Below are 128,194 nucleotides of genomic sequence, written 5' to 3'. Positions count from 1 at the left end.
GCATATGGGTCCCAGGAATTGAACCGGGTCCCTCCCAGGCCGGCCGCATGCCAGGCAAATGCCCTACTGCTGTGCTATATCTCTTCTGCCCTCATTCTTTTTATTTTTTTTTTAAAGTATTTGGACGAAGACCAGCTGTGCTCAGGGCTTCCTCCTAACTCTACGCTCAGGAATCATTCCTGGTGGGTCTGAGGGGACGGAACCTGAGTTAGCCATAGGCAAGGCAAGTGTCCTACCAGCTGTGTCATCCTTAAAGGTAATTCTTGCTCTGTAGCTTAGGGTAGAAATTATTTCCAGGATTAGCACCAATTGTAATGACTTACCTTGCATGGAGACTGAATTATCATAACACATCTGCCTTGTGTTGCTCTTTCTCTAATCCCATGGGAGGGGAAAATGCCTTCTCCAGACCTAGGGTTGTTCCCAGCCATGACAGCTTATAGTAGTTATACATTTTCTTTCCCTTTTTTTGGGGGGAGGGGTACACCTGGCAGCTCTCAGAGGTTAGTCCTGGCTCTGAGCTCAGGTATCGCTCCTGGCAGGCTCGGGAGACCATATGGGATGCTGGGGTTCGAACCTGAGTCTGTCCCGGGTTGGCTGCATGCAAGGCAAATGCCCTAATGCTGTGTTATCGCTCTGGGCTCAGTTTTGCATTTTCTTTTCAGTTTTGTTGCTGAGTATAATACATGATCATATCAAGTCTTTCTCTTAGGAAAACTTTACTATACAGACGTACCATTATAAGTCTGTTCAAGCCTTGTAGCTTGAATATAACATTATAATTACTCTAATTATAATATTAATGCACATATACTGGGGGGAACCCAGCAGTGTTCAGGGTGTACTCCTGGCTTGCACATGAGAATTGCACCTGACATGCTTAGGGAGCCATATGGCGTGCTGCAATGGAACCCAGGTTGGCTATGTGCAAGATAAATAAATACTCTCCCTGCTGTACTGTTGTTTTGCCCCTATTAATGAATATAATTTATAATGAAGATGCAAGAAGGAAACTAGAATGTAATAGGAATGCAAAAGAAAAAAAAATGTGTCCAGAGGTTAACAGAGCTTAAGTATTTCAGCTTAACTGCAATCTGAAAAAACCGCTTTGGAATGTTCCAGTAAAACAAGTGAGAAATTACAGATTCCTTATAAGGCATAAAATGTGCCTTTTTGGGGCACTAAATTTTATTTAAGTGCTAAGAGAAAACACACATTAAAATTAATAGAATATGGGGCCGGCAAGGTGGCGCTAGAGCTAAGGTGCCTGCCTTGCAAGCGCTAGCCAAGGAAGGACTGCGGTTCAATCCCCCGTGTCCCATATGGTCCCCCCAAGCCAAGGGCAATTTCTGAGCGCTTAGCCAGGAGTAACCCCTGAGCATCAAGTGGGTGTGGCCCGAAAAACTAAAAAAAAAAAAAATTAATAGAATATTTAAGAAATTTAAGAAGTAATAAAGGTGAAAAAGTAGTAGAAGCCATTCTGATATTAAAAAGGCTTTTTTTTTGAAGGGGGACGACATCTGGCAGTGCTCCTCCAAGCTTACTTCTTGATCTGTGTTCAGGGATCAATCCTTTTTCTTGGTGGGGGGGGGTAATACATGGTGGTACTCTCTCCTGGCTCTGCACTCAGGAATTACTCCTGATTGTGCTTGGGGTGCTGGGGATGGAACCCGGGTCTGACACATGTTAGGCAAGTGCCCTACACTTAGTACTATCTCTCCGAGCTCTGAAAATATTTTAATTTTAGTTTTTTGAAAACACATATCACATCTGGAAGTTTGGTGATCAAGTGGAAGAAAGAATTTCAAAAGTGCCTACAAGTGAAAGATCAAGATATTTTCTGTTGATCAGCTAAGATACTTTATGAAAGCCTAGCCAAGCATTTTCTTTTTCCTTTAAAAAATGTATTAGTTTTGGGGCCGGAGAGATAGCACAGCGGCGTTTGCCTTGCAAGCAGCCGACCCAGGACCTAAGGTGGTTGGTTCGAATCCCAGTGTCCCATATGGTCCCCCGTGCCTGCCAGGAGCTATTTCTGAGCAGACAGCCAGGAGTAACCCCTGAGCACGGCCTGGTGTGGCCCCCCCAAAAAATTTTATTATTTTTTATTTAAACAACGTGGTTACAGGTTGTTCATAATACAGTTGTTTTTTACAGATAAAGATGTTCATACTGAGTTTCAGTCATACAATGTAAAATATTCACCGGTGCACATTTCCTGCCACCAATGAACCCAGTCCTCCTCTCACCCTCCCTGATTCCCTCTCCACTTCCTGTCTCTGGAGCATGCATTTTTCTTCTATTTCTATCTCTTTCTCTCTCTTCCTTTTTTTTCTATTAGATACTTTGGTTTGCAGTACAAGGCATACCCACCCCTGCCTGCTCTGCCCCTGCCTGCCTCTGGGGTAGGCATATTTTACCTCTCTCTCTCTCTCTCTCTCTCTCTCTCTCTCTCTCTCTCTCTCTCTCTCTCTCTCTCTCTCACTCACTCTTTTTCTTTTTGATACTGTGGCTTGAACTATTGCTAATTAACGAGTACCACGTATATCATTTTATCCCCTTTCAGCACCCAGTTCTTTTCCAGAGTGGTCAGTTCCAACTATCATTGTCATAGTAGACCTTTTTCTATTCTGTAATCACTGCTCTTTCTGGCAAGCTTCCTAGCATGGACTGTTCCTCCTGATCCTCATCTCTATTATAGTCTCTGGATATTATTACAAGCTATTTGTTATTTTTCTTTTGGGGGGAATTTCTTTTTTTTATTTTTATTTTTTGAAAAATTTTTATTTTTTTTATTTTTATTTTTATTTTATGTTATGTTTTTGGTTTTTTCCCCTGCAGGGAAACCACAAACATGGGTTAATATCTTGGAGAAAATATGGGTTTAAAACATACAAACAAAGAACACACAGAGACCAAGAAATCGGGAAAACTAGTGAGAACCAGCTAGCTTCCGTTTATTGTAAAGAGGGCAGATATTATATATCATTCATGCAAACAAAGAGCAGTAAAAAGAAGTGTAGAGCAAAACACTTTGAGCAACTTCTCAAGGCTTGAGGTTACACAGATAACAGCATAAGTTTTTTCCTTAAGATTCCTCAAGTCATCTAGTTACTTACGTAACAATGATCCCTAGCATAACTCCCCCTAGCACCTGGCAAATAGATAACAAATATTGCTTCTCCCAAGCATGTGTCTAGAATATGTTCTATCTAAAATATGTTTTTCTCCCAAGGCTACTGGGTCAGTGTTCCCTTTGGCTTGGATGTGTCTAGAATATGCCCTTTCTAAAATATGTTTTTCTCCCAAAGTTACTGGCCTCAGTGTTCCCCTTGCCTTGTCACAATGCCTCATGTAGCCTTTAGATTGAGTTTAGTAAAGGCAGGCTGCATCCTTGTTCAGGCCTCTTGAGACTGCTAGAGACTGTTAGGCCTCAGGCGTCTGCTAGAGACCTACTAGGCTTCAGCTGCCCACAACTCCTGACTCTGTGCTCAAAAATCTCTCCTAGCAGGCTGGGGGAACCATGTGAAATGCCAGCAACTGAACCCGGGTCCATCCCGGGTCAGCCACATGCAAGGCAAACGCCCTACCACTGTGCTATCACTACAGCCCTCAAAAGACTTTTACACACGATCTTAGTCAAAAGGCCGAGAAGCGATTCAAAAGACTTTTAATAACAAAACTTTTATATTGTACCAAAGACAGTAAATCCCTAAGATGAGGAAACAATTGAAATAAATAGTAAATAAACCCCTACATTATTTGACCATCAATTAATACTGAGAAGTGGACACAGGAAGGTATTGAAAAATACCTTCTTGGGCCCGGAGAGATAGCACAGTGGCGTTTGCCTTGCAAGCAGCCGATCCAGGACCTAAGGTGGTTGGTTCGATTCCGGTGTCCCATATGGTCCCCCGTGCCTGCCAGGAGCTATTTCTGAGCAGACAGCCAGGAGTAACCCCTGAGCACCGCTGGGTGTGGCCCAAAAACCAAAAAAAAAAAAAAAAAAGAAAGAGAGAAAAATACCTTCTTGTGTGTCACCGAATCCTGGCCCTTAGAAAGACAGACACCCTAGAATGAGGTCTAAAATGAAGGAAGATATCAGTTGAAAGACTAAATATACTCAAAGGAAAAACATAAAAACACTGAAGCCTCACAGATATGAAGGAAACTGGACAGATTGTCCCAATTGGAACAGCAATCCTAAAACTTTACACCACATTATGAATGAGTTAAGATAATCCAATTAATTAATTGATCTTTCTTACACTGTCCAAAATAAATACTGATCAGGGCTAACCCTGGCTCATACTCTGGGGTCACTGTGGGGTGCTGGGGATCATACCCATGTTGGCTACATGCAAGGCAAGTGCCTGAGCCACGGTACCATCTCTCCAGCACTGGAATCAGGTTTTCAGAAAATGGTGTTCAGGCAGAGAGTTTGAACAGAATCTAGATAGATGTGATAAATGCGATTTGGCTGAAGGTAGGAAGTCATAGAAGACCAGCATTGAGGAGTGAAAGCCAAAGACCACAGCATCAGAAAGGTTCAGGCAGTTCAGAGTAGGGCAGGGCACAGGAGTGGAGTCTAAGGACTAGAGACAATGGTGGAAGGCAGAGGGATAGCACGGTGAAGAGGGCACTTGCCTTGCATGCAGCCAACCTGGGTTCGACCCCCAGCATCCCACCTTGTTCCCTGAGCACCACCAAGAATAATTCCTAAATGCAGAGCCAGGAGTAACCCCTGAACACTGCCAGGTAGGATCCAAAATCCAAACGAAAACAGTGATAGAAGCAAGGAAGGGATGTCGGCATACATTCAACTTCGGAATAAAAATGATGGAGTTCTTTCACTTAAGTACTGCAACGCCCAGATGCCAGGATGGTGGAAGTAAAATACCAGAAGCCCTGTCAGCTCTGAGACTCACTCTCCCAGATGAGGGAAGAATCCAGCTATTGCTGGCACATCCTGTCAAACATCCACCCACCAGGTGTCTAACCAGCCAGGGCGGGACACTCCGTCTGGGGAACACCTACCCGGCTCTGCAGGTTCCCATAACAGAGCATGTGGAGGCTGTCAGCGTGTTTGCATCTCTGTCAGAAAAGAGTTCAGAATCATTTCCACGATAAGAACAAAAAAGGCATTCCTCGAGGCGAGAGAAAAATCCTAAGGCAGGAAAATTCTGCAGGCAAAATTCACCATCACAGAACTCTCAGGCAGGGTTGGAACAGCTCAGAGAATGTGTAAGAACCCCTTCTTTCCCTGTGGTGTGGGGGATTGTTCCGGCTACACTAATCTGGTAAAAGTCCTGTGAATTTATAAGTGTTACGCATTTCCACAAAACCTTAGGTGGGGGACCTCTTTCAAAGATGTTCTCAGATTATGGGGTTTCATGGATCCTAGCAGGAGAAATTAGCCTAAGAATCTAATTTCTGCACTTGGCTTGTCTAGAGATATAAAGGTCATGTCATTCCTGAGCTGGATGATAGTAAGCAGTGAGGGGCTTCCCTTCCATAAAGTCAATCCAGGTTCGAAACCAGGCATTCAATATGGTTCCCCCGAATATCATCAGTAATAATCCCTGATTATGACTGGGTGTGGCCCAAAAACTTGGGGGTGGGATGGGGGAGAGTCCACTCCTGTAGTGACTTACTTGGTAATTCAAAATTAAAAAAGAAAATAGGATGTGTGTGTGTGTGTGTATGTGTGTGTTTATTTTCTTTTTTGGTTGTCTTGGGTCACATCGGCAGCACTCAGGGGTTACTTCTGACTCTGCACTCAGAAATCACTCCTGGCAGGCTCAGGGGACCATATGGGATGCCAGGGATTGAATCCAGGTCAGTCCCAGTCAGCAGTGTGCAAGGCAAATGCCCTCCTGCTGTGCTATCTATTGCTCTGGACTCTACACACCTTGTATTTCATTGCAGCCCTGATGAAATCCACAGCAGTACCCTGTAATCAAGCATATTAGCATTTTCTTGGCAAAACCTCAATAGCCACACTAAATAGATAAAACTAGGTAGCCCGATTTCAGGGTAAAAAATTTTTTTTTCCTCACCAAATTTGCTGAATGGTAGCAGAATATTTCCTGTTTTCAGAGCTGGGTAGATTTTAGGATAGTGAACTAGGCACGTGGAATTGCAGAAATCAGTTTTGTTTCCAGAAAGAATTAAAGCAACTAGCAAGTGAGAATCTTATAAAAGAGCAGATCTGAGTTCCCAGAACTTCAGACATCCAGATTCCCAGTCCTGCCTTCATATTGATGAACACAACCCAAGCACCACAGACCAAGGGGAAGAAATGCCTGTGATTTTAATCCCCAGATGTCCCTGAGGATCCCCGTCCGCTCTTCACTCTTCAGATGACAGAGAATTCAAACAGAGAAGAAGAAGATGAAATAGTTGTTCTAGAGACTCTGGGGAGAAGGAAATCAGCTCAGGAAACAGGGAACTGGAAAACAAATACATCCAGGAGAGGAATGGAAGTGGGACTGGAGACAGGTTTTTGTTTTTTATTTTATTTTATTTTATTTATTTATTTGGTTTTTGGGCCACACCCGGCGGTGCTCAGGGGTTACTCCTGGCTGCTCAGAAATAGCGCCTGGCAGGCACGGGGGACCATATGGGACACCGGGATTCGAACCAACCACCTTTGGTCCTGGATCGGCTGCTTGCAAGGCAAACGCTGCTGTGCTATCTCTCCGGGCCCTTATTTATTTATTTTTGGTTTTTGGGTCACACCAGGCAGTGCTCAAAAATTGCTCCTGGCAGGCTCGGGGAACCATATGGGATGCCGGGGTTCGAACCACCGTCCTTCTACATGAAAGGCAAATGCTTTACCTTCATGGTATCTCTCCAGCCCAAGGAGACAAGGTTTTATGTAGCTTTCCCAGTTTGCAATTTCAAGTTTTGCCTCCATACACTGACACTCTCTCTCTCTCTCTCTCTGTATATATATATATATATATATATATATATATATATATATATATATACACACACACTGACTCTCTTCTCTCTCCCCTCTCCTTTCTCTTCTCTTCTCTTCTCTCTCTCTCTCTCTCTCTCTCTCTCTCTCTCTCTCTCTCTCTCTCTCACTCTCTGCATACCAAGAACAGTGCACAGTGAAAACAGGTACTCAGTGGCCTATAACCAACTTTAGTGACAATTCCAGAAATCTGATCTGATCTACATCCTGAGATCTGACTTGGGTTCTAATGAAACACCACTGCTGAATGAATGGTCCTTTTCAGGTCACAGAAAATCTCTGTTTTCCCTTAAGATGTTGACCAAGATAGTGGTTAGTCATTGTCGCTTTCCATGTCACATAGGAGAAGATCAAGACATGGAATGACCAAGTATTAGTTGAGAAAAGAATATTATAGGTTCCAATGTAAGCCTTGCCATCTGATTAATATGCAGTAGATAAAAATGAAGCTACAGGCTGGAGTGATAGCAAAGTGGGTGGGGATTTTGTCTTGCACATGGCTGACCTGAGTTCAATCCCCTGCATCTCATATGATCCCAGAAACCTGCCGGGAATAATTTCTGAGCATAAAATCAGGAGGAATCTTTGAGCGCCACTGCATGTGGCCCCAAAACAAAATGAAGAGAGAAATAAAGAGAACATGAAGAAGGCACCAATGAAGAAAAAATGGCTGAAAGATATATCCAAAATATTGGTGGAGACAAATGTGGGCACAGTAGTGTGGAAGAAAAGGGGAAAGGAAGATGCCATAGACAAGTGTCTACATTAAAGAGGAGACAGGATTGACTCTGGGAGAATTGGGGGTTCTAAGCTGTAGTGTGCCTGGGGGTGGTAGGAATGTCACCGAAGAAACTACAATTGTTCCACAAAGAAAGGTTGTGGCTCTTCGGTAAAGTGTCTGCCTTGTAGCCATGAGGTCCTGAGTTCAATTCCCAGAACCACCCCACATGCTATTCTGACACCAGTGAAGTGTTTAATATACCCCTAGCCATTATCATCATCCCCATCTTCCTCTCAGCAGTAGAAGGATGAGGAGGAAATGACCTTGACTCCCACAGGCAGTTAAGAGCTTGGGCCCACTGGCATCTTCTAGTGCTAACTGGAGGGAGTGGAAACACTGGTTTGGTAGAATTTGATTTTGCTGTTCTGATTGCGAGGCCACACCCCACAGTGCTCAGGAACCACTCCTAGTAGGGCTCAGGGACCAAACGGGGCTTCCATATTCAAATCTGAATCAGCTGCAAGCCAGACGAGTGCCCTACCCGCTGTTCTAGCTTTCCAGCCCCTGCAAGAAGTCCGAGTCAGTGACTGGAATCAAATCCCACCTGGGCTGCAAAGCTGCTGTCCGATCCTGGCGACCCCCGTCTCAGGAAATCTAGAAATGGCCTAGGTAGCCCAAAGTCTTGTGTTGGCAAACGCCTCACGCCTCATTGGGGCTTCCTAGCATTGCTGGAATCCGCAAAGCCCCGCACTCGAACCCTGCAGGAACCGGTGCACGCCTGTCCCCTTTTTAGGCTGGGAGACACACTCTGGAGCAAGGTCCTTTTTCTGGGGGGGCTCGGTGAGTCGCCCCCTCGCAGCTGCAAAGGTAAAAGCAAAAGAGGGCGTGAAGGAGGCGGCTCCCCACGTCAGCCCAGAGCCAAACTGAGGGGCTGGGGGTGTGCTGGGCGTGCACGTCTGACTTGCAGCCACAGCAGAAGCCTGCACCAGCCTGCCACCTTCCGCCAGGCCGAGGGGGAGGCAGGGCCTAGCTATCCCTGGGAGGTTGCAAGGCAGACCCAATGGGGAGCCCCCTGCAGCTTGCTTCCAGGACGGGGAGACGCCCGGGGACGCGGGCCTGCAACTTCCGAGCCCCGGTGCATCCACACTCGGGAAGATCCCAGTGCGGAGATCGAACCCCCGACGCTGCAGAGCCCGGAAGGCAGAGGGAGGCCAAAAAGGGCGCGAAACTCGGCCCAGCTTAGACCTCCCAGGGCCGGGCCGGAAGTAGCGCAGACCCGGAACTGGACTTCAGGGGCGTGACCCGGCGCTTTGGCCAATCACCTTCACGGGCGTGGGTCACGTGTGCACACCAGACCCTGCCTTTTCCGCATTTCGCCTCCAGGCCCCGCCCCTCGGGAGTTATCGCGAGAGTAGCGCGAGACCTAGTCCTCTCCTCGGTCCGGCGCCGTGTGTGCCTTTGCAGGGCGCGCGGTGGAGTCGGGCTCCCCGGGTTTCAGCATTCGGGGGCTCCACGACTTCTTGGGGAGACCCAGAGGACGGCCTTTGGGCGCGCGCTTGCCTTGGCCCAGGGCTGCAGCCGGCCCGGGAGGACGAGGTCCGATCACTCTGGCAGCAAAGGGACATAAATGGTCTTTTGGGAGCATTTTGAGCACAGGCATGGCTGCAGGGGCTTCTCTTAGGAAATGCAGCGCGGATCTGGCAGAGTTTTTTGGTTTGCTTTGCACGCAGCTGACTAGGGTTGTACCCCTGATTTTGTGTGTGTGTGTCTGTGTGTGTGATGGATCCAGCTTTTTCATTTCATGTCAAGTGAACAAAAATATAGAGGATGGATGGATATGTGATAGAAAGAAAGATGATGTCGATGGATCTAGCTTTTTAATTTCGAGTCAAGTGAACAGAGATAGATGATAGATAGAAAGGGTAGATGGGTGGATAGATAGATGTGATAAGGTCGGGAACTCCACACGCACCCCTCTAATGACTCCAAAAGGCGGAGACCATGCAAAAGCAAGGGGTTTTATTTACAAGCATGCAGGGGCCCTCCCAGAGGATGAGAGAGCCCGAACCAGATCTAACAAACCTTTCTATAGCTTCCAGTAGGGTGGTCCATTTCAGGGAGTACTGACGCTTGACATCTGCTCAGTTACATTTTTGCAAGACTTAGATAACCACAGGTAAGGTTTGCAACAGTTAAAATGTCAAGGGCAGGGGCCGGAGAGATAGCATGGAGGTAAGGCGTTTACCTTTCATGCAGAAGGTCATCGGTTTGAATCCCGGCGTCTCATATGGTCCCCCGTGCTGGCCAGGAGCAATTTCTGAGCACAGAGCCAGGAAAAACCCCTGAGCACTGCCGGGTGTGACACAAAAAATAAATAAATAAAATAAAATGTCAAGGGCAAGTCCTTGGGATTTAGGAAGGGGTGGGGCCCTCTTGCAGCTCAACAGTTAAAATGTATCTTTTGGTCAAGGTCAAGGTTTTTAGGATTTAGGAAGGGGTGGGGTCTAGGGCGTTAAGGGCGAGTCCTCGGGAAGCTGCAGAGAAAAATTATTTCTTTTACCTTTCAGATGATAGATAGAAAGAGGATAGATGGGTGAATAGATGATGATGGATCCAGCTTTTTTATTTCATGTCAGGTAAACAGATAGATAGGAAAAGAGGATAGATGGGTGGATAGATAGAAAGACAGATGATGGATGGATGGATGGATGGATCTTTTTCATTTTGTGTCAAGTGAACAGTCACCCCAAATTCCAACAGGCTCCTAAGGCGTTCAGTCCGCTCTAGCTACACACAGACCAGTCTGCTCCCTCCTGCTGTTTTTAAAACACTACGATTAACTCAGCAGAGCCACCCCTGGCAGTGCTTGGACACTTAGCAGCTGTTCTAAAGGCGCTGAGTGCCACAGAGGGAAAAACAAAAGGAGCTACCTTAGGTTTTGTGATGGGAGTCGAGGTCATGCGAGCACAGAGCGCCCGGAAGAGTGGAAAGAGGACCTGAGCCAGGGGTAGGGTGGCCTCAAGAGAATAAGCCAGCAGTTAACTCAGCCAGCTAGGGACCCTTGTTTCTTCTGCTCATTTAGTGCTAGCCAAGCCTTAGCACGGTGAAGTCTGCCCTTTGCTAGCTGTGGAATCCCCTGACCAGCTGAAAGCTGGATACATGGATGTAGACAAGGGACCTGCATGCTCCTCAGGGGACTGTCACCCCTCTCACCAGCCAGGTGCCCCAAGAGGTGACTTTTAAATCCAAGGTTCCCTAGAACCATTTTTGCTGCCCATTCTAGGAAGCAAAGCAAAACCACACTCGGCAAAACAGAGGAAAAGCATTTACTAGATTGGCTCTAAGGAAATGAGTTGGGGGCTAGTGATAACAGGATAGTGGAGATGACACTTGCTTACAACTCAGGTTTGATCTGTCACTGCATATGCTGCCTTCAGCATTGCCAGGAATAGTCACTGTGTACCACTGGCTCTGGCCCAAAATTCCCTCCCCCAATTTTTTTTTTTTTTAATTTTAAGAACCGAGTGAGCATCCTGAGACTGCATTAGCTGTGTCCTTATATCAGTGTGGGAACACATAATTTGGACATGTTTTCTTATTTCATCAACTACTCAGATGCTTGGTTTCAAAGTAAAGCCCCAGATTGAAAGTGTAGTCAGTAATAGAGGACAAGGGCCAGAACGAGAGTACAGCAGGAAGGATACTTGCCTAGCACAGGGCCAGCCCAGGCTTGACTCTGGCACCTCATATGGTTCCCAGTGCACTGCCAGGAGTAGAGCCTGGTGGAGCACTACAGAGTGTGGCCTAAAAACCAAAAATAACATTTGGTTTGGATTTGGTTTTGGGGTCACACCCAGCAGTGCTCAGGAGTTACTCCTGGCTCTACGCTCAGAAATCGCTCCTGGCAGGCTTGGGGGATCCTATGGGATGCCGGGATTCAAACCACCATCCTTCTGCATGCAAGACAAATGCCTTACCTACATGCTACCTCTCCGGCCCCAAAAATAATTTTAAAAGGCAAAACTATCAGGATAAGGGAAGAAACCTGACTCACTGTATTTTATTCCACACTTCAGTCTATGAAGCACTTCTATTGCATTTCCTTCACAGAGACTATCAGGGTTCAAAAATGTGGGTATCTCCAATCTACTACACATCAGTGACCTTGCTTCCTGGTCATCTACTGGCTTCACCCCCTTTCTGTTCACTGCCCAATACCATCACTGCATCAATGCAGGGGGTAGAAAGATGATAATATTCACAAGGGGCTCTCCGGGAACCTGATGGTCTGCTCAGCCAGGAAAGCATGGCTGCTAAAGGCCACCAGGCCACCACTGGGGAGTTTGAGGGTCAGGCAGGGTCAGGAATTGAACTCTGGACCTCAGGCATTCCAGGCAGACTCCAACCCTTTGCACTGTCTGAAAAATAGGCTCTTATCTCTCTCAACCCTTCCCATGCCCAGAAAGTGACCCTGGGCTTGGCAGGTGCTGGCCTGCCAAGGTGTGGCACCAGGCTCCAGCCTCCCAGCTCTGCAGGCAGGCATTCCTGTGAGTCCGTTGACTACAAAGCCATCCAGCAGTTCAGGCAAACACAACATACCCCCCCAGACAATCCACAGACACAGCAGTGCAGTCAGAAGACAGAATTCCCCAGATGCATTTTTGTGACTAAGAAAAATGGAACCACCCACACTCAGATTTGCCTCCAATGAAAAAGGCCAAGTTCACCAACTTAAAGTTTATCTCTGCCTTCTTCCTTCCATCCGGAGGCCCCCATCCCCAACACAACACCTTTGTTGGAAAGAGTTCAAGATCCCCCCTCCCAACAACAAAAATGGCTCTGAAACATCAGTGATGTGTGGTTGCCGTAGTAATCGATGCCTTCTAGAACAAATCTCTGCTTGGCTAATGACAGCCTTCTATTTTTAGACTCATTTGCATCCTTCCCCCTCCCCTCATTTCCCACACAGTCCTACCGTAGTCTGAACCGCCTATGCAGAGCAATAATTAACATGCTTCTGGGAAAGGGGTGCCCTTGATCCCCCCGAATGCAGGAGGTCAGAGACCAATGAGTGAGCCCCTTGACACGTGAGATGGGAAGGGAGAGTCAGAGAACAACCCAGAACAGCCCTGTGAGCACCAGAGCTGGGGGGAGAGGGGGTCTAAGGCTTACTGCCCCCCTCACAGCTCCCTGAATCCCGCATTGCCTCATCGTAATAGAGACCCAAAACAGAAGCACAGAACTGGGGAGGAGCAGCAGGCCTCCCTCCCTGCCTAGGCTTGACCACTATCCCTGAAGTTGTGAAACATCTCAGATCTTCACCTTTCTGCCTCACAGCTGCAGGTGCATGGCCTATTCCTGGTTCTATGCTCAGGAGAGAGCCCTGGCGCTGCTCGGGGGACCTAGGATTGGAACAAGGTTTGGTTTTCCATGCAAAACAAGTGCCTTCTCCCACCCTGTCCAGGCTCTCTGACCCCACAAATATTTTTTCTTTTTTTTTTTTTTTTTTTTTTTTTTTTGGTTTTTTGGGCCACACCCGGTAACGCTCAGGGGTTACTCCTGGCTATGCGCTCAGAAGTCGCTCCTGGCTTGGGGGACCATATGGGACGCCGGGGGATCGAACCGCGGTCCGTCTCCTAGGCTAGCGCAGGTAAGGCAGGCACCTTACCTCCAGCGCCACCGCCCGGCCCCAAAAACCATATGGGACGCCGGGGGAGCCGGGGGATCGAACCGCGGTCCGTCCTAGGCTAGCGCAGGCAAGGCAGGCACCTTACCCCTAGCGCCACCGCCCGGCCCCATCCACAAATATTTTTGAAGAGGTGTGAGAACATGCCACAATATACACCAAAGTGACCTCAGAAACAAATGTCTAAATAATACCTTTTTAAAATAATATCTGAGGCTTAAGCTGAATTTTTTTCTTTCCTTTGTTTCTGCCCGCCCCTTTAAGTTGAATTTTTAAAATCTACTTATAAAGTTCTTAATGTGCCATTAGTTTGTCCAGGCCATGTATAGCTTTCTGCACCAGGATGTGTGTAATTTTCATCTTCAAAGTCACAGACCACTGACTCCTTTTGCTAACTACCAACCCTGCTTTTCCCAGAGTCTAAGTGTGATCTTTGTTAACTCTTATTGATATGCTTATGTACTGGTATATATGAACAGAATCCTGTGCAGATCATAATATACAAAAGATCTGTATATAATGATATACATCCAATAGACTGTCAGAAGAGACAAATTCTTGAGACAAGGTGAATGTTTCAATCCTAGCCTCGAAAATGAAAATTCTCACTAATTCTAGTTCCTTTTGTGTGTATGGATGTGGAAAGTCTGGGCCACATCCAGTCATACTCAGACTTACTCCTGGCTATGTGGTGCTAACATCAATTTGGATGGGCCAGGTCCAAGGCAAATGTCTTACCTCCATCCTGTCACCCTCTCTTACTCCAATTCTTTTTGATTGTTTGTTTTGGGGCCACATCTGGTGGTGCTCAGAGCTTAGAGCTGACTCTGTGCTCAGAGGTCACTCCTGATGGTCTTGGGAAACCCTATAGAGTTGGAGATCACAACTTGTTGATGGGAGCAAATACCTTCTCTGCTGTCCTGTCTGCCTCCCGTTTCATCCCTAGTGCTCATTTTTAAAGATATGTGATGAATGGTGCCAAGCTGACAGAGCTTTAGCTCCAAATATACAGACAAATGAGACCGAGTTTGGACTTGATCCGAGGGCATCAGGCAATGGGGACTTATGGCTGCGTCAGTCCTGATGGAGCCATCCGTGACAGTGAGAGCAGGAGAGCGGGAATATAGGTGGCAAGGCTGGCAAGAAGCAGGTATTCAGGGGGCCGAAGAGATAGCGCAGAGGTGGGGCATTTGCCTTGCATGTGGCCAATCCGGGAGGAACCCAATTTGGTTCCCGGCATCCCATGTGATCCTCCAGCCTGCCAGGGGTGATTTCTGAGTGCAGAGCCAGGAGTAACCCCTGAGCATCACCAGGTGTGTCCCCAAAACAAACAAATACATTAATTAATTTAATTAAATAAGAAGTGGGTCTTCAGGGCTTCGTGGTTTCTACAGGCCAGCAGGTCTGTGTCCAGGAGGAAGAACATGTTTCGGGGAGTGGCTGGGTTCTGTACTTCGGGATCCAGGAGCACAGCAGGGAGGGGAGCTGCACCCCTCCCACTGCCACCCTGCACGGCCACATCACTGCACATGGACAGGGGAATCCCAGTGAGCTGAGTGGACAACCTCCACCCTTCTCCCTACCAAGCTGACAACAGCTGAGAGAGGAACTCTCGCATCTTCCAGAAACCCCAAAACACCCAACGCTTGAAGATCACTCACATTCATGTCCCCCACCCCAGTGCCTCCAAGCACCCCCAGACCTCAGGACCAAACTGTCATGCAGCTGAGCTGAGCCAAGAAGGGCTCCCAGGTTCCTCCCTAGATCTTCTCAGGGTGACCCCTCAAGAACAAATGGGGGGCCCGGAGAGTTAGCACAGTGGTGTTTGCCTTGCAAGCAGCCGATCCAGGACCAAAGGTGGTTGGTTCGAATCCCGGTGTCCCATATGGTCCCCGTGCCTGCCAGGAGTTATTTCTGAGCAGAGAGCCAGGAGTAACCCCTGAGCAACGCCGGGTGTGGCCCCCCCCCCCAAAAAAAAATGGGAGGGACCAGAGAGATAGGACAAGGGAAGTCACTTGCCTTGCATGCAGCTGACCTAGATTTGATCCCCCCCACACACACACTTTATTTTTGTTTTGTTTTTCGGCCACACCTGGTGGTGCTCAGGGGTCACTCCTGTCTTGGGGGACCATATGGGAGGCTGGGGGATCAAACCGCTATCAGTCGTAGGCTAGCGTGTGCAAGGCAGATGCCTTACCACTGTGCCACCAATCCGGCTCCACACACCCCTTACGATCTCTCGTTTCTGCAGACGAGGAGTGATCCCTAGTGCAAAGCTGAGAAAAATCCCTGAGCATTGCATGGGTGTGGCCCCAAAATAAAACTAAGTGGAACTTATAAACACATGTTGCATTGACATTGTGAGTCTAGTACGGGAAAGGGACATTTGGGGGAGCTGTTTGGCAAAGTGAGCATCTTCTGTAAGAATGTAAGAATTCTGTAAGAATGGGGGGTTTTCCCCGCACTCTCTCCCCCTGTCTCCCTGAGATGGACAAGTGCTGAGAAGGACTCTATCTGAATGGAGCTGGCTCCCCAAGATCCTAGCGCCCACAGCAGCCACCCTCACCTTCATTCGCTTTCCACCCCTACAATGATCCTGCCTCACAGCAGGGCTCTTCTGGAGGTGAAGAGGGTCAGAGACACCCCAATTTTAGGATCCAGAGTCGAAGGACCAGACCATTGAAATAAAGCAAAGCAAAGTTTTATTCCACCTACCAACCAACAAACTGACCAATTAGGGCCCCCTCTTACAGGACGCGACCCCCGGGGTCATATGACGGGGGGGGGGGGTCATAAGGCAGGTTATATAGGGCTATAAGCAAAAAGACTTGATGATTGGCTTTTCCCTAGGGTGTTTCATCATGTCCTTTTTATGGCTAGATGTCTATTGTGGTATTATTGTTGGGATAGAAACTTAACCTTTAAACGAAAACTTAACTTGAGGCTGACAAAATGGAGTCCCTTCCGCTCCACGTTTCATAGCCACCTGTTCCATTTGGAACTGCTGGGGAAGGTAAGAACAAGAAGGAAGGTGAAAAACAGGGCCAGAGAGACAGGACAGCAGGGGAGGTGCTTCCCTTACACAGGTTTGTGCCCCAGCATCCCAGGGGGTCTCCTGAGCCTCTCTGGAAGTGAAACCTGAGTGCAGAAGTTAGCCCTGAGCATTCCAGGTATGACTCAAAAACCAAAAACAAAGGAATCAAAATAATCTGGGGCCAGGGTAAGGGGGGGGAGAGAGGGAGGGAGGAGAGAGGAGAGAGAGAAAGAGGTGAGAGAGGAGAAAGAGAGGAGAGGAAGTTCAGCTGGTAGGACATTTGCCTTGTATGCAGCATCCCATATGGTTCCCTGAGCATTGCCAGTCATGATTCCTGAGTGCAGAGCCAGGAGTAAGCCCTGAGCACTGCCAGGTGTGGCCTCAACACCAAATAATAACCAAAAACAGATCAAAAGTGAACCTGTGGGCCCGGAGAGATAGCACAGCGGTGTTTGCCTTGCAAGCAGCCCATCCAGGACCAAAGGTAGTTGGTTCGAATCCCGGTGTCCCATATGGTCCCCCGTGCCTGCCAGGAGCTATTTCTGAGCAGACAGCCAGGAGTAACTCCTGAGCACAGCCGGGTGTGACCCAAAAACCAAAAAAAAAAGTGAACCTGTGGGTCAGAGCCATAGCACAGCAGGGAGTGTGTTTTCCTTGCATCTCACTGACCAACGTTTGATCCCCTGCATCCTATATGGTCTCCTGAGCTTGCCAGGAGTAATTCCTGCGTGCAGAGCCAGTATGAACCCCTGAACACTGCTGGATGTGGTTCTCCCCCCAAAAAAATAAGTGATCCATGTCAGGGCTGGAGAGATAGCACAGTGGTAGAGTGTTTGCCTTGCATGCAGCCGATCCAGGACGAACCTCGTTCGATTCCCTGCATCCCATATGGTCCCCCGAGCCTGCCAGGAGCAATTTCTGAGAGCAGAGCCAGGAGTAATCCCTGAGTACTGCTGGTTGTGGCCCAAAAGACCGTCACACTGAGACTTGTGCCATCATCACACTCTGACATATCCCTAAGTCCAGGATCTCCCCTGACACAATACTCAAAGTACTCCCCAGTCCTTTACCATTTCCAGAAACTTCCAGAACTTTTTATCTGGAAATAAAATGCTATTTGAACTTTCTTTCATGGAAGAGGAAACTGGGGTGCAGAGGGGCACAGGGCACAGCCTTCCTCAAAGCCCAGCACTCTGAGGAGAAGGCCCTGATGGGCTTTTTCAGTTCAAGGCCCCCGACTAAACCCCACATCTGCACCCCAAAAGCTGCATTCCTGGCCTTACTTCAGTCCTCAGCGAAGGAAAACGATGCAGTTAAGAGGGTGGCATTGACGAGCAAGGGGAGCGGTCCAGGAGCCAGAACGTGGATCCCATAAATACTGGCCCTGTCAGCAGTCAACAAAGGCAAAGAGCAGCGGGAATTTACAGCCGCCCTGTGTTTGCTTTGCTTCTCAGGCTGAGGAGGGAGGCGCTCAGACACCCAGAAACCCCGGGCTGCCTGTGGGCCCAGGAGCAGAGAGGTTTTTCCCTGAGCCCATGTGTCTCCCGTTAGCCGAGTCCTTTAAGGGGGTGAGTTATGAGGGACCTGCCTCGGGTCCTCTAAATTATGCTCATTGCTTGGCAAAGGACTCTTAACCGCCTGGCCCATTCATCAGGCCCGGCCATAAATTTCTTGCCTCATTGCTCTGTGGAGAATCCTTCTGGAAGGTTTCCGCGCCCAGAGGCGTTAGGGGAAGCTCAGCCCAGCCCTCACAAGCTGCCTGCAGGAGCTCAGGGAGAATCTGGAGGCGAACAGGGCCACCCCACCTAGTGGCTGGGGGTAGGGCGGGGGAAATCAGCCCCCTTGAGGGTCCCTCAAGGCTTCTTGTCTGTTGAAGGAGAACAAAACTCTGCTCTGTTTTGAAGGTGACGGGACAAGGGTGACAACATTCCAGACTGTCATTGATAAGGACTGTGGCTCCCCCTGAAGTAAGTGCAGGAGCCCCCCCCCTCAGGCTCCTCCATTTGTGCTCCATAGAGGGAGGGCTTGTTACTCAGGATGGGCCTGGATTCAGAAAGGGCCAAGCCAGTGAGAGATTGGCTGCAACTCAGGACTTCTCTCCTCTCTCTAACCCGCCTCTACTTTTTCTGTTTTTTTTTGGGCCACACCCTGTGACTCTCGGGGGTTCCTCAGAAATTGCTCCTGGCTTGGGAGATCATATGGAATGCTGGGATCGAACTGCAGTCCATTGTAGGTTAGCTCTGTTCAAGGAAAATGCCCTACTGCTGTGCCACCGCTCTGGCCCCATCTACTCTCTCTAAGTCTCCTCCACGTCTCTCTTCTATCTAAGCCTCCTCTACTTCTCTGTTCTTGCTCTGAACCTCCACTTCTCTCTCATCTAAGTCTCTCTCTCTCTCTCTCTCTCTCACACACACACACACACACACACACACACACAAAACAGGGTGGACATGCACTCAGGGTCATGAACAGCATGTAGCCAGGGATGGTGAGACACTATCCCCAAGTCCATCCCATATGCTCTCAGCCACCCAAGGCCAAAAGTCAGTTTCGAATCCCCGAGTCCCATATGGTCCGGTCTCCCCCACCCCCACCCCCACCCCTGTACCTGCCAGGAGCAATTTCTGAGCATGGAGCCAGGAGTTACCCCTGAGCACTGCTAGGTGTGACCCAAAACCACACACACACACACACACACACACACACACACACACACACACACGTTTGACATGGGGCTGGAGAGATAGCATGGAGACAGGGAATTTGCCTTGCATACAGAAGGACGTGGTTCGAATCCCGGCATCCCATATGGTCTCCCGATCCTGCCAGGAGCAATTTCTGAGCATAAAGCCACGCCCGGCTTGTGCTCAGAAATCGTTCCTGGCAGGCTCGGGGAACCATATGGGATGCCGGGATTTGAACCACTGTTGGTCCTGGGTCAGCTGCTAGCAAGGCAAATGCCCTACCACTGTGCTACCTCTCTGGCCCCTGTACCCCCTTTTTATTGGGGTCACACATGGTGGTGCTGAGATTATTCCTGGAGGGGCTTCCGAGGGCCTTAAGGAGTGCTGAGGATCAAACCCAGGTCAGCTATGTGCCAAGGAAGAGTGCTAACCACTCTCCTATCACTTTGGTCCCTCTTCTTGGGGGGGAAAGAGAATTCATTTGACATTAAACACTGTGCAAATATAAGTAACACATGATATTCCTTAAATGTGTAGATAATGCCTGATTGCAGAGCCAGGAGAAAGCCCTGAGCACAGGGTGGGTGTGGAGGGAAGAAGGGAGGGACTGGGAGAGAAGGCCGAGGAAGGGCTGGGCTGGGCTGGGCTGAGCTGGATGTTCTGGGGGAGACCAAGGACCCCATCACTAACCACTAACGAAGCTCCTTTGTCCCCAAGGGACACTTCATATCCACTCAGGATATCGCAAGAATCTCCACCCCACCCCGATTCTTCTTCCCTAGAATCCCACTTGCAGAGAACATGAACCCCAATTCTCCCAGAGGCAGAATCACATGGGAGTGTGCAGCTGGGGAACAGGAGGAAGGTGCAGGGGACCCAGGAGAGGATCCAGACCAGACCAGCTGTGGTAGAGGGGGAAAACCAAGGGGGAACACAGAGCTAACAGGAGGGGACCAGACCAGGCCAGGAGGGGCCTGGCCTCCTCCCAGATACTGGCTTGGCCTTGCCCGGCTCTGGGAATCCCTTTGAGGGATCCCTTTGAGAATCTTGGAGTAAATCCCTTTGAGAATCTCGGGGTAAATCAGAGCTGGAGCCATGAGTGCCCCCCTCAGGTGTCCAAACAAATCCTTTTCTTGTGTGGGGAGCCCACTATGGGCCACTTGGCTGTGACACAGTTGATCAAGAAAAACACAGAAGCTTGACAGGAAGCCAGGATCACCCCAACTCTGTGCACAGGCATCAATAAGCGGGAGGTGGATGCCCACTGTACACTCACACGTAGCCTCGGGTGGTCTCAGACCCAGGACAGAGTCAGAGAATGATTTTGTCACGCAGGTTGAGAAAAATGATCAGCAACTTGTTTCCAAATTTCTCGGGAGATAAGGTTGTGCTGAATTCATCAAGACAAGGGAGTTAAATCTGTCGGACATTGCTCTAAGGCAGGGGTCTCAAACTCAATTTACCTGGGGGCCACAGGAGGCAAAGTCGGGGTGAGGCAGGGCCGCATAAGGGATTTTGCTTACCGAATATTCGCAATAAAAATCGCATTAGTGGGGCCGGGAAGGTGGTGCTAGAGGTAAGGTGTCTGCCTTGCAAGCGCTAGAGTAGGACTGACTGTGGTTCAATCCCCCGGCGTCCCATATGGTCCCCCCAAGCCAGGAGCGATTTCTGAGCGCATAGCCAGGAGTAACCCCTAAGCGCCAAACGAGTGTGGCCCAAAAACCAAAAAAAAAAAAAAATCGCATTAATAAGAAAAAAATCGCATTAAATATCTGCATACCCTGAACGGAACTGCTCAGGGTATGCAAATGTTTTAATGCGATATTTTTCTTACTAATGTGATTTTTATTGCGATTATTCCGTAAGTCAATAATCGCAAATACTGTGATATTTGAAGGCCGGCTGCGGGCCACAAAATGTCGTAAAGAGGGCTGCAAACGGCCCGAGTTTGAGACCCCTGCTCTAAGGACACCGATGTGTATTTAAGCGAGAAAGATAGGGATGGAGATTTTATGAGAGGATGGAGCAATAGCAGCACAGCATGGAGGGTTTTTGTCTCACAAGCCGCTGATCCGGGATTGATCTCTGGCAACCCAGGTGATCCCCCGAGCACAGAGACCGCACAGGAATGTGCAGAGCCAGGAGTAACCCCTGAGCACTGCTGAGTGCGGCCCCCACACCAAAAGCAACCAACAAAAAAATTGTTCAAACCAGAGTGTTCAAGTTGACCTTTATTGTTTTGTTTTGTTTTGTTTTTTTTGGTTTTTCGGGCCACACCCGTTTGATGCTCAGGGGTTACTCCTGGCTAAGTGCTCAGAAATTGCCCCTGGCTGGGACACGGGGGAGGGGGGGGAATCGAACCGCAGTCACGATCTTTCCTTGGCTAGTGCTTGCAAGGCAGACACCTTACCTCTAGCGCCACCTCACCCTCACCGGCCCTCAAGTTGACCTTTAAATTATACCTGCAGTGTTCTAACGCTTTTGGGTGAGGTCTAATGCAAAAGGGTCTTAGATGTTCCCAACTCGTTGCAGCGCTCTTGAAAAACTGGACACTTAACGAAAGTACAGGAAGTCAGGGCTTTTCCAGCGTGGAGTCCAGAGGAAATAAACTTGTCTTCTCATTTTCCCAGGAGCTGCCGCAGTCCTTAGGTTTCCCCAGCACAAAGTGAAGCCACTTCAGGACACAAAGAGGAGGAGCCCCTGTGGGACTCCCACTGCTGGCCAGGGAGGTGTAGATCGGGTCATGCTGGGTTGCTGGGAAAACACATGAAAATTTCGAGTCTGGTCTTAGGGAGGGCTGCAGATCGGGTGCAACAGTGCCCAGATTCCCTATTTCCATCCTGTAGATGGGAAGCACCGGAGGGCAGGCAGACAGGACTCTATGGTCCCTGGCCAGTGCTCTGGCCGTGCTGTCCTCTGAGGCCTTCACACAGTGCGTCACCTGCAGGAGGGCCCAACACTGTCTGCCTGGCTTGCTGGAACGCTGGTCCTCTCCACGGCCAGGGGCAGCCACTTCTGTCGCCACTGAACCAATGTTCCCAACACCATCTGCGGCCTCTCTGGAGGCGTGTTCCCACGGGTTGGGCCCACCTGGCTGGACTGTAACTCCAGAAGAGCCATTCATGACCCTCCCCAACCCAACCCAACCCTACTGATTCAGCCCTACTCTCCATACTGGTTGGATGGTCCACTTCAGATGAATCATACCAGACCCTACACAACCCTACCTTCCTGCCTGGCTGGACCGCCCATGCAAGATGGATTCTACCCTACCATTCCTTCCCCTCCTGTCTCATGGAACAGTACCCACAGCCCCTTCCAGCATAGATGAACATGCCTCTCCCCTTCTCTCCTGTCCCTACTCCTCTGCCTCTCTTCTCCACTTTCCTCCTCTCCTCTCTCCAACCCTCCTCTCTTGGTTGACACCTGGCTCAGGGGTCAGAGCTGCAGTTCAGTAGGGCCTAGGTTCAATGGTTCAATCCCCGGCACTAAACAGGATCCCGAGCCCAAACCGGAGTGATGCCTGAGCAAGAGTCAGCCTTGAGGACTGCCAGATGTAGCCCTAAAAGTAACAAAAAATAAATACCATGGGAGAGACAACAGAGCCAACCCAGGTTCGATCCCCAGCAAACCATATGGTTCCCTGAGCACAGCCAGGAGTAATTCCTGTCCACGGAGTCGGGAGTAACCCGAGCACCACCAGGTGTGGCCCCAAAACAAATACTGGCTCCCCCCTGCATTCTAGAACATTCTTGTGACACCCACCATTCATGTCGCCCACCACCTGGTTCACACTGGCCTCTGGAACCAAGTGCAAATATTCACTTCTGGGCAGAGAAAAGTGCTTTGTGTGCGCGCACTTTAATTCTTCACGTCTCTTCCATGACTAGCTCCAGCTGCTTGGGACTGTTGGGGCAGGAGTCAAAAGCCCGAGTCCTCACCTTTCCCGAGTCCCTCCTTTCCCTCACCCTCATCCCTCCATCCCCTTGAGTACAGTTGAGGAAGGGCCATGTCTGCAGACCGGAGGGCTGGGGGACCTCCAAGAACAAGCTGTCAGCGGCCCACGGTGGCAAGAGATTGAAAAGCTTTGGGGACAGCGAGGCAGGCAGGTAGGACGAGTGTGGGGAATCCGTGAATGCAGAGAACCAGAGCGGGGCACTGAGTCCGCCAGCACTGGGGAAGCCGTGATTAACTGGGGAACCCCTCACCCCATGCCTTCCGCTCTGGCACCTGTCCCCAGGCAGAGCCGGGACTCGGGTTTGCAGTGAAGTTCAGTGAGGCTTAGCACCCCCATGTGTCTGACCCATCCCAACCCACCTGGGCCCCCTGGGCTCTTCAGCACAATGGAGCAGACTTGAACCCAGGTTACCTTTAAGGTAAGTCTCATAGATGGGGACCCCCCCTGCAAGTTGGTGAAGTAGAGCATTCCCAACTTATCAACAAAACAAAATTAAAAGTAAATGCAAACATCTTCATGCTGTTAGAATGTTCCATGTTTAGGGGCAGGCGGGAAGCATAGTCTGAGCGTTGCTGCAAAGCTTCCCCACACACGGCCAAGATGGGTGTGAGCCCCCACATGAGGTCAATGTTTTGTTTTTTTGGGGGGGCACACCCATTTTGATGCTCAGGGGTTACTCCTGTCTAAGCACTCAGAAATTGCCCCTGGCTTGGGGGGGGAACCATATGGGACGCCAGGGGATCAAACCGCGGTCCTTCCTTGGCTAGAGCTTGCAAGGCAGACACCTTACCTCTAGCGCCAGCTTGCCGGACCCAAGGTCAATGTTTTCAATGTGAGTTTAAACAGTCATAGTGCAAAACTTTCAGTGAGAGTGGCAGTTTATGAACTTAGGAGACTTTTTCTGGGGGGGTGGAACCCACACCTGATGACGCCCAGGGGTTACTCCTGGCTATGTGCTCAGAGATTGCTCCTGGCATGGGGGACCATATGGGACGCTGGGGATCAAACGGCAGCCCAACCGCATGCAGAGAAATTGTCCTAATGCTGCGCCATCTCTCCGACTGACTGGTTCAAAGTCTGAGAGCTCAAAAACATTAATGCACACAGCAGAACCCAGAATAACATGGTTTCATTCATGGGAGAAAGCTGATGGGGGATTCCAGGCCAGAGGCAGGAGCACTAGCACAGCAGGGAGGGCGTTCGTTTGCCTTGCAGGTGGCTGACCTGGGTTCGATGCCTGATCCATTGGATCTCCTGAGTCTGCCACTCCAGGCTGGATGGAGCTCATGGGGCTTGAACAGAGGATGATGAATTTGCCTCCACTTTCACTGCAAAGACCGTGAACTCGACCCACAGAAGGCCCAACTGGCCCCCTCCTGCCCACTCTCTCCCTCCTGCACCCAAGGTCACCTGGAGAGCTGCTCACAAATCACTGCTTGGTCACCTGAGAACTCCCAATAGTGTTAGATTCCCCCCCCCCGCCCCAAAACCCCGGGATAGAGGGGCAAGTCCTCAAGCTGGGAAATGGTGAGGTGGAGCAGGAGATTGTTTTGGAGAAGCGGCAGCTGCAGCCTCAGGAAGCGTTAGTGCCTGAGTGTTTTAAGGTGATGTCTTATGGAGAACGCCAACGCCTGAAAAATTCCAGTAAGAAACTGTGGAGTTCGAGAGGTGTCGCGCAGGTCCTCTGCTCTTTGAGTTCAGATGAATGTCACAGCGGACACTAATCCGGTCTCCACTCACCACCCTGGGTGATCACCAACCTGGACTGCAAGGTTTGGAGCACTTACCTGGAGACAGACCTGCACAATACGGCCCGGCCCCTCTGCTGTAAACAGGTGGGAGGATTAACGTGGACATTGTCGGGCAAGCTTTGGAACACAAGCTACCCTGCCTTAGAATCTGCAGGGTTTCAGCCAGGGAAGGTGAGGCCACAAGTGGCTCTGCTCCCTCCACCAATCCCAAGGCCCCCTCCAGTGGGGGATGCAGCCAATCCCCATCCCAGGCATCCAAGAGACCTATGAGACCCCTCAGTGCTGGGCAGCAACATCCCTGCTGCCAGAACAGCTTTTGTTTTCACACCCGTTTCATTTGGGCACCAAGAGGATGGGGGGGGGGGGGGCGCGCTCATGAACAAAATGGAGGGTCCCCGAGGAACTCAGTCTGTATATTTAGGGACCCTCCCAGAAGAATAGGGGGCATCTGCCCCTGGAGACAAATGCCACAGGAGCTGGGCATGATAGGGCGGACCCCATGGGAGGACAGAGTCCCTTTGTGGCATCACTGGCCTCATGGCCTTGGATTTGGACGTGAAGTTCCAACAATCACAAGAGAAAAAGAAATGAGCCCGTGCTAGGATGGAGTCTGTGTGTCATGTACATTCACTCTCAGAAAAGGCTGCTTTCCTTTTTTCTTTTCTTTTTCTTTTTTTTCCCCCCTTTTGGACCACACTCAGCTGCACCCAGGGGTTACTCCTGGCTCTGTACTCAAGAATTATTTCTGGCAGGATTGGGAGACCCTATGGGATGCTGGAGATCAAACCTCGGTAGGCTGTGTGCAAAGAAAATGCCCTCCTCGCTGTGCTATCGCTCAGGCCCCTGCTTTCCTTTCTTGTATGTGCCAAGTACAAAGATGCAGTCACAAATCATCTCATTTGACTTTGTTTTTTCTCGTTTCTGTATTTTTGTTTTTGGTGCTCAGGGGTCATGCCTGACAGTATTTAGGGGCACTGTTTGGATGCCCCAGGGGTCAACCCTGGATTAGCTATATTCAAAGCAAGCACCCTCTCCGCTGTACCATGGCTCTGGCCTCTCATCTTACAAACACAATTTTGCTTAAGCAGACTTTAGGTTAGAAAAGTCATTTTAGTGCATCTGAATTCTAGACTTTGTTCTAAAAGGGTAACTTTATCCCCGAGGGCCACAGGACCTGGGGAAGGAATCTAGACCCAACAGTTCTAGAGGAAATCTGGAAACTTATCTGCCCTCCAAACCCGGCCAACCAGCAGCACTGAGAGCACAGAACCAACTCAAAAAATCCAATGGTCTCTCTCTCTCTTTTTTTTTTTTTTTGGTTTTTAGGTCACACCCAGTAGTGCTCAGGGGACCATATGGGATGCCGGGATTTGAACCACCAACCTTCTGCATGAAAGGCAAACGCCTTACCTCTAAGCTATCTCTCCGTCCCCTAATGGTCTCTTTTGTCTCATGTCGGCAGCCAACATGCTGTCTGAGTTGAGGAAGACACTGGAAAGGAGGCCACAGCCACAGCAACCACCAGTCAGCTCAGATCAGTCCCACCCACTGTGGGAAGTGGGAAGTGGGGCTTTGGTTGGAAAGACCAATTCTGCCCCAGGAGCAGGGACCGAGGGGATGAAGGGTGGGTCCAGCTAGCTCGAAGACTTATTAAATGCTACCATTGGGGGAGAGGGAAGGGACCAAAAAGCTGTGAGGCCAGACCCCACCCACTCCCTCTCAGGTTTCCTTCTGTACAGCCACCTGGCTCAGCTCCCACTCGTCGGACCTACCAGCCCAGGACCCAGGCGGCCTGGCACGCAGGGAAGCAAAGGCAGGCTTTTCCCACCAGCTCTTCACTCTCCCGACCTCACTTTTTATAAAAAGCATAGTGAAGAGTCTGAGGACAAATTATTCAACTGTTTATCATACATAAGACCGCATGACTATAATACAAAGGGGGTTCTTTTTTCATTTAACGTTACAATATACACAGCAAGTCCGGACCAGATCTTACAATCTGCACACAGGTATTTAACCTTTTCCATGCTGTTTATGTTTACAATGCACAGAAGTCCTGTAACCAAACCGTGTAGTTAAAGCACACAAAACTGGACTGTAACAGAACACAGTATGCAGAAGCACTGGATTTTAGGGTTTCCTTTCACATAAAGAGCAGTTTAGAAACTGCCACCCCTGTCGTTGCTGTTTTTGGTGCTTGCTAAAATGTGGCAACCAGCACAGGAAAAAAAAAATCAAAATTAAAATTTAGAGAAAACAAACAAAAACATAACCAAAGCCCCGACCCCTGAAATGTCTCCAGCTCCCACCCCACGCTGCGGTTCCTACGGAGCCTGCCTGCCGCTACCACGCCCCGCTGCTCCTCCTCCCCTTGCTGGAAACCTTCCTCGACTACCAGGTTCCAAAATCCATCCACAGGCTTGACAGTTAATTATAAAATAAATATGGATTTCCTGATTAAAAACAACAGAGTTGTGGCTTATAAGGAAACAAACAAAAAATGGGCATTTCCAAGTCTCCGTTCACGTGGTTTGAAGCCTTTCTGGTGTTACTGTTGAGAGAGAGTAAGGGAGAGCAAGAGAGAAAGAGAGAGCAAGAGAGAAAGAGAGAGACTTGCTTCTGTTCGAGAACACTGACCTAGGCAGCCGCGCACGGCACCTGGTGACAGACAGCTGCGCGCGTGATGCCGGGCTGAGCTGTGCGGGCAGGGGCACCAGAGGTAGATTCCTGCTTCCTTCCTAGGCTACTTCCATCCCTCCTTCTTCCTCCTCCCAGTTCAACCGCTCCAACGAACAGACCACCCTAGCTTCGGTCAATTAGAAAAACTAACCAAAACCAAACCAAAAAACGGGGGGACCAGAAATCTGGTGACTGCCAGACTGCGTTACATTAAGGCAGCAGCAGCAGCAGCAGCAGCAGCACAGAGCCAGGCACCCGCTCAACAGAGGCTGCTTCCCCAACCAAGGGCTCCCGGAGACTCAGCTTCACTCCCGCCAGCACCTTGAGGTGCGGCCGGCCCCCGCTGGCACGCGAACAAGCAGGCCCAGAAGAAGCCCAAGTCTCCGCAGTGGCTCGGCAGCTTCTGCATCCAGTGTCCCCGACCTTGGCGAGCCCGGCCAGGCCGTTGTGTGGCAGGTGGTGCCATCGCGCGTGGTGTGGATGTCAATCGATTCTGCTCAGTACACAGATTGCTGTAAATAGATTATTGGCTATGGATTCGACAACAGTTCCAGTTTTGTTTAAGCAATAGTACAGCCATAATTTTCAACTGACATTTAAAAATGGTCTAGTTACACCTTGTGTCAAAGTGCAGAACTGCTACATTATTGGTTACAGACATCTATGTGCTATAAAAACAGCTTTGGTACAATAAATTATCAAAAAAGAAAATAAATTTTTGTAAAATTCACAGCATAATTGTGAGGCAAAAAAGCAGTCACATAAAATTCTGCATTTTTTAAATGTTCAGGATGAACAGAAGACATCTTTGTGCAGAAGAAATGGTGGATACCATGTGCTGAAAAAGAAAGGAAGGAAGGAAAGAAAGGAAAGAAAAGAAAAGAAAAGAAAAGAAAAGAAAAGAAAGAAAGAAAGAAAGAAAGAAAGAAAGAAAGAAAGAAAGAAAGAAAGAAAGAAAGAAAGAAAGAAAGAAAGAAAGAAAGAAAGAAAGAAAGAAAAAATTTAAAAAGCAAACGTAAAAAAGCAGGAAAGGACACAGCTGTAGCTATTTCCATCAGAGCAAACCACTACCTCTGTGACCGTCAACCAATAAGGAAGTCGACTTTATGACACACGCCGAGTGACCTCACGATACCTTGCAACGAGGGGGTCACCCAAGTCTATTGGAAAAGAAAGGCCTCTGGAATTACCCATTCTCTGTGTTTTCAGCGTTAAGGACCGTCTGCGCGCAGGTCCTGGCGTGATTGCATTGGAAACGGCAGGCTCTTCTCAGGGCGAGTCCCAATCCGTAAGGCCAAAGGTTACCCCGAAGACCACCACTCAGAGCCCCCCCCGGGACCGGCCACGACTGACCCGTTGATTGCTTCTCAGTGCACCTCGGTTAGGAGACCAGTCCCCACTGCCCGCTGGCCAGCCGGCTGCGGCCCCTGCGGCGGAGCCGCTGCTTCTGCTCCTCAGTAGCTTCAGACAGGAGAGTCCTGATAGCCGCCGCCTTTTCCTCTTCCTCCTCCTTCCTTGCAGGCTCCTGGGCCTGCCACTTGCCAGCGTGATCCGACCGTCCCTTCCGCACAGCAAGCTGACCGCTGGCGGGCAGGCACCGTTGTCGTCGTCGTAGTGGGTGCCCGAGGGCCCTCTTCCGCACAGTACTGCATTTCCGTGCCCAGGTGTGTTGAGAGGACTTGAGAAAACCCCAAACTTCCCACCCCCCTCCCAAAACAAAAACAAAAAGGGGGAGGGGAAAAAAGGGAAGAAACACCCCCATGGGGCCCTGTATGCAAATTATGTGCAGTGCTTTAAAAACAAAAAAACAAAACCAAAAACAAAAAAACAACAGTTGGCAAATGACCGAGACCAACATCTGAACATGAACGCGTGGAACAGAAAGACGGAAAAACCCCACCATGACCGGGATGCGGTAGTTAAAGGGGCGGCGGAAAGAGGGCGCCTCGGAGCTCGCCCTGAAGATGGGTGTGGACATGGCTCTGGGGAAACTTCACTGTCCCTTTGTGATCTTTTCAAGTGAAAATCAAAAGTCAGCTTTGCCCTCTTGTAGCGGTTCAGTGTGTTAATCTCCTTCTGGTTCAAGCAGCTTTGCACTTTGTTTGTGTTTGTTGGTTTGTTTTTTTGTTGTTTTTTGTTTTTTTGTTTTGTTTTTCTTTTTTTTTTTTTGGAAAAAAAACACCACTTCTATAAAAACACACAAGAAACAAACTCCAGTTTCAATGTAGTCACGAGCTGGCGACAGGACTCTGCTGCACGCACACCCCGGTCATGGGGGACTCCTCCCGGTCGGCCCCTTGCCTCATTGTCAGGTGGCCTTCAGTCAGGTAATGTGCGGGCCCTGGGTTGGCAGAGAACTGGTACGTCGGGTGCCCAGCCATGCCAGTCTCTTGGCGGGGATTGGAGAAGACGGTCAGGTTCACGTCCATCGCTCCATTCTGCCCAAAGTCCAAGGTGTTAGCAGCCACAGGGCGGTTCTGGTAGGCCTGGTTGCCGTGGTTCCCCGTCGAGGAGGAAGATGTGGAGGAAGAAGTAGTTGAGGAAGACAGGGACGTCATGGAGTGGTGACTGTGGCCAACCTCCATGGAGTCCTGGGTAGAGGAGCTATTGGTGGGAGAGTTGTAGACCCTTGGCCTGGTCCGGTTACCCAAGGCTGCTTGTCCGTGGTGGTGGTGGTGATGGTGGTGGTGGTGGTGGTGGTGGGAACTGTTTCCATGGTGATGGTGCAATGCGTTCTGCGGAGGGGCTACATGAAAGGCTGTTTCTTGGACGGGATGAGTCTCAACAGTGACTTGGGTGGGAGCTTCGGTGCCTGACCAGCCCAGGGGAGCAGGAAACTGCTGACGCACCTGCAGGGACAGAGAAGAGTTCAGACACCAGCATTTCCCTTAACCAAGGTGTGGGTGCAGGCATGCGTGCACTGGGCTGGGGTTGGGGCAGTAAGGGCTTCATCTTAAAAACTGCTCATGTGGGGCCGAAGAGATAGCATGGAGGGAGGCAAGGTGTTTGCCTTCCATGTAGAAGGTCGGTGGTTTGAATCCCGGCATCCCATATGGTCCCCTGAGCCTGACAGGAGCAATTTCTGAGCGTAGAGCCAGGAGTGGCCCCTGAGCGCTGCCGGGTGTGACCCAAAAACCAAAAACCAAAAACAAACAAACAAAAAAAAAAACAAAAGGTATGTACTGATAGAGCTCCAAAAAACATGTGTGTGTGCATGAAACATATACAAAATATGTAAAACAAGCTGTGAAGCTGCATGGCATTGCAAAGGTTACTTGTACAATTGCATACACATAAAATGTCTCCCTTTTCCAAAAAATAAAAAAATAAAATAAAAAAAGGCCTGGAAGTCTTCAAAACCAGGAGCTGAAGGACATAAAGCTTTTCACTAAAGCCTTTTCTATTTACTTAGGTCTTAACCTTGTGAACGTATCAGTTACTCAAAATCTAGCTGTAGGAGGGCGGAGAAAGAGGCCACATTTGATCAATGTCTGTCAAAGGCCAGCAGGCGGCTCACGAGCTGTGCCTTGTGCCTGGTTCTTTCCAGTGCATCTGGAAGATTCTAGTTATTTGGGAGGAGGAAAGAAGGAAGAAAAGGTAGGCCTAAAGAGTTAGAGAGTCAAAAAGAACAAAACCAGAAAGTGCTAGAGCTGATGTGGGAAAAGAAACATCAACCCCTGCCAGTGGGAATGTGGCTTGGATATATGGGCCTTTAGGAAAAGGGTATGAACACATCTGCCAAAGTGAGGAACTAAGCCCCCTACCCCCCAACCAGGACCCAGCGACCCCACTTCTGGGCACCGAGCCCAGGGGCCCAAAATTCTGTTCAGCGAAGACATGTGTAGCCCTACTCAGTAGGCAAAAATCCGGAAACAACCACAGGGCTAGGGTCCAGGGACAGATGTCAGGGCAAGGAAACCAGAGCTCTTGTGCACAATGCAGCACTCGCCGCTGTGAGAAATGACAGGCGAGTGGGCACCAGCAGAGGGCAGTCATCCAGGAGAGGACCACCACACCCAGAGGCCCTCTCTGAACCCCTCCCTATGGGGGCTGTGAGGCAGCAGCACAGTCGGACCCAGGGACCTGTCGGCAGAACTGGGCCAGGCTGGCACTGGGTGCGCTGACGGAGGTTGGAGGCAGGCTCCAGGGACAATGGTGGAGGGAAGCAGATACTCGGGGTATGGTGCACGGAACCCTACCAGGAACAGCATCTTACATCACAACAACTCCAAGAAATGTAAAAAATAAAGAAAAATGAAGAAAAACCTGGGAGTTAAGGCTATTACACATTTACGACTTGATATGAAATAAACCATAGTCACTGTGCAGAGGAGAAGTGTGCCGAGCTGAGCAGTCACGACAGAACTGTGGGAGAGATTGTGCTCCGGCTCCAGAACTAAAGGGGGCTGGGCCCATAAGCCAGGTGGGTGGCAGGAGGAAGGCCGGGCAGGGCAGGGGCCAGAAATATGGGCACACAGAGATGCTGGGACAGCCCTTCAGAAGGAGCTCGAATCGTGGAGACAAAGACAAGCCAGAGAGGACATAACATCAGGAGGAAGAGGGCCAGGAGTGGTGAGACGGGACAGCGGGACACTGAGAGACACAGGTGCGAGGGGATGAGGCAGAGAGAGCCTGGCTCCCGCCTTGTAGGAGATGCAGCAGCACTATTGGGGGCCAAGGGGCATGGGGAAAATCCACCCACTGGCCCTCCCCGGCAACAGGGCACAGGCAGAGCAATGCACACAGAGATGTGGTTCTGTAGAAAGACAGTCCCAAGCAGAGGTGACGGGAAGGCTAGGGGACGTGGGGGTTGTCCGAGAACAGGGGCACTGCACTGACACCCACCTACTGCTCTTGGCCCTGCCTCACTGGGGAGAGAGCCGGAGCAGGCTCTGGGATGAGGGCGGGCTCCCTGGGAGAGGATCCCTGCAGCCTAGGCACAGCACAGGAGGAGGACAGGGCAGGCCCCTTCCAGAGGGGGTGGAGGGGTTGCAGGGAATGTGGGTGGCTCCAGGAGCCCCAGAAGGGGCCTTGAATCCTACTGCACATCCCTTCATGCCTGCCCCAGTACACTGGACTCTCGGGTGAGAGCCAGATGCCCAAAATGGCTCATCATGAGCTCTGGCACCACCACATTTCACCCCAATTGTAAAGGTAATGGAACCAGGTCCTCCTTTCCCAGGCGAACAGGATAAGCCAGCAAGCATTGCAAGCTTCGTGACGCTGAAGCCAGGCCTGGGTAAGGCCAGCTCGGGGGAGCAGAGGGCTCAAGCACCAAGGCCAGGTCCCACAGAGAGGTCCCAGAGCCACCCTAGGGTGTGGTCCTCTGTGCCCCAATGGGTGACCAGTTCCCACCAGGAGGGCAGGACACATGTGCTTCCCTGCACCCGGGCCCGCCCTCACCTGGGGACTGTGCGTCTCACAGTCCATGGCCTGCACGGCGGCCGTAAAGTGCCCGCCGCTGTGCCGGTGCTGGTGCGTGGGGTCCGACCTGGCTCTGCCGCTGTTGCTGGTCCCTGACGATCCACCTGCAGAGAGGGCACCGGCACGACACAACACAACACAGTAATTGTGAGCGCAGGGGACTATGGCACAGGACTGCCCCCGACGACTTGCAGCAGCGACTCCCACTCAAGGCCCCGGGGCACAAAGTTCTCTCAGAGTGGCCATGAACAGAACCAGGGCCTGGCCGAGTGCCTCCCACTCCTACCACCAAGGTCCCTTTCACCACCCACCGGCCTGCACCACCAGTGCCACTAACGCCCACTCTGGGCCAAGCGAAGCCGCTCCCCCAGGAACCAGTCACAAACCCAAACACTTCCTCCTCCCAGCCCGTACTCTCAACTCAGCCCACACTCTCAACTCAGCCCACATCCCCGTGCCTGCGTGCCCAGACCTGAGCTTGACGAGGTGCTGGAGGTGGTGCCCGAAGACTGGGACTGCTCCATCGCGGGACTGGTGGACACGCTGTTGCTCGTGTTGGTACCTTCGTCCGCCGTCTTCTTGAAAAAACTGTGCTGCAGGGCGTAGTACGGCTGGATCCGAGTCTTGGGGTCGTAATCCAGCATCCTTAAAATGAGGTCTTTGAACTTCAAGTAGTCGGCGACCGTATGACCCGATTCCCCGGCACGACGCCCACCAGGGCCTCCGGTTTCTACTCCAAGAATATTATGAAGCTTCCGAGTTCCTGGTGGTTTATACTCCTGAAGCAAAGGAAGAGGAAATGGCCTTGAGTGTGGGGGACTACGTGGAATGACAGGACTGAACGCCAGCCCCACGTCAGCCGTCTGAGGCCTTCTTCCTCGGCATCTACACACGGCCCTATGTCTGAAGGTGAAGTTCCCTTACGGTGAGGCACAATTTCGAGGCTCTCACAACTATTACCTCAACCAGGGGCCACCACCTGGATCCCTTTAGAAGACAGGGTTCCCCCCTCCCCACCCGCAACAAGTCACCTGAATTCATTTCCAAGCTTCTAAAAATTTGGTGTTAAACAAATCGTAGGATAAGCAGTGATGTCTCCTAGACCATCTACTTTATTTGGGACAGTTTCCTCAGAATGGAAAGTGGGAGATCCACTGAGGGTGGCAGCCAACACAACAGATCTGGGCAGGGGGAGCCCACACCTGGCAGGACCAACCCAGCAGCTGTGTGAAGAGGGTGGGCAGAGACACATCCACTTGGAAACAACCCCCGGAGTAGCTAAGGGGCGCCAATCCAAGGTGTCAGGAACCTTGCAGACACAGCTGACCAAGGACTAAAATTGATGAAGGGTCAGAGCCAGCAGGTCTCACAGGTCCCCTAAAAACCACCAGGAGTGATTCCTGAGCAGAGCTGGGAGTAACCCTGAGCACTGCTGGGTGTGGCTCCAAAACCGGATCAGTGAAGGCAAAAAGAACTAAATAAAGTCTGGATTCAGCTAACACCAAAGGAGGTTTCATTCCATCTCAACCAGTCTTTTGTTTTGTTTTGTTTTCATTTCACTCAGGGGTTACTTCTGGCTCTACACTCAGAAATTGCTCCTGGCAGGCTTGGGGGACCCTATGGGATGTAGAGGTTCGAACCACTGTCCTTCTGCATGCAAGGCAGACACCCTACCTCCATGCTCTCTCTCTGGTCCCTATTCCAACCGTTCTTAGAGACAAGAGTCTGGCCTAAACTTTAAAAAGTTACATGTGCACGGACTAAGAACAACATTTTTGAGGGGAATGGCCCCACACCTGTGTATACTCAGGGGTCACTCCTGGCTCTGTACTCAGGAATCACTCCTGGTGGTACTCAAGGGACCATGTGGGATGACCAGGGATCAAACCCAGGCTGGCTATGCGCAAGGCAAGGGGCCTTACTTGCTGGGCTATCTTTCTGGTCCCTAGATAATTCTCAACTTTTTTCTTTCTTTTTTTCTTTTGGTTTTCAGGTCACACCGGCAGTGCTCAGGGTTACTCCTGGCTCCATGCTCAGAAATCGCCCCTGGCAGGCACAGGGGACCATATGGGATGCCGGGATTCGAACCACAGTCCTTCTGCATGAAAGGCAAACGCCTTACCTCCATGCTATTTCTCCAGCCTCAGATATTCTCAATTTTAATAGAAAAAAGAAAAAGATTTTTTTCTTCTGAAATATCCCCCTACACAAAATATTATCTAATCATTATGATAATTATTACCTAAAACAGAATTCATCATTATAAATTTTATATTAATATACTATATCATGATTATATTACTGTATGACATAAAAATGTAATTGTATGTTATATAATTCTCATGTTATATAATTATATATTATAATACTATTAAATAATATTATTAAAACATTATTTTAAATAATTATCATTCCTTTTGGGAGAAATGCTAAGATTATAATTCACTGTGACTTTATTGTAATTGCACACAACAGAGATTGGGAAAACGGGATCAGACCCAGGAAGGAGGGAAGGTGCCAACAAAAATTCAGGAAGCAGTGGTGGGTGTTGCTGAGACAGGGAACTTGTGAACACCGTGACGGGCCGCATCAGGAGTTTTCAGGTTAAACGCCTGGGAAAGGGGCCTGGGCAGAGAGGCTGCAGACCAAGTCCAAAGGACTCTTGGGCAGACCCAGTGTGCCTGGGATTTCCTGGCCGTTCCGGACAGGAGGGAAACATGCCTGTATCGGCTGCCAGACACTGCACGGCCTTGAACTGAGAGGACAAGGCGCAGTCGCTGAGTTACACATCGGCTGTGAAGCGCACTGTTGCAGGTCTATTTTCAGACTGGACTGGAGAGACTTGAGGCCAGAGCCACGTGATAGGAGCACGCAGCCCCTGGCCAGAGGCAGTTCCCCAGGACTGACAAGGGGGTGGGTGGGTGAACAGCACCTCGGAAGTCGAAGCCACAGGGATGAGAGAGACCAGATCCCATCGTTGGGTTACTGGCTGTAACCTACACTCACCTACACTCACCACACGGGGAAGAAAGGTAAATCCAGGTAAATCATGCAGAATCACCATGGTTTTACTGAGCTGACACTTCTCAGAATAAGAAACACTATAAAAACAAACTTTAAGGATTCTGGGGGCCAGAGCAGTGGCGCAAGGGGTAAGGCGTCTTGCCTTGTGCGCGCTAACCTAGGACAGACCACGGTTCCATCCCCCAGCATCCCATATGGTTCCCCCCACCAAGCTAGGGGCGATTCTGAGCACATAGCCAGTAGTAACCCCTGAGTGTCACTGGGTGTGGCCCAAAAACCAAAAAACAAAAAAAAAAAAAAAAAGAGAAGAAAAGAATTCTGGGGTGGGGCCACAGAGTTAGTACAGAGGTAGGGTGTTTGACTTGCATGCAGCGGTCCAGGATGGACGGTGGTTCGAATCCCAGCATCCTATTTGATCCCCTGTGCCTGCCAGGAATGATTTCTGATGCAGAGCCAGGAATAACCCAAGTGTCACTGGTGTGATGCCCCTACCCCAAAAAAATAATTTTGAGGTGTGGGACTTCTGAGATCCATGTCACTGAGCTACAAATAAAGGACTAGATAATAAGACCTTATTCTGGTCACAAATAATTTTTTTTCCCACTCCTCCCTCGCTCCTCCTCTGGTCACAAATTGTTTAAATAAAAAAATATTTTTTGGGAGGACTAGAGTGATAGTACAGAGTGTGGAGTTTTTTTGTTTTTTTTTTGCCTTGCATGCAGCCAACTCAGGTTCTATCCACAGCATCCAATAGCTGATGGGTTCTCAAAGCTCGCCAGGAGTGATTCCTTAGTAGAGCTAGAAGTAAGCCTGAGTACTATGGTATGGCCCCAAACTAACAAATTCTTTTTTTCCCATTAAAAAAGGGGGGCAAATTTTTAAAGAAAAAGCACCATCCCCATTACAACTCCCGTTCCCAACTGCAGTGCTGTTCACCGTAACCTCACGATCAATCAAAATGCTAGCATGAAGGAGGGTGCAGTTGTCTGAAGAACTGCTCGACGTTAGGGCTTGCAGATAAGTCTAAGGAGGACTCTGGCCATTAAGCTAAGCTTGTTGAGAGATAACTCAGGACATGAATGACAGACCCAAGTTATAAAAGGAACAGTTAACTGGTAACAGTGTATTCCAGTAAATGTACAATAAGCTACAAAAGACAATTCCGTGAAAGAAACATTGCCCTGCCCATCTTCCTTCGCCAATATCCCACCTTACCCGTTTCCCATCTTTGGTCTTCTTTAAGTTCCAAGAGCCATCTGGCAACTTCTCAAAGAACTTTCTTGCTTTGGGCGCTTGGTCAAGAATATGAGCAGGTGGGATACCCAGAACTTCCACTATTTTATTCATCTGATCCACCTGTATTTAAAACAAAACAAAACAAATAAAATCTGTAACATCTACAACAAACCACAGCCTGCTTTTCTGTTTCTTCCCAGCCTCCCTATCTCCCTCCCTTCATACCTTCCTCCCCTCATCCCTCCATCTCCCTTGGGCCAGCACAAGTCTAGATTCTGGCAGAGTCCCAGCAGGGAGGGCAGGGCACTCCCAACTCGTCTGGGGCATGAGCACCAGCAGTCAGAGCAGAAAGGAGGGGGCAAAGCCAACAAGTGAAATTCTCACTGGTTTTAATTGAAACGTCACAAAAAGCAAAGAGGCTTAATAAAGTGTGAAGTTAATGAATATTTTTCAAAGTGCTACGTGAAATATCCCATGATCAGTAGAATGCAGCACAAGACAGACACAAAACTTCCCCCCAAAATGTCTGCGGATGTTGGAGAGAAAAGACAGCAGGGAGGGCGCTTGCCTTGCATGTCATAGTCGACCCAGGTTCGATCCCCGGTATAAGGTACCATGAGCACTGCCAGGAGTGATTTCTGAGCAGAGTGAGGAGTAAGCCCAGAGCACCACTAATTGCCAGGTGGGTGCCTCCCTCCAAACAAACAAAAAACAAGTCTGCAGGAGTGGAAAGAGATCGATCATTCAGAGCGGCACTGTGCCAGGTGCCGGCCACACCTTCACCGATCTTTCTCTTCCTTTACTTAAAATGCGTAAAACTGGATGCCAAAAATATTCAACATGGGTTTTTTGGCCCAACTGAAGAAACCTCACTGTCCTATCATCAACAATACACTTCCAAGTGACTAAACAAAAGAATGTAAGCTAAAAAGCACTTCCACGTTTGAAAGATGAGGTTGGTAAATAGATTTCACTGCTCATCAACAACTTTCAGCACAGACTATGACAAACGGGAAGCAAAAATAAATGCCGGGCCCGGAGAGATAGCACAGCGGTGTTTGCCTTGCAAGCAGCCGATCCAGGACCAAAGGTGGTTGGTTCGAATCCCGGTGTCCCATATGGTCCCCCGTGCCTGCCAGGAGCTATTTCTGAGCAGACAGCCAGGAGTAACCCCTGAGCAACGCCGGGTGTGGCCCAAACCCCCCCCCCAAAATAAATAAATGCCAACACTAGGAAAATCCCCGCCCCCCGCCCCAGCCCCATTTTTTCACATACCTCATTGGCTCCACTGAACAGGGGCTCCCCTGTGTGCATTTCAACCAGAATGCACCCCAGGGACCACATGTCGATAGCAAGGTCGTAAGGCATTCCCAGTAGCACCTCTGGAGACCGGTAAAAGCGACTCTGAATATACTGGTATATCTGAAATAGATTTCAAGACAGTATTCATTGTAAGCTGCTGCCTAGCTGTGGTCTGCCTTCGGTTAAGAACACAGGCCTTGGGCCTGGAGAGATAGCACAGTGGCGTTTGCCTTGCAAGCAGCCGATCCAGGACCAAAGGTGGCTGGTTCGAATCCCGGTGTCCCATAGGGTCCCCCGTGTCTGCCAGGAGCTATTTCTGAGCAGACAGCCAGGAGGAACCCCTGAGCATCGCCGGGTGCAGCCCAAAAACCAAAAAAAAAAAAAAAAAGGCCCGGAGAGATAGCACAGCGGCATTTGCCTTGCAAGCAGCTGATTCAGGACCAAAGGTGGTTGGTTCGAATCCCGGTGTCCCATAGGGTCCCCCATGCCTGCCAGAAGCTATTTCTGAGCAGACAGCCAGGAATAATCCCTGAGCACCGCCAGGTGTGGCCCAAAAACCAAAAAAAAAAAAAAAAAAAAAAAAGAACATGGGCCTAGCTCTAACAGAAAAAAACGGGCTATTGTGAATTAGGATCCCCTTTACTAAACTGGGCATCAGTCTATGAATATTGCTTCAAGCACCAAACATTTCAAGGAAATGGCTCGTCTGTTGTGAAATACAAACTACCAGGAAGATTCAAATGTTTCCATTTAGTCCAAAACTGGTCCTCAAGATACATCTTTAACCACACCGTATTAGATAAGATTGAGACTAGTTTCTCAATTATTCTTTCTTTTTGATGACAGTTTTCACGTGTATCTGGAGGACTGTAACTCAACCAAACAGCCCTGACCTGCTACCAAATGCACTGTGCCAGTTTCTCCCCAGATCAATTCTGCAAATGGCTGTCTGTGTAGATGCCAATGGGAATGACCCAACTCGTGACTCCCCTATCTTGTCTCTGTCTACTGCCTCACTCAGAACTGTCTCAGAAACACCTGAAATACATAGGAATCTGGGAACAGCTTTCTGAGTGTCTGAAAAACTCAGCTGTTCTGCAACCAGAGACAAAGCTCTTTCCAGCCAGCTCCTCCTCCGAGTCACTGGAGCTGGTGACCAGTGTGTAGCACTGGATGGATGGTCACAGCCCCCTCCTTCTGCTGCCTCTGGATGCCCAAAACCACCAGCACCTTCATGCTTAAGGAGTTACAACCCAACCTGCATGCCTGCCTTCCTTCCCCAAAGGGAAGCCATTCAAGTTCATGAAGAACTGCCACACTGTAGAGCTTGTTTATTCAGCCAATGGTACCATATGCCCCAAGACTTCCAGCTACCGAGACAGTCACATTTCCTGGCCTACACAAAATATTTTGGGAAACAGGACCGGTGGGACAGTATAGCAGGAAGGGAACTCGTTGTGCATGTAGCTGAAGAGGTTCAATCCCTGGTACTACATATGATCTCCTGAACTCATTAGGAGTGATCCCCGAACACAGAACCAGGAATAAACCCCAAGCACTCCCGGTTGTGGCCAAAAGAATTTTAAAAAGTGAAAGAAGCTCTTCTGGAAGTAGGGAAACTCACTTGCCCCACTATACCTTTTGCTACAGGATAGTAAATTTAGGGCATAGCATTCCATGGACATTTTCAAAGATTTTCAAAGATTTCCTGTGCAACTCCTAGGGCCAGGGATTGTGGCTCAGTGGTCCAGTGCCTGTCTGGCATGTGTGAAGCTCAAGATTCTAACCACATGGGCCGGAGTAGATAGCACAGCAGTAGGGTGTTTGGCTTGTGTGTGTATATATATATATATATATATATATATATATATATATATATATATATATATATTTATATGATCAACCCAGGATGGATGGTGACTTGAATCCCGGCATCCTAAATGGTCCCCCAAGCCTGCCAGGAGCATTTTCTGAGTGCAGAGCCAGGAGGAACCCCTGAGTGCCACTGGGTATGACCACAAGAAAGCAAAGCAGAGAGGGAGGGAGGGAGGGAGGGAGGGAGGGAGGGAGGGAGGGAGGGAGGGAGGGAGAAAGGAAGGAAGGAAGGAAGGAAGGAAGGAAGGAAGGAAGGAAGGAAGGAAGGAAGGAAGGAAGGAAGGAAGGAAGGAAGGAAGGAAGGAAGGAAGGAAGGAAGGTTCTAACCACAGCACCACTCAAGAGAAAAAAATAACCACATAGTTACAATTAAAAACTCACTAAAGTAACATTAATTGTCTGATTTTGGCTGAAGAGAGGCAGTAGCACTAGGCGTTAAGGAAGAACGAATGACTGTTTAAACAGAAAAAACATCTTTCCAGTCTGGAACCCACTCGGTGACTGAACGCCTAGTTCCCTTCACATCTATTCCATAAGAGAACACAAGGCGTGTTTAACTTTCAAGAATCACGGGGGGGGGGGGGGGGAGGCGCTAAGGCCTGCCCCCCACAATTAAAGCCTGGGAGAAGGGCTGGATGGGACAGGACAGGACTCTGCCACTGCCTGGGAGGGGCAGGGATGGAGAGACACTACCCAAGTCTACGTCTGACACTGTGTGTCTGACCCTTTTTAGATGGCCGTGAAGAGCACATTATCCAACAGCAATCTCAATCCCTTTCCAAAAAGGCACCACTAATAAATTCCAGTTTACGTAAAAATGCTCTGTAAAAGCTTTTACAACTATCAAAATAAGAAAAACTTTGCTTTCTTTCCTAAGTCAACTAATCCTGAATCTATTTATCACTAAGGACAGGGCGGGGCTACTCAAACAATTCCTATAGAGAAAAACAATTTGCCAACTATATAACTTCTGTATTGCTGCCACATACAATGCCAAATTATATATGTGTATGTTTTCATTTTAGCCATCAGCTTTACAAGGTTTTTATTTTATCTTGATCTGTCAACAGAGAAATTACAGTAAGGCTTCAATGTCCCTTCTCTTTGGAAACTACAGCTACAATTCAACCAGTATTTAACTCCCTCACCTCCTTTTCTGTCTTTTTAGCACTCATTTTTTTTCCCCAATCCACTTGGCAAAACCAGGATCTTCTAATTCAAAGCTTTACTGTTCACATTTTTTTTAAAAGGCAGGTTCCCCGAAACTAAGTATCAACACATGATGATTCCAGAGTCACTCTCAAGTCAGCCGTTCCCTGGCGTCAACTCATCAACTCATTCATATAGAGCAGTTTTCCACCTATATGGCGTTTTCCAATTCTACCATCACTCATGATTCGTGGTCTGAAAGGTGATTCAAAAATACGGCACATGCCTAGCACGTGTGAGGTGAGGGTTCAATTCTCGGCATTAAAAAAAGATAAAGAGTCCAAAGTCCTGATAACACTGTCCAGAGAGAGCTAAGCACTTGCCCTGCATGGACCCTGGTTCTAGCCTGGCACTAAGCCCTGAGCACTGCCAGGTGTGGCCTCCAAACCCAAAGGAAAAAGGTCCTGCAAATACTCACCCTCTGCCCCAACTGGCAGGAACTGCCGAAGTCAACGATCTTGATTGCACTGCGCTTAGGGTTACACAGAAGGATATTCTCAGGTTTTAGGTCACAGTGAATGATACTAAGCTCTGGAGTCGCGAGGAAAAGCAGTGCGGTGCACATCTGTTGTGCAAATTTCCTGGTCAGATTCAAAGAGACACCTCGAAAATTGGTGTTCCTCAACAAGTCATAGAGGTTGTAGGACAGCATTTCAAAAACTAAACAGAGATGGTTTCGAAACATAAAGTGGCGCTTCAAATGCACTGAAAGAGAAAAAAAGGGTTTCGTTTTAAATTATACATGCCAACAGAGTAGAGTAAGGCATCCATGCACTCCATTTCTAAAGCGGTTGGGCCAATTGGAGAGGGAAAAGTCCAGATAAAACATGGAGATATGTTTCCTGCAGCAAGAGGTTCCAATTAGCTAAGAATATTTTTAAATTGCTCGTCTACAAATTAAGCAGGTGTGTCTGTCAATAACCAATATAATGCACAAAGGGAAAAATTGCTTGTTTTTGAAAACGTCAGAGCTGAAAACACGAGTAGCAAGCAGGCAGAAAATACAGAAAATACGTATCATCACGCACAAACACTGCCAGCTTTGCTGACTCTGAGGCTTCTCGACGGATTCTCCAAGGCCAGTATCTGAGGCAGAGGAACAAATGCCTGGCAGCCCTGATCAGATCAAGGTACCCAACTCTGTCCAACCCACTCCACTCCCTAGAGACTCTTGCAGGTTTGGGGAAACTTCAGCACAGAGTGCCAGCCTAGAAAATCTAAATGGTGGCAGATGTGGAGATCACGTAAGGCCTCATTACTGGCCGTCACCGCTGGCCCTCCACTAAGGCCCCAGCATCAGGGACTATCAACAGGGACCATCAGATGGGCTCAGGGCTCAAGACTCAAATGACACCTCCTTGGGGGAGCCCCGTGCTCTGCTGGCACCAAAGTGGCCCCTGGCCCCATGTGCTGCTGCTTTAGCCCCAGGACCTGTGCACTCTCTCCAGGATGACGGCAGTGGCGCCGAGAAAGGGGTCTGGAACTGTCCCCACAGGTACAGTGTGTAGCCGGAAGAGACACACATTTTTCAAAGACGATAAAAATAGTGTTTCTAGATCACTTTCGATACACACAATCTAAATTTAGAATAAAATACAAATAATGCACGGCTCTTGAGCACAGCTCGAGAGAATAAAAGCGTCCCCCAAGGGCACAGAAGGTTCAAGTGACTGCAGGGTCCAATCAGCAAAGAACTGGGCTCTGGCTAAGTATGTCGGAAATGGCTCTCCTCCTCCAACCCTGCTTGGAAACCCTTACTCCCCCACCCCCACTTCCCCGTTAATAGGTTCCGACTTGAAGCCTACAGCTCTGCGTGAAACACTGATGTCCCACAGACAAAGCCTATGCGAGTTTTCATCTTGCTAGGAGGAGATTCGAATTGGAAAGCAAGGAGTTGAGGCTGAAACCCAAGCGAAGCGCAGAGGCTCTGGGAAACTCAAGGGCGCTCTTCTGGGGGAGACCTACCCACCCGTCCCTGCAACCATGGACTCGACCGAGTCACTGTGGCTCCAGTGCGCTGAGCTGAGCTGAGCTGAGCTCGAAACTAGCTCACGTTTAGAAAGTCCGAGCAGGGGCCAGAGACAGCACAGCAGTAAGGCATTTGCCTTGCATGCAGAAGGACGGTGGTTCGAATCCCGGCATCCCATATGGTCCCCGTGCCTGCCGGGGGCGATTTCTGAGGTTAGAGCCAGGAGTAACTCCTGAGCACTTCCGGGTGTGACCCCAAAACCAAAAAAATAAAAATAAAAATAAAAAAATCCGAGCAACTGTCTGTTGAGTCTTTTTACAAGAGCTGAGGGGAAGAGAGGAGTGGTCCCACCTTGGTCTTCATGCATGGCCTGAACCCTCCTTTAGCCAGTTCATGGTAAGAGCAATTCAGACAGACTATGGCCATTTTAAGGGCAGGAAGTCTCTTAAAAAGTCACCAGAAACAAGTCAATGAAATGTCCAACCTGGGCTAGAGACTTCTACTCAAATGGAGCAAAGTGTTGATCCTCAGCACCACATGAGTACCCTGGAATGATGCCCAAGCAGTCAAAAGTCTCTTGCGTACTATGGTGCGTGAGCCCCCAACCAAAAACAACAGCTTCGACATATAACTTATGATATAAATTTATGACACCTTAAATATCAGGGTGAATCTTACTGGGCCCTTTTGGGTTGTTCTCTACAACAGAGCTTTGTTTCTTGGGTCATTGCATTGAGATGCTTTCAGCATCGTCCTCAGGAAGCCTTAAAAGAAAACCTCATCCAAGAATCTCTGTAATAACTAATACAGATTAATGATCATCAGTTCAAAATTAAAATGACAGCCATTACTAAATGCAACTAAGTGGCTGTCATCTATTGAGGACTTCGTTTTTTTAGGCCACACCCAGCTGCGCTAAGGGGTTACTCTACGCCAGAAATCACTCCTGGTAGGCACAGGGACCATTTGGAATGCCGGGATTCCAACCTACATCGGTCCTGGGTTGGCCACTTGAAAGGCAAATGCCGTACCACTGTGCAATCGCTCTGGTCACCTTTTGAGGACTTCTTATACACATGGCCACATTTATTTTCCTGTGAGGCAGAACAAAAATTCTACTACTCGGCTATCAACGTTCTCTTCTGAAACACAACATAAATATGTGCAGAAACCCCCACCCCCAAAGCGAGTCCAGATCCGTCCCAGTGTCCTTAAGGCACTTCTAAACTCCAAGAATGAAGGACTTCCGAGAGATAAATGCGCAATGACATTGAGAGGAAGGACTTTGAAAGTAAATGCTTATTGGGGGCCTGAGAGCACAGCGGTGGGGCGTTTGCCTTGCACAGCTTATTCAGAAGGTAGTTCAAATCCTGGCATCCCATGTGGTCCCCTGTGCCTGCCACAGAGCCAGGAGTAACCCCTGAGCACCATTGGGTGTGACCCAAAAACCAAAAAAAAAAAAAAAAAAAAAAAAGTAAATGCTACTAGTATGACACTATGAGATATGAACAGAGAAGATAAGGGAAAATCAATGACTCAAACTCATTTTATTGTACCAATAGAGAATGGAAGATGTCTCAAAAAAAAATCTACAAGTATCTGAGACTTATAAGCACATGCAATTTTTGCTATTGTCATTTTGGGAAACTAAAGAACCCTAAGGTGTTCCCTACTGTTTTTCTCTTATAATTATTCATATATATATATATATATATATATATATATATATATATACACACCCTTAGCCCAATCCCATTCCCACCCCCAGTTTCATAAGCTTTCGGCTGCTAAATAAAATGTAAACACATTTATTTCCCAAGTAAAATCAGCATTTCAGACCCTGAGTTACTATGTCTTCATGCCTAAAAGAATCACTCAAGTGAGCTGATTCTAAGGTCAGCACCTGAAAACTGCAGCATTTAGACCTGGCAGCTCTCTGTGTCTTGGGTAGCATGTAAAATAATGGCACCATACAACCCCTGGAGTCTAGGAGGAACTAAACAAGAGCGTCGCACACACTGTAAGTGGATGAAGATGACGAGGCAGAGGTCAGATGCCCCCCGCTTTCCCTGTTTTCATTAACTCTATGTCTCCTCGTTTTATTTCTGGAAGGAACTCTGACGAGGCTGGATAACACTGGAACCAACACTGGCTTTGGAGCAAGGTCACAGAGGGTTCACACCCACTCCCAGTCCAGGGCTGTTGGTTCTATTTGTCCTGGTGCAAATCCCTGTAACCCCCCAAGTCCCTCCCTTGTTCTTGATCACTCATATCACAGCTGGTGAAACTCTAGCACCACAGTCTGTGTCACAATCAGTGATGGTTCCGGTGTCATGGTGAAGTCTAACAAATACTGCCAAGGACAGAATTGGCTCCAGACCACTTGCCCTCTTTGCTCAGACCTTCCAAAAAAGGTTCTAGAACCACCAGCAACATCTGAACATAATCTCAGTTTTTTGGCTACATTAGAAGGAGTTAATGTTCCCATAATCTGGGGCCAAAGAGATAGCATGGAGATAAGGCATTTGCCTTGCATGCAGAAGGTCGGTGGTTCGAATCCCGGCATACCATATGGTCGGTCCCCCGAGCCTGCCAGGAGCAATTTCTGAGCATAGAGCCAGGAGTAACCCCTGAGCACTGCTGGGTGTGACCCAAAAAAACCCAAAAATGGTCCCATAATCTTCAGATAAACACACATCATTAATAAGCTGTGAAAATGACACTATTCTTGCTAGTTTCTAATCTGTTATCACATGGGATGACGAACCCCAAAGCTTGGAATAATAAGTGATCATGTTGTTTACATATATCAATGCCCTTCAATAAATCAACAGCTGACTCTGTAATCCCATTCGGATAAAATCAGCCAATGTTCATAAGGAAGGAACTGCGAACTCAAAAGCCCTGGTCTGGGAGGATAGGACGGCCTATCCAAAGCATTTACCTATGTAGTATTTCATCTCAGTGTCATGTTTGTTCATGAGCTCAAGCAGTCGCACTTCAATCTGGGCTTGATTTAGAAAAGCCTTCTTGTTCTTTATGATTTTAATGGCAACCCATTCTTGCTCCACGCGATCATATGCCTTTACCACCTGCAAAAGAAAACAGACAAAGTTGGCTTCCAGAACAGCAAATACTTCACGGGAGAGTACTACGAGTCAGCTGATGCTGCTTCCTTTTCTGCCCTTCTGAACGAAAAGAGCATTTTTATTTCCATCTACTGTCCCGTCCAATCACAAATGAACCGTAACTTCTCACTGTCCAATATTAAAATAGGTAACTTTGTTTTGGGCCACACCTCATAAAGCTCATCAGGGGTTACTCCTGGTTCTGCACCCAGAAACTAATCCTGGCAGTGCTCAGGGAACCATATGGGATGCTGGGGATAGAATTTAGATTGGAGTCTGGAGCGGTGGCGCAAGCAGTAAGGCATCTGCCTTGCCCTCGCACAAGGCTAGAGCAAACTGTGGTTCGATTCCCTGGCATCCCATATGGTCTCTCCCAAGCCAGGAGTAACCCAAGTGTCATCAGGTGTGGCTGAAAAACCAAAAAAAAAAAAAAAAAAAAAAAAGAGCTTGGGTTGGCCTCATGCAAGTTAAGTTAAACATACCACCCTCTGTGTTTTCTCCAGCCCCCAAAAAAGTAACCTGTTTATTAAGTTAGAACTATTCTTGCTCCAGAAAGTAACTGAATCTCATGGGGACAGAGTAGAAACACAATGGCTAGGGGTGTTTGCCTTGCATGTGGCCAACCTATGTTTGATCCTCCGCATCGCATATGGCCCCTGAGCCTGCCAGGAGCAATATCTGAGCCAGAAGTAACCCCTGAGTGCTGCCGGTATGGCCCCAAGACCAAAACAAATAAAAAAAGATAACTGAATCTCAACTAGTGTTTTGAAATTTTATTTTTGGGGGTAATCACACCCGGCAGAGCTCAGGGGTTACTCCTGGCTCTATGCTCAGAAATCGCCCCTGGCAGGCTCGAGGGACAATATGGGATGCCTGGGATTTTTTTTTTTTTAAATCTTTGATTAAAAGAACACTTAATGGGCCCGGAGAGATAGCACAGCAGCGTTTGCCTTGCAAGCAGCCGATCCAGGACCTAAGGTGGTTGGTTCGAATCCCGGTGTCCCATATAGTCCCCCATGTCTGCCAGGAGCTATTTCTGAGCAGACAGCCAGGAGTAACCCCTGAGCACTGCCGGGTGTGGCCCAAAAACCAAAAACAAACAAACAAACAAAAAAAAATCAAAAAACCACTTAAAAAAAAATCTTCTAACAAAAAGAGAGAGAAAAGCATGGCTTCAATCCCAAGTGCAAGTGTAGGGTATCTGAAAGGTTCTGGTCACAGGAAAAATGCAGGTAAAAATGTTGTAACTTTAGATTTTCATAGCAAGTGAAAGATAACAAAAGAATTCATTTATACTTAAATAAAACTAGATACAAATAATCAGGGAATTCCATGATGTGGACTAGAGTCAGACTAGGAGATGGCAATGTTTGAAAACTAAGAATAAGTTAGTATAAAAAGCAAAGCCCACATGCAAACCACCTCATGAGTCCCTCACCTCTACCTGTGCATGCAAAGTGAGTTCCATGTTAGGTACAAAATAGCCACCCAAAATGGGCAGGTCACATCCAGTCCAGTTTTTAGAAACCAGCAGCAGATGTGCCTGAGTTAACATAGTTAAGTTATGCTCCATCACTATATCCAGTTTGCATACAGGCTACAGGTTTTCTTCTGCAGCAATCATGTCTGAAGAGGTGTGGCAGGTGGGGGCCTCAGATCAAAAAGCATGTTCTGGGACCCACAGCCAATGACAACTGGTGGGCTGACATCAGAACCTCCAGTTTCAGCCCATTCTGAAATAACTGGGCTATTAATTCAGGAGTGCCCACATATTTTGCCACATGCTCAAAAAAAGTGTAGCACCAGAGTCAATGCATTAAGAAGAGTCTTGCTGCACAACGGAACTGAGAGGGTGAGGACACAGGACTACACAGTAGAAGAGCTGGGGGACCCAGGGCCAGAAACAAAGGCCTTTGATCCTCTTCAAACTGCAGCCCTGCTGAGGACATTTAAAAAACCTGCCAGTGTTTTTGCCATCACTGCCTGTCCTGTTTATGAACAGAGGACTCAACCTGGCCCTCAGTGCTTATGTGTGAGGTGTGCTTCACATTCTCCGACTCCTTCCCTCTCTCTCTCTTGCGTCCTCCTCTTGGTCTTGGGCAGGGGTCCTCAAACTACAACCCAACGAAAGCAGATCCAAAGCTCCCATTAAAATACTAGTAAGCAAAAAAAAAATTAAAAAAATAAAAAAATAAAAGGGGGGGTGGGGAAAAGAAATACTAGTAAGCTGTTGATTTACCGTTACTTATTCTTCATTTTAAATATTGTATATGCTTTTTATTTTTACTTCAAAATAAGATATGTGCAGTGTGCATAGGAATTTGTTCATAGTTGTTTTTTGTTTTTAACTACAGCCTGGCCCTCCGACTGTCTGAGGCACAGTGAACTAGCCCTATTTAAAATGTTTGAGGACTCCTGGGCTAGGAAGTCACTCAGAGTTGGGTTTTAGAAACTGTCCGGCACCAGCCCCACCACCTGAGATGTCCTCCCTCCCATCCACCTACACCCCCGGTGTGCACCCCACAGCCACCTGGTAAATGTTGGCTCTCCTCTAAGAGAAGAACACAGAAGAGGCTGCACCTGGGAGGTGTGCCCTCAAAAACAAGTGTTCGAAGGTCAGGAGCTCGGTACTGGGTGAGTGAGACAGTGCCAAGACCACTGGCCTTCCACCTGACCACAACTCCCAGAGCACAAACAGCTACATGAAGTCCCCCGAAGGACACTTCCATGCAGAGGCCTGTTGGGGTCAAAGACAATCCAAGCCTAATGCACAGCCTCAGGCTTTCCAGGCCCTCCAAAAAGAAAGAAGGCTCTGCTATGGCAGCTCAGAGGGTTCATTCTTATCTCCTAAGAGATGGAATAGGAGGAGAAAAAAGGGAGAAAACAGTCTCGTGGTTGAGCCGAAGAGACAGCACAGTGGTAGGGCTTTAGCCTTGTGAGCAGCTGACCCTGGACGGACCCAGGTTCGACCCCGTGATCCCATATGGTTCCCAGAGTAACCCCTGAGTGCAGTTCAGTGTGGCCCAAACCTCCCCCACCAAAAAAAAAAAAAAAGTCTCGTGACACTTCCGAGCCAGTGCAATTTGACTCTCTTTAGAGAACTGAAATAATCCACACACTTACAAGTCCACTGCTTATATCTGCTTATATTATGCAATAAATAGTCAAAGTGAGAGCCAGAGAGAGTATGGACAGAAGACACGGACCTTGCAGGCGGCTGACCCCAGTTCAACCATAGATGATTTTACGAACACGGCCAGGAGAAAGTCCTGAGCACTCTGGGCGTGACAGTAAACCCAAATTCACTGAAGCACACTACTGAGAATGGAGCACAGCATGCAGGCTGGGCTCGCCCAGTACATCTGTCTCCTTACCTGTCCAAAGGAACCTTTGCCTATTAATGAATCGATCTCGTAACGATCCATCCACTTCTCCCCGTTTTTTACGATGTAATCATAGTTGTCGTCGTCATATCCATCGTTGTAAACCTTCCTCTCCTTCTTATGACTAGAATCATCCCCCTGGCCCTGCTGGTGTCTTCGTTTCTTTTTTGCATAGTAAACCTGAAATGAAGATATATGTCGTTACTGAGACTGTTAGGGTTGAGAACGAATGAATGAACGAACGAACGAACGAACACACACACACACACACACACACACACGAATACATATGACAAAAAGGTGCTGCTGAATCAATGAAGAAATATACGAGGTACAATCAGTATTTGGCACAGTTCCCATCATCAGGAGACGGGATGATGGGGTGCTTTGGAGGACACTGGGAACTGCGCCCAGCCATCACTTGTGAATGTGTACCCTCCTGCTGAACCACATCTCTGGCTCTGAGACACACCTTAGAGTGAGACTTCCAGAGGCTCTAGAACCCAGAGGTGAGTGTCGCAATCCAAGGAAAGCCATAGGACCTGACTCACAGGACTTTTGGACTGAGTGTTCTGGAAAAGACTTTAAACTGTGGCTGCTGATGTCACCAACAAGGACCTGGCCAAGTGAAGTCTTTTTGTCCTCTCCACATTTCAGTTTCCTCCTGTCCCGTCAGTCCCTAGTTTGTGTGTGATTCACAAGGCAGGAGGTCTGAAAGCTGAAACCTGAAGGGGACATGAGCACTGTTCTCCTAAGATGCTCTAGCTTTCCCGCTGACATAACAGAGCGGTGAGCAGGAAAGACTGTGTGGCAGCTCCCTCAGTGACTAGCCACAAATCAATCTGCCTCTTTATCTGCTTCTCTTAGGGTTTGTTCAGGCCAATGAAAAACAAGAGGTGGGTGAGTCACCAAAAGTCGTAGCCACTAGCCTGGAGGAAAGTCTGTGGCACACAGCGTCACAGAACAGCCAGGAGCCCACCCGGGGTACGTGCTGACAGGAGGTTCAAAACAAGGACCAGCAGAGCGGCTTGTTCTAACAGTGTGAGCAGAGCTTTGGGGACAATCTTGGGGAAATAAAGGTCTGTGAATGAGTTTGGAATATATCGATATCTTCCACCAGAAGTTTAGCTGGCAGCAATATGTCTCGTAAAGTGATCCGGGCATAAAGAAAACCAACTCTAGAATGTTCCTCACTGACATCACCAGATCTTCTCCTGCCACGTGCCAAAGTCATTGACTAATGCTGGCACTGAGCACTACCAAACTGCTAAAAAAAAATGTGCTTGAGAGCAGCTTTTCCAGCCAATGTCCCTGAAGCAGAAGAAGTGTCTGATTTGAAGGGATATTTGGCTCTGGGCAGGAATGGAAGCTTGGGCCATCCACTCCTTCAGACTTGGTAATGATCAGTACCAGAGCCAGCTGTGACGGTGAGGCCGCAGCACAGCAACCACGCCGGCGAGACGTCTGGACACCAGGAAAAGGAACTTCAGGGGCAAGGAGCCAATTGTAGGGTGAGTGAGTCAAAGCACTGTCGCTTTTGTCCTACTTACTTTCACCAAACAGGCCTTTAAATAGTGTGTAGTGAAAATCAGATTCTGACTCTAAAAAAATATACATGCAATCTGCATGGTCAAGTTAGCTGGTTTAATGTCAGAGCATCTGACATTCTCTAGGCAAAAAACACCCAGAAACATATAACAATTCAAGTAAAACTTCAACCTGTACTTTTATAGTAGCAGTGTCATTTTGTTTTGAAGAAAAGTGACGACAGAAATAATGACTCAGCAGATGATGTTCACCATGACACTGAGAAACAGGGACAGTTAGCCTAAATGGAAAACTTCTATCATCCTTGTTAATACTTTCTTCTTATATGATCACGATTCTAAGTGCTCAGTCTTCACAATGATTATCACTCTGCCAGTCACTGAGTATATAAAACGTTTAGCATGTTAAAATAGGTCACATCATAGTTTGTCTCAAATGCTGTGGCCAGTCAGATGCTATTACAATAAATCGATGTGCTTACCTCATTAATATGCTTATATGTTTTGATCAAGTCAACAGAAAGTTTTCTCAGGGGAGCAGTTGCTGGGTCTCGGAAGGTTTGGGGCATCCGCCTCTGTAACATGACAATATCAGGCATCACCTTAAATAGACAGAAAAGACTAGCACTTTAACTTTGCACGCAGTGAGGCCCCTCTGTTCCCTGCACGCAGTGACAAAGAAACACCTTTGCGGTGTTACTGCAACCTTCCCGGTTCCAGTGCGGACTGAGTCCCACTGGAAAAAGTGAGGGAAGTGAGAATTCGCCCTGCAGCCCACAGCACCATCCCACTCGGGCCCTAAGTTCAACAGGGTTTCCTGACACCAAACCCTGGTCTAGGGCCTTCCACCCAATGAGTCCCAGGAAGGAGCTTCCTTGGATGGCCTCACCTGTCCCCACCATGCAGACAACCTCCCAGGAGGCCATCCCTGCCCATCGCACAACCGAAAAAGGCCCTGTCTGTTGACTTTAGCCAGAAGCTCCAGGCCTCCTCCCAGACCCTATTCTGGGTCTGAAATAGGCACAAACAAGCCGGCCAAGCTGCCGCTGGTGCCCTCCGTGGGTCTTCTCTCCTGTCCTCCTGAGGGGCTCTGCTAGTCCCGAACTGGACAGAGGTGTGGTACAGAGCCCGAAGGGGACAGTGAAGGGAGGCTGGGGTAGGCAATCTTGGATCTACAGAGCAGTGATCAGTTTGACGCCTCTCCACTCTCTTGGCGGAGTCATTTTAGGCAGCTAAGCAAAATAATAGGTCGTGTACCGTGAATATAGTAAGCATCCACATGTACTAGATGAAGCTACAGACGAAGCTTTGCACGTGTCTATAAGGGCTTGACTGCCCACTTAACAAGTGCAGTGGTCCTTCCAACTCCAACAAGCAGCAGGGAAAGACTGCATCTTCCCAGGAGGAATCACCAGCACCCCACCAGCTAACAGACACCGCACTGGAGCCAATGAATGGGCCCCCTTCCTGGGTGCCCGCAAGGTGCTAAATACCAATAACGAAGGCCCTGGACAACCAGCCCAATTTTGCCTGCAAGGCCACATCAATGAACAAATTCCAAATACCCTCCCTTTCCTCCCTACTGGTAGCATTGGATTTACTGTTTCCGATGCACCTGTTTAAACTGGACAGGTGCGTTCTGTTCCCCCAAACCAATCTCAGACCAGATCGTGTCAGTGCTTCAAATGGAATCTACCGTACTGAGAAAAGTGCTCGGAATTTATGGCAAGAACAAATCAACGTAAGCGAACTAACCCTCCCCTTTGCGAATTTCAGTGCAACTTTAGGTTAGTTAACAAAATTCTCAATTTTTCATTCCTGAGCTGCCATGCATACAACCCCAGAATGAGCAGGTCGTTTTTAGCAAATACGGACACAAGCATCCATGCTAGCTCTGGGCCAGCCCTGAGTCCGATGCTCCCTCCACTTCTGCTCCTGGATTCAGAATGCCGAGCAACAGAGTGTCCCAGCTCCTCCCTCACAACCAAAACCCTGCAACTGGGCCACGGAGCTACAGGGCCTGGCCAGCCTCACTCCCTTGGCACTGGCACCATTCCAGAAGCTTATGAACTAGCCCTTCTCCCCACAGGAGCGGGGAAAAGCTGCACCCCCACTGCCCACAGCTCCCGGCCATGCCAACACCAAGGGAGAAGGGGTGGGCACTGTGGCAGTGGTGCGGCCATCTTCTACACATTTAGCTCAGATGCATACACTGACTCTAAACGGCCACCCCAAGATTTCATTGTGTAAACTACAAGACTTGCATCACAATCGTCTAGTGTAACGAACAACCACGTCACCTACTCCTTTAGGTGTGACCATGTTGTCATCCGTCACAATGCCCGTGGGCTGGCACAGGAGAGAGCCTGGAATGACCCGGGGCAGAAGGGAAGTAAGGAACCAGAAATCAGCCCCACGTGGCTACCATGGAACCCGCACTCTACGCACCCACACGTTTCTTTCCTAAATTCATCTTTAGGACATAAGATGAAAATATATCTAAAAACTTTAAAAATTACTTAACAATAGTTTTTAAAACTGCATTTAATCAAGTACCACATACACACTCTAGGAAGATAAACAACCCCAAAATAAAATATTGCATTGACCCTTTAACTAATTTTCCTGTGCAATGGGAAGAGAAGAGGGAGAAGAGGGAGAGGGGAAGGGAGGGGAGGGGAGAGGGGAGGGGAGGGGAGGGGAGGAGAGGGGGAGAGGGGAGGGGAGGAGAGGGGAGGAGGGGAGAGGGGAGGGGAGGAGAGGGGAAGATTCACACTAGAAATCCAATGAAGCACTGAGCTAGAAGAGACTGGAGCAAAGTGGGAAGGCCCCAGTCTTTCCATGGGGGACTGGCACAGCACACTGGTGACCTCATTGAACCAAGCCCACAGGACACACAGCCTTGCCTTGAACTGTCCTCTCTCTCCTGAAACCATCACCTCGGTATTCTCAGAAATGTGGGACTCCCTGAAGGGCCGGGCTAAATAGCCGACTGAGGACAGCAGGTGCTGCCCTGGCCGGTCACAACTGCTGTGCTGTAGAATCAAAGGCAGGCATAAGGGAGGAAAGGCTAAAGATACCTGAGTGGGGGAGAATCTTTTTCAGGCCAGGGTACAGCAGGGAAGACACCTGCCTTGTAGGCTACAAACCACCTTCAAGCCCCAGCACCCCAATGGATCCGCCCCCACCCTCCCCCCATCCCCATTCGCCAGGAATGATCCCTGAGCACAGAGCAAGGAGTAAACCCTGAGTGTGGCCCCCAAACCAAAACAATACAAAACTATCTTCTTAGGTCACACAAATCCTGAACTACTTGTTCTACAGCTGAAAGTGGCAAGACTCCATGAATCGGCTGATTTTAAAATGACTCACAATGGGGATGTGCGTCTGATCCAACCCCATGATATCCCCAACAATCCCAGCAGCCTGTAGGAAGAGGGGCGCCGTTCCCACAGGAGTGAGCCCTGGGGCCCAGATCTCAGTACCACAGTGAAAGAGTAGGGCTGATCCTGGGCAAATGGGGAGCAAGCCCAGACATGCTCTGCCTGTTACAAGCACCATGTATACAAGGCCACTGTGTAGATAGGTCACCGGGATGACTTTTTGGGAATCCTGAGATCAGGAAATAAGAAACAACCAAATAAAGAGATCCTAATTTTCTAATGGTACAAACCCAATCATTTTTACAAATGGGAATGTTCTGACCACCAGTTCCAATTCTCAAACATAACACCTCAATACCTCACCAAAAAAAAATTTTTTTAAAGCTGTACCATAGCAATCCATCTTATTAGTTATTTGGCTGTGAATGCTATTCACATGCTATGGACATGTGACACCAACTTAACTACTGGCAAAGCACGACCTCCACACCAAGGTACCCTTAATAATGATGAATTTTGATGAGTCAATGTTTGATGAGTCAAATGCTCACTCGAACCACACATTCCTGCATCAGAGAAATCATATTTCCATCAAACAATCTAGTGTGGAAATTACTTTTTTAGTTCTCAAAGTGGCTGGGGTGTTTTTCCCAATACCCAGCAATGCTCAAGGATTACTCCTGAATCTGTAATCAAGACACCTAGCAGTGCTCAGGGGAATACCTGGGACGCCTGGACTCAAACCTGGGACAGGCACGTGCAAGACAAGAGCCTTAACTGCTGTGCTCTCTTCACTCTTGAGCCCCAGTTCTCAAAGTTTTCTCATCATCATTAATATATCAAAGCCTAAACCCAACAGTGACAAAGTAAACCCCTAAGTAGATGCCAAAGCAATTACCTTTATTTTCTCCCAAACTCTTCCACTGGGAAAAAAACAGTAACTACAGACGGTAGAGTAATTCTTCCCTTCCTGGGGGCTACAGAGTCTAGGAGCTAAGGAACTGGCCTTGATCATATCACCATCATCCCCGGCACCACACACACTCTCCTAAGCCCTGCCAGGATTGATCCCTGAGCAGAGAGCCAGAATAAGCCATGAGCAACCCTGGGTGTGGCTCAAAACCCAGGGAAAAATGCAGCTAACTGAGAAAAATACGATCACTATAAACACACAGATGGCTGGACAGACACATAAACACAGAATATTTCTACTTATCAAGATGTGTCAGCATTATTCTCTTTATAAGTGTTTGTGGAGAGGGGAATTGTTGAACTTCCAGTCTGAATATTACAATGAATAGCTAGGTTAATGGATATTTTTGTTTGTGGGGCCGGAGAGATAGCGTGAAGGTAGTGCATTTGCCTTGCATGCAGAAGGGCGGCGGTTCGAATCCCGGCATCCCATATGGTTCCCAGAGCCTGCTAGGAGTGATTTCTGAGCGTAAAGCCAGGAGTAATCCATGAGCACTGCCGGGTGGACCCAAAAACCAAAAAATTGGTTTTTTGTTTGTTTGGTTTTTGTTTAGGGGTCACACCCAGTGGCGCTTAGGGGTAATTACTCCTAGCTCTGCAGTCAGAAATCACTCCTGGCAGGCACAGGGGACCGACCATATGGGATGCCGGGATTCGAACCACCGTCTGTCCTGGATCGGCTGCGTGCAAAGTAAACGCCAGACCGTTGTGCTATTTCTCAGACCCCAAGAAGTTCATTAAAAAAAAAAAAGTGCATAGTCTGTTGTAATAAAATGTGACTTCTTTTACTCGAACATATTTTTCTACTTAGCCACCTTTCCATGCAAGTAAGTCAGTTTCTAATTTTAGCTACCATTCCTTTTTTGTGTGCATAGTCTGGGTTAGATGCTGAGAGTCAAACCCAGGGCCTCGCCCACACGTGTTCGGCCAAAGCTCTACCACAAAGTTACATCCCTGCTCTGAAATTCTTTGGAAAAAAACTTTTCACTGCCTATTTCAGAGTGACAGAATGGGGTTGGGAGTATTTTTATAAATTAAGTGAATCCACAGTAAAAAGAAAAAACCCCACCAACTTTTTAATGCACGCCTTCCTCTAATCCTCAGACTCCCAGATGCAGCCAATCTCCCTAAGGGCACCTGTCCTGTCCAGTTCCATCCCCCAACTCCCACCACTTCCACAGATGGCTGGCCACCTTCCCACACCTACCTGGTTGGTGAGCGGCTGCTGGATCTGGTCGGAGTAGGGTAAGGCAGAAACCTGCTGGTCACTCGGCTGGCGGCGCTCACTGTACGGATGCGGATGGGGCATCTGTCCAGCCATCGGAAGGCCAGCAGCATGGAATGAAAATGACGGTGCGAGCCGGACAGATGAAGGTTTGCATGCTGAAGTCTCTCCTCCTGAAAGAAGACCAGTCAGGCTTTAAAAACACGTTTAAAGGACTCCCTGGGATTTCCAACAACTGGCCCGGTTGCCCCTCATTCTTAACAGAGGTCTTCAGAGGCTCAACAATAATAAACATCTTTGAAACAAGAAAGTCACAATGTCATACGACATCCCGTACTATCGAACACCGCCAAGAGTGATTCCCAAGTGCAGAGCCAGGAGCAAGCCCTGAGTATTGCCAGGTGTGGCCCCCAAACCAGAAACAAAATATATACGATTAAAATGAAGGTCTCCCCATCTCTATTCAAGGGGAACCCTAAGTCAGTCTTTCTGTGTAGCAAGTGAGCAATCTGCTTCCTAAAGGGCTTCTCCAGGGCCAGCAGCTCTGGGCACTGCTGGGGAGAAGCTGTCAGGTGAAATGCCCTGCAGAGCTCACAGACAACGCAAACCCCCAGATTCACTCCGATCTCAACCAGCACAACCCAAAGAAAAGCAGGCCTCGCTAAAGCCCAAGAACAGAAGATCCCGTCTCACTGCAGCCAGTAGAACAGAATAGTCAAGGTCTGCCCAGCAAGTGGAAATAGAGTGGCACAAAGAAAGCAACCCAGGGGCTGGAGTGGTGACGCAAGCAGTAAGGCGTCTGCCTTGTCCACGCTAGCCTAGGACGAACCACGGTTCAATCCCCCAGCATCCATATGGTCCCCCAAACCAGGAGCAATTTCTGAGTGCAGAGCCAGAAGTAGTAATCCCTGAGCGTCACTGGGTGTGGCCCAAAAACAGAAACAAACAAACAAAAAGAATGCAACCCAGACTCCCTGCACCCAGGATCTGATCCTGTGCTCATCTTCCTGAGTGCCAACTGGCCACTGACCTACCCTTATATTGGACCAGGGCTCCGTGCCAGGAGACCACCCACCCCAAGCCTGGAATCTCCAGCACAAGCTCCATAGCCAGGGTGTCGCCCTCAGAAACTTGAGCTCTCCACTCACTGTTGTGCGCTCCTGGGGATCGCAGTGACATCCACTCGAAGCTTAAGTGCTTGAGTTCGTACTCAGCAGAACTCTAGGGAGTAGAGTATTGGGGAGTAGGGACGCTGACAAGGCGAGGGCCCCTCTGACGGAGCACTCAGCCTCTATACCTCAAGGCTGCATCCTGCAAACTGGGGAGAGAACACAGACTACCACCACCCCCTAAGTTGAAGGTCCATTTCTGCTCCTCACTGCAGCCAATAATGGTGCAGGAAGGCTAGGGATGCTGTAGGGGCACTTTCCGTCCATGCTTGGAAGACGGATGGCCCAGGAGGGGAAGTGGACCTCACTAAGTCCTGAGCACTGCACGGTGTAGCATCACTCACTGCCACTTTCCTGCAGTCACCATCCATGCTACACACCAATCAGCCTGTTGGGGTCCCCTTGCACAGAGGCATCAACTACACCTCTAGATTCAGATCTCTCTTACTCGCTCTCTCCCTCCCTCCGTCCCCCCACCCCCGGGCAGTTTTAGTTCCATTACTAGGTCCCCAATAGCCCACCTATCTTGGCTGTCATTGGGGCAAGTGCTGCAGTTTCTAAACTGGATGGTGCAGACTTAACTTAGTCCTCCACCCATGCCTACTCTAGCTCGGCATCGCTTTTAAACCTTAGCTGGGATCCATCCTCTGAGACCTAAGGGCCTTCATTTACCCTTACATGAGTGACAAGCATCTACTAAGTCCAAGGATCACGTGCCCATAAAATTCAATGATTAGGGACCTGAGCAATGTACAACAGTGAGGACGTTAGCCTTGCAAACGGCCGATCCGGGTTTGGTCCCAGCATCCCATAGGGTCCCCCATGCCTGCCAGGAGTGATCCCTGAGCTCAGAGCCCTGAGCATCACTGAGTATGGCTCAAAGAACAAATGCCCCCACCCCCCCAAAATAGATGATTATCATTTATAAGCATCTCATTCCTCGTTTACTGATCCCATCAATTCAATCATGTGGCGTCCTTCTGGTTGGGGAAAATACTTTCTGGGAAGTGTGGGGAAGGCTCAAGGGCAAAATTCTTGCCTGGCAAGTGCCAGCGCCTGAGCTGGCTCCCAGAATGGCCCACCAGCTGCTGCCAATACAGGCCCGCTACCCAGGACCCCTGGCACTGACAGTGGACAACCTCCAGCTCACCATAGCCCAGCATTTGCGAGTTCTACAACTGCAGTGTGTGACCCTCAGCAAGCACCACAGCCACATGTGCAAACACACAAGCACGCTATGATAACCATGTACGGGAAGCCAGCACCGGCACCAGGAACATACCACCATGAGGTTCCTGCTCACTGTAGCAACCAAGTTGGGCAAGGAGCTCCATCAATCTTTCACCTATCTAAACCCTCTGAGGAATTTATTCTAAGGTGTAATGGTTTATAATAAGAAATAATAGGGGGAATTGACCAACTGGGGGAATGGGAGACTTCATGTAAAAAAAACACTAAGGACACAAAGCAACAGAAAATCTGCCTAGGGGGCTGGAGCTATATATATATAGTACAGTGGTAAGGCACTTGTACTGCATGTGGCCAACCTGGGACAAATGATTTGATTTCTGAGCGCAGAGCCACGAGTAACCCCTGAGCATTGCCGGGTATGGCCCCCAAAAAACAAAACAACAACAACAACAAAAAAAAAAATAACATCTGCCTGAAAGAACTGAGATCCAGGTTCAGAGTTTGTACGGTGGGTAGGGTACTTGCCTTGCATGCAGCCTACCTGAGCTGGATCCCCAGTACCTCATATAGGATTCTCTGGGCCCCCAAAGGAATAATTCCTAACACAGCTGAGTATGGTCCCCACGTAAAAACAAACCAAAAAATAATTGAAACCCCGATACACAAACAGCCCTTATAAACAAGCAGTAAAAAAGGCTTAAGAGGTCCTGAGTGGCAAACCCATATTCACTCAGGGTCCCAGTTACCCTCTCTCAAAGTTTATGTCAAGTTTACGGACACCACCAGTCCCTATAATCCACACACAGCGGGGCCACATCTTCAGCACCGTTTTAAACAATAGGCTCTGTCCTATTATCAATGTCATTATTATACTATGTTTTTAATGTACTAGGATAAAAGAATGCCAAGCACATTAGCCTGTAACTTGAAACCCATGATCATAATAAATTCGAAACACAGGAACACACAGGTGCCAGAGAGAGTAGAGCAGGCGAGGCCTTCTCCACAGCCGCGTTGGGAAGAGGGCCAACCCAGAACCCCCAGACCAAGGCAGGACCACTCAGAGTCGATCATCATTTCCCCCTCCCCCAAGCCCTAGGTGCCAACCATGACCTATACAGGTCTGATCCTTTACAGGCATGTTTGCCAGCTGAAGCCTGCTCTGACCACATCTCCACAGTGGACTCAGTCCCCTTCGCACGGAGTGCGCCTTTACCCGGGCCCTGTGCTTGGTCATCGGGACGCTCCCCCCGCCCCCATCCACGAATTCTTCTGTTTGTGCACTCGCTGGACAACAACCTTCTCCCCACCAGGGCTCTGCTCAGTCCCCGTGCGCTCACCCTGGGCTCCGATCTCAGCCTTTCACTGAAGGTGTGATTGACCCTAGTCTTCAATGCCCGAGCAGGACTGCTTTTCCATTTCTCTCATCAAGAAAGTCTTTCTCGGGGCGAAGTGATAGCATGGAGGTAAGGCGTTTGCCTTTCATGCAGAAGGTCATCAGTTTGAATCCCGGCATCCCATATGGTCCCCCGTGCCTGCCAGGAGCAATTTCTGAGCATGGAGCCAGGAGTATCCCCTGAGCACTGCTGGGTGTGACCCAAAAACCACCAAAAAAAAAAAAAAAAAAGTCTTTCTCAGGGACCAGAGAGACAGCACAGGGTAGCCAATCCAGGAAAGATGGTGGTTTGAATCCCAGCATCCCATATGGTCTCCCATGTCTGGCAGGAGCAATTTCTGAGCAAAGAGCCAGGAGTAACCCCCAAATGCCCTTGATGTAACCTCAAAACAAAAACAACAACAACAAGAAGAAACAAAGTCTTTTCAGGGCCAGAGTGATAGCACAGTGCAGAAGGCATTGGCCTTTTACATGACCAACTAGGATTCGATTCCTGACATGCCATATGGTCTCCGAGTCTGCCAGCAGGAACTTCTGAGCCAGGAGTAACCACTCAGTGCTGTCAGGTGTGGTCCAAACACCAACAACCACCTCCCAAAAATGTCTTTTTCTTCCAGAACTTCAAATAAATAAAATATCCTGTTCTTTTTCATTTGTTTTACCCCTATTTTGGAGCAGAGCTCTTTTGAAGCAACAAAGTCGCTTTGTCACTCCATCAGGGAACCCTAAAGTGAGAGTGGAGACACATGGAGGCATCCCATCTGCAGGGAAGTTTCTCTGGGTCATCACATGGTCGCTTCTACTTGGCTGGACTGGGCCCTGCCCTGTGTTTGTGGCTGACTGACACCTGAGGGGCCATGTGCGCTGTTTTCTCTCTCTTGTCTGACTGTCTGTCCCTCTCTCTTTCTCCCTCCCTCCCAACAGGAACTATCCTAAAAGGCCAGTTCTGAGAGAGACAAACCCCACCCAACACGAGGGCAGGTGAGAAAAAAGCTGTCAGGCCACTACACTGCAGCACACAAGACAACGACCGGAGGAGGCGCCAACCACCACACGGATGGCCAGGGGCCCGACAGCTCAGCCACCGCTGCCAGTATTAAGAACTGGGCCTGGCACATGGTCTGCATTCAACAAATACCCATCAGGGAATATTTAGAATATGAAGAAATGGAAAGCGGGTGGGAGCAGTAAGAAGTATTTTTATGACGAGGGGCTCATGTGTCAGAACTAAAGAATGGTCTTATCATAGTTGCTGTTTCTGTCTACATCCTGCATGGAGTCCGCGTCTGAATTCACAGACCATGATGAGCCCGCACACACCAATGATAAATGGTGATGGCTGTCAACAAGTCTGTGGCGCAAGCTAAGAGACCCATTTCCGATGCGACTTTCTCTCATTAGTGACCAAGAAGGGTTCGGCACTAAGGACAGGGGGACACACACAAACACACACACACCCCTAGCTAAGGGACCCATTTCCGATGCGACTTTTTCTCATTAGTGACCAAGAAGGGTTCGGCACTAAGGACAGGGACGGACGGACACACGGACACACACACACACACACCTACACAAACTTAAAAGGACAGGGACAGACACACACACACACCTACACAAACTTACTTGTCAAAACCACGTTGTGCTATCAGACAATCCCTAGGTAAATTTAGGCTCAAGAGTTTTCAGCCTGCACATTGGTCTGGTCTGTGAGTAGCTGATCAGAACACAGGGAAGGGAGAAGAGTGGGGACTGTTTAAAGCCTGTGGGGCCAGACTTCACTTCTGGCCGCATCACAACAACACCCACTCCCCATTCATGATCAACCACGAAATTGTGGCCGTTCCTAGGTGGGCAGCAGTGACACGCTGTGGGCCAAGACCGGGGAAAGTGTTGTGTCCACCCGCCGTCCACTTAAGGGAAGCCCTGAGTCCAGGAGACAGCCTAAGGAGGAGGTGGACTGTGAGCAGCAGAAAGGGAGCAAGAGTGGGGGGACCATGTATACTGAGAGACACCCCAGCTGGTGAAATGCTAAAGCTGCTCAGGGTCCAGGCAGGAAAGACAAAGGACAGCGCGTGAGAGATGAGCTCTGAGGCCAATGGTCACAAACACGATACCACCTGGAAGGCTGCCCCGGGTGGAGAACGCCACAAACACTCACAGCGAGGCCCCAGAAAAAACACTGTGTGCGGAGCTGAACAGGCCAGGGAGTAACCGGCTTGGGCAGCCCGAGTCCCAACCGTCGGGCTCAATATCCTGAGTGCTGAGTGCTCAGACCCAACCAAGTCTCACGCACGAGGCATCCACAGGGCTTGCTCGCACAAAATGGAAAGACTCACTTCGAGGTACAGAAATGACGGGGGCAATTTAAGAATCAGGCTGCTCCCAAAAGGCGCTTGTATTTAAAAAAAAGGGGGGGGGGGGACAGGACAACAAAAACTCTTGATAGGTAAATAGAAACGACTGTGTAGAAATTCAAGAAATAAAGAATATACTGAAAATATCGCATGAACTAGCACTGCAGACAAGGCCGGTGAACATCAAAACAAAGCAAATTTAAAACATTAGAACAAATTTAACCAAGCTAAAAACGAGCACAAAATGTGTGTGAACACATAGGCATATCCCCCCAAATGCTTAGCCTCTTGCCCTTGGGGGGGAGCGGAGCACACAAGTATCGCACTCCCTCCATCTACCTTCTTTTTTTTTCTTTTTCTTTTTTATCTTCTTTTATTTCTGTTTTCGTGCCATGCTTCAATGTTATATCTCATGTGAGTCTGATATCTTTTGGATAGGGCTCTTACAAGCAGCCACGCCACAAATATGACCTGGGGAGGGGAGGGAGAAGTAACTTGAGCAAAAACCTAAATGAAATTGAGAGGATCATGTGCAAAAGTTCTGAGGAAGCAAGTGAAAAGTGCCCATCTACCTTCTTTACATGAATCAATAGAAAGCAGCCCCACAACGCATTAAGGCTACTTACTACTGCTCTGCCCTGCCCTACCCTGCCCTGCCTGCCCGCCATTGTTTGTTTTCAGGTGGGAACATAAAGCTATAGTTCATTCACACTGGAAAACACTGGTTTAAAGCAATTATGTTACTATGTAGTTTACAGTCCTTAGTTGGCAAGCATCTCCAGATTTAAGAGGGCTGGAAAAAGAAACCTGGGACACTGGGGCGACTGGTTCTGGAACACCACGTCTGAAACTCAACTACAAATAATCTTGTAAATCACAGCAATTTAATAAAACATTTCTTAAAAAATAGTAAACTCACATGTGTCAATTCCTTGAGCAACCAGAGCAAAGATGATAAAACAGATCAATGAGCCACCAGAGAGCCCCTAAATTAGAGAGATAAAATCCTAATTGCATTTCAGAAACAAAACAGAAAGTCTTGATACTCGCAGTCTAATAAAGAGATATTTCTACTATCATTTTATTCACTTGAACTAGTGAGTTTGTAATATTTTTAAGGCTATCCCACTGTCAACAATTAGATTACAGAAAATCTTACCTAATCCTACAGTAATGGACCCTTAGTCACTAACAGCAAGGCAAATTCTTAAAGACCAAATAAGATGTCAGGAATTTATTTTTAGTAATAGTATGTGGAACACAAAAAGACTGAGCTGTTCAGGGCAGAGCTTGAATTCATCGTGAATCTTCCAAAAGGAAGAAAATAGATTTTCTTATAGAATCCATACTAGGAAAAGTAGTAAGTCAGTAACAATTCTATTTCAATACACATACACATATACATCATTTTCCCAGTAGAAGAAAACCGGTATCTGGGGCCAGAAAAAAAGATTTTTCACACACACACACACACACACACACACACACACACACACACACACACACACACACCCTCACCTAGAGCAAGCCCCAAGCAAGCACGCAAGCACTGAGCAAGGGGTCCCTGAGCACTACCCAGGAGTGGGCCCAAAACAACAAAACCAGTTACCCAGATCTCCAGAGTCGCAAAATCTTAATATCTAAGAATGTGGGAAGGGGGATAATAGAGGCGGTTTGAAACCGAAAATACACAATGTCTCCAGAAAAAAAAATACATATCAAGAAAAAAAATCAGTGACTGGAACTAGACCCCAGATGCCTTCCGCAAACCCATTCCAAGGATGGCAGCTACTTAAACCAAAATTCTAAAATCAAGCCCCCTCCTGCTTTCTTCACTGCCAACTCCACAGCACTGAACCATGGCAGAAACTTGATGTCTGCTGAAAAGAACAGAACTATTTGGAACTTCTAAATCTGCATCTGCACTGACAAAGGGAGTCTTGATTATAAACATGAGACCGTCATGGAAGAAGGAGATGCACCAGCATAGTGAACAAGTAGGAACACTGCGCCACCAAACGGACTGGGACAACTAAATGAAGACCGACTCTGCGAGGTCATTAACAAAACTTTTGAAAAACTGAAGCCAACACATCTATTAGCCGAAATGACGGTTATTTGTAGAAAATGCTCAGACGAACATGGTCTGAGTGACTCAAACCATCTTCAGGTATCTGGAGTACAGGATAGTCCACAGGGTAGGGAGCACACAGCAGACCCAAGTTTGATCCATGGCACCACAGATGGTCCCCAAGTGTGATGGCCAAGAGTGATCCTAGAGCACAGAGTTAGGAGTAAGCCGCTATGACTGCAAGTATGGCCCCAAACCAACACCAGAACCATCTTCACGGCTGACTTCACACAGCTTCTTCCCTTGGCTGAACCAGGATCTCAGGCCGAAGCTCCCATGGGAATCTGAACTATTCTGTATCTATCAACTCGCCACCCCAGACACTTAAGGGGGTTAATTTTAGACTTTCTTTCACTGGACAGCCCTGTGGAGGGGCGGGGAAAGATGCCTTTCGAACTCGTGGCATCCAGATGCCAACACAAGGAACAAACAAACAGCAAGTGAGACAACAGGTGCAAAGCTGCCTTTGGGGGTGGTGCAGTGTCTTAATACTAAATCAGAGTGGGGTATATGAATGGGATCTGGCCTGACTTCAAGATTTCTTTCCAGGGCAACCAGAAGAGCAGAAGGTCGGAGAGATAGCACAGCGGCGTTTGCCTTGCAAGCAGCCGATCCAGAACCAAAGGTGGTTGTTTCGAATCCCGGTGTCCCATATGGTCCCCCGTGTCTGCCAGGAGCTATTTCTGAGCAGACAGCCAGGAGTAACCCCTGAGCACCGCCCGGTGTGGCCCTAAAACCAAAAAAAAAAAAAAAAAAAAAGAAGAGCAGAAGGTTTCTCCAGCCACTGGGCTAAACTGAGACTGGAAGGTGATGGCCAGGGCAATGAGGACAGCTGAGTCCGGAATTTGCAAGCATCTGACAGAAACAAGTGCGGGGCCCTCGGTGAGCTGGGACTGGCTTAAACAGCTGAAGTGAGTTTTCCCAGTAAGTTAAGCCTAGGTGGAAGCCAGAGGCTAAGACTTCAATGAGTCTCTCGACCGGAAAAATCACAGTACAGTCAGAGAATCAAACAGAGGACATGGGGGGTCCACAGCACACAGGGTTGGCTCAATTCCCGCCTCCCCAGAAGAAAAGTGCCTTTATCGACAGTATTAGACAGTGTTGGGGCTACTTCCTCCTGGCCAGCCACCTCACCTGACTCTGAGCCAGGTAAGAGAAAGCACACAGAGCAATCCAAACAAGGTAACTGCAGGCCCAAGTGACTCACGATCACCATTATGAAATCCTTTATGAAATCTTAACGGTCCTGGGCCCTACTTTCTCTAACACCGATTCTCCTTCATGCACACTGAACGTATTCTTTGACAAAGCAAAGAAAAAACCAAATGCATCTGGAAACTGCATCTGGAAACTTCCGTCTAGGGTACAGAAACAATCCCAGCTTGGGGTCAAAGCACTTCCTCTCCTCTGCCTTCACACTTGCATAAACACAGCATGGCCACAAACAAGTCTGCTTTCTCCTCCACGAAATGCAGTGCTCATCTCGTCCCATCAGATAAAGCCCAAGTAAGCCCTCCCGTGTAAAATTTGGATGGGAAACATCCAAATCACTGCCAGTGCAAGGCAAAAGACAGTATTCAAGACTCCAAGCTTCTAAGCCATGTTGGAATGATGGTGCTAAGAGTCCAACTTAGTTCCTTATTTAAAATAAATGAGGAAAACTACATCTAAGCCAGACTTGCCACTTACCTGAAAAGTTTAAGTTACATATACACACATGCGCATAACCGTGTATGTACATATGTGCTATGTGATATACGCAACACCCGAATTCCCCCAGGCTGCCAATACACACACATCCCGCCCCATCCGTGCCAGCCACCTTTTCTCTGAGCCCACAGGCAGGTCAAGCTGCCTTCCAGAAACTTGAGAGCACAGAGAGAGAACGACTGTGTTGCCACATATCTAACAGCTGAGCACTGGCTGCTCAGAGGCAGCCAGAGAGGCAGACAGGGATCCAGCCTGGCCACAGGGGGAGGCCATCCCTGAAGGAACTGTGGCTTCCAAGACTTGCAAAAGGTCTCAGGCACCTCCTATTTCTTTACAAAGCAGCTGCCTCGGGTCCTGTGACCCTCCCAGGTAGAGCACCCCCATGTGACAATGGCGAATCGCTCTTTATGATGCCTGCACCACAGCAGTGTGCGGGGGGGGGGGGGGGAGAGAGAGAGAGAGAGAGAGAGAGAGAGAGAGAGAGAGAGAGAGAGAGAGAGAGAGAGAGAGAGAGAGAGAGAGAGAGAGAGAGAGAGAGAGAGAGATATGATTCTAGTGCCCTTGTCAGGCAAAGGAAGGCCCTTGCACAGAATTTGCACTTCTTTAGTCCCCCACAAACAGCTGCTGAACATACAGGATATTTTTAAATCCAGTTAAGCACTTGTCCTGGGCACCTATATTGAATTGCAGCCTAAGACTTAAAATTACCCAATGAGGCAATCATTTGGCTCTGTGATTCCAATTAAAACCCTAGATTTATAGGGAGTTTCCATCCCAAAGTGCCCAAAAGGCAAGATATTATCTGACCAGAGGCACTTTACAAGTTATGCACTGAACAATTGTTACGTGTTCGATACAATATTAAAAATGCATTTGTGCAGCAAATAAACATCATTTTAGAGATCGTAAGCAACTGAGCCTCTTCCCATATCTACTGTGCAAACGTGGCTAAAATCTACATTTACATTCTCTTCCAAATGACAACTTGGGGAAACACTACTTTCCGGAGCAATAGGCAATACCTTGACTAGCTAAAGTTCTCCAACAACTGAAAACACTCAAGTCTGGGGCCTGGAAGATGGTCCAAAGGGCTCAAGTACACACAGGCTTTGCAGGTGGCAGACCTGACTTCCAGCCCCATGTGGATGTAAGGTCCCCACAGGAGGAAGCCTCTTCTGAGCACTGAGCTGGGTGCAGACAGCCTGAAACACTAGGTGTGGCCTAAAATCACAAAACAGGTAGGAAAAAACCTACTAAGATCTGCCCCATCTCTAGAAGAATAAAATTAGGCAAAGATGCAACTGTTAGGGACAATTGGGGGACCCATACCCCAATAGTGCACAGGGTTACTCCTGGCTCTGCACTCAGAAATCATTCCTGCCTAGCTCAGGGAACCATATGGGGTGCTGGAGATCGAACCCGGATCAGCCTCATGCAAGCCAAATGCCCTCTCTACTATGCTATCGTTCCAGACCCGATGGTCGTTTTTTCAGATCTCACTGAAACTCAAAAATGTTAAACAAGATTTCTCTATTTTTTTTAACCAGCAAGTTATTTCCTCACCAGACAGTGCACTAAGGCTGACGTGAGCACGGAGAAGCCCATTTCTACAGCTCTCAAACGCTCACTGGAGAATTCTTCCCAGTCAAAGGAAGGGCAATAAAATGACCATGAGTGACAATATTTGTTGACTTCTATTTCTATGCCAAGTATCGCTTGGACTACATGCTCTAGTCAGGGGTCCTCAAATCTTTTAAACAGGGGGCCAGTTCACTGTCCTTCAGACTGTTGGAGGGCCAGATTATAGTAAAAACAAAAATTATGAACAAATTTCTATGCACACTGCATATATCTTATTTAGAAGTGAAGAAACAAAATGGGAATAAATACAATATGTGGCCCGCGGGCCGTAGTTTAAAGACCCTGCTAGAATGTAGGTGGCGTGAGCCCAGGTGGGCTGGTCCTCACTCCATTCCCACACTGAAGGGGGAGGGGGAGTAGGCCAGGCCTCATCCACAAGCAAAGTGCTAATGGGAGGAGAAAGCGAGCGTGGAGGCGGAGAGCCTGCTCCAAGCACAACCCCCAGGAAGGCAGAGAGGGAGTTTCGAAGGAGTCCAGGAGAAATGAGTCAGCTCCACGAGCACCTCTGCAGAGAGGCAGGCCAGCAGGGCTCCGGGGAGGGGGAGCTTATGACCAGTGTGCTCCCAGACCAGGGTTTCATCTCCACCTGAGAGGCTCCAGCCACTCAGAACACACCCCCATTCTCAAGTACTCCCAACCTATGGTCCCCAGGACTGCCCTCCGACTGACTGACCAACCATCTCTTCCTTCTCTTTCAAGGAACAGCTCAAAAGTCACCCTCAGTTAGACAAGCGCATCCAATGGGCTCACTCCTGGCATTCCACTCGGGACCGTGAATGGGATGCTGGGGACTGAATCCGGGGAGGTCAGTGAGCTCCAAAGGGCTACGACTGGTGGCTCTTGTCTTTCCCAAGGGTCGTCCCCTCGAGTGCTCTCACTGGGTGGACAGAGAGGCCATCTGGGGCTACCCTGCTTGAGGATGGGCTGAGCCTCTGGAGAACAGGACAGCACGGCAGGTCCCACTGGCCACATGTGCAGGGTGAGCAGCAGACTCCCATCAGACCTGCTTCCACAGAACACTCTAGAACTGGGCTGTGTCACTTCACCTTTCAGGGTGCTCACCCCTATGCTCTGATTGGGCCTTTCACCAGGCCTGCTTGCTAGGCCTGCTCCCAGGCCCAAGGTCCCCCTTGCTGTCACAGGCTGTAATCCACACCTCTCTCATGTCTGGATCCCACACTCTCTTGAATCAGGGGCATGGATTGTCCCAGAGCAGGACGGTTCCCCAGCTCCAAGTAGTCTCTGCTCCCCACCCTGCTCCCAGGTGACTCGCTGCGCTTCATGGCCACCTTCTCCAGGGACCCTCAGCCTGCCTACTGCCTCCCGTCACCCAAACACAGGCAGCAGGTCCCGGGAGACACTGGAGAACCGGCCCGTCCCCTGCCCTGCAGGTTCTCCAGGTGGCCGTCCCCAGGGGAAGACTGAGGATTTCCTGGGGGCAAGCCTACACACTGCAAACAGGGGAACTTGGAAGCACCTCACAATTCGAAGTGCGAGCGACCCTCACATCAGGGCAGTAGTATTTTCCAGCCGAAAGGCAGCGACAAGATCCCCATTAACTCTTACTCGATTTCTAAAAATGCAAATTGAAATTTTTGGAGAAATTCTCCCATTGCATTGAATAAACTGTTTTCATTTCTAAATGGGGGTGTGTGTGTGAGGGAGGAGTCCTTCAACAGAGCTCAGACCCCACGGATCACCCCCAGGGATACTCAGCTAAGGCTCAAGGATGTGGGCTACTAGGTCCTATGAGGTCCAGACGTGGTCCTGGTGCATAAAAAGCATCTCCCAGAGTGATACGCATTCATTTATTTAAAGATGACTGTTAGCTGTTTTCCTGTCTCGCACCCATTGCACTCAGTGGTACTGACTGTCATTAAGATTATGTCTGGTCTATTTTGTTATAGTAAAGGTTTAATACCAATATTTCCAAAGACAACACAGTAAGATGGTTGAAGTGTATGCGTGGCATAATCCATTTTACCAAAATGAGTGCATTGAGATCTTCAGAGGAAACTTCTTCAACTTTCAGTTATCAAATGTTCTTCCCATTACAGAGAAGTATGTAGTGCTGGTGACCAGCACAGACTCCCATCAACTAAATCATCCTATACCGATCACATTCTCTAGTTAGCGTCAAGCACATTCCTGGTAGCAACCTAGTCAGTCAGTGTAGGGCAGCATCGGCCCTGAGAAGAGCAAGGAGGGGAGTGAGAGGGCGGGACTGGTCTGCAGCTACCCCAGACGTCATCACCTGTTCCTGCTGCTTCCTCGTGGGTACCTGTTGTTTCGCTGTTTCCAACAGGGAAAGGAAGTTGAATTCATTCAAAATACAAGATTGAACTTGCAAGTCTTATGCTTGAGGAAGGCTGGTACTCTAGACTACAGTATTCCACAGCACATGCATGCATGTGTTCACTTGAAACCAGTCAAAAGAAACTGGGGCAACAGGGCAGGGTGGGGATTGAATGACAACACAGGTTCAGTTGTGCATGGACTCATCAGACCGGGGGCCCAGATCCATGCTGCTATGGCACCAGAGAGCAGCCTCTGTTGGAGGTCCCCAACAGCAAAAGTGTGGCGGCCCCCCTCTTTGGGAAAGCATTTTCTCAGCGAGCCCAACCTTGAGATGCTAGCAATACCTAGACTTTCCAGGCCATCTTCTGTTCTAGAGGCTTGTGTCACAAGCTAAGTATGCCCTGTGAAAGAGAGCCCTGGGGGCAACAGCATGCCTATCCCTCATCTCCCAACCCCATGTGGGCAGGCCCTGAAGCCCCTCAGCATCTCTAGTTCCGCCCTCACACCAACAGGTCCAGCCAGGCAGAGTGCGAAGCAGACCTTCAGGCCACACCTCCGGAAGGCTCACTTCTCAGAAATGCAAGAAGGAACTTTGGTTCTCCTGCTCCTGCTCTCCTTCCCCCTCTCCTCCTTGGGTCATAGTACATCATCTCCTTGTCCTCTGACCACAGTCGGCCAAACACTGGAAAGATAGTCCCATTCTTCTCAGGGTGAATGAGAGTGCTGAAAAGACACATAAACTAACTGCTTTGGCTTCCCTGTACTTGTCTTTACCATCACCGCTCGACTCCAGACTGTCAGTTTCCTAAGGACAAAATTAAAATTCTGGAAATTTCAATATCGATCTATTCTTGACACCCAGTAGACAGGTCTGTAGTTAGCACTCAGGGTGGGTGAATGAATGTGGGCCTGGTTTGCTATGTCACTCCTGAATAGCTTCCCTGAGTTCACGCTCCTGAGCTTCGGAGGTCCTTCCTCAAGTTCCTCCTCTTTCTTCATAAACCCCGTTCCTCTGAGTTCTCTGCACACATGCACACATGCACACACATTCGAAACATGACCAGGACCATTCCTATGGCTTCCCTGTATGCATGCATGCACATACACACGCACACACGTTCTAAAGCACCGCCAGTTATCAGAAGGAGAGGAAAAATTGAGGCGGCGTTCATTTCCAAAGGAGGCCTCTCGGTTCTTCACGAATTCTTTTTTTTTTTGTTTTGTTTTTTTTGTTTTTTTTTTTTTGTTTTTGGGCCACACCCGGCGTTGCTCAGGGGTTACTTCTGGCTATCTGCTCAGAAATAGCTCCTGGCAGGCGCGGGGGACCATATGGGACACCGGGATTCGAACCAACCACCTTTGGTCCTGGATTGGCTGCTTGCAAGGCAAACGCCGCTGTACTATCTATCTCTCTGGGCCCTCTTCACGAATTCTTACAAGTATGTACCAGAGAAGCCCATGTTAAAACATTTACAACGGGTGGCAAAGCCACGAGGATAACTCTGATTCGCAGGTAGCTTTTAAGCAAGATAAGCAGAGGAAAGGAAGGGGGACACATTCCAACCCAAGGGAAGAACGCAAGCCAGACCTAAACGCACACGGTGGTGTGTTCAGGAAACATCTGGGGAGGATATCAGAGGTTCAATTGTGCCCTTCCAGAGCTCATGTGTGGCCGTCCCAGCTCTCAGCGACTCCAAACGTGACCTTATTTGGAAGTAGGGCCCCGATGAGAGGAGAAAATGAGCACACAGAGGCAAATGGGCAACAGGAAGAGGCAGCGGGAAGGTGAGGACGGGAGTCAGGGCAGAGCAGCAAAAGCCAAGGAGAGACAGATTAGTTGGCAGCCAGCCGGGGCAACACCAAGACTCCGCATAGGAGGGCAAGAACAAGCCAGCATGGTCTCATAGTGGGATCCGCGCCCCCAACACAGGCGTTGGTCTCTCCCTTACAAATCTACAGATGGCTCAAAAGATCACATTGCTTCTATGTAGCACAACTTCCCAGAAAAAGGTCAGAGATTCTATGAGAATGTACAAATTTACATAACTTGAAGTGAAAACTCACAAACGGCTTTGCTCGCCAAGCCCGTGGTGGCCCTGCACAGGTGTCTCACTCCTCCCAATGTTTCTTGCTTGCTTCCACTCTGGAGACGCCGTTCTCTCTTAAAACACTTTCACTCTTCTCACATCTTCCTCAGCATATTTTTGTTCAATAAAAACTACCTTACTTCTGTTTTTTGTTTTTGTTTTTTAAAAAAGATCACAAATGTCAGACACATTTAAGAAACGCAGAGGTGAGAAGCAGCCGGCAAACACAATGCACAATGGAAGAAGTGGGGCCGCTAGGCCGGACCAGAATGCAGAGCCTCTCACAATTCAACGGGAAGATACTAAAATAGACATCATAAAACAGGTAGATTCCAATTTCCCAAGTATCTGAAGAGTTATGGAGATGTGGAAAGTAAGTTCTCAAAGGAGCAAGTAAACTACAAATAAGAACACCTAGAGTGTAGACTAAAAGCACACTGGATGGGACTAACAACAGGTTGGACTCGGAAGGAGAAACATCAGTGAACTCAAAATAGAACACAACTGCAGGTCAATAATTCAAATGAGGGGGAGGGCTACATTAAAAATTAACACTCACTGAGTTCCAGAACAACTTAAAGTCCCTAAATGCACGTAACAATGTTTGCCACAAAGAAGATGGTGCTGATGAAGATACAGCAAGTAAGGTACTGCACTTAAGTATCAAACTGGGTCTGGAGTGATCACCGTGCAGAGACAGATGTAACCCCTGACACCAACTGAATGTGGCCCAAACTGGGCCCCATCATAAAATAAAAGAGGAAGTGATGAATAAAACCATTTTGAAAATATATGAATAATCAAAGGAGGTAGGATTTTACAAAGGGAATACAGGGGACCAGAGCGGTACAAGATTTGCCTTGCACGCAGCTGACTTGGGACCAACCCGGGGTTTTATCCCAGGCATCCCATATGGATCCCTGAGCCTGCCAGGAGCTATTTCTGAGTACAGTGCCAGGAGTAAACCCTAAGCACTGACCGGGTGTGGAGGAAGAAGAAAGGAGAAAAAAGGAGGAGGAGTAAGAGAAGAAAGAAAGAAAAAAAAAAACTCAGGGTTAAGAAGACAGTACAGCAGGCAGTGTGACTGCCTTGCACTCAGCAGACCTGGGTTTGGGGGTCAGAGCAATAGCACTGTGGTAGGGTGTTTGACTTGCACACAGCTGACCCAGGACGGGTCCTGGTTTGATCCCCAGCATCCCATATGGTCCCCTGAGCCTGCCAGGAGCATTTCTGAGTGCAGACCCAGGAGTAACCCGAGTGCTGCTAGGAGTGGCTCAATAAAAATTGAAAAGGAAGTAAGAAGAAAGGATAGGACAGTCAGAATATAACTACCATGGTTTAAACTGAAACACAGCACTCATTATACTAAATGCAAGTGGTTCAAATCAGGGTTTCTTAAATTTTTCTCACACATGCCCGCCCCTCAAAGCAACCCAAGAAAGAGCTGCAGGAAACAGCATTGATTCATGGCAGAGCTGATTCTGAATTTTGCTCCTGGGCTCTAAGAAATTCTTAACTGCTACCAAGTTTTAGCAACCCCACATTCCATTATCCGTCCCACATGGGGTGTTGACCCAAAGTTTAGGAAGCTGAGGTCTAGACAGCACAATCGAAAAGCAGATTTTCAGAATGGGCCAGAGAGCAAGACTCAACCAGGGACTGTCTCCAAGAAACCTACTGCAAATGCAGAAATACAATTGAATGAAAAAAGTGCGACACGCTGACTACTCAAAGTTTCGCTGGGATGGCCATACAGCTACAAAGTGAAGTAGACTGAAACCCAGTGAACAATGATTTAAGAAGAGTTTGTGGTTTTTGTTTTTGTTTTTTAATTGGGCAGTTGGGGTGGGGAAGAGGCCACACCTGGCAGTGCTCGCTCTGAACTCAGGACTGACTCCTGGTGGTGCTCCGGAACCATGAGATACCGCGAAGTGAACCCAGATCAGACATGCAAAGCAAGTACCCTCCCTGCTGTACTGTTGCTCCCGCCCTCAAAGAATACAACTAGAATGAATTCGTTTATGATAAAGATGTCAAACCACCAAGATGACATTCATCCTGAATGTGTACACTTATTAAGCTTTATACTACATGGGGCTTTCTTTTAAGGGAACCATTAAAGACACTTTTAAAAGAAACGTCCTCTTGGGGCCGGGTAGGTGGCGCTGGAGGTAAGGTGTCTGCCTTGCAAGCGCTAGCCAAGGAAGGACCGCGGTTCGATCCCCCGGCGTCCCATATGGTCCCCCCAAGCCAGGGGCGATTTCTGAGCACATAGCCAGGAGTAACCCCTGAGCATCAAACGGGTGTGGCCCAAAAAAAAAAAAAAAAAAAAAAAAAAAGAAACGTCCTCTTGTCTCAATATTAGGGACAATGGACAGAAAATCTGTAAGGAGACACGAACACTGACGAACTAATACTTGTAAACATTTCCCCAAATAGCAGAATGCATATAGTGACAGAAAGCATTCACCAAGACAGACATATTAGAGGTTAAAAAACAAATCTGTGATCTAGAGGCGGTACAGCAGATAGGGCACTTGCCCTGCACATGGCTGCCCTGGGCTCGATCCCTGACATCCCTAAACATTGCAGGAGTAGCCCCTGAACATCGCCAAGTGGGCCCACATGCTGAAGGCAAATCTTAATGAGAGGGAATCAAGCCAAGCAGGGTATGTTCCTAGATAGCAAAGACATTAAACTGCGAATAACTAGATATGTGGCAAGTTCTCAAATACTAACCAAGTACATGATACACTTTAAATGTGGTTCAACGAAGCTACTTAGTTTATTAGTTTCTCACACACCAATTTTTTACCTTAATCAACTGGGGAAAGAGGCCAGAACGATAGTACAGTGGGGAGGGCATTTGCTTGCACATGGCAAGCTGGGTTCGATCTCCAGCATCCCAATCTCACCGGGAATGACCCCTGCATATAGAGCAAGAAGTAAGCCAAGTACTGGAGAGAATGCGGCCCCCCTCAAAATTCTTAAAATGTGGGCCCGGAGAGATAGCACAGCGGCATTTGCCTTGCAAGCAGCCGATCCAGGACCAAAGGTGGTTGGTTCGAATCCCGGTGTCCCATATGGTCCCCCGTGTCTGCCAGGAGCTATTTCTGAGCAGACAGCCAGGAGTAACCCCTGAGCACCGCCGGGTGTGGCCCCAAAAACAAAAAAACAAACAAACAAACAAACAAAAAAATTCTTAAAATGTTTAAATGACATCTAGGGCCAATGTGCTAGTAGAGTGGTAGGGTGCTTGCCTTGCAGTGTGGCCAGGCAGACTCGGGTTCAATTCCCAGCATTTCGTATAATCCTCCAAGCACTGCTAAAAGTAATTTCTGAGTGCGGAACCAAGAGTAACCCCTGAATATTGCCAGGTGTGGCCACAAAACAAAATAAAATAAAAACAAACGGTAAATGAACTAACAAGTTAAGAGAATTGAAAAATAATTAAGCCTCCAGTTTAAGTACCAATAAAATAGAAATTAAACAAGAGAAAATCCCAGATGCAAAAATTCTTAAAACACTATCAAAGTCAATCTAACAAAATATTAAATATATATAAAACCTATCATAACTATTTCTTTCAGAAATACAATACCACTTGACATTTAGAAATCAAAAACATTCATCCAACTTAACTATGAGAGAAATTACCAAATGGTACTTTTTAGCAAAAAATCCAATCATCATTCCTGATTTTAAAAATAAAATAGATTTTTAGTAACTAGAACTAAATAAAAGGTCTCATCTTCCTCAGTAATGAGAAGAATGCCACAGCTCATTTTATGTTTAGTAACAGCATCTGAGTCTCTCCTGAAAGGAAGGGTGACTTCTGTTGCCACTGCGACTCAACACTGTGCCTTTAGATTCGTATTTATTCGGTCTTGCCTGGTGCTTCAGCAACTACAAACAGAAAACCCAACTGAGAAGGAAGAAGCAAAGCTGCCCCTCAGAACCCACAGAACCTCTACGCAGAAAATCTGATAAAATCTATACAAAACCCTTGGAATTAAGTTATTATCATGGCTGCAGAATATAAGATCGATATACCAAAAAAATCAATCAGTTGTATTTCTGTGTATCAGCAACTAACATAAGGAACTGAAGTTTAAAGGAATTCATAAAATATCAAAAGTATTATATACTTAAGTGTACATCTGAAAAGACTCCTAAGTCTGAAAAATCTGAGAAATTAAAGACAAAGGAGAAACACAAAATGGACAGGTTAATAAAGGCCGTCTCCACCAACACCCCAGCATGACTTTGGTAGATATTGGCAAAACAGCACGCTCCTTCATGAGCGAACACAAAGGTCCTCAACTATTCATGTCAATTTTGAAAACGAGTCAAGTAGTAGGGCTGATAGTGACCAACTTCAACATTCATCAGAAGTCTACAACTACTTAAGGAAAGTTAAATGGACTTATTTAGGAAATGACAAATGAGACTTCTAAAAGGAAATAATGCACTCCAAGTCAAAATATGTGTAAGACTCCAAAATAAAGATACAGTTGAAAACACGATATTGGCAATCAAGCTACACAGGCAGCCTAATGGAACAGAAAAGGTCAGAAACAAACCCACACGCATCAATGGAAGGCTTTTTTTTTTTTTTTACAGATGCCAAGCTGATTCAATAGAGAAAGAATAATTCTTTCAACAAATGGTTGCAGAATAACAGGATATCCACTTACCGAAAGATAAAAATTAAGTTTTTTTAAGTGGTCTTTAAAGAGTGCACAGAGCACTCTTTACAAATACTAATTCAAAGGGGTCATCTACTAAATGTAGAATCCTATAAAATTTGAAGGAGGGAGGGACAAACTTTTTTGATCTTGAGACGTTTAGGCAAAGCTTCTAAAAAGCAAATCTAGAGATTAGACTTCATAAAAATTAAAAGTTACATCTGTTCTTCAAGATAATCCAATAGAATAAAGGTATAAAAATAAACATAACGAGCTAAGAGAAACCTGGTAGCAGACATGTATTCAAATCCACAAGGGCAAAGATAGGGGTGGGGGCTGGCACTCGCAAAGGCTCTTCATCAAACCCAATATACGCTTGTGTGTCGATGAAAACTGCTGAACGTCACTGATCACTGGCGAGTCAAGGAGACACAGCTCTCCGCTCTCCGTACCTCTGAGAACGCCAAAATTCAGACCAGACCACACGAAACACGGCAGCCCACCGGCCACCAAAGCACCAGAATCCCCCTGCTCGGCATGAGAGCGTACAGGGTGCGGTCATGGGAAGGGGGTAGCTTGGGATGTGTGCCCTCTTCACTGCGGTCACACCAGCACGGTCACAACAGTGTTAACTTTTGTGATCCCAGTGTACAAAGTCACTACACTACTACCGCACCCAAGTGCCAAAGTCCCCCTCCCACTGTCCGGCTGATGTCACTTCCAGTCTAGCAGCTTCCTTCAAAGAGAAGCATCAACACACCAGTCGTTCCATTGGCCCAAGAAAAACCAAAGCAAGCCTAGCCATACCTTGATGCATTAATATTCAGAGCTACTTTGTGGTGACCCCAAAGTCCTTCCAATAAAGGAACTGCCAGCACTGTTTCACCAGACGAAGCTCCGCTTAAGGCCACTACTTGCCTTGACTGAGAGGGGGAGGAAGAATGCAAGAAGACAATTAAATGTGTGCACTGTGGCACATCACAGTGAAACAGACTCAGTAATCGGAGAACTCCAGGTACAGGCTGAAGGGGAGTGACTGTGGCGTGAGTCCAGACCCCCAAAGGCCACTCTCCCATCAGAGGCTACCTAGGATGGAGGGCCAGGCAGGGCGAAGTAGAAAACAGGAGGCGAATCACAAAGAAGCGCAAAAACGAAAAGGCAGGGAGGCTGTGAGGTGCCATCCCGACTGGGGTAAAATTTTTCAGAGGTGATAATCAAGATTCGCCGATTCACCTGCAGTGGGGAGAGTGTCTGCCAATTAGAACTCAATGAAGCCATTTTTCAGTGTATGTCAAAGATGACTAAGAACACCTTCCCCCGCAACTCAAGTCTTTTATTTTTCAGTCCCTGAAATCCAAACACTTTGAAACAATTAGGTATTTTGTTTCTATATTTAAACATCAAATGAAAATCTATTCTGATACTGTAAAGGCGTACACCCACCCCACCCCACCCCACCCCACCCCACTGAGGACCAGAGCAAGAGTAGAGCACACAGCACTTGCCTTGCAAGTGGCCTGCCCAGATTCAGTCCCTGGAACTCCATCAAGTCCCCTGAGCCCGGGTGCCAAGAGTGAGTCCTGAGAACTGCAAGGTGTGGGCCGCCTCTCCACCCTGAACACTGCTTGTAAAGAATCTTCCATCAGCACCCCCTGTTCTGTGGTCTGTGCAGCTCATTCCTTACGGCCTCCCCATTCATTCTCCTCTACAGCCACGCTGGTAAGAGGACTCCACCGCAGCTGGGCAAGCACCGCCACACGCCAGCCACCCTTCCTTCCTCACAGCTGCGACACAGGCTCAAGTCCCTTCCTACCACTCAGACCAGGTGTCTCTGCCTATTACCAATCCAAAATAGGATTGCCCCCTCTTCTGCATGTCTTTCACTCTGTTCTATGTGGCATACCATATAAAAATATCTACACAAGCGTGTGCGCATGCACACGCACACCATACAGTGATCAAATCCCCGAGTGCCCAAGTTTGTGCCGCTGTGAATGTATTGAGCAAAGCACTTCTGTGCACTTAGTTTTTAGACTGCTTAGATTTCAGGAAGTGTGATTAATAATCAATCAGACGTTAAGGTCTAATTTTTTGCTTTGAATTTTTAAAAGGCTCTAAGATTGACCAGTTAGCTTGTCTAATTTAATGAGGTCCTTAAGTAAAGGATAAGGACAATTAGAGGGTTTAGACATCTAAATTCACATGGGTCATATTTGATAGTATCCTGTGTTTCGATGCTTTCAGGGCAAGAAGGATTAAAATTAAAAGGACTTTTTCTTGGGGCCAGAGTGGTGGCACAAGCGGTAGGGCGTTTGCACATGCTAACCTAGGACAGACCATGGTTTGATTCCCCCGGTAACCCATATGGTTTCCCCAAGCTAGGAGTGATTTCTGAGCAGAGCGGGGAGTAACCCCTGAGCATCACCGGGTGTGACAAAACAACAAACAAAAAAGTCTTTTTCTTCAACAGACCCAAAAAGTGGCAAACACTACTTTACTCAAGGCAAGTGAGCCTCCCCCGCCCAAAAAAAAAAGCCACGAAAATGAGAGCAAGGACAGTAAAACAGCCACTCATGATGGAAAAATACCAACCTGCTCAGAAGCTTGGCACCTGGCCCCAAAATACTGGTGACCACTAATATTGGATACCTGAGTACTAACAGATATGCTACTTGACTTCATTATCAGTTCCTAACACTAAAATAATCTTCCTTCCTAGTATAGTCCAAGTACTTGAATCCTAAGTCATAGCTAACTTGAATACAAGTTTTGTGGGCTTCTTTTTAAGCTTTCTCAAACTACCAACCAATTTCCCATGTCCCTATCCTAAAAATGCCTGGTCATGTCATTTTTTCCTGCACTCTCTGTGGCGCTTTCTATATATGATCAGCTTGCAGTTCCGTGTAATTTTGTATTTATTTACTCCTCAACGAGTTCCCTCCTTCAACACCGCATCAGATCTTGCATTTCCTTCAGAATCTGCTAATGGTCCAAACAATAATCCAGCATAAGCCGGAGATCAGCAGAGTACAAATAGTTAAAAGTCATACTAACTTAATCCCTGACGTCCCCCCCACCCCCGAGAGAAATAAAACTGCGAAGGAGTCACCCCGTCCAAGGCAGCATGCGAGCAAGAGGTGGGTCATCCGAACTTCCCAGTGGCAGAATGTCAGCGAGGCCAAGTGCAGGCGCCCGCCCGCCCGCTCGCTCGCTAGCGCGCATGCGCGGGGCGGGAGCCCAGCTGCCCAGAGTCGCGTCCATTTCTTAGAGACGACCGTGGACTTTCATAAAAAGTCAGAATCACGAGAGACGGGTCGGGGGGAAATCCAGCGTGCTACTACTGACTGCAATAGCAGTGTTTGTAATCTGCAAGAAAACGATCGATCTCCTCAACAGAGCTTTCGGGGCGGGGTGGAGAGGGACATACAACGTGTGCACGGCGCCGCTACCTGAGTCATTTCGAAAGACAGTAGCGCTCGGTGTTCCTTGCCCCCCTTTGGTGTGTGTGGGACGTGCTCGATCAGGCGGAGATCGCAGGCAACTCAGCCTCCGCCGAGCCGGGCCCCGTCCTGGTGTCCCAGGTACTGAAGAGCACCATCAAGCCCCCGAGTCCGCCTGCCCGCAGCCTGCGAGGGGGAGCTGCTGCAGCTCATTAACCGCCCATGTGTCAACGTCGCTCGCTCGCTCGCTCGCTCGCTCGCGCGCTCGCCCGCCCGCCCGGCCACACAATGCCGCACCGCGCCGCACCGCACCGGGGCGCGCGGGGAGCCGGCGCCAAAGCCGGAGCCGGAGCAGGAGCCGGCGCCGGCGCCCCAGCAACAGCGGCTCATTAGCATAGCCTACCCCGTCGCCCGCGCCCTCGGATTGGAGGCGGCGGCCGGGGCGCCGGCCAATCGGGCGCGGCTATGCAAATGAGCCCTTTCAGTTGCCGGGGCAGAGCCGCCGCCGCCGGGCCAATCGGCAAAGCCGCCATCCACCAGCAGCGAAGGGGCGCGGCGCGGTCACGTGGCCCCGTCGCTCGCCCGGGGTTAACGCTTTCGGGTGCGGGCGACGGGGAACGAAGGAAGGAAGGAGGAAGGCGAGCGAGCGGCTGACTGCGGAGGAGGATGGGGGGGGGGGGGGGGGAAGGAGAAGACCGGAGGGCCGGCCACGCTCGTCCGCCATCCCGAGCGTCGCAGCGGGCAGAACACGGCCGGGGACAGGACGCGTCCGCTCTCCCGCCCCATTGGGTCCGAAGCAGAGGCTCCCGAGGCCCTCGGAAGCGCTGCGCTTCCTTCATTCCGCGACAGGCTCCCACGCCACTCGGTGGGGCCCAGGCGCGCTGGGTCGGTGGACGCGGGACTTTGAAGCTGGACGTCCAGCATCCAAGTTGGGGACACACGCGAGGCTGCTCTCAGCCAAGCCGGCCAGATCAAATAAACACGTGGTGTTCGTAGGCAAATGTTCCAATGATGAATAAAACATCCTCAAATGTTTGTCAGGGCACCCAACAACGACGAAGACCATTTTAACGTTTTAAAGACGATCGCAGTGCAGACTAGTAGAGAAAATGTCTTGGATTTCAGTCAGGGAAATGGTCAGAAACATGTCCAAGAGACACAGTTCCCATTTGTGTCTAATCATTGTATCTTTATGAGAGATACAAGTTTATTTTAAAATAGATCAACTTTCCCACCTATCCTAGCAATTATCTCCTAAATGGAGTAGTTTCAGCCCACACCAGGAAAGAAGTTAGTGATTTTTAAACATACTTTCCCACAGATCATCTCCAGAAAGACTTGTCATATTTTTAAAATATACTGAATTATGAGACAGACGATTTCCAGCATCAGATTCAAAGAAAACAGTGGGTTGGTCTTATTCCTATCACGAAGAATGATTGCTTCTCTTAAGAAATCAAAGGCCTGGGCTGGAGAGATAGTATGCTGATATGGTACGTTCCTTGCATGTGGATGACCAGGGTTGGAGCCCCCTCCCGGTCCCCAACGTTGTCCCCTGAGCTCGGTCAGGGCTGATCCCTGAGCGCAGAACCAGCCATGAGCCCTGCCCTGGCACCCACCCCCCATAAAAGAAACCTGAAGCCCTGTTTTCCACCATCTCCAAGTACCAACTTGCCCCCAACTTGTCTCCTATTCCCCCCCACCAAACCACTTAAAAACTCTGGATGAGAACCATTAATCTAATGAAACCAAACAAGAGTCAACTTGGGTTCACTGGACTTTAAATGGTTTTAAATAACTAAACTTGAAAGCTAAAACCCAGATCATCTAAGACTAACCCCTCGTTCTACAAACAACTAACTTTGAGAAAAACAGTGCTAAGACCTGTTATCGGAGCACTGAAGCTCAGCTCCCAAGCTCCCTTCTAACAGCATCTTGTGAGGAATCAGGTATCAGTCAATCTCTGCTGTTTGCTGGACATTTGCGCACACGCTTACATAAAAGTGCTCGAAAGAGCAGTTCCACACCACACCCACGCAATTATCTACAGCCTTTACTAAGTTACTAACCCAGCATTAAAAACACTATCTAGCCCAAAATAGTTCATCTCTTTTCTTCAAAGACTCCATATCTCAGTTTACTTCGAACCTTAAGGTATCATCCTACCAGTTCTTAAAACTCTCCAGAAACCTTAAGGCCTCCTAAGTCCCCAGGATAAAGGCAAGAAAAGGCAACAGCTTCAAAGTCAACCAACCACATTCATGATCTTGCCCATGACTGTTGGCAGCCTTTGTCGGCTGTCCCAGACTCGAGATGCTCTTCACGCTGTCCACACTGCCAAAAGCAAGCCTACCAGACCGGCCAGCCAGTGTTCCAATTTATGGCAGTATACACAGCCTTTGCCAAGTCAACAAAGTGCTGTTTCCTGCTCCACCTTTCAAAAATTCTTCTATCAAAACTTCCCCATCCTCGAAAAGGAAAATGTTGAGACCTTGGCCTACAGGCCCTTGGAAACATCACCTGCTCTTATGACAGATGCTCTGGGACGATCACCCCAAATTTAAACACTTTATCAATTCTCTTAAAAGCAACTCACACTGTGGGAGTTACGAAAACATCAGTAAGTAATACTTTCAGGATCAGAAATTAATCACCTGGATCTTGAATATGAACTTACTCAGATGCAATCTTACCTCAAATACACATATTTTAGAATTCCTACAGAAAATGCTTTCGCTGTAGGCTACTAATCGCACTTTTCAAAATACAGTGTTCCATTTGGGTCCCCCCCCCACTTTTTTTTTGTTATTGTTATTGGTTTTTGTTTTTGGGCCACACCGGGTGATGCTCAGGGGTTACTCCTGGCTATGCGCTCAGAAGTCGCTCCTGGCTTGGGGGGGATCAAACCACGGTCCATCCTAGGCTAGAGCTTGCAAGGCAGACACCTTACCTCTAGCGCCACCACGCCCCATGTTTTAAGATAAAAAAAAATTTAGTCTAGGGCAAGGTGGGAGTTCAAATGTCAACACTATATGGCTCCTAGGCACCACCTGGTACAGTCCTGGAATGGCCCTAGAGCATGGTTCAAGAATGCACCCTCTCAAAGATGAAAAGGCCATTAGTATGCAAAGGATTCATTTAAGATAAGCTCTAATGACAAACAGTACCATGCCAAAAATTTTGGAAGAAATAAAATGTACCTTTATAAGTTCTCTTTCAATTATTTGAAGCCATCTAAGCATGGAAAGTTTTTTTTTTTTTTTTTTTTTGCCTTTTTTTTTGGTCACACCTGGTGATGCTCAGGGGTTACTTCTGGCTCTGAACTCAGAAGTCGCTCCTGGCAGGCTTGGGGACCATATGCGATGCCGAGATTTGAACTGGGGTCTGTCCTGCGTTGGCCGACTGCAAGGCAAACCACCTTACCGCTGTGCTATCTATCGGTCAGGCCCCAGAAGGTATTTTTTTTCAAACCTTGAGAAACTACTTTGATCTTAAGTGTGGCTTCCAATAAAATTGTTTTACTGAACATGTTTAACAAAAGATGAAGCCCAATATGTATCTGTAACCCAATCCAAAAAAAATCTACCCTGAGGACAGAGAAAGTGCAACGATTAAATTGCTTGCTTTGCAAGGAGCTGGCCCTAGTTCAATATCGGCATCACATATGAAGTAATTCCTAAGTACAGAGGCAGATGTGACCCAAAAACTTAGAGAAATAATAGGGTGGGTGGTCTATCATGACCCTTCCCCGCCCAACCCCAATACCTGTCTATAAAAATTGAGAGCAGTTAGTTAAATTTGGGTTAAAAACGAAATTTTAAAAACCTGGTTTTATTAAATTTTATTTTTAATTTAAAATTTTTTAATTAAATTTAAAATATTTGGGGGGGTCACACCTGGCGGCGCTCAAGGATTACTCCTGGTTCTGCATTCAGAAATCACTCCTAGCAGGCTTAGGAGACCATATGGAATGCTAGGAATTGAACCCAGGTCCACAGTGGATCAGGCGCATGCAAGGCAAACGCCCTATCCTGTGCTATAAGCCTCAATTTTTTTTAAATTTTTAAATTTTATTCTTGGAAATCAACTAATTTACTTAATTTACTTTTGCAAATAAACAAGCCCAGCTCTGCACCAAGACAGCGGGCTCAATTTGGACCATGGGCTAAGGGCATGCTGACCCCTCAATTTACCATATTTTTTGTACTATAAGACACACTACACACTGGAGCAGAAGCCTGAGTGCAGGGGAGGAGAGCATCTAAAAACTACATGCGTCTTATAGTCAGGTGTGTCTTCTAGAGCAAAAACTACGGTATATCACTAGGATATAGGGACATAACATGATACGATACAATGCTAGGTATAGGGGGGAAATGGACATTTTCTGTTGAGGAATAGGGTGACCCACATCACCACTCCACCATCTGGACTGACGCTATCTGTAATTCTGTATCCTTGGGCTTTTTATTGAATTTACTGAATTTGACAGATGAACTTATTCTGAGGGATGGTACCATATTAACCTCTTCCTCTTCCCCCTCCCAAAACAAACATCTGAAACGTGAAATACACACTATGTAATAAACGTTTGTTTCATCATCTAGATATTATAGAAACACATTATTTATGAATATTTTATTTAAATGTTATCCCAATTATAGTATATTGCTTTTAAAAAGTATCTTGCAGGGGCTGGAGCAACAGCACATCGGTAGAGCATATGCCTTGAATGTGGATGATCCAGGATGGACCTTGGTTCGATCCCCAGCATTCTATATAGTCCCCCAAGTCAGGAGCGATTTCTGAGCATAGCGCATTGCCAGGAGTAAGCCTGAGCAACACCAGGTGTGACCCAAAACCAAAAAAAAAAGGTGTCTTGCGGGCTGGAGAGTTAGCATAGAGGTAAGGCGTTTGTCTTGCATGCAGAAGGACGGTGGTTCAAATCCAGGCATCCCATATGGTCCCCCAAGCCAGCCAGAAGTGATTTCTGAGCATAGAGCCAATAGTAACCCAAGTGCTGCCAGGTGTTACCTTCCTCCCCATAAAAAAGGTGTCTTGCAAACTTAGGGTTGCAAATTTTGGTACTGTGCTTATCAAGACAATAAAACATAGTATATGGTCTTTATCTTCCAAAAGCATCCTCCCATACAAATTGCATTAAGTATTTTTGCTAGAATTAGACCTCAGTGTCCAAAGTCAGGATTCTGGAAAGATGCGGGCCTGGAACCAAACATGGATGCAGGAAATATCCCCCCCCACACACACACACACATACACACTCTAAAGAGGGAGAAACAGGTTCAGGAATTCCACACGTAAGCCTTCAGATTCTATGTTCAATGGGAAGGAAATCCGAAAGCGCAAGAGAAGGGTTTTCCTGCAACCCGCCTATTTATTGGGAGGAATCAGACCACACCCAGAGGTGGGATTAGGTAGTTTACATAACAATCCAAGGTGCTACATTCAAAGATGTAACAAATGAATAACAAGGCACAGACTGAGCGGGATGGGATACAATTAATCCCACATATTTTCCTGCCAAAATCTATCATATGAAAATAGATGGAAAGACTGAACATCTTTAGGGAGTATATTTAGCCTGATATAAAAAGTTCAGACCCTATGAACATTCACTTTCAAGTGAATTCAGTGGAAGGGCCCAGAGATAAAGACCATTTTCCAAGCAGCTGAAACCTGGGGAACAAGGCAGACTTCTTTCCATCCACAAGGCCACTGTGTGGGGAGACACAGGCTGTGAACATGCCACTTCCAGAGGCCAACAGAAGACGGCACCTGAAGTCCAGGTGTGAACAGTCACCTGAACTGCACTCACACAGGCCACCTGAAAACCATCTGAACAAGAAGTGGTGGTAGTCAGAAAAAACGACTGAGACCAAAAAATTCCCCTCCTGCCTTACCATATCCCAAGACTGCCACAAATCAAGTGCTTTAAATACTCTAGCAAAAGGATGGAAACTGAGCGAGCCACTCCCAAGCTCAGCTTCCTAAATTGGGGAAGATGCTCTTCAAAAGAAAACCTGGGGCCAGGACATCGGACAAAGGCTGGCAGGAGCCCTGGACTCAACCCCCCAATACCTTAGGGTCCACCTCTCCCCCCCAAGCTCAGGTAGGCAGCGCCCCAAACCAGCCGAATTCAAACTGTGAACAGTCAGAAAGGGATCAAGGAGGCAGATCACACCCTGCATTCTGGGAGCTGAAACAGCAGCCAAGAGTCACGGGACATCAGTGCCAAGGGTCAGACGGGGAGGTCAAGTCCTGAGCACCCCCCACCCCCGACAGCAAAACAGCATGCCCAAGGCCAGGAGGTGGTAGGTGGTAGGTGGCAGTGGAAGCCCAGGCAAGGGCTCTTCTGGGTTGGAAGCCTAGAGGAGAGGTGGGGCCAAGCCAGGTTGCCTTCCTACAGTGGTTGATAGGTCAGGTTCTCCCTAACCAAAAACTTAGGGCCCAAACAAGTGCTCCATAAGGACTCAAAGTCCCGTGGCTAGAGGGGCAGAGAGAAACCACATAGGCCTTCTAGATTTCGGGGCCCCTCAGCCTGACAAGGGAACGAGAGGAGCTTCTATCCAGGGGCCAGCTGGCTCCCTCGCTCACTACCTCACTCAGCACAATCTTTCAGTACAGAAATGTCTCCAGGGGCTGGAGAGATAGCATGGAGGTAAGGCGTTTGCCTTTCATGCAAGAGGTCATCGGTTCGAATCCCAGCGTCCCATATGGTCCCCCGTGCCTGCCAGGAGCAATTTCTGAGCATGGAGCCAGGAGTAACCCTGAGCACTGCCGGGTGTGACCCAAAAACCACAAAAAAAAAAAAAAAAAAAAAAAAAAGAAATGTCTCCAAGAAAGCCAGATCCGAAGAAAAAAAAAAAAAAAAAAAAGAAAGCCAGATCCGCGGCTCTGGGGTCAGGAATGTAGCGGGAATACACATTATGGGGTCATCCTCCATGTTGTTCAATCTCAGTCACTGAGGATGGTCCCTGGATCCCACCAAGAAAAAATAGCTGAGTACAGAGCCAGTAAGTCAGTCCAGGAGTAAGTCCTGAACGCTGATGAGCACAGCCCAACAGAGTAAAAAATTTTTGACTAAAACTGTGAAATGGCTATCAGACAGTGGGAGCAGGAGTTGGTCTATACCTAGCAGGGGACCATCAGACTGGGCTTAGCCAACATGCAAGGTCAGCACTTTTACTTCCAATACTATCTCTTAGGCCCAATGAGATCCTTTTGCAAGCTACTGATTACATCTCAAGCCCGGAGTAAACATTTCTAATGTAAAATGTTAGAGCATTTCAAGGGACCAACAGTCCACCAAAGGCCTTAGCAGAACAGAGGCTCCGAGGGGGGGGGGCTCTCTAGGGTACTGGCAGAGGGTATTGTTGGAATTAGAATACATGGACTGTCACTGACAGGGAACCATACAGGATACCAGAATTGAACCAAGGTTGGCTACATGCAAATGCCAACCAAGCATCTTGCCCTCTGTACTATGTCTGATTCTGAAAATCTCAAGGAAAAAGCAAAGACCTCAATTATAAGGAATCATACACATTACAGGCACAAATAGAACGTGAAAGACTGGTGGCGAGCTGCTTAAAAGCAGAAAGGACACTCGAGCCTTCATAGTTCGTATTCTGGGAAATCAAGAGAGAATGAGGATCAAGAGAGGTCTGAAAAAAAAAAGAGGTCTGGATCCTTTTCATAAGGATTCAGTAAAGACTGAGTACAAATCAATAGTACAACTACTTTTAAAAGAATCGTCCAAGAAAACGACCTCAGAGAGCCAGTACCCATGAATAGCCCCAGCGAGGCAGGACCCACAAGTAACCTCGGGAGCCAGTACTCGTGTGTATCCTCAGCGCCTCAGGCAAACACCATTGTCCATCCCAGCAACACAACCACCACAAAGGGCATTGTTGATGCAAGAGTAATTTTTATATTTCAGTGTGTTCTAACAAGCAAGATAAAGTGTATCCTTCTGTGTTTGCAAGGGGTCAGAGGCTTGGGGGGTGGGGCAGTGGGGGTACTGGTGGTGGGATTGGTGTTGGAAGAATGAATACCTGAAACAACTGGATTAGAAATAATTTTGTAAATATGGTGTTTAAATTGTGCCTTTAAAGTATTTTGTAAGAAGAGAGGGAATAGAAACTGTTTTGATTTCATCTTGGGGGAGGGGCACATCACTCATTTCCGTGTGAAATAAATTTCCAGGAATCAAAGTCACTTCCTGAACTCACAGGAGTCCACCCTGTCCCTGTGCGGTCATCACCGGTCAAGACCAGATATCATCACAATCACGTATGGAGACCGGCTCCATTTTCATTAAAACCCTGATTGTTTTTATCAAAGAAACAACTGCAGCTCTCCCCCTTCCTGGGACTAGCCACTGCACCACCACCCGCTGCTGCCAACAGGCCCTTCGTGTGGGGTCTGGCCCTGCAGGAGCTCGCCCGGCTAGCTGGGAGAGTCCCAGGGACCAGGGGGTCGCATCCCACGGTGGAAGCACGTTGGGCCTTTGCAATCGGGGATGCTCAGACACTCCTCGTCCCTAGGCCTGGCTCCTCAGACATTCTGGGGCTCTGCTGGCTCTCCAAGTTCCGCTGATACAAGCCCACTTCCTTCGTCTGCCCCATCACAGATGTTCCCTAAGCAGGTCTGAGAGAGTGTGCCCCAGCCCTCCTGCATGAGGCTTTGGAGGAAAGTTGTCTGCCTGCCTGGTCTTCTAGACATTATCCATCCACGTCTTTCATCATTACAAAAATATGCTCTGCTGTCATCTTTCCAAAACTCAAACATCCTTTTAAAGGTAGAAATGTAGAAAGTAACCTCAAATCCCAATAATCAGTAATGAACTTCAACTGGGTCTAGAACACTATTTGTTACTAAAGACTAAACATTCCAATTTTGCAATGTAGCTGGCCTCAGATTTTATGCCATCTATTCTATGTCTCTTATGTGTTATGTACAGACGTGTTACAATTATTGATTTTTATTAGAAACGTGAATACTGGGGCCGGGAAGGTGGCACTAGAGGTAAGGTGTCTGCCTTACAAGCGCTAGCCAAGGAACGGACAGCGGTTCGATCCCCCGGTGTCCCATATGGTCCCCCCAAGCCAGGGGCGATTTCTGAGCACATAGCCAGGAGTAACCCCTGAGCGTCAAATGGGTGTGGCCCAAAAACCAAAAAAAAAAACAAAAAAACAACAACAACAAAAGCAAAAACAAAAGAAACGTGAATACTAAATTCAGATTAAGATTGATTTTTTGGCATTAATTAGAACGGCAAAAGGGTCTTTGTAAGTACTCACTACACACATGTGCAAGGGACGATGTGAGACTGATAATAGAGCATCTCAAGACTATAAATGACGGGGCCAGAGAGACAGCATGAAGGCAAGGCGTTTGCCTTGCATGCAGGTCAAAAAAAAAAAGATTATAAATGACAACCCTCTGATTTTGGATTATCAAGAATTGTGGAGAAAAAAAGTGGAAAGTGGGTCATGTGCAAGTGCATAAAAGCACTGGATAATAAGCATGTGCTAGGGGTCATAGCATAGGACAGAGGGTAGGGCAACTACGTTGTCTGCAGCCAACCCGGGTTCAATCCCCAGTACCCTTAAAGTCCCCCCGACCTGCCAGAAGTGATTTCTGAACACAAAGCCATAAGTAAGCCCTGAGCACTGGCAGGTGTAGCCCAAACCAAAACTAAACACAACAAAATAAAAAGTAACATTCTCGGGGCTGGAGAGAGAGAATGGAGGTAAAGTGTTTGCCTTGCATGCAGAAGGTCAGTGGTTCAAATCCCAGCATCCCATAGGGTCCCCCCGAGTCTGCCAGGAGCGATTTCTGAGTGTGGAACCAGGAGTAACCCCTGAGTGCTGCCGGGTGCAACCCAAAAACAAAAAAAAAAAAAAAACAAAAAAAGTAACAATCTCAACAGACATTCAGGATGACCAGAAAATGGGGGAAATGGGTCATGGCACAGGGCGTTGGGCTTGTTTCCTTATTTGTACAAATTTCCTGTCTTTTCTGCACCTGTGTATACCTCAGTAAACACTAAGAAAAAAATAGAACAAAAACAAAAATAAGAACAAAAAATAATGGGTTTATCATTCAACAAAAACACTAAGTTTGATCAATAATTAAGAGCAAAAGCAGACAGCCACTATATTACAGCACCTGGTAGGAAAGAAAGCCAACATGAGCCACAGAGCACAAATGGTTTTATTCCCAAAGGCTACCGATGTTGTTTAAAATATGTGAATGGCCCTCGTGTTAAGCCAGTACAAGAACCAGTACAATAAACCAAGGTACTAGAGCTGAAAGTGACTTCAGCCTGCTGTTGGTAATTACCTTTTGGAAAAGGCCTTTTAGGAAAGACAGTCCTTGCCTGCTTCAACACCTTTGCAGCAAGCAGTCCTGACTGATTAAATGATACATATCCCAGCATCAACCACCAGCAGTCCAGTCACCACTAAGATGGGGCAAACTAGGTTCTCTCAAGTACACACAAGCACTTTAGAAAGAAACGAAATGGCAAGACTCCTTTATCAATGTGAGTGGTTCTTACAACACAACGCTCAGAGTCTCTGAATCCTGGGTGAAACCAATCACCAAAACTTTGAGCAGCTGTAGCAAAAAGGTAATGAATGGGGTGTCTGGTCATGGTTTATAGACTGATTTAAAGACCGGTTTCAACGGTGTATAATTATGATCAAATAAAACTCTCACAAAGTTTTATGACAGTTGGTGCCACAGAATAACTCATAACTGGTCTGACTTATGAACACGCAAGTGCAGGAGTCAGGGACAGCACAGCAGGTCAGGCATCTGCCTTGCACGCAGTTGACTCGGGTCTGATCCGTAGCATCACATACAGTCTCCCAAGCCTGCCAGGAGTGATCTTAGGAGTAAACTTAGTGGATCAAAGAGATAGCATTGCGGTAGGGCATTTGCCTTGCATGCAACTGACCTGGGAGGGACCCAGTCTGGTTTCCAGCATTCCATATGGTCCCCCAGACTGCCAGGGGCAATTTCTCAGTGCAGAGTCAGGAGCAACCCCTGACCACCGCTGGGTGTGGCCCAACAACCAATTAATCAATCAATAATTTTTTTTAAAGTGGAGTAACCTTGGGGCCAGAGAGAAAGAATGGAGGTAAGGCATTTGCCTTGCATGCAGAAGGACAGCAGTTCGAATCCCAGCATCCTATATGGTCCCCAAGCCTGCCAGGAGTGATTTCTGAGAATAGAGCCAGGAACTGCCGGGTGTGACCAAAAAAAAAATGAAGTAACCTTAGTGTGGCCCCAAAATGTATACAAGTAAAAGTTAACCAGCATTCCATTAGTTACGCTGTATTTTTTAATAGTTTAAATACAGTTATATATGAAATAGCCTACACTTTTCCAGGTATCAATAACATATTCTCACTCAATGATCAAGCAATCCAAATAATTCTTTCAAAGCTAGTTTCCTCTCTCTTTCTTAAATATAAATGGTAAAGAATGAAGGAAAGATGACCGGGAGAGAAAAGATGTACCAGGTAGGGAGAGGTGAAAGAAGCGAGACTGACAGTGTTTTCTGTTACGCGTGAAATGTCTTTGATGGCAAGAACTATTGAAGATACACTACCAACAGCTACTCCTCCCTATGCCTTTAAAAGATTAGCTCTTTTCTTTGCAGCACAATCTTCAACACAAATCTTTCCTTTTTAACGAAAACACTTCAAATCTCACTGAAGTACTAGACAACCATCTATATTTGAAAAGATGAAGTATTGGTGATTACTATGCTACATGTGCATCAATCCCACAAAAAGTTAGAGATCACCTACTAACTCCCAAAGTTCCAAATAAATATTCCAACTATCTTAGCATTACTTCATCCAAACCACTACCCCGTCCTCCCGCTCCAGCAGCTTTCGCTGCTGATGAGAATACACCCCCTCCCCACCAGCTACATCCAGTGGACTGTTCGGAAACGCAAGTCACCTGTATGCATCGTCTTCTTTCAAGTGTCATATCATCGTGATGGGGTGGGGGGAGGGTGGGAAGTCCGGCAGCCAAACCAGAGCACTGTGTAAAGAAAAACAAAGGACGGTGAGATGAGGGGCAACATAAGCACCCCCAAAGGGAGGATTCGCTAACACAACTACATTCCCCAACAGTCACTGCAAATCCATTTACTAACATCAGGTTTACTTGAAAACAGTTTTCATTAATAAAAATCAACTAACTCTCACTAACTCACTCTCTCTCTCTCTCTCTCTCTCTCTCTCTCTCTCTCTCTCCCCATTACACTTACACACACACTCTTGAAAACAGTTTTCATTAATAAAAATCAACTCTACCTCTCTACATTACACTTACGCGCGCGCGCACACACACACACACACACACACACACACACACACACGCATGCGCGCACAAACAAACACACCAAACTATATAACAAAAGCATTCACCTAGCACACAGACAAGCAATTTAAACAATGTATCCAGGGTCTGAAGCAGTAGCACAGTGGGAAGGGCATTGGCCTTGCACGTGGCCAACCTGGGTTTGATCCCCGGCATCCCACTGGGTCCCCAAAGCCTGCCAGGAGTGATTTCTGAGCACAGAGCAGAGTAACACCTGAGCATCACCAAGTGTATGCCACCCCCCCAAATCTATCCAGTAGCAGTAAAGTTTTAAACATTTCTAGGTTAAAAATGATGACAGTTGGGCCCGGAGAGATAGCACAGCAGCGTTTGCCTTGCAAGCAGCCGATCCAGGACCTAAGGTGGTTGGTTCGAATCCCGCTGTCCCATAGGGTCCCCCGTGCCTGCCAGGAGCTATTTCTGAGCAGACAGCCAGGAGTAACCCCTGAGTAACACCGGGTGTGGCCCCCCCAAAAAAATGATGACAGTTAATATTAGTGGGGGAAGGGCACGCCAGAGAAGAAATCTACACTTTGTTTTCTATCAGCTGACAGAGCAACCTGGGTGTGAAATTATTTCTTTTTTTGGGGGGGAGGGGAGGTTGGGCTACACCCGGCAGTGCTCAGGGGTTACTCCTGGCTGTCTGCTCAGAAATAGCTCCTGGCAGGCACGGGGGACCATATGGGACACCGGGATTCGAACCAACCACCTTTGGTCCTGGATCGGCTGCTTGCAAGGCAAACACCGCTGTGCTATCTCTCCGGGCCCTGAAATTATTTCTCTTACTGGTTTCCAATCAGCTGTTAGCAGTGAGGCAAGCCATTCAGAGGCACAGAGACCTGGTCAATCTGCTGCTGCTACCTGTGAACCAATACATGGGACACGCTGCCCGTCTCCCCCAGAGGACCCCCCGCCCGTGCCAGCATCCAGCACCTCCTTGGAAGCTGCAGCCATCCTCCCACCATACTTCCTACTTCCGCTTACAAACTGCAGTTCATGGTTGAGCAGCTAATGCCGTGAATGACTGACGGCAACAACAAACTCACAGCCTGTCACCAACCACCAGCACAGGAGGAGGAGCGGCAGAAGAGATGAGACAGGAACAGATCAGGCCCAACACAGGCAAATCCAACTTTTAATTTATGCTACGAAATTCAAGAAATACCCCTAATGAAGCAACACTATTCAAACAGACTCCATTCCCAACCCAGTCAAAGACTCCTACCGGCTGAGAAAAGGGTCCCGGTCTTGGGTACAGCAGGAAGACCTTGCCAAAGAAACCCCGGAAGGAAGCCCAGGGCAGGAGTGTCAGGACCACAGATAGAGAGAGGCAGCCTCACCACGAGTGATTGCTGAGCACAGACCCAGGAGTAAACCTGAGCATCTCTGGGTGTGGCCTCCGAGAAGCAAAGTAAAGAAATAAAAATAAACAGCACCAAACAATTCCAGAGCCTCTCTTTTTCCAAATTCTAAACCAGGTTTTTCCCTTTTTGCCAGTGTGCTCATTCCCAACTCCAGGACAAGCAGAAACCTTCACATGTCCTACTGTGGCGGCCCACTCCTGTCTCCTAAGTCGCATTTTGCCCAGAGAGGTTCAATATTCCTAACTTCCCCACCAAAAGTTCATCCTTCCAAGGTGGAGTTCATTTCAAGCACATGAGGAGACAATCAACTGGACTGAAATAATTCGCTTGCTATGAGCAATTACTTACAAGGACAATGTTAGTCCAAAGAAAAAACGAACTTGGGGGTAGGGAGCCCATGCTCCCAAACAGTACTCAGGCTGGTCCACAGGCCATTCCAGTGCCCACTGGTACTGGGGGTCACCAGGGTTAGCCTGGTGGTACTTTGGGACCATGAGGTACCGGGCACAACTCTCTGCATGCTTGGCATGTGCTCCAACCTTCCAGGCTATGTCCTCAGTCCCTAGAAATCTAACAGTACTGCAAAATATAGTAAAAAGAACTTCTAACCATCGGTTGAAGAAAAACATTTTAGGCAAGTGGATCATAATACAGATTTGAATCCCCATGTGTTCCCCCAAAACAATACCAGCTTTCACGTATCTCTTTCTCCTCCAGTTCTGAGCTCCTGCGTTCTTTAAAAATTCAAAAATTTCCCCTCAGACAGCAAGGGTGTGTGCTTTCCTGAAGAGACATCAATAAAATTAATGAAATCTAATGAAAATCAATGAAATCTAAGGCTGACATCATACGAGAAATGCCTGTGTCTGGAACCCTTCCTCTAGAAGACAATCCTCAAGAACCTTTCCAAGGAACCAAAGTGATAGCACAACAAGTGGAGCACTTGCCTTGCATGTAGGCCACCCAGGTTCGATCCCCAGTATCCCATATGATCCCCAAGCCAACTAGGAGTAATTCCTGAGAGCAGAATCAGGAGTCACCAGAACATCACTAGGAGTGGCCTAAAACCAAAACAAAGAAGTACCTTTCTGTTTTGGATGCTACCATGGTATCAAGTAGCTAGCTCCTCGACTTAGCAAGTATATGGATACATAACCAATGAACAATAAACTGCATTCAAATAGTTTAGTGACCAAAAATATTTAAATCTTCAACATTAAACCTTTTACTTCAAAAACTAGATGTCTAATGTTTTCCCATCACAGTCTAACAAGCCAGAGTGGCACATGGGAAAAATGAGATGCATGAAATCACCATAAATAGGGTATTATAAAATCCTTCAGGCCCTCAAGACCATGTCCTTCTGCACAGTGTCTCGATGCTTCTGTGACCTTACCAACAATCCTTACCATGACCACGACAGACACACTGTAAGAGAGAACCAGGACCAAGGAGGCAGTGACCTCAGCTGTGAAAGGTTTTAATGAGGTTCTTTTATGACTGGGGTGAATATCCAGAGGTAGAAAACATGAGGGAGCAAGCAGCACCAAGGCTACCACAACATACCCGACTACGAACCGAGCCCATCAAAACTGACCCGGAAACGGAAACCCTTTAGAAGCCAACCCTTTATCTCTGGTTCTGTGAAGAGCAATCTCTAGCAAAGAGCAAAGTGGCTATAAACTTGTAGTTGGGTTTTTTTTTGTTTGTTTGTTTTAGTTTTTGGGCCACACCCGTTTGATGCTCAGGGGTTACTCCTGGCTATGCGCTCAGAAATCGCTCCTGGCTTGGGGGACCATATGGGACGCCGGGGGATCGAACCGAGGTCCATCCTACGCTAGCGCTTGCAAGGCAGACACCTTACCTCTAGCGCCACCTTCCCAGCCCTTGTAGTTGTTTTTTTAATCGGCCGCTGACATACAAAGTAAGTCCCCATTAAGAGTGAGAAACTCTTTCCTGTGTTGACCCTGGATTGTTTTAATATACAGATTCCAGTGAGCATTTCATATATCCTTCGGGTTGAACAATTTTTAGAGAAAATATTGACCTCTATCAGGTCAGAATTTGATGACAGTACGTAGACACTCGGGAGTAAATTATCAAGTATGAGTGGACTATGCAAAATGTCAAACAATGGACAGGGATGTGGCCCAGCAACCAAGTGCAGGTCGCGTGAAATGCAAGTACAGGCCTAAGTGCAAAAGATTCCTTGAAGAAGCAGAGAAGGAAGAGCCACTGAAGTTTAGATTTTCCCATTAAAAACCAAAAGTGACTGAGTTGATGTCATTTTTACCCTGCCAATGAAGTCATTCACAAATCCTGGAGCAAATGAGATGCTGATGAAAAGCATAGACTGCCCGTACCGCAGGAATCACCCATAACCCTCCGTGTTTTCCAGCTTCAGCAGTTTGCCAAAGGCTGTGAATAATCTAAAGGCTGAGTTTTAAGTGGTTCTCGAAGCTAACTTTGCAGGCCACTTTCCAGCTGTCTGAAAGCCACTGCACTGAATTAACCCACAAAACATATTTAAGGATAGAATGTCAACACACTGTCTGAGTTTAAGCACACAGTTTGCTCCTGGATTTTCAGAGATTTTTCTAATAAGTTACTACTCTGTGAACACCAATAGGGGCAAAACGGATCTGAATGTCAGGTATGGAATAGGAAACCCAAATTAACTCAGGAGTTAAATGGTGGCTAGTTTTCTCCGGTGTCACAATGTTTTATGATAAATCAAAACTAAAAATGGAGTCATTTCAAAAGAGGTCGAGTCCTCTGGAAGGAATACAAACAATACTAAGGAAAAACCAGAATGATACAGGCTTACTATTTACTATTGTCTTTCTTACCTCAGTTGGAACAACCTTTATATACATGCCTTTATATGCATGTACATGCAAGTTCATGCATGTACGTACTTATCTATACTGTACAAGTTAAAATTTTAGCCCACATAAAAATGTAATGTTATGCATGTGATTTAAATGTCAGCTTAAAAGCTCAGAAGATGACAATTGAAAATAAACCAGTGAGGGGCTGGAGTGACAGTATTGCGGGAGGGCGTTGTTGGCCTTGCAAGCAGCCTACCCAGGTTCAATCCCTGGCAATCCCTAGGTTCCCCCAGCCTGCCAGGAGTGATTTCTGAGAACACAGCCAGAAGTAACCCCTGAACACTGCTGGGAGTGGCCTAAAAAATAAACAAACTACCAGTAGTAAGGATCAGAGACAAACAGCAGATAAGGTACTTGCTTCACGACCCAGGTTTGATCCACGGCCCTATACAATCCTTAGAGCCCACCAGGAGTGATCCTTAAGCACAGAGCCAAGAGTAAGCCCTGAGCATTGCCAGATGAATAAACCAGTGGAGCTAGGATAGTATAGTGGGGGAAGGCACAGTTTTTGGGGTACCCACCTACCATGTGATCCCAACACTACATGGTCTCCCCAAGTGTAGCGGACACAGGGCAATCCTAGAGGCAGGCCCAGGAATGTCTGGCAGTGCCAAAGGACCCACTGCATACTCTGGCCAAAAAATCATCAGAGGGAAGCCAAAAGGGGTAAAAAGAAGAAACTACAAAAAGCAAAAGTACATAAAAATTAAACCCGACGAACAGAGATAGCATAGCGGTAGGGCATGTGCCTTGCATGTGGCCGACCCATTCGATTCCCCGAATCCCATAAGGTCCCCCAGCCTGCCAGGGGCAATTTCTGAGTGCAGAGCCAAGAATAACCCCTGAGCACCACTGGGTGTGGCCCAACAACCAACCAATAAATCAATCAATAAATAAAAATGAAGTTTTGAAAAAAATTAAAGACAAGAAAAACTGCAGCTAGACTGAAACTTTGTTTTGATGTTAGGGATTAAAATGATAATGCACGTGCCAGGAAGATCGCTCAGGAGGTAGATCACAGGGCCAGGGCTGAGACCCTGATCCCAGGCACCCTCCACACAGCCCCAAGAACTGTCAGGCACCACCAACACGGCCAGAAACCACCAGCACCGCTGAGCCTGAGTACCAGGACTGTCTGGCCCAAATTCCCATGGGCCTCACCTCTCCAGGGAGTGGGCCCTACTTTTAAAAAATTAAGATGTGGGGGCCGGGTAGATGGCGCTGGAGGTAAGGTGTCTGCCTTGCAAGCGCTAGCCAAGGAAGGACCGCGGTTCGATCCCCCGGCGTCCCATATGGTCCCCCCAGCCAGGGGCGATTTCTGAGCACATAGCCAGGAGTAACCCCTGAGCGTCAAATGGGTGTGGCCCAAAAACCAAAAAAAAAAAAATTAAGATGTAATTATGTAAAAATTACAAACTAGCTTTCCCGATAAACTTCTACATTTACAATAATAGATGGAAGAAGTGACTGCAAAGAGTGTGTCTAATTTTAGAAATGGATTTTCTAAAATTAGAATAGCCAGAAAGAGTCAAGGGGAAGAAAACGGAGAAATGTCAGCATCAAACACAAGAAAAATAACATGTGATGATAAAATGATATCCAGAGTCAAAGTATCCTCGATAACTGGGCTTTTAAATTCTGAAAACCCAAAACTTTCACAGCGTGTCTCCACCCCCCACCCAAGCCCTAGATGAGTCTCTTTCAAAGAGTTAAAAAAAAAAAAAAAAAAAAACAAAGACAGAAACATGTGACCTATGAATCCTAGGTCAAACTCAAGGGGAAAGAAGACAGCAAGCATGGACGCCTGAACAGCAAGGCCCAGGCTCCTTGAACCCAGGAACCCAGGCGGGCTCCGGGATTTCCTTTTCCTTCCTGGGGAAAGCCAGAATCGAAGAATCGGTCAGAGGTCACAAGGATGCAGAGGTCCAAGGGGGGTCCCTCAAGTGCCAATGGGAGGGAACGTCACAGAGAGGCAAGAGTGCCCTCATGGGCTGATGTGGAACCTGCTACTGACTTATTTCTACATGTCAGCATCCCCAATGTGAGAGAGAAGTCTCATGATCAGTACATTCGTTTGTAAAAAGCATTTCTGCTAAGGAGATTGGAAAACAACTACCCGGAAGTTGGTCTAGTACAGAAATTTAAATTACAAAATCTTAGATTGATGTATGTCCTCTTAACCGCCCCAAATAAATAGAAAAAAATTGAAAGTGGAAAAGTGATGTGTAACAGATTAACCCGTGTAAACCCGAGTCAGGCAAGGTAAAGACCCCAAAGGACTATCATGCCGGGTACTGGTGGAGGGAGAAACACCCACACCCCCCTCTCTCTGGCTGACCTGCGTACAAACACACCACACCCCCCCTCTTTCCCCTCCCCTCCCCTCCCTCTCTTTTTCTCTCTCCCTCCCCAACCCCACGGAGGAAACCGAGCTGGACTGAGCTCTTCGGTGCTGTTTCTCAGTCTCTCTCCTGCGCACAGATCATAAATCTCGCACTCACTGACTAGCCACAGATAAATGATCACGGGCAAGAAACAACACTATGTTCCCGAGGGAAGTCCCACTCTCCACCACTCAGGTGGCTCCAAATGCCCCTCTCGGCTCTCCACACAGGAGGGCAGGACAGCAGGACAGCACCCAATCTTGCTCCCGGGGACCTCCGCGTGTGCGGGAGCCTCACCCCGCCTCGCCTTGCCAGGGTCTCTTCCTAAGGAAGGGGGTGGCAAGGGCCTTGGCCTTCAGGACCACCTTGCCACCCTCTCATCCCTCTCCCTGAGCCAGCTGACTTAGAGGGACCCATTCTCACCCCAACTCGTGTTGTGGGGTCCAAGCCAGACCCACCCACCCACAGGGCTCCAAACCACAAGTGACACCGCAGTGCTCTCTCTCTGCTGCCCCTTAGAAAGCTTGCTTTTCTTCCCATTGTTTGGTTCTGATCATCAACAGTACAAGTTCACTGCACTAAAAGTGGGGAGGAAAAGCCAATCGTCAGACAAAATTCTCACCCTTAAAAAATTATCTCTGGGTCCTGTCTTAGTATCTTGACATCCTGACATCAGTAACGGACAGTTACTACATTTTTCAGAGTCTAGTGCTGCACTATACAGATGTGACTTCTTTAAAATCAAATCCTTATTGGGCAAATACTTGGGTGGTTTCTGAATTTCCCTCTCTCAAACCATGAACACCCGGGCCTATCTGTAGTCCTCTGCTACTGGGAATGAAGAGCAAGGGGAAGAACTAAGTGAGACAGAATGAGAGTAGTGTCCCCCTTAACTCTGCTGAGCCGCTCGCTTACACACCAAGCACAGCACAGACTACACCCAACGTTCTCATCCTCAGATGGGTCCTAGAATATAGAAGAATGGACAAGGAATGGCCCAGGGATCCAACTCAGGGTCTACTCTGGGGTGCGATCCCCACATGCTACAGGAAGTGAGCTGAGCAGAGAGCTTGGCATGGCCCCTTTCCCCCACCTCCACCCCCTCCCCTCAAAACACAACAGGAGTAGCCCCCAAGAATTCGGGGTGATCTGAAACAGACATGGCATGGCTGTGGTCCGGTGCTGAAACAGACACCCACTAGGCTTCCCTCCCTCGGAGGGGGGTGGGGGGGAGGAGCCAGATGGACAGAGATGCTAGTTGGCTGCTGGCTGGCTCCAGGTACCTGACCGACTAGCTTGTAAGAAACACACTAGGAAACTGTCCTGCTCACTCCCCTCTCCTTGGAGATGACACTAACTTTACTAAATGAGATGGCTTCGAGTTTTTATTACGAATATGACTTTATATGTACATCTGTCATTTTACTTATAAAACGTAATTTATATAGAATCTACATAAATACACGCATCTACTTATTAGGTCCTATACACTTTTACACATATATTAATTAAATAACTTTATAAGCCACTGCTCTTAATTATCTTTGCATTTCAAAATTACAGAAAAAGGTAACAAGGTCAAGAAATAATAAAGACACTATTACTGGCTCACAGGACTAGTGAATGAATGTGCTTTGTTTGCTCCGTTGAACTTCTATTGGCATTTCAAGAGAAATGCTTTCTATAGACCAAGTCCTCAGCCAAGAGAAGGCCTTCCTCTCCTTCTGGGGTGCCACTTTTCCTCCCAGGGCTCCCTGGTTGCAACCACTGTTGCATCCCGTCTGTCCCCTGCCCTTCCACTACCAGGAGTTCTACAGGGCTTTTCCCTGTGGGGAAAAACAAGTCCAAGGATTGACTGAGTCTGCTAGGGTGCAACATGACCACCCAGCACACTCAAACCTCAAAGTCCTATTCACCACCTTCGCCACCTTCCTTTGCACGACACACACCTGCCCACTCACTCGCCTCCACAGCAACATCCCTCCAGTGACTTTCACTCCAAACTGCAGCTTCTTCACCTACTTCAGGGGCCTCTCAAAAATCCTCCCCCCAGGGCCCGGAGAGATAGCACAGCGGCGTTTGCCTTGCAAGCAGCCGATCCAGGACCAAAGGTGGTTGGTTCGAATCCCGGTGTCTCATATGGTTCCCCGTGCCTGCCAGGAGCTATTTCTGAGCAGACAGCCAGGAGTAACCCCTGAGCACTGCCGGGTGTGACCCAAAAACCAAAAAAAAAAAAAAAAAAAAAAAAAAATCCTCTCCTTTTCCAAATGCCTAAGAGCTCAATACACTATGTGCCTGCCCACTGCCATCCGAAGCCCAGGTCCCAGCAGCTCCCTCGGGCTGGCAAAGCTGCCCAGAAGAGAGCGCACAGACGCAAACAGAGATCTGTTGGGGAGTACAGGGGATAACCCTGCTGCAGCAGCCAACCCTCCTGTCCAACGCAAAGTGTGACAAAAAACCAAAGCAACCTCGGCTTTCTCAGAACCTAGAGCCAACTTGCAGGTGCTTCATGAGCACAGCCCCCTTTGGGAAGAGCAGCATGAACCCCAGGCACTGATCCTTACTTGGGCCCCAGCTCACACAGCACCCAGAGGCCACACATGTGACTTCCTTGAGTTCTTCCCTGTCACCCAGATTTAACGCCTCTTGGGACTCCTCTTGGGACTCGGGGACAGCTGGTCGCATCTTACTGCCCTAAACACAGAGCTCACCAGGGCTTTGGTGACAGGTCACCATCTAACCTGCTAAGACCTCAATTAACCCTTGCTCAGCTAAAGCCATGCCTGCCTCTGCTTGGAAAGCCCGTTAACTAACACCATAAATCTATCATTTTATCTCTCATTCTATCAGTTGCCCATCCACTCGTTCTGGTGTTATCTACTTCTTGGTAAATCTATTTCTATTCCAGCAGATGTTCCCAAGCATCCCAAACGTAACATGGAAAAGAACATTTTAAGGAGAAAGGAAAAAGAAGGATGCGGACAGCAGCTCTGGTAGTCTGGAGGAGAAAAGTTTCTACAGGAAGAAAACAAGCCCCAGCAGGTCAGACACTAAATGGCAGCTACCTCAAGAGGACCTGCAGGGAATGATTGTCACTTTCTTAAATCCACGGTCTCAAACCTTAAATTTGGGATATTGGGATATTGGATATCCAAAATATATTTGGATATAAAGAAAAATCCCTATTCAAATTTCCTTGATCAAAGGAAATTCCCGAAACCTGAATGGCTATGGACTTGGGCCAAGTGGTGCCTTCTGACTAGGGGCCAGCCCCAAGCCTGCAGTGTCACAGACCCTGATTCAGTCCCCAGAACTGCCACAAGGTTCCTATAAAGACAGTGTGATTCATAGGTTACTGTAGCCACTTCCCTCCCAACCCATCCTGCAAATTCTTGAGCCTCACTAGTCCTAGCCCTGAAAATCAACTAGGAGGAGGCTTGTTGTTGCCTTTGAGTCACTCAACCTACAAGCCATGCGGTTATTCCCCTCTGGTTTTCATGTAAAACAAGGGAGAATACAAGAGGTAAGAATGCTGACATTAAAATAATATTCATAATGGAAGTCTAAGGGAGCAGAAACCTCTTAAACATCCTCTTAAGTGCCCCTTCCACCTGAAACGAAAGTTATTTGATCTATCACACTCTTCAGGAAAATAAATGTTCATGCCCCTGAAAATCTATACCCTAAGTAAACATGACAATCTATACCCTAAGTGAATGATCAGAAAGTGGATGGACCCTAATAAGTGGCGAAGCTGCACCTAATGCCTCCCCCTTGGTCATCGCAAGCGTCCCCAGCTGGAGTCGGAGCCAGCCGACACCTCCCTTCCCCGACCCTTTCCCCTTCCCCGAAGAGCCTCAGCCACACTGCTGGGATGGGAATGGGCCCCGTCCCTCCCCAAGTCTCCTTGTCCATCTCTCCCTTCATGATCCCCAAAGTGGAACTTAGGCTTCTTCCCCATGAGCACTGGAGCTCAGGCCTGTCTCCATCATGCATTACTGATTCATGTTCCATTTACAGTCAATTCTGCCTCCTGCTCATGCTCTACTTCTAGAAACCCATTCATGACAGAAAAATAGAACGTTTATATTGCATATATTGTTTATATATATAATCATATCCCTGAAAAAAGCTGGATCAAATTGCTCATTTGAAAAAAGTGACATTAAGTTATGGCAAATTCACATAAATATTAGATAATTATCTTCTGAAGAAAAATGTCCTATCACAAACACTCAAAAACTTTTTCCCGAGGTCAGAGCAATGGCACAGCAGCAAGGCATTTGTTTGCCTTACATGTGGCCAACCCGGGCTCAATTTCTGGCATCCCAAATGGTCCCCTGAGCCTGCCAGGAGCGACTTACGAGAGCAGAGCCAGGAGTTAGACAGGAGCGCTGCCAGGTACAAACTCCAATTCCACCACCAAAAGGTTTAACATCTAAAATTATTAATAGTTCTTTGGCTAATAAAAGCCTGCATGATTCGTTCTTTCTAAGTTGGGGCCAAACATGGAGGCCCCTGGCACCACCAAGGACCATCAGCAGCTGGAGGTGCCCACCAGCCCACAACTGCCACACTCAGACAGGCTGGGCCAGGATCCAACCTGGGGGTTTCTGCACTGCCCATGCTTCAGCATTCTGAGCTATCCCCAGGAACCCCAATGTTCTTTCATCAGTGCATCACAATTTTCACAAACAAGCAACCGCTTATAATCGGGGGAAATGGCCCCAGAAATTCAGCCTCCAACCTCCCCTAAGTGGCCCAAGTTCAAGCTCTGGGCTATAGCACAGACAGAGGTGTGTGTGATCCCAGCTTCAAGCACTACACACTCTACTGAAGCTCAAGGGCCCGGGAGAGGTTTCGCTGTTCACGAGTGCAGAGGTTGCTGGACTTCCGGGTCCTGACAAAGAGCCTGAAGGAGCACTCAACTTCAAGCCCTGCGCTTTGGGTCCTGTCAGCATTTTCTGCACCACCCTCCCCTGGCCATGTCCACGAGACCTCAGTGCCGAGGTGACCAGGCCTGGAAGTGAGGTCCATGGAAACAATGGCCGAACACGCCAAGAAGTGCTCGGACATGTCTCTCGCTCCGCATGGGCTATGGTCACCGCCCGCCTGCGGGGCCTGCCCAGTCCATTCCTCAGAAGCTTCCAAACTCAGGCTAGTCTAGACCTTCTTGTCCACTGCAGCCTGTCTACACGCTGCATTAAGTCCACCACCAATGCCTTCTCCCCAGAAAGACTCCAGCCAGCACCCTGCTCTGTGCACCCCAGTATCCCAGGGCCTCCCCCTCCAACTCCATTGTGGGCCCCAGCCCAAAAAGCTCTGTTGAGAGAGAAAAACCTCCTCTTACCAGAAGGCCAGTGGCTCCTCACACACATCTACCAGAGGAAGGATGGAGGGAGAGAAAGGGAGGGAGGGAGGGAGGGAGGGGGGAGGGAGGGAGGGAGGGAGGGAGGGAGGGAGTGAGGGAGTGAGGGAAGGAAGGAAGGAAGGAAGGAAGGAAGGAAGGAAGGAAGGAAGGAAGGAAGGAAGGAAGGAAGGAAGGAAGGAAGGAAGGAAGGAAGGAAGGAAGGAAGGAAGGAAGGAAGGAAGCTGAGGGAGGGAGGGAGGGAGGGAGGGAGGGAGGGAGGAAGGAAGGAAGGAAGGAAGGAAGGAAGGAAGGAAGGAAGGAAGGAAGGAAGGAAGGAAGGAAGGGAGGGAGGGAGGGAGGGAGGGAGGGAGGGAGGGAGGGAGGGAGGGGGGGGGGGGAGGGAAGGAAGGAAGGAAGGAAGGAAGGAAGGAAGGAAGGAAGGAAGGAAGGAAGGAAGGAAGGAAGGAAGGAAGGAAGGAAGGAAGGAAGGAAGGAAGGAAGGAAGGAAGGAAGCTGTCCCCTGAGCAGCTCACCTCCTAAAACATCTGCTTTTAGAAGTTCTATTGAAACAAGTGAGCAGAAATCCTTTCCTATTGGGCCAAGGTGGTGAATAGTCAAGCTAGTCAGCTCCTCAAGGTGGAGTAGCTGACTGACGGTGTACCTCCACTCATTCCAATGCAAAACACACAAAACTCAAGTATTTTTGCCACAGGGACAGAATTTGTTCAACAGTACACAATTACCACAAACAGTTAAACCCGGGCTTTTGTTTTGCTTTAAATGCCGGTCCTCTTTTGTAAAAAAAAATAAAAAGATTATTTTTAATCATGGCATCATTTCTGCTACAAATATCAGTAAAGTAAAAGGGCAAAAAACCACAGCTCTGGAAGCACAAGGGGACATGAGAGCTCTTGAGGAATTTCTGTGTTTTTATGGACGGTTCGGGGTTTCCTGAATGACAAGTATTTTTTAAGAAGCATACAGGTGGGTCTAGGGGGCCAGAACCATAGTACAAAGGGTTAGGCCAGCCCTTACATGTGGCCGGCCTGGGTTGGATCCCCAGTACGCCATCTAGTCCCCTGAGCACCACCAGAAATAATTCCTGGGGCCGGGCGGTGGCGCTGGAGGTAAGGTGCCTGCCTTGCCTTCGCTAGCCTAGGACGGACCGCGGTTCGATCCCCCGGCGTCCCATATGATCCCCCAAGCCAGGAGCTACTTCTGAGCACATAGCCAGGAGTAACCCCTGAGCTTACCGGGTGTGGCCCAAAAACCAAAAACCAAAAAAAAAAAAGAAAGAAAGAAATAATTCCTGAGGGGCCGGGCGGTGGCGCTAAAGGTAAGGTGCCTGCCTTGACTGCGCTAGCCTCGGATGGACTGTGGTTCGATCCCCCGGCGTCCCATATGGTCCCCCAAGCCAGGAGCGACTTCTGAGCGCATAGCCAGGAGTAACCCCTGAGCGTCACCGGGTGTGGCCCAAAAACCAAAAAAAAAAAAAAAAAAAAAAAGAAATAATTCCTGAGTTCAAAGTCAGGAGTAAGCCCTGAGCATCTCCAGGTATATCACAGGTATATCACTCCTGCAAGCTCGGGGACCATATGGGATGGAATTCGAACCACCGTCCTTCTGCATGCAAGGCGAATGCCCTACCTCCACGCTATCTCTCCAGCATGCTATCTCTCCAGCCCCTGGAAAGTAATTCTTTAAGCTATAACTAAACTACTTGAAATGCAGCTGTTGATGAAAAGAAATTCAAAGATTCGGTAACAGCTGATGACATGATTTAAAACAGCCATGACAGGGTGTTCCCCCTGACAGGAGAAATCCCAGGCACAGAGAAGCCCTGAGAATCACTAGGTGTAAACCCCAAGTCCACAAAAATATAAAGTAGAAGCTAGTATGTCTTTATTTTTGTTTTGTTTTGTTTTGGTTTTGGTTTTTGGTTTTGGTTTTGGTTTTTGGGCCACACCCGGCAATGCTCAGGGGTTCCTCCTGGCTGTCTGCTCCGAAATAGCTCCTGGCAGGCACGGGGGACCCTATGGGACACCGGGAGTCAAACCAACCACCTTTGGTCCTGGATCGGCTGCTTGCAAGGCAAGCGCCACTGTGCTATCTCTCCGGGCCCTAGTATGTCTTTTTTTTACAGGAAAAGAAATGACAATGTAAAAGATTGATCACTTTAACCGAGCACTCAATTGGTGAGTATGTGCAAGGCAAAGTATCTAACAAAACACTTATATACATGTGCAGTTTCAGCACAACAATCACACGCATGATTTGTCTCCTACAGAGGTACCGGTCTATCTACATCTACCAGTCTTTGTTTCTCAGCAGAGCCCCGACTAGAATGGCCAACAACATTCCCAGAAGACCAAGCTTGGAGCCATCACGCCCAACCATATTGTGGGGCAGGAGTGCCCTTACCGTTTCCACAGATCTTGCCTCATGGATGCATAACCAAGTCTAGACATAGCCCAACTATTTAGCCTACCAACTTCTTACAACAAAGAACAAATATTCTTTTAAGATGGAAACAGTACTCAGTCAAAAATCGGAAACAAACTGGAAGTCAGAGACAAGTGACCCGCGTCAAGCAGGTGGAGGCATCACCTCTGAAGGAGCAGAGATCCTGTGATGGATTCCCCCATCTGCCCCCACAGGACTCCCAAAACAAGAGCAAGAGGACAAAATGAACCAGAGTGCTCCAGGTATTAGAATTAGCAAAGACTTTAAAGCAACTATTTTATACAAAGAATTAGAATTATGTTTCAAATTTTAGAAACATTTAAGCCACTTTTTTAATGTGTGCAGATAGCACAGTGCAGCACAAAATAAATATAAACTAAAATTTTAAAACAGGTAATTCTAAGAGTAAAAATAAAAAAGATAACAAAGTGAAATTCCTCAAACAGCGTATGAGAGCAGACAGGAATAAACTACAAAACTGGAAGACAGATCAACGGAAATCATCCAATCTAAAGAGAAAGAAGGGCAGAAAAACCGCTCAAAAAAGGCTGAGCAGCGTGTGAAGGGATGGTGTTGTGGGCTTTGATCCCTGGCACCACATAATCCCTCCCTCGAGGGCTCCCAAGACCCCCCAAGTACAGAGACTGGAACAGCCAGCCCCCAACACAATCAGGCATGGCCCCCAGCCATACCCTCCTAAAAAGAAGAGTAAGGAGACTGAATAGACAAAGTAACCGTCAGGCCCTGGGGAATCAGTTTCAATATTCTCGTTACAGTAACAAAAAGGGCAACAACTTCTAAAGGCACTTCCTGACGAGATCTTGTCGGAAAGCTCTTCCAAATCTCTCAAATTAAGGCCAGCAGGCACGGCACTTGTGTTACACACACAGTTGACCCAAGTTGGATCCGCGAGTTCCCTTACGGTCTCCAGAGCATCACCAGGAGTGTTTCCTGAGCGCAGTGCCAGAAACCCTGAGCATCACAGGGTGTGGCCCAAAAACCCAACCAACACCCCCCCCCCAAAGTAAAAAACTAAAAAAACAGGGTTATTAGTAAAGAGCTTCAAAATATGGATCTTCACATGTAAAGAACAGTCTTGTCAGGGCCAGAAAGATAGCACAGCAGTAGGGCATTTGCCTTGCAGCAGCCAACCCAGAAAGAACCTGCGTTCGATTCCTGGCCTCCCATATGGTTACCCAAGCCTGCCAGGAGCAATTTCTGAGCATAGAGCCAGGAGGAACCCCTGAGCACTGCCGGGTATGACCCGCCCCCCCCCCCCAAAAAAAAAACAAAACATTGCTGCTTATGGGGCCGGAGAAATAGCATGGAGGTAGGGCATCTGCCATGCATGCCGAAGGATGGTGGTTCCAATGCTGGCGTCCCATATGGTTCCTGGAGCCTGCCAGGTGCTATTTCTGTGCATAGAGCCAAGAGTTACCCCCGAGCGCAACCCAAAGAAGGAAAAACAAAAGATTGATGCTTACTGTGGGCTCAAATCCCACTGTTAAAATGAACTAAAGAAACGTGTAATTTAAAACTTAATCCAGCTATGACACGTAAGCCTGACACAATCAAGCAACCTCAGAAAAAGAAAAACCAAAACCTTTTTTACTCTCCTACAGTCTGCACCTTAACAGTCACTACAATTCCTAAACCGCTAAAATATGCCACAATGACTTACTTATAACACATCCCTAAATTTAAGATCATTGTTAGTAAATGCTTGCCACAAAGTACCACTGAAAACTTAAGACAGAAGTAAAGAAACAAAAACCTCCATTATTTGGAATAGGGCACACATGAGGATGGGGCTGTGGGAGAGGCATCATGTGCATGACCAACCTAACATTGGAAAGTTAATAAGGTGTATGATGCACTTTTCCTATAGTTGGGAATACAGGTCACATATATATAAACATATTTATAACAGCTATATGAAACAGTTATGACGTGCCTGAAAACTAACACCCCAAAGAGCCATTTCTTTTCTACACTTCCAAATAATTGTAGAAGTACAAGTTTAAAACTGTCAAACAAGAGGGCCAGAGAGCAAGAACACAGTGGGTAGGACACCTGCCTTGCAATCAGCTGACCTGGATTTGATCCTCAGCATCCCTTAAGGCCCCTTGGGCTCTGCCAGAAATGGCTCCTGAGAACAGAGACAGGAAACAAGCCCTGAGCACTGGCAGGTGAAGCCCCCAAAAATTAAGATTATTTTTAAATTAAGATTAAAATACCACACAAGGCCAGAGAGAAAAGTACAAAACTGAAGGCACTTGTCTTAAAAGTGGTCAATCCAAGTCTCACCTCTGGGTCCCCAGAGGGTACCCCAAGGACAACCAGAAGTGATCCCTAAGCAGTCAAGTGTAGTCCCTAACTAAGCACTCCAGGTTGTGCCCACTCTTCCCCCACAAAAAAAGACATACCAAATTCCCATACCCTGACACCTACAGGTAGACAAGGGTCTTTTCAGAAGTAAAGGAAGTTCAGGATTGAAACATGTCACGCACGCACGCACGCACGCACGCAGAAAGTGTTGAGCACACCCGAGGCAAGCTTCATCCTCCCTCCCATGTCCAAACTGGATCACATGCCACTGATCTGCCCGGCCAGGTCTGCAGAGCTGTCACAGGGGCCATAGGAGACTTGATACAGAGAGAAAAAAGGTATTTTACAGGTGTTCTTAAAACAAGGGTGCACCACAAAAGTCACCTACGAGAAGCGCTCCTATCTGCACGTGTGTTCGTGGACGATTTAGGAGCGTGCTCCGTGCATGCCAACACCTCATCAGGAGTGCTGTGCACTCTTTGGAGTGAGCCCACAAGAGTTAGGAGATGGGAGTGCATAGGCCCCTCCATGCCCAGTTGATACCACCACCACACTCAGTCCTATGAACGCTCCCCCACAGCCTGCTGAAGCACAGGTCACAGGGCAACCCCGGAAGCATAGAGCGGGGGCAGCCTGCCATGCCACAACTCTCTCCCTGAGGCCCTGCCACCCGATAGCTCTGTGTTTCCAGCAGACTTGCCCGATGGGTGCCTCCAGGGGATGTGTCACCTCATTGCCCACAGGTGGGATGCAACTGCAGCTCAGAGAGCTAAGTTACACACTGGCTTGAAGAGACTGTCCTGTCAAATGTGGCTGGACATTTAAGTAAATTATTCCTGCTCCGTTCTCTCTCCAGGCTGTCTCCCTGACCTCTCACACCACTGCGAAGACCCAGGGACAGGCTGAAGGGCTGGAGCCAGTGTACAGCAGGAAGGCACTCGTCTGACCTAGGTTCAATCCCCAGCAACCCCACATTATCCCCAGAGAACTACCAGGAGTAAGCCAAGAGTGAGCCCTGAGCATCACTGTGTGTAGCCCAAAAACTTTAAAAATAGGGGCTGGAATAGCAGGTGACTCTGGAAAAGATCCAGGTATGATCCCCAGCATCCCAGATGTCCCCTGAGCCTGCCAGGATTCTGAGTGCAGAGCCAGGAGTAATCCCTGAACACCACCGGGTGTGGCCCAAAAACCAAAACAAAACAAAAATAATAACTTAAAAAAAAAAAAGAGCCTAAGACCTGGTTTGCCCCAAGTCCTTTAAATTCTACTTCCTTTTACCTCAGGGAAGGGGAAGTGTCCTTAACCCTGGAAGCTTCTAGAGCACTGGTCCAGGCGCCCACAAGAAAGAGAGGGCATCCTCCCAGAACCTGACAGGCTGAAAAGAGAAAGGGAAGTGACTCTGGTCTCCAGCTGTGCCTTCACCTCACACGACCTCCTCCAGCCTCTGAACTTGGCCATCAGACAGAAGCTGTCGTCGGGCATGAGGCCTTGGGGAGCAGCAGGACAAGGCGCCAAGAACAGCAGCCTGCTTGTGCTGAAGCTCCTCAATAGAGGGACGGTGTCTGGGTCCTCAACTGACGTGGTCCAGCCCCCCAGAAAGATCCAAGGTAGCTGGATGGGGCAGTGTCTAAGGGAGCTTTGAGCCATGATGCTGCGGACCTTCCACCTCACAGGGATGCCACATTGGCCACAAGCTTGACTTTCGCCTCCACCCAACATTTTGTTTGGGGCACTTTTTGTTTATTTGGATGCCTCCAAAGTAGTGTTCAAGGGATCCAGGGATAATGGCAGCAAGTCAACCACACCATGACACTCTGGGACCTGCAGGTGACCTTGGGGAGCCAGGGACAATACCCACAAAACATCTCACCATCTCGCCAGGCCCCATGAAGCCATTGCAAACAGGGTTCATCTCACACTGACTCTGGAGCACAAAGGTACAGAATTTGGTCCCTTCACAATTCAGACATGACGCTCCCAGAAGGGCTCTCCCAGCTTTGACAGTTGCCTCAGCATCTCCCTGAGGGGCTTGTTATAAAGACAGATTCAGGGACAGGACCTCAGGCTCCTGAGGTCAGGGCCCAGCTTCTAACCTGAACAAGGTCCCCAGGCGCTCATGACCCAGGGCGAACTGGGGAACTGACCCTACAAACTTGTGAGAAGGATGTGGAAAGGCGTTTCTTCTCTTCCATGAGCACCTGTGGTCTCATCCTTGTAGCAGACAGACTCTGCTCATGACTCAATGTTTGCCAACACGTTTCAAAGAACATGCAGGCAGCAAAGGGTAAACCTGGTTTGTTCTCTGAGGAGACAAAATAAAATCAAGGTTGATTAGTCATGTGTCTAATCCATTTCCAAACTTGGCGTCTGATATACACCTTTCAGCATTTGAACTCATTACCTGCAAAAGTAACGAACTACCTATCACTCTACTAATTGCAAGGTTTTGCTAAGCAACAACAGAAAACAAGTGGAAGTAGAAAATGCCCCCGTGCCCCCAATAAATGTATTCAAGAAAATGTGATAAGTTCTGCCTATACTGTTTCTCGGAGAAACAGCTCATCATCATTGCCTTCCATAATAATTACTGTCATGCAAACAAATGTCCAACTCGGCGACTCTTCCCAGCCTCCCTTGCAGCTGGGTATGGCCCAGCGACATGGTTCTTGAGGACAAAACTGGAGTGGAATAACACAGTGGGGCACTCTGGGGTCCCCACACCAAGGTGAACCCTTCTGTCGCTGCTTTCCAGTGGCCTGGCACAAGCATTACACAGATGAGGCCCAGATCTGCCCCAAGAGGAACCGGAAAGAAGAACTGAGACTGCAACTATGAATGACCCACTGAGGCAGGCACACACTCCCAATTCGGTCATTCACCTGGAGACGAGTCTTTGTCCTCAAAGTCATTTATGTGCTGTCGGTGACATCGGCTGAACTATGTGCCCTGAGACCACATGCACATGTGTGCGTGGCAGGAACAGATTCTCTCTCTGGACGCCACCAAGCAGAACACTTCTAAGGTCTGGCAGGGCTCACAGCACTTGCTAATGAAATCTTGTATCAAAGAGCTTTTTTTGTTTGGTTTGGTTTGGTTTTTGGTTTTTGGGTCACACCAGGCAGCGCTCAGGGGTTACTCCTGTCTCTAAACTCAAAAATCTCTCCTGCCAGGCTCAGGGTACCATATGGGATGCCAGGATTCGAACCACTGTCCTTCTGCATGCAAGGCAAATGCCCTACCTCCATGCTATCTCTCCAGCCCCCAAGCGCTCTTAAGGTTGTCTAGGAAATCTCTCCTGTTCAAAGCCAAAACTAAAGAGGCCAAAGAGAGGGAAAAACACGGAGGTGTGAGGACAGACAGGAGCCCAGGGCACACCCCAGCACACTGGCCCTTCGCTGCTAGGAAAGAGAACCACACGCTGGACAATTAACTTCTGGATTAATTCTATTCACTGACTCAGCAAATAACCTACCCCCTCCCTCCCCACCCCCACGCACGTCGGTGGGTTCCAATGTGTTTTCAGCTGAATGTAGATTTACAGAGAATTTATTTCCAGGCTCTGGTATGCTTTTAACTGCACTGAACCTAGCCAAGAGACACAGAAGCCAGGCTCCATCCAGTGAGCCCTACCTTCAAGTCCTGAAGAGAAGCGATGAGCATGTGAGTCTTGACAGGAGAGAGCCCTCAGACTGGGCCCACAACTACTCCGGGAGTAGCCTCGTCACCCAAAGTTTCACTTCTGCCCAGTGCGAAGCAAAGGCAGCTGAGGCCCCAGTATACCCGAAAGCCACCGCACCACCTGAGGGCAGTGGCTCCAAGGAGAGGCCTGGGTGGTGCCCTTCGAAGATAGCACCAGGAAGAGGAAGAGCAGGCAAGCTGAAGAGCAGGTAAGCATCTATTTGGTAGCAGAAAGGTTCCCAGACCCCAGAACTCTCTAGTTAAAAGGCACTTATGGAGCAAACCATTCAGCAGTAGGAATGCAAAATACCACACAGTAAGATGCTACACCCTCAAGACTTTTTACAGGAAAATCCCATTAATGTGTGTAGATAAAGATTAGTATTAAGACCCAGCACCAGGTCACACTGAGGTTCCCCAGGTGGACAGGGCTGTGACACAGGTCCGTGGTGTGGCACTAGGCCAGAAGAATTCGTCATGGTAACTGCCTCTCAACCTTGGTCCCAAAATCTCCACCTCCAGGGAAACTTAACTCAAACTAAAATTCTCCTTAATGAGAAAAACAAAATACCAAGAAACGTTTCATTTTCCTGGACCAGAGAGAGCAACAGACAGGAATCTCTGCTTGCATACAGGAAGGCAGTTTCTATCCCAAGCCCTGAACCCCAACCCGCAAAAAAAAAACTGAGCACGGAACAGGGATCCACCCCACAAACCACAAGAGGTGCCCCAAAAAAGAAAATAGGATTCTGTCTGCTCTAGGGCTGGCTGTCCCCGGATCCCCTTCAAGGTGGGGCTAAACCCTTACAGGGGAGCTTTCGGTCCCTGAGAGAGACAGAGCTTAAAATTAAAAAAGCTTCTCCACCTCAAGAAGAAACTCCCAAGAAAGGAGACACGTGTCTAGGGCAGCAAAGCAGGCCAGAGCCAGAAGTCATATCCACAGTCGGATCCTGAGCCGAAGCCGGAGGGGGTCGTCTCTCCCATTTCCAAGCTGCTGGTGCTGAGCCTTGGGGGCCTTTGGGGGCCCTGCATGAAGAGAAGTCTCCCCCGCCCCTGCCCAAAATAAAATCCAAAATAAAATCCAAGGTGAGGAACAGTGAGCAAAAAAATGAGGATGATTGGAGACCACTGGGCAGGGGCGGATTTGTTAAAGAGACACAGCCAACATTTCCTACACAAACAAATGTACCTGGTCTGAGCTGAAAGCAGTCTACAACTTCCAATTTATTAAGCCTGAATGTGAAAACAGGATCAGCACATTTTAAGACTCTCATCAAAACACCACTCTGCCAGCCTTGGACGAGGAGACAGCGGGGTACGAGCCCACACTAGACTCAAGACCTGGGTGCCCACCAAAAAGGAACCAACTCACTGAGGCCGTCAAAACCAGGTTCTGACCTCCCTGCCCAGGCGGGATGAAGGCTGCCGTTGTGAACTGGGTGCCTATTTGAGCAGTGACGTCAGAGCTGCTGCAGGCACCATGGTCAGGAGTCACACTCCCAGTGACACTCAGAGGACTGCTGGGCACCAGGGCCAGGGGCCTGACCTCCTAACACACAGCACGCACTCCAGGCCTTTGAGCCACCTTCTCAGGCCCTAATTAACGCAATTATTGAGATTATGTACTATGACCCAGGGATCCTGAATACTAGGGAGAAAGAAAAGTCCCTGCCCACAGCAGCTTAACCTGGCATGGGAGAGAGAGGAGAGAGAGGAGAGAGAGGAGAGAGAGGAGAGAGAGGAGAGAGAGGAGAGAGAGGAGAGAGAGGAGAGAGAGGAGAGAGAGAGAGAGAGAGAGAGAGAGAGAGAGAGAGAGAGAGAGAGGGAGGGAGGGAGGGAGGGAGGGAGAGAAGGAGGGAGGGAGGGAGGGAGAGAGATATGAAGATTATGTAAGTACAGTACACAATAAAGTGATACACACAGTGCCAGGGCAATAGTGCAGCAGAGAGGGCAATTTGCCTTGCATACGGCCAACCCAGATTCCACTGTTGGCACCTTGCACAGTCCCCTGAACCTGCCAGGAAGGAATGATCCCTGAGCACCGCAGCATATGACCAAAAGTATTAAAATAATTAAAAAAGACAAAGTTGTACATACAAAAAGTAATGACCACATGAGCAAGAACGTACAAGACAAGTTATTCTGGGGCCAGAGAGAAAGCACAGTGGTAAGGTGCTTGCCTTGCATGCAGCCAATGTGAAACAGACCTGGGTTTGATCCTCGGCATCCCATATGGTCCCCAGAGCCTGCCAGAAGCAATTTCTGAGCATAGAGCCAGGAGTAACTTGATTGTCGCCAGATGTGGCCCAACTCCCCATAAGAAAACTTATTCTAAAAACAAGAAAAGAGGTTATTTTTTCTACCACATTCCTGCCCGAATGCAGACAATTAAGAAAAACGAGAGAGGTGATGAATGAGTGAAGGCCTCAATCAAGACCCAGTCCCAAGGACCAGGACTGATGGCCTGGCCTGGAGAGAGATCATCAGCCCCTGTGCATGTAAAACCCAGGCTCTACCCCACACACTTCCGTCCTGTCTCCCAGAACCATGGGGGGCAGCCCCAAGCCCAGAGAAAATCACAAGAGTCCAGGGCAACCCTCAAGTACTGCCAGGTATGCCCCCCACCAAAAAAAAAAAATCCAACCAAGGGGCCGGGTAGGTGGCGCTGGAGGTAAGGTGTCTGCCTTGCAAGCGCTAGCCAAGGAAGGACCGCGGTTCGATCCCCCGGCGTCCCATATGGTCCCCCCAAGCCAGGGGGGATTTCTGAGCACATAGCCAGGAGTAACCCCTGAGCGTCAAATGGGTGTGGCCCAAAAACCAAAAAAAAAAAAAAAAAATCCAACCAAGCAAAAGCACCTTGAGCGCCACTCCCATTAGGAGCGCCTGCATCACCGAGGCAGCCCAACGTGTGCTGTTTAATCTGAACCCCCGAGGCTCAGTGACCTTGGGCCACTCTCCCAACTGCATTTATAAAAGATGAATAATGGCTTACAGAGTTGCTAAGAATAAAATGAAATACTATACAGGAATATTTGGGAAATGACCGCAGGCAATAAAAGTCTGGGTGTGAGGGAGTTGCAGAGGACCTTCGAGGCCTGGCCGAGCGCCCCCGAGGGAGGAGCACCACACCACGCCAGTGGGGAGCACACAGGGCGAGGGGAGTGAGCCACCCGCTTTAGAGAGGACCTGGATCCTGGAATAAGTGTGTCTTCATCCCGCAGAGACGAGATGCGTGGACGCTCACAGGCTCAAAATAGCACAACGGGGTGAGAGCAGGTGCGGCCAGTGGGATGGGGGTAAAGCTGACAGGGCGAGCCTCAGGTCAACCTGAGCTGAAAGTGCGGTTCAAGAGAAGAGACTCACATGAGGCTCCCTTGGGTTCCTACAGAACTTCACTGCAAGTGACCCAGCACAAGTCGGTAAGGAAAGAAGCAAGGAAAGGAGAAGACAAGAGGTGATGATGGGCCAACAGGTTTTCCCAGTCGAAAAGAGGATGAGTTCAGGTGCCAGCCACTAGGGAGAAGGAAGGCAAGAACTCAGGGTCTGCATTTGGAGACACCAAGGAAACTAAATCATGCACCCTGAAACATGGGAGAGCCCAGACCCCCAAACACTGGGGCGCAGGGAGCCACACACCCCCTAACAGCAAGGAGCATACCAGATGCTCCAACTTTGATGTTTAAGCACAAGAATCAGAGCTCCAGGCAGAGTCTGACAACTGAAACCAAATGTACAAGTCAAGGAAAAATAAAATGCATTGGCCTTTTGAAATGGCGAACTTCACAAAACTGAAAACTTGTTCTGACAAGACAAGCTATGGATTAGAACAGTATGTGCAAAACACTTGTATTAAACAAAGACCGTTTATGAAGAATATATAAAGACCCCTCATATCAAGTGTAAAAAAGCAAATAATCCAAACAAATTAAAAGGCATGAGTAGATATTTTACCAGACATCTATGCAAATAAGCACATTAAACCCATTAGAAAAACATATAAATAGGACTGGAGAGAAAGCATAGCTGTAGGGAGTTTGCCTTGCGTGCAGTTGACCCGGAACGGGCCCAGGTTCAGTATCCAGAATCCCGTGTGGTCCTGAGCCTGCCAGGAGCAATTTCTGAGTACAGAGCCAGAAGTAACCCCTGAAAGCTGCCAGGTGTGGCCCAAACACACACACACACACACACACACACACACACACACACACACACACACACACGAAAAATATATAAGGGTGGAGCAGTGGCGCAAGCTGTAAGGCGTCTGCCTTGCGTGCACTAGCCTAGGACGGACCTTGATTGGATCCCCTGGCATCCCATATGGTCCCCCAAGCCAGGAGAGATTTCTGAGCGCATAGCCAGGCATAACCCCTGAGCATCACCAGGTGTGGCCCAAAAACATAAAAAAAAAGAAAAAAGAAAAGAAAAATATTGGGCCCGGAGAGATAGCACAGCGGCTTTTGCCTTGCAAACAGCAGATCCAGGACCAAAGGTGGTTGGTTCGAATCCCGGTGTCCCATATGGTCCCCCGTGCCTGCCAGGAGCTATTTCTGAGCAGACAGCCAAGAGTAACCCCTGAGCACCGCCGGGTGTGGCCCAAAAACAAAAAAAGAAAAAGAAAAATAGAAGAATATGTAAATAAAGCACTACATTATTAGAAGGGCTAAATTTCAAAATTTCAAGATAGAATTCCAAGGGCCCATGCGGGTATGTGGCAGGCAGGAGGCCAGATTCCTTCTCTGGAACTACCTGGCCCCAAGACAAAGCCAAAAGAATTTTAATAAATTTAAAAAGTGATAGGACACCAAATGAGGGAGGATACCAAGAAAATGGGTCGTTCATACATTGCTGGTACAAATGTGAAGTAGAACATTCTAGAAAATGGTCTGGCTAAGTGCTTGCATAACACCCTATTACCTACTCCAGGAAATGAAAAACTAAATGTTCACATGAAAACCTTCAAATATTCAAAACAATTCAGTAATAGTTACAAAATATTAGGGAGAAAATATCCTTTAATGGGTGAATGGTTGAACAAATCTAGAACAATGGGACATTTCAGCAATCAAAGCAATAACTGTGTGTTTCACAAAGAAATGGTGTCTTACCTTTTTATAAAAAATTATTTTGGGGAGGGCCCGGAGAGATAGCACAGCAGTGTTTGCCTTGCAAGCAGCCGATCCAGGACCAAAGGTGGCTGGATCGAATCCCGGTGTCCCATATGATCCCCCGTGCCTGCCAGGAGCTATTTCTGAGCAGACAGCCAGGAGTAAGCCCTGAGCACGGCCGGGTGTGACCCAAAAACCAAAAAAAAAAAAAAAAAAAAAACATGGGGCCGGGCGGTGGCGCTAAAGGTAAGGTGCCTGACTTGCCTGCGCTAGCCTTGGACGGACCGAGGTTTGATCCCCCCGTGTCCCATATGGTTCCCCCAAGCCAGGAGCAACTTCTGAGCACATAGCCAGGAGTAACCCCTGAGCATTACCGGGTGTGGCCCAAAAACCAAAAAAAAAAAAAAAAAAAGATTATTTGGGGGGGGGGGCAGAATGGTGGCGCAAGTGGTAGGGCATTTGCCTCGCACACACTAACCTAGGATGGACCATGGTTCGATTCCCCGGCATCCCATATGGTCCGGTCCCCAAGCCAGAGGCAATTTCTGAATGCTTAGCCAAGTAACTCCCCCTAAGCGTCACCGGTGTGCCCCAAAAAGCAAAAAAAAAAAAAAGAAAAAAAATTTACTTTGAGGGAGAAGGATTTGAGCCACATCCAGCTATGCTTAGGTAGGTTTGCTCCTGCTCTGTACTCACACACACTCCTGGATGGTTCAGGAACCACATAGGGTACAGGGGATCAAACCCAGGTCAGCTACTTTCAAGGCTCTTCTCTGTGTAATGCTCAAGCCCCTCATCTTTCTACTTTTTTAAAGGCAAGGTAACAATACTTAAGTTTTTTCTGTGCACAATGGGATCCTATCAGCAAAATGCCAATCTCTCTCCACTACTACCCTTGGGTACCCCCCACACTAGCACCCCCAATATTCCAGTGTCAGAGGAAAAAATGAACTACAGGTGCACACAGCACAACGTGGACATCAAAGACATGATTCTGCTTCACGAAGAAAAGCTCATCGCAAAGGATGGCATTCATTTCAGATACGGTGCCGCCTATGTAAAACACTGACAAGACTACAGGTCAGAGGAGAAGTTGGAGATGGAGATAGAGATGGGCACCAGAAGCACCAAGAGGTGAAACAAAATAGAGTTCTTTTAAGATGAAGGTGGCTCCCTCTGGAAGGAAAGACCCCCAGATAACTGAGCCGGTAGTCCTGAACACTGCCAGATGTATCCCCCAAACCAAAAAAGAACAGAATTAAGGAGCAGCTCTGTTGATCCTGAGGTAATTATCCAACAATGCACATGGCTCAGTTACAAAGCAGAGCAAGAGAACACACAAATGGCCTGTTTACAAAGTAAGTCCTATCCGAAGTCCTAAAATCCCTAATCTGGTCCGTGCCAGAATCCTGGATCCGTAATCTGGTCCTGAGAAATGGCCTAGTAAATCAGTTTCCTCGTTAAGCCCCTGTACTAAAACTACATAAAAATCTCACCCTGAAGAAAGCTGGGGAATGAGTTACTTAGGACTTCAAACTATTTTTTAAACTTCCCGTTAGTCTATAATCATTTCAAGCTTTTTTTTTTTTTTTGGGTCATACCCGGCAGCACTCAGGGTTTACTCCTGGCTCTACACTCAGAAATCAGTCCTGACAGACTTGGAGGACCATATGGGATGCTGGGATTCGAACCACCGTCCTTCTGCATGCAAGGACGCTATCTGCATGCCTCCACGCTATCTCTCTGGCCCCCTTCAAACATTTAAAAAAAATTTTTTTTAAACTAGCCTCCTTGGAAAAATGCCCGATTTCAACTCCAAGGCTGAGATAAAGTTCAAGAAAAACCTGGGAATCATAATTAAAAATGACGGAGAATAGCCAGAGGGACTGGTCAGGAGTTGGTGGTGTGTCAGGCTCTAAGCTGAAGCCCAACACTTGAGAATCACCTTGGTGCGGTACTGGCAGCCCCCAACACCCCAGCACCATGTCCCTGGGGTCCAAGTCTGAGCCCAGCCAGCAGTGTCACTGGGCCAAGCCAGGAGGGAGACTCCACACTGCTTGGGGGTAGGGGGATCCCAAGATAGTCTCCAATGATGGAGACACACCTAAAAAACACAGAAGCCAATTTCAAGGAGCTTCCATTAGCAAAATCGAGACACAACTATACCATCAAAATCATCCACTGCAGAAAACAGAAACTCAGATATCCATGGAAATCAGATGTAAAAAAAAAAAAAAAGATAGTAGAACATTTAATGGAAAGACATTAGTTTGGGCCCGGAGAGATAGCACAGCGGCGTTTGCCTTGCAAGCAGCTGATCCAGGACCAAAGGTGGTTGGTTCGAATCCCGGTGTCCCATATGGTCCATGGTCCCCCGTGCCTGCCAGGAGCTATTTCTGAGCAGACAGCCAGGAGTAACCCCTGAGCACCGCCGGATGTGGTCCAAAAAAACAAAAAACAAAAAACAAAAAAAAAAAAAAAGAAAGAAAGAAAGACATTAGTTTAAAATTTGAAAATAGAAGAGCTTGAAGAAATAATAAAATTAAATGAAGACACCACTTAAGGCAAGAGGTACAGTATTTTGTTACCCCAGTCCCACCAGATGCCCAAGGCCTGACCCTAGAAACTGGGCTGGTTAGTTCACAGGGAAAGGGGTAGAAGGAGAAAAGACATCCTGGATTACCCAAGTGGGCTCAGGGTTGCCTCAGGGGCCCATAAATGCTGAGAAGAGGAAGAAAGAAGTGGTAGAGTGAGGGAGAGAGGGAGAGAAAGGCATTCAGTGTTTTGCTTGCTCCCTCACTGATCTAAACTGACAAATACTGGTGTCTTAAGGTTAGAAAATACTTGGGGCCGGCGAGGTGCTACTAGAGGTAAGGTGTCTGCCTTTCAAGCGCTAGCCAAGGAAGAACCGCGGTTCGATCCCCCAGCGTCCCATATGGTCCCCCCAAGCCAGGGGCAATTTCTGAGTGCTTAGCCAAGAGTAACCCCTGAGCATCAAACGAATGTGGCCAAAAAAAAAAAAAGGTTAGAAAATACTGTAATATGCTAGATTTGTGTTCTTCAAATCCTAAAACATGGCTAATATCTGACAGTAGAAAAGGGGAACCAATACACTGCCTGAGAGCAGGCAGTGAGAAAAATTAAGGCAGGCCGGAGAGAGCATGCAGGTTCTATCACTGCCGTCACAGACAATCCCAAGTTCCTCCAGGAGTGATGATCCTGGAGTGTAGAACCTGGAGCACAGCAGGGCACAATCCCAAAACAAAACAAAGCCAGGAATTAGCTTGTACTCTTCAAAATCACAGGGAACAGCTGAGGAACCAGAAGAAGAGCAAGCAAAGCCTGAGAACCAAGGGAAGAAGGGAAGGGATGGAAGGAGACCCGGATCGCAGTAGGAGTATTGTAGTCCTGCAGTATGAGCAGGACAACAGCCGCAACTGGTGGTATCCAAGGGTCAGGCAGGGCCGCCCCCACATGGTACCAGTCCCCACTCCGGGTCACTACTGTAGTCCCCAGAAAGAAGCGACATGTTTGTAAGGAGGCCCAAGCCTCCAAAAGTGAGAGATCAGGGTTGACAACTTCCTCTCAAACAGCTGGGGCAGTGAAAGCTGTTTGTATTCTACCTGCAACTCTGAGGTGCTTCGTTGAGGAAAGAAAATAAAGGTAGTGGGGGAGATGCCAAAGGGCAGCCCAAACCCAGAATCCAGAATGCCAAGGACCCTGTGCCCGCACACACCAGAGGCATATTCTGGGGGCCATGAATGGAGAACAGGTCGAGGGATACTTACTTGGAGCTCTTCACCCAACAGGAGAGCTGCTGAGAGCTCAGGGGTCCCAGGCAGCCCACCCAGTAGAGACAGAGTGCCTGGCTACGCTGAGGCTGGGACCCAGCCGCTCTGACCTGGGGTGGCCCTGAGTTCTGCAGTCTGTCTCCGGAGGATGGCTCCAGTCCTCTCCCCCAGTTCTGAGGACTGAGCACCAACATTAACTGGACAAGGAGGCAGGAAAGCAGGACTCCAGAGGAAATGGAGACAATGCCAGGGGTGGGGGGAGCGGGACAAGGGGTGGGAGGGCCCGAATTCTGGGGGGTATGTGCAGAGCTGGAGGAGGTGAGGAATGGATGCTGTGGGGGTGCAAGGGGCAGAGCACCCCAACGGGAGAGAAGGCAGAAGCTCCGTTCCACAAGGGGCTAGACAGAAAGACACAAAACAGATGAGAGGACAAAACTGCAAGTCACGTGAGGGGGTGGGAAGACTCTCGAGGAAATGACACAGGAAACGCCCAGCCTAGGGAGGAGCTGCACCAGTCGAGGGGGCCTGTCAGAGCACACCCCCAAAAAAAGATCAAGACCCCAGAGATGGAGGGAGGAAGAGAGGTAAGCGATGGTAGTGGCGATGCCCTTGAAGGGGACCTGCCAACTCTGTCCGGTCAGGCCGCATCCCCACCACCACACCAATAAGATACAGACCAGAGAAAAAATAAACATTTAAAAAAAAACACACCAGAATTCTTTGGTTTTATTTCTTTACTCTGGGCTCAAAGCCACAGTGTTCAGGATGACCTATTCCTGGCTCTGTGATCAGAAGGCAGCCATGAGACACAAGGCCCAAAGGTAAAGCCCGAGGAGTCCCACACGCTCACTCTGGCCCTGACACTGAACTTGGAGATCTAGAGTTCCCTACGACCAAGTGCAACTCCTGTAACATGTACAAGTTGTCAGAAACGACAGAGAGGAGAGTTTCCTCAGAAACTAAAATTCAAGGGGACAAGAGGCTACAGAAGGAGTTGGAGAAATGGTACAGCAGGGAGGGAGCTTGCCTTGCAAGCAGCCAGCCCCAGCATCCCAGAGGGTCCCCTGAGCACTGGCAGAGCACAGAGCCAAGAGGAATTCCTTCCTAAACATCGCCGAGTGTGGCCCCAAACCCAAATTCAAAGGACAAACAAGAGACTAGAAGAGCCAAGAGACTTCTTGGGAGCAAACTGTGGCCCCACCTAGGTCCTGAAGGCTAAAGGCAATCCAGGCAACACCAGCCCTCCCCAGATATGTGGGTGATTATTCATCTTGTAAAGGAACCAACAGGGGACTGGGTTTATTACAAGTTAGGAAGTGGCTCCCATCTTCGAGAGATAAAGACTGAAATACTTTTTTTTTTTTTTTTTTTGGTTTTTGGGCCACACCCAGCGGTGCTCAGGGGTTACTCTTGGCTGTCTGCTCAGAAATAGCTCCTGGCAGGCACGGGGGACCATATGGGACACCGGGATTCGAACCAACCACCTTTGGTCCTGGATTGGCTGCTTGCAAGGCAAACGCCGCTGTGCTATCTCTCCGGGCCCAGACTGAAATATTTTTAAATGAAAGTACGTCTAGGGGCCCGAGAGAAAGTTCCATGGGAAAGGGGTGCTGGCCCTGCACTCAGACAATCTTGGTTTGATCTCCAGCATCCTGTGTTGTTCCCCAAGTCCACCAAGAGTGTTCCCTGAGCACAAAGTTAGGAATAAGCCCTGAGCAAGACCAGGTAAGGCACCATGCCCCACTTCCCCCAAAGACATGTACTTCTAGGTACGGAAGTTTTAACGGCCCAGAGCTGCTAAGCTGAAATTAGGATATCATTAAGCTCTAAGGTTTTCCATATTTTGGGATTTAAAAAACTAAAACAAAGACAGGTTCTGGGTATGGAGCTACAGCACAGAGCGAGGAGGTTTAGCCGGCATGCAGGCGGCCTGGGTCCAATCTCTAGCATCCCATATGATCCTGAGTGCAGAGCCAGAAGTAACCCCTAAGCATTGCCAGTGTGACCCAAAAATACAAATTGCCAATATACCATAATATATCAGTCCTAGTGCACCAAGAATAATTAAGTGATATAGTCAGAGCTCTCAATTAAAATACTATTTCAACTAGGCTTCTACATCCAGTCAAACTGGTTGCTTTGTGTGTCTGTGTGTGTGTAGTGCATGTGTGTGTGTGTCTGTGTGTGTGTGTGAGAAATTTCTGAGGGAATGCCTATGAAAAAAGTTTTCAGACATTATCTACAAAAATTCACCTTTCATTAACCTTTCTCAGGAAGTACTAAAAGTTGTGTTCCAAGAAAGGAAAGATAAAAACAGGAAAGATAAAGGTCAAAGGAGCAGGAAACTGGATTCAAACCTGGAGAAGATATGCAAATGGAATCTAGCCAGCCTCAGGAGTCCGATCTTCTCAGGGCAGTGGGGGGGGGGGGGGTGCATCAGTCCCCCTCAGGAGGTCTGGAGCAGGTTCTGGGGGACAGGAGCAGCCTGAGAGGAAGACTCAGCTAGGCAGCTGACTGCAGGAAGGTATGGGAAACCTCCCTCGCGGTGCCCACAAACAAAGCCAAGGGAAATACCAGACTCGCTTAATTCTAGGAAAAACAAAGCCACACACAGAGGGAAATGTAATCATAGTATGCAATTTGGTTCCATGGCGAGCAAGATTTACAGTCATAATTAAACACTGAATATATTTAACCAGAAAATGTTGGACTGTACTGGGTAAAAGGGAGGAAAAGGCAAAAGGCAGATAGATGGCCCATCTTCATACAAAGTCAAGACATGGGGTCTTAAACTTCGCCTCGAAAACAGGACCAGGGTTCCATGTCCAGTCAGTGCTTCCTTTCCTCCTTCATTGTGGACTCATGAGCGTGTCCGTGAGCAGGTGCTCTGGGAGTGGTACCCAGCCCTCAAATCTGGCAACTTGGCCTACACACACTCCCACTGCCCTTTCGAACCACTGTTTGTGACAGCACTGGGGGTGAGTCTGCCAAAGAGTTTCTACGCTAAGTTTCCAATTCTTAAAGAACTCCAGTCAAATCAGCTTTCCATTTTTCTCTGGACAGTGCTGTCTGGATACAACGGCTGTCAGTGGCAAGGCAGGTCAGAGCCAGCCAGTTATTTAGAGAGTGAAGATGGAAAAAAGTGGGTGCTAGAGAGGATCATGCCACTGACGCGTCCTAGAGCCCCCACCTACGGCTGGACTTGCAACTATAAACTCATGTGCAATCCTCTTCGAGGCCAGTTAGAGTTAGGATCTCAATACATGCAAGAGTCTACACTCAATGAGAAAGAGGGAGAGAGCATAAGAAACAACTATGCAAGTCAAAGTGCTCTTCTCTGGGGGCCCACCATTGAGCAAACTGCCTTGCACACAGCTCTGGGTTGGATCCCCCAGAACCTCGCATCATCCCAAGAACAAAGCCAAGAGAAAAGCCCTGTACCCAGCTTAGTGCACATGACTCCACCACCGCCAAGAGAGTGCTCATGTTTTGGGGCAGAGCTTGCCAGTTTGCATGCACAACACACAGCACCACGATGGACCAGGGTTTCCCAAGCGGCTCAATGTACCTATGAGAGACATGGGGAGCATAGCCCAAAAGGTGACAGGGAGAGTGGCAGGCAGGCCTGGGCAGAACCCCCTATAGGTAGGGAAACCTCTCTGTGGTCTCCATTCAGTGCCAGGAATGTTAAAACATACGCTTCTGCAGAAAGTAAAAAAAAAAAAAAAAAAAAGACTGGAAGCAAAAGCAGGGAGATGGATCCTTAATAGAAGAAAAGAACTTAGCTAAAGGCTGTTGGAGAAAGGACGCTCCTGAGGGCGTGGCAGTGGGCAAGACAGAACCAGGAGGAGGAGGAGCCACAACCCAGAGATGCCACAGGCACTGTAATTCTACTCACCAAGTACAAACTTCACTTTTAATCTGTGATTACCTGGCTTGGGTTATACTGATCTCAGTAAAACACTCCCCAACAACAACTTGGGGACCTGAGATCCCCGTATAAAATCCTAATGGCTACCATACAACCATTCAACCATTCGGTACTGAGCTAAATAAGCAACTCGTCTTTCTAGCCCTTTCAAGACAAGATGTGCAAAACTTGCCTGGCTCCTTCCAGCCCTCTCAGTCGAGTTACTGGCTCAAACATACTTCTCTGAAACAACATAGAATAATCGCAAAGAGTGAGGGCTGAGTCTGATTTGGGTGCTCTCTAACCAAACACAAGGAAAAAAATACTTCCATCTCCTAGTTTGGTGTTATCAAATGGTAAGTGAAAATAATTTGTGGTATACCTACAGCCACAGAGAGTCCACACATCGCTTCAGACACTGTCTGGAAGCCGGAGGGACAGTACAGAAGAGAGGGCAGACACTTGCCTTGCACATGGCCAGCCCAGGTTTAATTCCAGCATCCCACAGGGTCCCCGGAAGCACCATAGGAGTGATTCCTGAGAGCACAGCCAGGAATAACGTCTAAGCAACACCAGTTGTAGGGAAGAGGAAAAAAGTCTAGTGGGGAGGGAGGGCACTCGCCTCGTCTGCGGCCAATTCCTGGATTCCTAGAAATGTATAGAGTCACCCAGAGCACAGGAGGTTGTGACTCAAAGCCACCCATCACAGAAAATGCAGTGACATCAGATAAGAATTTCTTTTCTTTTATATTTTTTCCCCAAAGAAACACTGCCCTTCTTGTGTGATCGGGTGGGAACGGGATCCCCTTAGAACCTGAATTTGGGGCTGGAAAGATAACACAGCGGACTCAGGACCGACAGTGGTTCGAATCCCAGCATCCCATATGGTCCCCCTATGCCTACCAGGAGCGATTTCTGAGGGCAGAGCCAGACTCAGAAAAACAAACAAACAAAAACCTGAATTGTGCACTGTGAACCTCTAAAATCCTCCTCTCCCCCATCTTCATCACACCATCTCAGGGAGGGAAGTGCTGGGCACAAACACTGGGGTGAGAGCTCTTCCACTTCTCCCCTCTAATCCTAGGGCGGACTTTTCTTACTCATTACTGCTATCTCTGTCCCTCCAGCCTCCTTATTCATTCCCCCTTGAAAGTGCTCCAGCATCGCATAGCACAGCAGTCTTTCCAAACTTTCCAGGACCGCCCGGTAAGATGCTTG

At 48.2% G+C, this 128,194-nt stretch overlaps 1 protein-coding gene across 1 annotated transcript; it reads right to left on the bottom strand.

Moving 5' to 3' along the window:
- Positions 1-29,715: 29,715 nt before the first annotated feature.
- Positions 29,716-93,308, bottom strand: DYRK1A (dual specificity tyrosine phosphorylation regulated kinase 1A). Its single transcript, XM_049785386.1, has 11 exons — positions 93,284-93,308; positions 57,158-57,348; positions 52,078-52,170; positions 50,040-50,228; positions 46,482-46,629; positions 41,987-42,273; positions 38,458-38,604; positions 37,162-37,302; positions 33,395-33,701; positions 32,902-33,026; positions 29,716-30,347 (listed from the first exon to the last, which is right to left on the bottom strand). Exons 1-11 carry the CDS (start codon positions 93,291-93,293, stop codon positions 29,727-29,729), a joined length of 2,259 nt encoding a protein of 752 aa, XP_049641343.1. The 5' UTR covers positions 93,294-93,308; the 3' UTR covers positions 29,716-29,726.
- Between the last annotated feature and the right edge of the window lie 34,886 nt (positions 93,309-128,194).

The sequence above is a fragment of the Suncus etruscus genome, chromosome 13, assembly GCF_024139225.1.
Source record: "Suncus etruscus isolate mSunEtr1 chromosome 13, mSunEtr1.pri.cur, whole genome shotgun sequence".
NCBI classification, from domain to species: domain Eukaryota; kingdom Metazoa; phylum Chordata; class Mammalia; order Eulipotyphla; family Soricidae; genus Suncus; species Suncus etruscus.
This window is presented reverse-complemented; position numbering and strand designations above follow the sequence as displayed.

What these genes read in the sequence shown, in the direction of transcription:
- DYRK1A (XM_049785386.1), bottom strand. An exon ending in TGAGATGAAATACTACATAG is followed by an intron (nt 42,274 to 46,481) that starts GTAAATGCTTTG and finishes TTTCTCTTTCAG; the next exon opens with TGCATTTGAAGCGCCACTTT. An exon ending in AGACCAAAGATGGGAAACGG is followed by an intron (nt 33,702 to 37,161) that starts GTAAGGTGGGAT and finishes CCTTTGCTTCAG; the next exon opens with GAGTATAAACCACCAGGAAC.